The sequence below is a fragment of the Betta splendens genome, chromosome 11, assembly GCF_900634795.4.
Source record: "Betta splendens chromosome 11, fBetSpl5.4, whole genome shotgun sequence".
Lineage (NCBI taxonomy): Eukaryota > Metazoa > Chordata > Actinopteri > Anabantiformes > Osphronemidae > Betta > Betta splendens.
The window spans coordinates 8,137,816-8,271,917 of NC_040891.2; the positions used below are offsets into that span (position 1 = coordinate 8,137,816).

The 134,102-nt window shown below is 47.6% G+C and overlaps 13 protein-coding genes and 1 long non-coding RNA gene across 23 annotated transcripts; 6 read left to right on the plus strand and 8 right to left on the minus strand.

Annotated features, from left to right (window-relative positions):
- Positions 1-1,292: 1,292 nt before the first annotated feature.
- hepacam2 (HEPACAM family member 2) lies at positions 1,293-7,016 on the minus strand. Its single transcript, XM_029167246.3, has 10 exons — positions 6,836-7,016; positions 6,302-6,379; positions 4,606-4,965; positions 4,187-4,474; positions 3,195-3,494; positions 2,797-2,922; positions 2,631-2,652; positions 2,508-2,542; positions 2,221-2,294; positions 1,293-2,128 (listed from the first exon to the last, which is right to left on the minus strand). Exons 2-10 carry the CDS (start codon positions 6,345-6,347, stop codon positions 2,018-2,020), a joined length of 1,362 nt encoding a protein of 453 aa, XP_029023079.1. The 5' UTR covers positions 6,348-6,379; positions 6,836-7,016; the 3' UTR covers positions 1,293-2,017.
- Positions 7,017-16,452: 9,436 nt separating this feature from the next.
- Positions 16,453-37,900, plus strand: cdk6 (cyclin-dependent kinase 6). Of its 2 annotated transcripts, none has more exons than XM_029167287.3 (8): positions 16,453-16,685; positions 17,518-17,868; positions 19,921-20,056; positions 23,511-23,678; positions 31,810-31,919; positions 35,028-35,078; positions 35,161-35,296; positions 35,379-37,900. In XM_029167287.3, exons 2-8 carry the CDS (start codon positions 17,645-17,647, stop codon positions 35,529-35,531), a joined length of 978 nt encoding a protein of 325 aa, XP_029023120.1. In that variant the 5' UTR covers positions 16,453-16,685; positions 17,518-17,644; the 3' UTR covers positions 35,532-37,900. The 2 variants fall into 2 exon arrangements, with proteins under 2 accessions (XP_029023120.1, XP_055369062.1); XM_055513087.1 differs by having other exon boundaries at positions 16,453-16,680.
- A 293-nt stretch (positions 37,901-38,193) lies between these two features.
- Positions 38,194-42,295, plus strand: fam133b (family with sequence similarity 133 member B). 3 transcript variants are annotated; one of them, XM_029167311.3, is made up of 10 exons: positions 38,197-38,367; positions 38,864-38,961; positions 39,651-39,729; positions 39,842-39,955; positions 40,054-40,086; positions 40,220-40,291; positions 40,428-40,526; positions 40,636-40,680; positions 41,497-41,547; positions 41,622-42,295. In XM_029167311.3, exons 1-10 carry the CDS (start codon positions 38,344-38,346, stop codon positions 41,715-41,717), a joined length of 711 nt encoding a protein of 236 aa, XP_029023144.1. In that variant the 5' UTR covers positions 38,197-38,343; the 3' UTR covers positions 41,718-42,295. The 3 variants fall into 3 exon arrangements, with proteins under 3 accessions (XP_055369066.1, XP_029023145.1, XP_029023144.1); XM_055513091.1 differs by lacking the exon at positions 41,497-41,547 and having other exon boundaries at positions 38,194-38,367; XM_029167312.3 differs by lacking the exon at positions 40,636-40,680 and having other exon boundaries at positions 38,195-38,367.
- Positions 42,296-42,563: 268 nt separating this feature from the next.
- On the plus strand, positions 42,564-44,666 carry LOC114865816 (progranulin-like). Its single transcript, XM_029167291.2, has 6 exons — positions 42,564-42,717; positions 42,971-43,120; positions 43,211-43,516; positions 43,602-43,772; positions 43,883-44,026; positions 44,358-44,666. The coding sequence occupies exons 2-6, from the start codon at positions 42,971-42,973 to the stop codon at positions 44,487-44,489; spliced, it is 903 nt and encodes a 300-aa protein (XP_029023124.1). The 5' UTR covers positions 42,564-42,717; the 3' UTR covers positions 44,490-44,666.
- A 456-nt stretch (positions 44,667-45,122) lies between these two features.
- Positions 45,123-59,139, plus strand: LOC114865725 (serine/threonine-protein phosphatase 6 regulatory ankyrin repeat subunit A). Of its 4 annotated transcripts, none has more exons than XM_055513041.1 (29): positions 45,123-45,578; positions 50,359-50,442; positions 51,163-51,241; positions 51,717-51,787; positions 52,232-52,432; positions 52,506-52,593; positions 52,715-52,857; positions 52,979-53,086; positions 53,166-53,270; positions 53,895-53,973; positions 54,058-54,172; positions 54,370-54,452; positions 54,535-54,598; positions 54,740-54,823; positions 54,924-55,064; positions 55,161-55,272; positions 55,402-55,428; positions 55,730-55,804; positions 55,895-56,096; positions 56,174-56,261; positions 56,402-56,519; positions 56,616-56,835; positions 56,942-57,029; positions 57,108-57,191; positions 57,288-57,436; positions 57,527-57,609; positions 57,703-57,785; positions 57,879-57,970; positions 58,054-59,139. In XM_055513041.1, exons 1-29 carry the CDS (start codon positions 45,552-45,554, stop codon positions 58,350-58,352), a joined length of 3,192 nt encoding a protein of 1,063 aa, XP_055369016.1. In that variant the 5' UTR covers positions 45,123-45,551; the 3' UTR covers positions 58,353-59,139. The 4 variants fall into 4 exon arrangements, with proteins under 4 accessions (XP_055369016.1, XP_029022925.1, XP_055369015.1 ...); XM_029167092.3 differs by having other exon boundaries at positions 45,125-45,578; positions 54,755-54,823; XM_055513040.1 differs by lacking the exon at positions 45,123-45,578 and adding an exon at positions 45,654-48,993.
- A 1,860-nt stretch (positions 59,140-60,999) lies between these two features.
- btd (biotinidase) lies at positions 61,000-64,515 on the minus strand. Of its 2 annotated transcripts, none has more exons than XM_029167216.3 (8): positions 64,303-64,515; positions 63,549-63,891; positions 63,229-63,378; positions 63,005-63,153; positions 62,759-62,933; positions 62,068-62,670; positions 61,691-61,992; positions 61,000-61,097 (listed from the first exon to the last, which is right to left on the minus strand). In XM_029167216.3, exons 2-8 carry the CDS (start codon positions 63,783-63,785, stop codon positions 61,040-61,042), a joined length of 1,674 nt encoding a protein of 557 aa, XP_029023049.2. In that variant the 5' UTR covers positions 63,786-63,891; positions 64,303-64,515; the 3' UTR covers positions 61,000-61,039. The 2 variants fall into 2 exon arrangements, with proteins under 2 accessions (XP_029023049.2, XP_055369048.1); XM_055513073.1 differs by having other exon boundaries at positions 64,366-64,498.
- Positions 64,516-65,708: 1,193 nt separating this feature from the next.
- snx13 (sorting nexin 13) lies at positions 65,709-81,237 on the minus strand. 2 transcript variants are annotated; one of them, XM_029167103.2, is made up of 25 exons: positions 81,072-81,237; positions 75,558-75,670; positions 75,344-75,446; positions 75,097-75,186; positions 73,554-73,675; positions 73,318-73,436; positions 73,040-73,144; positions 72,851-72,939; positions 72,612-72,695; positions 72,319-72,457; positions 72,114-72,202; positions 71,870-71,969; positions 71,248-71,441; positions 70,996-71,100; positions 70,724-70,894; positions 70,548-70,617; positions 69,915-70,057; positions 69,675-69,782; positions 69,476-69,586; positions 69,071-69,232; positions 68,896-68,967; positions 68,672-68,817; positions 68,428-68,496; positions 68,234-68,346; positions 65,709-68,104 (listed from the first exon to the last, which is right to left on the minus strand). In XM_029167103.2, the coding sequence occupies exons 1-25, from the start codon at positions 81,081-81,083 to the stop codon at positions 67,869-67,871; spliced, it is 2,865 nt and encodes a 954-aa protein (XP_029022936.1). In that variant the 5' UTR covers positions 81,084-81,237; the 3' UTR covers positions 65,709-67,868. The 2 variants fall into 2 exon arrangements, with proteins under 2 accessions (XP_029022936.1, XP_040928862.1); XM_041072928.2 differs by lacking the exon at positions 81,072-81,237 and adding an exon at positions 80,712-80,982.
- An 8,447-nt stretch (positions 81,238-89,684) lies between these two features.
- twist1a (twist family bHLH transcription factor 1a) lies at positions 89,685-91,230 on the minus strand. The gene is made up of 2 exons (XM_029167334.3): positions 90,510-91,230; positions 89,685-90,145 (listed from the first exon to the last, which is right to left on the minus strand). The coding sequence occupies exon 1, from the start codon at positions 91,083-91,085 to the stop codon at positions 90,537-90,539; it is 549 nt and encodes a 182-aa protein (XP_029023167.1). The 5' UTR covers positions 91,086-91,230; the 3' UTR covers positions 89,685-90,145; positions 90,510-90,536.
- Positions 91,231-91,441: 211 nt separating this feature from the next.
- LOC114865852 (fer3-like protein) lies at positions 91,442-93,466 on the minus strand. The gene has a single exon (XM_029167344.3). The coding sequence runs from the start codon at positions 93,230-93,232 to the stop codon at positions 92,759-92,761; it is 474 nt and encodes a 157-aa protein (XP_029023177.1). The 5' UTR covers positions 93,233-93,466; the 3' UTR covers positions 91,442-92,758.
- Positions 93,467-99,607: 6,141 nt separating this feature from the next.
- polr1f (RNA polymerase I subunit F) lies at positions 99,608-101,827 on the minus strand. Its single transcript, XM_029167275.3, has 4 exons — positions 101,469-101,827; positions 101,098-101,239; positions 100,781-100,989; positions 99,608-100,693 (listed from the first exon to the last, which is right to left on the minus strand). The coding sequence occupies exons 1-4, from the start codon at positions 101,753-101,755 to the stop codon at positions 100,228-100,230; spliced, it is 1,104 nt and encodes a 367-aa protein (XP_029023108.1). The 5' UTR covers positions 101,756-101,827; the 3' UTR covers positions 99,608-100,227.
- Positions 101,828-102,988: 1,161 nt separating this feature from the next.
- Positions 102,989-112,463, minus strand: LOC114865846 (transmembrane protein 196). 2 transcript variants are annotated; one of them, XM_055513093.1, is made up of 5 exons: positions 112,087-112,463; positions 105,165-105,221; positions 103,963-104,098; positions 103,744-103,862; positions 102,989-103,649 (listed from the first exon to the last, which is right to left on the minus strand). In XM_055513093.1, exons 1-5 carry the CDS (start codon positions 112,135-112,137, stop codon positions 103,578-103,580), a joined length of 435 nt encoding a protein of 144 aa, XP_055369068.1. In that variant the 5' UTR covers positions 112,138-112,463; the 3' UTR covers positions 102,989-103,577. The 2 variants fall into 2 exon arrangements, with proteins under 2 accessions (XP_055369068.1, XP_029023168.1); XM_029167335.3 differs by lacking the exon at positions 112,087-112,463 and adding an exon at positions 106,364-106,777.
- Positions 112,464-116,442: 3,979 nt separating this feature from the next.
- On the plus strand, positions 116,443-127,471 carry itgb8 (integrin, beta 8). The gene is made up of 16 exons (XM_029167127.3): positions 116,443-117,048; positions 117,452-117,537; positions 119,311-119,482; positions 119,595-119,701; positions 119,797-119,936; positions 120,117-120,282; positions 120,913-121,071; positions 121,160-121,255; positions 121,348-121,440; positions 122,314-122,454; positions 123,067-123,460; positions 123,551-123,773; positions 123,879-123,982; positions 124,109-124,225; positions 124,967-125,127; positions 125,966-127,471. Exons 1-16 carry the CDS (start codon positions 116,958-116,960, stop codon positions 126,080-126,082), a joined length of 2,367 nt encoding a protein of 788 aa, XP_029022960.1. The 5' UTR covers positions 116,443-116,957; the 3' UTR covers positions 126,083-127,471.
- A 692-nt stretch (positions 127,472-128,163) lies between these two features.
- sp8a (sp8 transcription factor a) lies at positions 128,164-130,355 on the minus strand. The gene is made up of 2 exons (XM_029167264.3): positions 129,787-130,355; positions 128,164-129,619 (listed from the first exon to the last, which is right to left on the minus strand). The coding sequence occupies exons 1-2, from the start codon at positions 129,805-129,807 to the stop codon at positions 128,423-128,425; spliced, it is 1,218 nt and encodes a 405-aa protein (XP_029023097.1). The 5' UTR covers positions 129,808-130,355; the 3' UTR covers positions 128,164-128,422.
- On the plus strand, positions 129,534-130,524 carry LOC129604891 (uncharacterized). The gene is made up of 2 exons (XR_008696199.1): positions 129,534-129,667; positions 129,752-130,524. It is a non-coding gene; the product is annotated as an uncharacterized LOC129604891 (long non-coding RNA).
- Positions 130,525-134,102: the final 3,578 nt, after the last annotated feature.

The window sequence follows — 134,102 nt, forward strand, 5'->3', positions numbered from 1 at the left end:
TAACTTTTTCATCTTTGCACTGCCCGTTTCTTTTCATGTGATCGTGTCCCGGTGCCCCGTAGCTCCGTCTCTGCCAGGGGAACTGGAACTGGCTCTGCTTTCCACCTGCTTTGTAATTGCTCCCTCAGGTGTTATTTCGAGCAGCACTTGGTTAAAAGCGGGCGGCACGCTGCAAGCAACAGGCAGTAAGAGCTCTAGTTCCTGGTTAATGATGCCTCGGGCTATTTCCCAGTCAAATGAAGGTGAGGTCAGCCTCCTAAGGTGCATTTACTCCAGTGTTGTTTGTTTGGGAGTCATGGACTTCGCTGAGCCTCCCTCAAAGCACACACTGAGACGGAACAGATGGCCGCCCCCACCCGGAGATGCCGCCACAAAGACACCGAACACTGACTCGGTCAGTCCACCAGCTATAATTAGAGCTGGATTCAATAAACTGCTTGTTGTTATGCAGGGGAGCATCACGATAAGCAGCAGGACAAGGTTCACAACTAAATCATTTATCATTCTTAAACAATGAATGCCTTATACAGTGTATACAAGTGGTATAGTAAAAATGTTATAGGATAAAGTGTAATAAATATAATAGAGTAGATTATCTTCATCAGAAACTATTTTATATTTGCAAAGAGCTCTAATAAAAAAACAAATAAAATAATTTTCAAGGTTTCTATCTCGATTATCTTTGGAGAATGCATAATGGAAATGAGAGAAGGGGCAAATACTTACATACATACATACATTTTAGCAGAAACTGTCCATGAAAACATCTTTGTTTTTAATTCTTTCCTCCTCCTTCTACATAACTTCCTCCCACTTTCACACACACACACACACACACACACACACACACACACACACACACACACACACACACACACACACACACACAAGCGTGTGTTCATGGTGTGTGTTTTTATTTTCTCTGCTCGTGACCAGGTGTCAGCGGGAGCAGGCGGAGGGACGCTGCCACACGCTGAACCGTCCGTCTGTTGCTGCCTGTCCCCGCATCACGGCACACGAACACACCGACACCGCTCGGCAACAATTGGGAGACAAAAAGTAACAGATACACTTGCGATAAGAGGCATCACAGCCAGGAACATCAGAAACAAAGACTGACTGTGAACGAGCAGAACAGCTGACATCTTTGCTGGCTTCAGTTAACGGTTCTGTTCTAGAGAAAATGTTCATTTTAAGTCCTAACTCTAATTGTGATTGCTTTCAAAAGAATTAGAGAGACAACAGCATAATATACTGCATGTATGTAAAAAGCATACATTCCAACAACAGGAAAGAGTACAATCTTTATTTAAGTACAAAAACAAACACGTGAATGAAAACTGTACAATAAATTAGGGACTGTTAATAATTTTTCTTGTTTCAGCCTTGTGTGCATGTTGAGCAGAGCAGAGGAAATGCTACATTTGAAGAAATGGTAAAGAGCTTCTATAGGAATAAATACAACTGCGCAGACCATAGATATAGAACAATGTATATAAAGAATCTGCAGAACAGCCTATGTACAATATTTACAATAGATCTAAATATCCTTTATAAGAAAAAAAACAATTTTGATAACACTTGTCTTCATATAAAGCAGACTGTCTTTGGGTTGGACGTTAATTTGTGAAGATAATGTTTAAATAGGACACAAAGTGTTTAAAATTAAATACATGCATTTAAATATTGAATTAATTAATTATTACTGGAACTTATTTCCCTGTTTAAACGCAGCCTAATGTAAAAAATAACTACCGATGTGCTTCGTGTGGCTTCATAAATTTTTTAAGCCAACAATTTAAAATTCAGTATCACATTTGTTAAACACGCACACATTTTCTTTTCACAATAAAAGGTGTTTGTCCCAACCTCTGGACAGTAACAGTGCATAACCAGCCTGTGTCCCCACACAGGTCTCCGTCGTCCCTTGTGCAAAGAATGGGCCCCCAAAAAAAGCCCCGTTTCAGGTGTAACGGACCTCAGGAGACAAAGCTACAGGAGCGTCCGCTCAAACCACTCACTTCAGCAAACTGTGGCTGGGGGTTTCGGGGACGTGCCGGATCACGTCGTAAATGGTGGTGTGCGCGTCCTGCACCGACTCGAGGCGAGCCAGGGATCTGCACGAGGCCTGCAGGGCAGCGACCGCAAAACGGGTTCAGCCGGAGCTTGTTTATTCAGCGTCGTTAAGTCATCTTTGCTCAAGTACGAGGGGAAATTTACCTGCGCGGACTCCATCTTACCAGGGATGGAGACAAACTCGTAGATGCCGAAGTCCTCGGTGGCGTCCTCGTGACCTGGTGAGACACAGGTCAGATCCAATCAGAAACCTGCTTTTCACATGTAGCATTTCGAGTGAGTGGAAAAATAAATATCTCGATAATACTGTCTCACAACACATGATCTAAGACGTGTGTATATGTAAATATCGCCCAATGATTCCTGGTAATAGGCGTTCCGAACTCTTGTTTGTACAAGTGACTTAACCCTCGGAGGAAGAAGCGAATTACCTGAGCGATGAGGTCTCTTCTGCTCCGAAAGTGGTCTGTGAAGGGAGGAGGAGCAGGTCACAAAGGCGCAAAGTGGGAGCGCGTTGACGAGAGCCTGTGTTCATTACATGCAAAGGAGCTCACCTGTTGTAAATGTTCATCAACACTGTCGGTCACGGAAAGAGACGGAGAGAGAGAGAGAGAGAGAGAGAGAGAGAGAGAGAGAGAGAGAGTGAAATAACCACAAACAGGCAGTTTTTTCCCCACTCATGATTAGCGATTAGCGATTAGCTTCAACGCGTGGGCCCACCTCTTTTTGGGTGGCAGGATCTCCTGAGGAAGAACAGCAGCATGCAGCCGATGACGAACAGGGAGCAGACGATGATGACGGCCAGCGGGGACACGGCGCCGCCCTCCGCCGTGTGCTTCTCCTTCCCTGCAAACAGGGCAAAGCATCACAAACGAGCCGTAAACGTCTGCTGGGCCCGTCTGATTATCACCAAGGCCACATATCAATGTCACATCCCGCGCACAGAAACTCTGCCCGCTATAAAACCCGGTCAACAAACACAACAGCTGTCGTCCCGTGTTTGCTTTCCCGGCCGCTGATCTTTAATACAGGAGCCTAGCAACTGAGATAAACCCCCACCTTCCATAACTGCCCTCCATTTTTCCCATCCCGCCCCACGGTTTCTGTCTCCCGCCTACCGGTGCCCAAGCTGGCCACCACCAGGGTGAACTGGGCCTCGTCCTGCTTCTGCGTGGCGTTGTTGAAGGCCCGGCACGTGTACTCCTCGGCCTGGGCCAGCCTGTAGGAGACCACCTCCAGCCGCGGGCCCTCGGTGATGACCTGCGTGGAGTTGCGGCTCTTGGAGATCCAGACGTAGCTGTTGGGCGGGTTGGAGTCGGCCCGGCACTCGAAGAAGGCCAGCTCCCCCGGGTTGATGGTGAACACCTCCCCTGTGCGAAGGCCCTGGCCAGAGTTCACCTCCAGGTTGTAGGGGCCGTCTGCAGGGGGGGCCACAGGGGGTGAGGGGGGCAAAGGGTGCTTTATTTCACCTTATTCTGGTAGTAGATAGTGATAATCTCCAATCAGGTACAATTAGATATCTTCCATCTGTCGTTTACTCATAAACACTGCTGGTTCTTTGATTGACTAGCGACCAAGAATTAAAAATCATTTTAAACACTTGTTAACAAGGATTTACAATATCTTAACTTCTCGATGATCTTTACCTGGTCAGGATGCTACACAAACACGCTTTGTCTATGCAAAGAGACATGACATGGGCCACATGAGCCGGTGGTGCAGTTCTGACCCACACCCACATTCAACAGGTGGACTAAAGCCAAGTAAGAGCTCTGAATTAGCGCACAAGTAAATGTACTTTACCTGTGATAACTGTCACAAATATCAACAAAAGGTATTTTATCCCTACACAAAAGCCAGAGTTCGACTACAGCCAGACTAAAACAGAAGAGCTCTGTGAGATAAGCAATATGCAAATATCATCCCATAACACGCCACGTTCTCAACAAGAAGTGTGACCCGGCAGACATTTACATATGACCTCACATGTTCCAGGCAGCGCGAACAAGGAAACACAATTAACACGTGGCAAATCAGTTTTCAGTCAAGAAAAAACAATGATACGAAAGCCTTACGTTTGCTGGAAGGGAGGTCAAAGGTCAACACTCACAGTACACGTTGAGCTCCACGGCGCTGCTGTGCTGGGCCCGGCTCACGGCGTTGCTGGCCACGCAGCGGTACGCGCCCCGGTCCTCCTTCCTCACCGGACTCACCAGCAGCGTGGAGCTGTCCGCCGAGAGGTGGTAGCGGTCGCTGGGGCCCAGCGCCGCGTTGTCCCGCAGCCACCTGAACGCCACCCGGGTGCCCCTCTCCACGGAGCAGCTCAGGGTCACGTTGGCCTTGTCCTCCACCACCGCGTACGCCGGGGTTTTGGCCACGACCGGCGTGGAAACGGGGACTGGGGAGGAGAGAGGACGGGTGAGTCTCACACACACACACACACACACACACACACACACACACACACACACACACACACACACACACACACACACACACACACACAGCCAGAGCCGGCGTCGCACTCACCGTCCACGGTCACGTGCATGGCTCGCTCCTGCTTGATGACCCGGCCCGTCTGGTTGTGAAACTCTATGTTGAGGCTCAGGTGATAGACGCCCTCGTCCTCCAGCGTCAGCCTCCGGATGAGCAGGGAGGCGTTGGGCTGTCTGAGGAGCAGCCGGCCGCGGTACGTCATGTCGGTGATGGCCGTGTCCTTGGTGAAGGTCACCAGCGTGGTCCTGGCGCCGCTGGGCCGGGTGTGGGACCAGGTCCCCTGGACGTCCACCGCGTCCAGCGGGAAGCGAGTCTCCACGGAGAGGAGCAGCGGCGTCCCCTCGACGCCGTGGTGACGCAGCGCCGGGACGTAGATGAGCTCCGAGTGGACGCCTGCGGTGGAGGCGGGATTTGTGACCTTACGAGCACTTACAGACGCAGAACATGACGACGACCCGACAATGAGAACAATAAGCAGTCACACGCGGACGGAGGACGAGGCCGTCTCTTTGACTCAGAACCTGTTGCAAAGCAAACACCTGAGCTGTCTGCAGTAAGCAGAGAGTGAGCTTTGTCTCGGTCGTGGCCGGTTGCCAGGTCAGTCTGACGCCGCGCTTCTTCTGGGCCTCGTTTTGCATTTGACAGTTTCATAGTTAGTTTTTTGCCGTGACAGTTTTCAGGCCGAACTAACGGGCCGTGTTGTCGAACGCCAGGTTGAGTGAAGCGGCAGCATGTGAGTAGGCAGCGCTGCTGTGAAACAAACTAGAAGCTCACGAAAAGTGAGTGAGTTTCTCGTCTCCGAGCGAACGGCAACTCGACGTACGAGCTCATATGGAAATCAGGGTCCAGCACATCCTCTTCCTCTGGTGTCAGTCAGATCGCTGCTGACTGTGTCAGGGGTCACAATACATATATGACCCCTGTCACGGTGTGTGTGTGTGTGTGTGTGTGTGTGTGTGTGTGTTTGTGTGTGTGTGTGTGTGTGTGTGTGTGTGTGTGTCGGACCACTGACTGAGTCACTCCTGTATCACCACGGTTGTTGTTTGGGGACAACAGCGAAGGAGACACACACACACACACACACACACACACACACACACACACACACACACACACACACACACACACACACACACACACACGTCCGACATGAGACCCACATTCACTAACGCCCTCACACACACGCCGTGCTGTTTGCATACTAAATAAAGTCGCCCGCCGCCGGAGACCGGTGCCTCTGCAGGAGGGTTTGTGTCAGAAACTGAGGCCGGGGACCGTTTGTGTTCAGGGGACTTTTATCTCATCACGTGACTGATACCAGCGCACGTCTGTTATTCCTGTGTCACAGGGCTGTGACCTGCTGTAAAGGCCACTTCTTCTTTCCAAGCGTTATGTTTTCGGACTAATTCTGTCAAGTCACATGAGGACGACTATGGAAAGGACATGCAAAACAAACAGTCAGACTTCAAAAATGAACTTTACGCTGAAAAGGGGCTCTGGACCGTTTACAATATTTTAAAATAATTTGTTCTCAGACAAACAGATGCTCTAATCAGAACCTTTGAAAGTTTCAGCGAACACTGAGTTCCTATGAAGCACAGAAACCTTCCTCTCCCGCCTCCGTCCACCGGGGAACCTGCTGTAAACACAGCAACCACAGCAACAGCTACACAACGCGGGCGACCGAAGCACAACGTCCCGTCACGACAGCGTGACACGCGTCGCTCACCCGTCAGGATCAGCAGAGCCCAGCGGACGTAGAGCGTGGCCTCCATGGCATCTTATCCTCCAGGGATGTGTGGGACTTCTGACAGGCACGCCGGGAGTGAGGGATGCAGGACGGAGGAGAGGAATGAAAGAGATAGAGGTGGAGGAGGAGGAGGAGGAAGAGGAGGAGAGAAATGTGACTGGTTTGTGGTGACAACATTTGCCTGGGAAATAAGAGGAGCTAGCTTTAGCCTGCGCGCACCCAGGCCCCTCCCACGCCAGGAGGGAGACGAGGTCCACCTGAGAGAGGTGAAGAGAGAGAGAGAGAGCGAGAGAGAGAGAGAGAGAGAGAGAGAGAGAGAGAGCTCTGACACACAGGGCAGGAGTGATCCCAATACACCAGCTGTCTGCTGCTCCGCTCCCTCAGGCTGTCAGACTAAGAAAGCAGAGTCCTCAGCCTCTAATGCCACGCTTAAATCCACTGTTGGTCCCAGGCTGAAAAACAGGCGACTTTACTCCACGGACACGTTCAGCGTCTACTAGAGACTAGACTTACTGCCAAAGGAAGTGATGCCGGTTGAAGACAGTTTAGTCCTTCCTGCGTTTTTTCCGACCTTGCTGACGAGCAGGCGCGTTAATGTGTTTTACATTAGTTCCTTTCCCAGAAAAAGGGAAGTGAGGAGTTGTTTTTAAATCAATATCACGGTCCCTCGACTGTTCGTGTAACGCATCCGAGTCAAAGAGGTGCAGAGAGGACTGAATGAACAGTCAGAGGTTTTATTCGGTACGGAGCGCGTGAAGCGGGTCTTTGTGTCAGCGTGAATGAGTGTCTAGTCCAGCGATGGCACCGCTACAGAAACAAATCGTTTTCTCTGCTCTCAGTTATTCAGAACGTCAGAGGACAAAGATCAGCTGTCTCATCATCGGGGGCCACGATGCAGGATTTAGACGCAAACATGCTACTACAATAAGCAGGAAGATGAATTAGTACAAACGGCCTAAAGTCACATGGACCTGATTCTATTCAGGCATGAAACAGATGTAAAGACTGCTCGTTTCACGCCTGCATGTTTCCTCCTCTCCTTTAGATGGAGCCAGCGCATCATCCACCACACTGCTTTTACCTCAACGTCAACAGAGACGTCACATTCTTGACATTGTATTCAGTTTTTTATACTATTAGAGATATAACTTACATCATTATCATCAATGGATGATAATATTTAGACTAGTGTGAATACGCTTCAGAGCATGTGAAACTGTGAAACAAAGAGCATCTCAGAAGATTAGTAATAGTCTGAGATACAGCGGCTGAGTGACACACACACACACACACACACACACACACACACACACACACACACACACACACACACACACACACACAGCCTCTAATGGGGGCCTTCTTCTTCTTCTGCGCTAAAACATATCCCACTTTCCATTTTTAGCTTTCTGGCCCATGTTTGTGAGCGTTGCCACATTTCGTCAGGACTCTCTACTGTACATCCTGCTGCAAACCTTCCCAACCTCTTTGACTCCTCTTCATCTTCTCTCTTCTTTCCCTTCTATCTGTAATTGCTTGCCTCTGTGTCTTCTTCTTGCCTTTCCTTTCCCTCCTTCGCTCCGCTAGCAGCCTTGGCCTCCAGCTGCAGACACTTAAAGCAGACACAGCACACCAGCCCACATCAAGGCTACATTATTGGCACACGTGTGTGCATGTGTGTGTGTGTGTGTGTGTGTGTGTGTGTGTGTGTGTGTGTGTGTGTGTGTGTGTGTGTGTGTGTGTGTGTGTGTGTGTGTGTGTGTGTCTGCAGCAGTCGTTATGGTGGGGCCACACTTGGTGCAAGCGGCCTACTGCGATTTGCTGCAGGCTCCCATACGTGTTCCTGTCACAGCCCACTTCACTTTGGCCTAAATGGCAAATGTCCCGTGTTCACTTTACCAGCGATGGTTAAAGCGATTTAGGCCGTTTTAAAACAAAATAAGTAGCAGTTAAATCTAGCACTCGCGCTCTCTCATTACTGTGCAATGAAAGGAGAAGTGGACGATGAGGTTGTTGATAAGAGGATATACTCTGAATGACAGCTCAGCGTGCTTTATGATATGCTAACGTGCTGGATAGAAACACACACACACACACACACACAAACACACACACACACACACACACACACACACACACACACACACACACACACACACACACACACACACACACACACACATACACACACCCAGAGCAGTGTGAGTGAAGCAGGGAAACAGCAAAGGGGTGGGGACGCCTGCGTGGCCTGGGACCGATCTGATTGGACGACAAAGCATCATTCACACATAAAGATTTACAACAGTGGGAAATATAGAATGTTGCACTGCGTGTATGTGTGTGTGGGTGTATGCGAGCGCATGTTTTCCCCTTACGCTCGCATGTGAACGAGGGTTCCTTTAAACGCTTCCATCTCACTCTGGATCGGACTGTTGTCAGACCCAGCGTTTGACCCAGGACCCGCACGTGTGTGTGAGCGGGCGTGTGCGTGTCCTTTGCGTCGGTGTGAATTACATGCAGATTAGCGCAGGGGTTGGGGTTAGGCATTGAGCTGCGATGGCTGAGATTAAGCTTGGAGGCGAGGAGACACAGATAGAGGCGCGGACGCGTGCGCATGCCTGGCCGCGAGAGCCTCACCCGTTTAACGCATTCCACTATCTGGCGCCCACGCACTTAACTCGCCATGTGACCCACAGTCAATGACAGGAAATAAGTCGATGTCGAATCCTGCTGCTCGCGGCCCAGATCCTCTTCTGCTTCCAGTCAAAGGCTCCGCTTTGTGTGCACAAAGCTAACACACCCACAGCACGGGGGCCGAGTGTGGTTCTATAGGAGCCCATGTGTGTGTGTGTGTGTGTGTGTGTGTGTGTGTGCATCATGAGTAACTACTGCCTTAATTCAAGACAAACCGAACAGTTATTTGCATATGTAAATACACACAACAGCGTCCAGTCGCTGCAGCGCATGTGACGCGGTATCAGTCAATGGCAGGTGTAGCGCTGATAGCAACTTTCCTCAACAGTTGTGTTTGCATAGTTGACACCCATATACACACAGTTGCGTGTTATCTTGTTTCCTGTTCTCCAGGCGAGAGCTCCCCGGAGGGATCAGGAATCAAACATTCCTACTTTCAGCGTTGCCTGTTCCTTCAACAACAACGAAAAAAGAGGAAGACAGCAAACTTTAAGCAGTGGCTGCTGCAGAAACAGCGTGTTTACTGAGGGGAGAAGTGAACGTCCACCTTATTCCACTGCAGGAATGGCTCTTTAATTAACCCCCCACACACACACACATCTATGCACAGTAGGTGTTTACCTCTGCTTGCCACAGCCTAAACTGGCGTGCGTGAGCATTGAATGGACACAGGCGGCTTCTATGTTCCACTAAACTGCTGGCTGTTAAACCAGGCCGTGATCCCAGGCTCAAAGTCGGTCCTCCCTTCGCTTCACACGGTCGTAAAAGCAGCACGGGGGGGGGGGGGGGGGCAGCGCTTGCACCATCCAGGGTATATATTAACCTTATGTGACCGGCTCGATAACAGCCTCAGGTAACCTGAGGGAGGACGGTGACATTCGGCCGCCTAATGTCAGACAGACGAGTCCCCGAAAGCAGCCTCATCAACACACCTGAACGCACACAGGCCTCACACAAAGAACATTCACACACCTTCGCTCAGACCACATCATTTCCTCCCCTTCCGGTCACCGAAGGTGCTTATGTTTACCATCGCTCGTGGCTGCTCGTTTATTAGGTCCTCGCCATTTAGCGAGATCTAATTCTCGACATTAACATCTGGCTGCGTCTCCATCCCGTCCCTTCACACGTGCACTGTGAAAGAGACACGGGTATGGATCGGGGTGGTGAAGCCGCTGAATGGGACCTATCACACCCCAGCTATCTTAAACAGAGGCATTCCTTTGTCTGCATGCATTAAGGTGGAATGGCCGTAACCACCCACAGTGCGTGGTGATGTAATCGGCACAAGGTGTGAAGTAAAACAAGCCGCGGTGACCTGTGTTTGTTTGAGTGTGCGCCTGTTGGTTTTCTGAAGGGGAATAAAGAGCGCGTTGTCAAAGAGAGAACGTCTTAAACCGCAGGGGTCCGAGTCAGCAGCTCCTGCACCTTTAAATGAAACGCTGAGGCAGTAGTTTGCCCTGAACGATCAGTGAAATCCTGAGGACGTGTGAACGGCTTTAAAATGCATAATGCGGCAACTAACAGGTTGAGCAGTTCATCGCTCCAGGTCCTCCCCCCCGGTGGTAGCGCCCGCGGCATTACTGTCATGCACCGCAGGGTGTTTTCTGTTCATTACGTGCACGGGGACGCGCGCCGAACTCCAAAGAATGCCTCCGCCTGTGCAGAAACTATAAACAGGAGCGGCGCGAGGCCCGCGGAAGCCTCTAATCGAAGGCAGCGCGGAAAACAATCATCACGGCGCTAATTAGAGCCCACCTGGAGGAAACACAACAGCCAGACCCTGTGAGCGAGCAGCTCGGGCCTCATCCTCCCACGGCAGGTTCATGCAGAATCTCCAACCGCCGGCGTGATTACAGGCGAGGCATGATGGCTCCCATGTGGAACAGCAGTCATCACGTATGCGAGCGGGACGGCGGCGGCGTGACTGAAGCTCCAATTGGAGCCGCCTCGGCAGGAAGATGAAACGGAGTTGATTCCTTTACTGCCGTAGTAAAATTATAAAAGCCTCTCTCACATCGCTGATATTGTTGCCTGCTCAAACATCTGATTGCGCACAGAGGCCGCATCAAAAGGTTTCCGCTAAAAGACTGCTTATTCGTGATGCAAATGTCATAAAGTGGGAAGTGCGCTAACAAACATACACATGTGAGCGCAGTCGGAGTCACATGCTGCACAGTGAGACACTGTCTCGCAGCCTTCCTTTGTGCAGTAAAGCTGCTGAGTTCATTCACTTCACAGTCCCTGAATGACTAAGCGCAACGCAGCAAGCGCGTCGCTAACCGTGCAGACGCGGGCCTGGAAGTAATCCTGCTGATGCGCCCTTTACCCAGCGATCCATCGCCTTGAAGGCCAGCACAAAGGAAATCTGTCAAATATTACTTATGTCCGCTCCGAGCTTGTTTTTCCGGTGCCTGCAGTTCATTTTTTGCAGAATGTGAGGAGCAGCTGTCACTTTAGCACATGAATGGAGCCATTTTAGTGGCGCAGGGGCATCAGGCTGGATCAGCGACAGAGGAGGGACAGCTGGGCCGGGGGGGGGGGTGGGGGGACAATAGCACTCTCAGTTAATCATTAATACTCCTAATGAACAGCAGCCAGGCACCAGAGGTTCACTCGCCCGGCGCTGGCCAGAATATTCCGGCCTCGACAGCTCCAGTCGGTCGTCTGACCCCGAACTGACACGTCTTGATTGGGGCTTTAAAAGGGCCACAGGGGGTGAACTGTCTGTTGGATGAAGGAGTCTGTTGTAGGTTATAGGACATGTTCTGTGTTGCCCCATTAATTAAGTTAAAAATAGCACATTAAGATGTGTAAAATCAAGCTAGCATAATAATATAATCATAATAATATATTAATATATTGGGACAACAAAGCAATTGAGAACATTCAGTGGATTGAATTAACGTTAAATAGATGATCTTTGCTCCGCTTTCAGGGACTAAAATTGACATCCAGGCAAATTCTGTGTCTTAGTTTAGAGGTGGTTCCAGCTCAGTTAAGTTTTTGTAAATCAATCCATACCTTGGCCTTTGTATTTCTGATCTTGTGCACATTGAATAGGCAAGATATGACTTGTTGTGTAGCTTCAGAACAGCTCTGGGCAGATCCGGGCTTGATGATTCATGTGTTTATGAGACAGTAAGCTAATGACCTGCCAGCTCTGGTTTAATATTATTTGGGAAGTAGCTCGTATTTATTCTCCAAACATGAGTTATAAAAGCTCAGACTCTCATCCGGAGGTAAACCGGCTTGTGCAGGGGAGCAGATGTCGGTCTGAGTTCAATCTCTGTTTATATTTTGGTGGATGTGGTTGGATGAGTGCGACTCGTTTGTGAACACATGAATTTGTATGTACTGTGTGTCTGCACGTGGCCGTGTGTGTGTGTGTGTGTGTGTGTGTGTGTGTGTGTGTGTGTGTGTGTGTGTGTGTGTCCAGAGCCGGCCCTCCCCATCGGTGAAGGTGGCAGGTGTTCCTGTGTCCCCTGAAAGAGGAGGATTTCATGTCGCCTCCTCAAGTTAGTGGCTCGGTTGCCATGGCGATGCCCCAACAGAAAGAGGCTTGTGTCTGGGGGCCGGTGCCGGGGAGAAGAGCAGGACGAGGGAGAAGGAGAGAAGGGGCTGTGCTTGCGCCGCACACACACACACACACACACACACACACACACACACACACACACACACACACACACACACACACACACACACACACACACACACAGGAGAAGAAAGAGGATGAGAGGAAATCGCATTAAAAACCACAGAACAGGTTCAGTTTGTCTGCGGGTGCCAACGTGACATACGCCTCACTCCGACATGATTCACCTGCACAACTAACTCCCCTGAAACACTGGAGATCGAGCGATGCCTGTAAGTCCTGACAATAGGAGGGAGAACTTAGAAAGGATCCAGTATTACGCATGCTCTCAGATTGCGCTCCGGGCGTGACAGCTGTGTGCCTAAAGACTTCTGCCTATTGTCACTGGACCCCGTGCCTCGTGGAATGGACATCCCCCAGTATTGAGGTGTGACAAGGTAGACAAGCCCACAGTTAATCTCTACCTCCCGCTCACTCTCTGTTGCTATTGGTGTGTGTGTGTGTGTGTGTGTGTGTGTGTGTGTGTGTGTGTGTGTGTGTGTGTGTGTGTGTGTGTGTGTGTGTGCGTAAGGAGATCTGGGAGGGAGTCACCTGTCGCACGTCGGCCCCTCTCATCACCCTTTGGGAGGGTCCTAATTCCCCTCCGGCTCATCAGCAGCCTCCACGCGCGCACACACACACACACACACACACACACACACACACACACACACACACACACACACACACACACACACACACACACACACACACACACACAGGTGTTTTTTCTTTCAGTCAGAGTGAAAGACTGAGGGGGGCTTTTCAGGCAGAGCGTTATGACTCTGACCACCTGCTCCGTCGTGCCTCACATCGTGCAATGACTCACACTGGTCTACGGTTTGCGGCTGATATGAGCTGACCAAGTTAAACACACATTCCTCTAAAAGAAGCAGAAGAGTGAGGACTTCGGGGACTCTGAGGCAGGCGACCGACAGGTGTTTCTCGTTCCCCAGGTTTTCCCATGACGTTTGCTTCTCTTCTCTATAAATAGTTTTCGACTGACCACTCTCTGTTTCAGACCTGGGTTGCACCGGATTCATTATTAAAAAAAGCACACTTCCACATGACGAGGGCTTTCTGAAGAAGAAGAGGAAGTGAATCTGAGACAAGGATAGAAGGCAATGCACAAACACAAGGACTGAGCATTACAGCAGTGTTGAATGTCCTGGAAAAAAGGTAATAAACCACTGGTGCATTGAGCCTCACACACATGATGGAGCGCTGGGGACTAAGAATCACCTGAGAGCAGGCATGAAGTATGCGAAACCCAAAATACACGTGACCAGTAGCATCATCTGTAAATAAATGATTAAAGCAATCTTTAAAATAATCTTCAAGAGAACTGGTTAAACGGATTTGAAGGTCTGGGTTCAGTTTGGTGAAATGGTGTCATATCAGGAAATGAAGCAGCACTTTCCTAACAGTGTTTGCTCTGCTTCCTCCCTGTTTCTGATTCCCTGTGTGGCTTCTCTTAATCCTGACCAATGAGAGGCTCAGCAGCTAAACACCTCATCCCACAACAGCAGCATCTGGGCTCGGCATCGGACCCGTCCTCGTCCGAAGCATCGTAACAGTCTTTCTAGTGAGCCTGATAGGAACCAGCTCAAATGTTGGCTGAAAAAGACAAATTGTTCCTAATCAAGATATAATGTGATTCAAAGGAGTGGCTTAGCTGAGCAGCATTCCTCCACACAGTGGGTGCCAGCAGCAGATCCTGAGCTGAAATGCCAGTCGGGATGACTGGATGTGCAGCAACATGTGTCAGCGTCAGGTTTATAGAAGGTCACCGTGACAAAACAACAAGCATTCACATCTCAAATATGGAACATTTTGGTAGATTTTACATGATAAGAGTGGAAAATGCATCATGTAAGAGGAATTACAGATGAATTTTATAAATTACCAAAATCCATTACGGCCCACCAAAATAAAAGCACCACATAAACAAGAGCATGATCTTGTGGAATGATGTAAAATGTTTGAGCTCGTGCACATTTGCTTGGGCGGTGGCTGCAGGGTGCTTCAGTTCCAAGAACTGCAGAAAAGCACATGATAAAACTATGATAAATCATTTAATGAAATTGTGACCAAGCTGTTCCTTGAAAATTACAGTACGTCCAGAAGTGGATCATTCTTCTACTGTGTTTAATTTCTGAAATGATTCACCTATGCACACACACACACACACACACACACACACACACACTTGGGTTATGTCTCATATATTGACTCAGTGACTGTTGCTGGAGATTATATAAATCACTGCTCCGTGTGTGTGTGTGTTTGTGTGAATGCTTGTGGCGTCGTCGCTCTCATCCAGTCTAATTGGTTTGTTTCCAACCCAAGCATGCAGGCTAATGTTTTCAAAACCGGGTGATGCCTCTCACAGCAGATTTCACAGGCACAATGATGATGAAGAATGTAAATGCACACGTTTACAGTAATTGGTCTGGGTCACATTGTCTGCATTGTGCTCTTTGTGATGCAAATGGTTTAAATGGGCTCGAAGCTGGGAGTATATGACCAATGTCTGCCCTTATGTCATTATCTGCCTTTGTTGCTGCTTTTCATCCGTGGAGTCCACAAGAAGGGAAGGCTGTAAAGCCTCTCACCAGGTGAAGGCCCGTCCTTTGATCTTCAGTGTCTCTCGCAATGAGGTTAAGATAATAGAGCAGGTTACACGCCTGTAGTCGGCTATTCATTGGAATAATCTGACATCAAGTCCTGTCATGTCTAAACCGTGTCCGGTAGAGAAAATGTCAAACACAGGCTTTATGTTGAAGCCTGAACAGTTTACACACAGGACATGGACATTCATTTACAAAAGAAAAGTAATAAATAGAGCAAATATTTTTTTTTTAATTAATAAAGAAAAGTGATCAATATATCAAATCCAAATCCAATGCAATAATCAAATTCTTAAATGCTGAGCTGGAAGTAAATGAAATTGGCAGTAAAAACAATTAAATACAAATCTTAAGTTTTATCACTTATTTTTTATTCATATTTAGTACATTATTATTGATATCGATAAATTTAATACGTTATTATTTATTCGCAAGAACGAATTCACCTTTACACATTTTTTTTTGTTGTACAAACATTCAAATGCAATATTTGACCTGAAATAATGATAGCAGTGAGGAGAGGACTGTTTTATTTCGTCACATTGTGACGGGTAGGACTGAAGGCAGGGGGGGGGGGGGTCCCCGGGGCCACCCATCGGGCCACCGGGCCTTGAACCTGACCCCTCGGGACCATCCTGGTCAAACTGCTTCCCCGCTTTGTTTACGCAGCAGCAGCAGCTCCTCGGGGACACGGATAGCGCACCCCCCCCCCCCCTGCGGTGCTCCCCGTGACACGGGAGACAAAACCCGCGGAGAGAGGACTATGAATGGTAAAAGCACCGAGGAGGCCGCGGCCGAGCAGAAAGGGGAGGCGGTGTGCCTTTGTAGTCGTGGAGGAATGCGGAAATGTCCCCGCTCCGTGTCAAACCTCTCTGAAGGGGGTCAGGCCACATTGAGCCGGCGTGGGAAAGCCAGGCCGAGACGGAGCTCACACGGGCTGCAGTTGCGCGGTCCTGCGCGGGGATCAACGCGAGGAAGGAGAGGGAGAAATGAGGAAAGTGGAAGGAAGAGCGTGGTTTTGGAGAGTAACATCACGCGTTTGCCTTTGTCCTATGACCCCCCCCACACACACACACAGAAACGCACACACACACAAACGCACGCACGCACGCCGACTCCCCCCACCTTCCACGCGCAGCCTCGCAGTGAGAGTGTGTGTGCGTTTTCGCAAGCCTTCCTCCTCCTCCTCCTCCCTCGTTTGAATGCGTCTACTTGGGCTGGTGCAGTCTGAGGGATGGGGGGTTAGAGCCTGCGCCGTCCAACTACCTGTGTGGCCCCCGCATGGAGGACAGCGGACAGGGATGCGTTTGGCGCAGGACGCTTCATCCGAGACGCGAATGCCGCCTCAGCATTTTTTCGGGCATGCCGACGTTACGACATTTTATTGACAACACAAAGCAAGGTAAACACTAAAACGAGGGCTATTTGAGCAGAGTTTGATACCACGTGTCTCTGTGAGGCTGGAAACGCCGCGTTGCAATCCACCGACGTTAGAAATACGGAAATGGAGAGAATATACGATTTAAAGCAGCTACAATGTATTTCAATTAGGCTCTTTGAGTTCACGCACAAATAAATTAGAAAAAAATTGAGGAAGCCGTCAGCGCAAGTGAAAACGTGCCTAAAACACAGCTGCGGGATTGTTTTATGCTTTTGCAACAATTTCGGGCTCGAATCGCGGGTTTTACTGTGTTTTGAAAGGTTTGTTGCTGTAGGAAGTCCAGACAATGCAATCAGTAGACAGCCACGTGCTCGCCAAGTTTGCGTCGCCCCACGCAGAAACACAGGTCAAATAAAATATCAGGGGAAACAGTCGCATAGGTAACGTGGGACCTTAAATCAGCTTGTTGTGTGAAGTTTGTGCGCTCAGTTAGTTTATTATAATAATCATTTAACAGCGTTAGAACCCATACGAAGAGACCTTTGGCAACGCCGCGGGTGGAGTGAACATTTGGATGCGCAAAAGCAGCCCATCTGGCGCAAATCTCCCCCCGAAATGGGCGAAATGCGGCTCATTTGAATTATTTTACATTACTTTGCGCTAGAAGTAGGAGGACAAGAGCTGCCGTGCGTAATAGGAGGAGGAGGAGTGGAAGTTGGGACGCGGCGCTGCTCTTGTGTTGATGGTCGGAATAAAAACATGACAGTCCTGTTATTGCCTACCTGGAGCCACAGTTTGAGCAAATCTGACAAAAGATGGTGTGCTCCCCCATCTGTGTCTCCCTGTCGTCTAGGCATCGCGCGTGCCATCGCTTTTCTGTGAATATGCCTTTGTGAGCGACTCTCCGGCTCGCCACCCTCCGCCGGGATTCCCCGCAATATTTTCGACGAGAGAGGAACGCTGCAAAGTAAAACGGAAAAATGGACAAAGAGAGCATTGGCACTCAGTACGAGCCCGTGGCCGAGATCGGAGAAGGCGCCTATGGGAAGGTGTACAAGGCGAGAGATTTGAAGAACGGAGGACGCTTCGTAGCCCTAAAGCGAGTTCGCGTCCAGACGGAGGAGGAGGGCATGCCGCTCTCCACCATCCGGGAGGTGGCGGTACTGAGGCAGCTCGAGGCCTTTGAGCACCCCAATGTCGTCAGGTAAGTGAAGAGGGGGGGGGGCAGTTGGGCAGCCCAGTGTTGGTGTGTACCTATGTGTGTGTATGTGTGGGAGCGTCTGAGCGATTACTGGTCATTACACCCAATCGTACCCCACTTCCTTTTAACGGGTATTTGTGGCAAAGTGCTGCCTCGTGTGATCTTTGGGGCTCTGATCTTGCAGCAGAAGTCACTCTTTGCGGACATTATGACAAGCCACGGGTTGCATTCGGTCCTGCTCGTCTCCAGCCCCCATCGGCGGCCGTAGGAGCACACCAGTAGGAGTCATTCTTTCCTGCACTGGTGGCTTCCTCTAGTTTGAAACCCCACCTCCTCCTCAAGATCATTGTTGGCCTCCAATCACAATGATCCACCTCATGCACATGTGTAAGATGTCAATCTCCATTCGGCATCCCTGCACCCTTAGACTAATCATGGGCTTTATAATGTGTTATAATTGTGTTACATATGAAACATTCAGTGGCTGTGATTATTATTAGTGCTCCATGCTGTCATACGTATAACTGCAGGGGCCCAGTCTGTGCATAGAGGCCACTTTCTTTCAGTTTTGTTATGAATTGTTCATTCGGAGGCCACTTGTTAGAAACTGCGTCATACGTTGGCACTGGCCAAGGTCTGTCCTTGGTCCTTGTTTTATTATGGAATATTGAGCGCGCCGGGATCGGAAGGGAAGCTCTAAATGGACACGTCTGAAACATGGCCGCTGCCCTTGTGCCTCTAACAATAATTCCCCAGCAGATCAATGAGGGATGGAGGATAACGGCCCTGGTTTGCTCCAAATGGCATCTCAACATGTTTCGTTCCCTCGGGAAGACAAATATGTCGAAAGCTTTTACTTTGGTCAGCTTCAACAAGTGGTGTTTGCACTTTCTAAAATAAACTAATGGTTTAATGTGCAGAAGCATCTACTGCAATAAATTAGTGCAAGTGTCTTTAAGGGACCTCACTATCTTTCAATTTAGCTTCTCCAAGCAGCTCAGGCCGGGAAGGGTGCATTGTGGGCATTCTGTGTGATCCCTAGCAACCCGTGGTTGTTTGTAATGAGGCCCATTATTCATTCCATATGTTTAGTGTCCGTCGAGAGCCCCCATTGTAGCCCAACAATCGAGCCGTGAGGAGCGTTTAACCCCAGCGCTTCAAAAGGCGGGCGCACGACACTAGTACCTCGGACAACCGGCTTCACGCTCACTGTTCCTGCTCCAACTTGGGCCCTGATTACAAGAGTGTTGGCATGGGCGCCCGATGGCCTGGTGAATAGGCACCGGGAGTTTTTAAGGAGTCATTTTTCCATGCTTTGATTTAAAAAGCTTTAGAGCAGAACATTCATCATCCAAACCATCATTTTTCATAAAGTCATAATTGTATCAGCAATGTTGAATTGAAATTAGATATTCTGTGTTAGATTTGATGCCCGTTAGTCAGTTCAGGGTTTATCTTCACGTAACCATGACAATGCGAAGCTACGCGTGGCTTTGTAACGCACGCTACTGTACCAACACAACATTTCACGCTGAAAGATGCAGCAGCTTCACGCCACTTCCCATGGAGCACCGGGAGTTGTCATAGTGCCGCCGGAGGAATGCCGCTCGTGGTCCCCACCTCTTTGTAGAGGACATGCTGCACGGCTTTACCAGCATAATCTAGATTCTTGGCTGCCCAGAGAAACGCGGCCATTAGCACTTTATACGGGACCGCCTCGGAGTGGCTTTCAGACGAGACATGTTAAAAGTTAATTCTTAGCTGCCTAATGCAGTAAATATGTGCAGAGGACACAAGCTCAGCTTGTTGTAAACTTTCTGGTTTGATACTAAATCAGTTGGATTGCTTCAAAATATGTCAAGAATAAGAATAATACAGTGTGTCTGAAATCTAGCTTTACTACTCACCAGCGTTACCTCTAAAGTCTATAATAAATGAGTTTACAAGGGATTTATGATGAACATAAGTTAAGATGTTGCTGTTCAATAAATGTCTCTTCACTGTTGAGCCCATGAAATCCAACTCCTGATCCCCCCCTGTTCCTCCTCCTTCTAGGTTGTTTGATGTGTGCACGGTCTCTCGGACCGACCGCGAAACCAAACTGACTCTGGTCTTTGAGCACGTGGATCAGGACCTGACCACCTACCTGGAGAAGGCCCCAGACCCCGGCGTACCCCCCGAGACCATCAAGGTAGCGATCGCTGATGTGTCTACAGGCCCAAAGGCACAAATACATTGCTTCAGTTTATTCATGTAGCTTCAAAAGTCAACTGAAAAAGGTTTGGACCTACATACTATAGGAGAGATTCCTAAAGCTACCAATTTGTGAATTGGAACTCCTGATTTATTGCCTTAGAGGCAATCAAAACATTTTGAAAAGTGTAAGAGCTGAAGTTGTGATATTATTTTCTTTTCCCATTTGAGAAAAATATTACGATCTAATCCTCCTGGCTTGGAGGCTGCACGACCGCAGCCGTGTCTATAGCTACTGAGTGCGTTTTCTTGGCCAGAGACGGGTGCAACTCCCTGCGACATCAGAGGTACCGGGGCGTTTTAAAGGGCAACACATGTGGCAGATGGGCTCCAAATTAGAGGCTCCCCGCCTTCTCTATTTTCACTCTGCCCCCGCGTTCCAACTTTGCACTATTGCAGATGGGAAGGAGGAAAAACAAAGTCCGTATTTAAATGCTTTTTCTTTGTGTTCTACAAGTCGAGCTCCCCCGTTTTGACGGCACTGGGTATTTCTGGGTCAACCGCACGATATCGGTTTCTTCACTTCAATAAATCCGACGAGTGTCCACTTACTGTTTCGCCAAAAGGTCGGAAGCCGACGTGCCACCAGCTCCGTTCCCGTGTAATAGTTTCCTTTTTGTTTAATCTTTCCCACACGAATCCCGTTCAGAAATCACTCTCGCGTTTCGCCCCAAGGTCTGTAGGTACATTACAGAGGGATATCTATTTTTGGGAAGCGTGGCCGTCGAGTTTAAAGTGTCATTTTGGAAACGGAGAACTTTGGGAAGCTAAAGAAACCACTGTTATTAACTGGGTGGCTGTTTTGTAAAGATTTTGTGTCGACTGGTAATGATGTGCCGCTGTGCAAGCGTAGACGAGCCAGGTAGATCTCACCTGAGGCTTTCCCAGGGCATTGTAGTGTGTTCCATCTCTATACTTCATACAAAATGCCTTTTACGCTGTAGTTTTAGCCTTTTTTTAGTCATTTGAAATTCAAATTTAGCATGTATTTTGTGTTTGACCCTGGCAGAGAAAGGGATTAGGTTTAATCATCAACAGTCCTTGTACTTGTACTGGAGTCCGGTTCAGTCCTCATCTACATCTACCTGTACCCCTGTGATGGAACTCATACCTCTTCAAGTGTCACCTCACTCCACGGCAAAGAGAGCATTAACCTCAAGGAAACCGGACCAGCACTCTGCACCCACGACGGCCCCCCCACCCTCACTACCCGCCCCAGCCTTCCTTAGACTCCAGACCCACCACATGGTCATTGATGAAAGAGGCCCTCCTCCAGCAATCAAATGAGCTGGAAGATCATCAAGCGGCCGGGCTGCCCCGGCATCGGGGCCGCCGAGCCGGGCCAGCGCTTGGGTCTCACACACCCTCCTCCACCGCTACCGTCCAAGCTTCCACAGCTCTATTCTGTGGGCCCATAAAGGGGGAGGTTAATGAAGCATGGGGAGGGAATTACACTACGCTAACCGGCAGATGTCTCGTATTGTGCCTGGCTACAATAAACAATATGGCTGCCTCTGGTGCATTTGCATTAGAAAAGGAGGTGCACTCGGAAAGCCATGTTTTGACTGCGTCTTCCAGTGGCCTGACTACTATTTTTCCCCCTGGTCCTCCTGCTTTTTAGGGTCAGATCTGTTGCCTCCCTGTGTGATTTCGCTTCTTCCTGGCCAAGGTTGTTTGTCGTGCCTTTGGTTGAAGTGCTGCCAGCCGAAGGCAGCTGTGAGCTGAGACTTGTGTGTCTTTTCGCAGCTGAAATCGCCATTTTGTTGTTTTGTGTTGTCTCGGATCGGGCCGATTTCTCTTTGCTCTCTGGCACCCGCTCTTGAACCTCGACCAGGCCCATTTTGACCGTGGACTTTAAAAGGGAGACGGTTAAAGTTGTTCTCGCGCCGTCGGACATAGCTGGAATATTTGCCGTCACTCTTCCGCGACCGTAATTAATACAGCAGACAAGATGGCACACAGGCCAAGGGGCCAAGATTGTTTGTGTTTGTCCAAGAGTCACACTTCTGAGATAATTAGTGTTTACTAGGAAATGCTGCTGAAAGGAAGCATGGTGAAATGGCTATTTAAAGCAGAGAGGAACTGATGGAGGGGCTGTGTTATTGTGTCGCCCCCCCCCTCCACACACACACACACACACACACACAATGCTTCCCTTCTCACTAGGTCATGGCTGGTTGGAGATGTAAAAAGGAAGGCCTGTTTATGCATCCTGCCTGGCCCTGGGTCAGAGGGCACCCACACATGTGCATGCTACGCACACACACACACACAGGGAAACGGACCGAGCTTCCCTGTGTGTACAAACTCTCATCACTCTGAGCGCGGGGCGCTCGGCCGCCTCCTCCGCCCGCGCCACTCGCTAATGTTTTCTGCTTGAGTGTGCAGACCCCTTTGACTCACTCACCAGCTGGTGGACCAGTGAATGGGCCTTGGGCGCAGGTCCATGACACTTGTGAGGTCCTGGCGGTGGGCTTCAGGACTGTTCCTATGGGGCGTGCATGTATAGGAGGGAGTGTGTGTGGGTTTTGGAGGCTTGGATGAACACATCCTGCATTACTTCATTCCGGCTTTTCTGTTGCTGTTTGTTTTCACATTAACATGTCTGCTCTCTAGACTTGCGTTGATCAGACTCCGCCATAATCGCACGCCCGCAGATTTGCCTTTTTGATAAGGCTCATTTATTTACAGGTGCTGGACGTGCTCGAGCATTTCGGTCCGTGAAGAACAAGTCTCAGCCGGTCGATTCCTGTTCACGCCAGTTGACTTTTGTTATTGTGTCGGGGCTGCGATGCCTGTGGCCGTTTCTGGGGTCAGCGTTTGGGCACATAAAGAGAGTGAGTGCCAATTAAGTCAGGCAGGACAGCTGCTGAGAAACAGATCTGTGTGTGTGTGTGTGTGTGTGTGTGTGTGTGTGTGTGTGTGTGTGTGTGTGTGTGTGTGTGTGTGTGTGTGTGTGTGTGTGTGTGTGTGTGTGTGTGTGTGTGTGTGTGTGTGTGTGTGTGTGTGTGCGCACGTGCGTGCGTGCGTCTGTCTGTCTGTCGGTTATCTAACATCTGCCACATTTGATGAGAAAAGAAACAGGCCTTCTCTAGTTAACTCCCCTGATGCCAGGATGCTTTATACCTCACATTGCAGACTGTTGTCATTCAGGCCTTTTATTATCTTGTTTGAAAGATGAATTATTAGGAAAGCTGCTGCGGATGTGCAGGGTCATGAAGCCATCCGTCCTCGACCGCTGGGACCGAGCTATTTAGCGGCAGCTTCAACTTGCTGACGACAGCATGTAAAAGTGTAGATGATTATTTCCATTCCTCTGGTTTGTTTTGGGCCTTTTGTCTTGTTTACCACAGTCCCCTCTCTCTGCTCCTTTTCCTCCTGTTGTCCTACAGGATATGATGTACCAGTTGCTCCAAGGGCTGGACTTCCTGCACTCGCACCGCGTGGTCCACCGCGACCTGAAGCCCCAGAACATCCTGGTCACCAGCGGGGGACAGATCAAACTGGCCGACTTTGGCCTGGCCCGCATCTACAGCTTCCAGATGGCGCTCACCTCGGTGGTGAGTTAAGTCCTTTGAGTTTCCCGACACAGTGAGTTTGAGTGAATCCAAACAAACGGGACCAGGCGTTGCTAGGCCACTGTTTTACAGGCCACATCTGACTTGGTCCAATTAACAATAGATGGAGTCCTATGTTTGTTGGGTCTTTGTACGATACACACATAGTGAATTGTGTTCACACATTGTCTGAGCATCTTTACAGTACAACACACACACACACACTGCCTTGAAGTGCTGTCGCATCTCTAGAGGATTCCATGGAGAGCGTGTAATGTGCAGGAGCGGGCACTTCCAGGCCATCAGCCGGTAGCTTCGCAGCGCCGGCCCAGATGATAGGGCGGCTCTGTGTAAAGTGAGAGCCGAGGGCCCCCGTGGCCTGTCTCAGGAATCTCTCAGTGGCCGTCGCAGACAGGGATGGAACAGACAAGAAGAGACAGGCACCCCTCCCTTCCCTCTGTCGCCGCTTTGATGTTCGACTGTTGAGCTCTGGGCTCTGATGACCAGATAATGCCGGGACGGGGGCTGAAAGGAGCCTTTGGAAGCGTTCGGCGTAAGGGGAGAGATGTTTTATAAACCTTTTCTTATCGACTTCACCCATCACACAGATGCCTTTTAGCTGATGAGCCGGGCCAGATCCCGGATCAGTTTCAGATTTGCTTTGCGCTTAATATTTCACTGGGCACTGACTTGATGCAAATGCTGTGGACGTTGGGATATAATGTACCGCTGGTGCATAGACTGTCTGAATAGCTTGAGTTAATGACCCACATTAGTGTTGGCTATTAAAACTATGTATAATTGACTACCGCTGCCCTACGATGCATGCAAATGTCACAAAATGCACCACAGTGCATTCTGGGTAACGGCGTGACCTGCTTGAACCGATCTCGACCCATTCGTGACATGTCGTGACATCTGAGCTGCATGAGTCGATGCGCCGGACGACTCCACACCCGTGAGCGAGCGCGTTGATGACATTTATTATATGGTGCGTAAATATGCATATGATCAAACAACTCTGCAGAGAGGAATCCCCAGCAGAGCTTCTGTACATTCGCGTCCCTGTAAGTCATTGTGTGGGCAGTTCTAGGTACTGACCCGGGTCTACGTTAGAAATCACACACAGTTAGCTTTTACCTTGTTAGGTTTCTCTCTGTTTGGCTGATGATTAATTGTAGTTCAGATCACGAAGCCAGCGCTCTCACGATTATTTTGAAGGGTGTTTTGATTGTGTTCTCGCTCAGTGTCTCTGTTTTAGTGGATGATAAGACAGAGGGGAGTGAGACGTACCTAACCAGAGAATTTACATAGAGTTACACAATATTTAGTCTGTGTGGTTTCACTGGAGGTTTTGCCTTTTGATTAGGTGTTGTACTTCAATTATGACTAAACGGGGGCGCTTGATATCTGACACTTGTATCTGCAGAGGTGAAATCCCCGGTCTAGTATATTACCCCCGGTCTTAAGTCCTCTATAGTGATCACAAAGAGCCGCTTAACGGCAGTCAGTTTGCACACGCACACACGCACACACACACACTCACTCATTTCCTTCCTCGGTCGTACAGACTGAGCCACAAAAATGAGATGCGTGCGCACATGCACTGACTGCAACGTGAACACGGGATCTTCGGTTCCAGATGAGATGTTCCTGCGTCTGGAATCCCCCTATCAGACACACACACACACACACACACACACACACACACACACACACACACACACACACACACACACACACACACACACACACACACACACACACACTAGTCATCCATTCACTGTTTCCTCTTGCTAATAAAAATAATCTGCACTAAATGCGGTGCACGTGTTCACAAGCGCGCACACACGCGCGCTGTTTAAGAGGATCTTCCCCTTTGCCCAACAGACCAGCAGTTACTTATTTAGTCACCTAAGGCCACCGTTACTGGCAGACAGTGAGCTTTGGAGAACTGCTGTTGCTTAAGCGGCCGACACACTTCTCTCTCACTTTCAAAGTGATTCATTTAGCACTTCTAGAATGACAATATGGCTGAAGTGAGCATTTGCATAAACTCATCAGAAAGAGTCCCTGGCGCCTCTATTTTTCCCTGCGTCGCATACTGAAATGAACACTCTTCTTTTCTGCTGATGTTGATAATCTGGTGAACTTGCTTTCTCCTTTCGCCCTGTGTGTGTGTGTGTGTGTGTGTGTGTGTGTGTGTGTGTGTGTGTGTGTGTGTGTGTGTGTGTGTGTGTGTGTGTGTGTGTGTGTGTGTGTGTGATGCACATACTGTACACGTGACTAACGGTCCCATCGGCTTCACCCACCAACGATGCCCCCCCCCCCTTCAGGGCAGAGGAGAGGGACCACCCATCAGGCTGGTGCAGGGGTCCAGATTAAGCTGCCGGTGACTGTCCCTGGGGGTCTGTTGCTTTGTTGATGGGTTTTTAATGAGTCCAGTCTGGCTACAGCCTCATTGTGGTACCACGGGTGACAAGCAGATGGGAAAAGCTGATGGGTTAATCTGACATACCAGGAGGAGCTCAGGGGACTCTTCTTTTATGGTTGATTCCAATGGGATCCAAGTTCTGCTAAGTTACTTCAGGGAAAGCCCTTCGCCGCCCTCTGTACACCCATGTTATAGAAACGCTCATTCTAATTTCTATTTAAATGCAAATAATGGTCCCTGCAGCAGCAGCAAGTAGGTGAACCAATCCATCAACGTCGTTTCCCCCAAATCCTACGAAAGTAAAAATCTCCCCCGACAGACAACAGCGTTGGCCCTGCAGCAGGTTCAAGCAGCAGCTCCTACGTTTGTAGCGAGACGGAGGAAGAGCCATAATAAACCGTTAAGAGCATATTTCAGTGGCATGTGACGCACCCAGGGATTCTAGAACCTTGTCTCCTGCAGTAACGTGTAAAGCGACAGAGACGCGTACGTCGCCGGCTTCCTTTCCATCGTGGCCAATATAAGACCAGGCCACCGGAAGGTCTCATGAAACCCATTCGCTCTCCTTGATGTCATGTGCGTGTTGTTGCCTGTGAAACTGGATTTGGGAGGCTTCAAGGGGAATGCCACCACTTTTATTTGAAGTCAGGGTCTGCCATCATGACATAGTATATTAGATCCTCCTGAGCATCAAGCATCCATTGAGTCACTTTAAAGCAAATTCACAAGTCATTGGCCATGAGCGTTTTATTGAATCTGATTAAATACCATGTTCCTAGACAGACTCGCTGTTACAGGCTCCTAATAACCGTGTTACCTGATCAAAGGTGTTTTCCCACTTCTTCCCCTCCCACAGTGCTTACCAGAATAAGACGCATATCTCACACGACATTAAAGAAACTGAAACCAGATTCTGTGCCGGTTCTCAAACAGAGGGGCTCTTTGCAATGAGCGAAGTCAGACTCTACTTTGTGTCTGCATTGATAATTTCACTTCGAGAGCGTCTTTCTTTTTCGGGCCCTTGCCGGACTCGAAATATCAGATAAATTGTGTGGGCGTCAGTTAAGGGAATGTGTTGATGGTGGTGCGCCTCATAATGCATATGCACTGCAAACCGCACCGCGCTTATTAATGCTTTATTATTTAATGCCCGATTTATGTAACGGCTCTGAGAAGATGGGTTTTATGACAGACTGCAAGTCTCAGCACACCTTCTGTAATCCACGTAGCGCCGCATGCGGGGAAGGATTAGCAGCCGTTGTGCAACACACTTGAGAAACAAAGAGATGAAGCTGAAATGTCTCAGACCTGATTGGCCAGTCACTGGTCATCACTGTGAGGCTTTAATTTTTAAATTTTTTTTTTTTGCCCCAGACATTGTGTTTCTGCTCTGGACAGACGGTATAAAGGCAGGCGGCGAGCGCGGAGGGGGAAAACCCTGTGCACTGCACGCAGGGGAGCACGTGCAGCGCTCTCTGGGAATGTTTAGATATCTCCTCAAATGGCTTTGCATGGGGAAAAAAAAGGAAAAGCCGTCCTCTGTGCTTTGACTGCAGCCGACTGGAGCAAAGAGGCTGTCCCCAATCTGACATGAGCAAACACACGCACAGTTCACACACAGGCCCATACTGTACATCCAGTGTGTGGCTGAATATGAATATCTCTCTCTCTTTCTATATATATATATATATATATATATATATATATATATCATCAGCTTCGTTTCCTTTTTGCTGACGTCTTACAGCCTTGTCTGTACCAGCAATGGCGAAAGGAGGAGGAGGAGAGAAAAAAAAGAAAAAAATGACAGCATATATCAGGAATTTTCCAGCTAATGATGTGCGGATGTGGTAGCGCTGGAGAGAGCGAGCCACTGACTGTGCTGTCTTTGTTTCGCTTGCTGAGGGCCCCACGCTGCATTCCTGTACGCTGTGCATACTTTGGCAACAGTTGCAGTGCCCGTTTTCTTTTTCTTTTCTTTTTTTTTTTTTTTTATTGTACGCAGTTTGTGCGCTGCTCCGGAGCGTCGTTTCCTCCTCCCTCGGTCTCTCGTTCCCTGCCGCCTCTCGCTCGTTCCTCGTTTCCTCTCCCGTGTTTGCCGGCCTTTTTGCGAAACGACACCAACAAAGAGGGAAAGTGAGGGAGGAGGGAAATAATGGTGTTTACAACATGGCTGACTGCTGCTTTGAATCGACGAGGCCTCTCTGGAGACGCAACATCGTAGCCTTGGCTCTACTGTACTGAGTGCGTAGCTTTGCCCATTAACATCCGCTCAGCTTGTCCATGTGGCTTCTTCAGCCTTTTATCTGTTCCCCTGTAAAATGAACTGTCTTTAATTTGTGGTGGACTGCTTATTGGAATGTAATCAGACCCCAACATAATGAACTGGTGCATGCACGTGCATGTGCAGCAGCTGGTTGGCCACGTCCACCTGAGTGTGTGCGAGTATGAGTGTGTGCACGCAGTGCTGCTCTTTCATCCCGAGCTGAGGGAATGTAAACACAGGCCCCTGGCCAAGCATCCTCCACCTCGGTGCCTCCAGCGCTGAAGCCCTCTGTCCCAAGTCGTCCTCACGGCATTGGATCCGAACAGGTGGCTGCGTTGCTTACGTAATAAACATTGCAATTATTAACTTTGAGCTATGGATTTTGGATGCACAGAGGTGGAAGAAGTGCCCTAAAGGTGTCTCAGCCGAGGGCTTGTTTATGTGCGGCCAGAAAGAACTGGGAGTGGAACCACTAGCTCTTCCACCGGGACCTTAACGCTAACACGTGCATACATATGCAGGCACAAAAACACCACTGGCATCTCCACACAGTTGTCCAGACAATCACATGCATTGTCCCGCTCCGCTGCTGTGCACTGCATGCACAGCGCTCCGGTGCCGCTGGTCCGGATGTTGCATGTCGGGCTCGGAGGTCCGGCCCAGGAGGTCTGAAGGTCCTCTGGGGCAGGAGAAGCCATTTCCTCCCTGAAGCGCAGCAAGCTGCAGCTCTGAGCAGCGAGGGCTGCGGGGGTGGTGGTGAGGGGGAGGATGCTCTCAGCAGAAAGGAATGCCCAGAATGTTGTCCTTTTAATCTGAACCTGAAGTCCGTTTCTTTTCTTCTGCGGCTTCACTGGGACCTCCTCTAGGTGTTTGCAGAGCAGCGGATTCAGGCGTGGAGCTTTGTGTCGCGCCGTCCGGTCCAAACGGTACGCACGGGTCTCCGTTTTCACGGAGCCTGAGCCGAGGAGGGCTGTGAAGGGATGTGTGAAGCAGAGCAGAGAGTGAGAAGGGTGAGAAACAGGGTCTGGGGCAGAAGGAATGTAAAAGTGGTTGGAGAGGAGGAAGGAAGGGCACCGAAGAGGCCACATGGCACCGGGGACGGCCCCGTTCAGCTTTTTTACACCATCCTTTGTGTGGTTAAAGTCGCGTCCGTAAAAACGGCTGCCAAGTCGTGAGCTTGGGTCGTGACTCACACTTTTTTCTGTCATGGCAACATTGAGGTTCGTTTTGTTTAAAAGACCCATGGAGTATTTATTGAAGGCCTGAAGCAGCCTGTGATCAAAGTGCACGCGGGATTATTACAGACTCGCCGAGCGTCGTATGCAGATTTTACTGCGTCGTGGACACGTGTTTTATAGACGGGGGGCTCTGCGGACGGGGGGGGGGGGGGGGGGGGGGGGGGGGGGGGGGGGGTGCATTCTGCAGAGAAGGAGCCAGAGATTACAGGGGGAGAGGAGAATGAGCTGCGCTGCATGGAAAGCAGTGCCGGCAGCTGTTAACATATATAAATAAGCCCTCGGAAGGTTCAAAGCTTTAAAGATGGGAGCTCCGATTCACATGGAACTATGTCAGTCAGCAGCATTCGTTTGCCATGTCCTCGATTTGCATATAAGTAGACCAGCCAAGGGTTTCTAGACCCGATGCATGACTGGGTTGTGATGCCGGATGGAATACGACCACGCTGCTAATGTTGCACTACAAGTGGATCGCAGCAAACCTTTACACGTCTGTCTTCCTGTGTGTGTGTGTGTGTGTGTGTGTGTGCGTGTGATATAAATGCCTCCATCTGACACGTTTTCGAATAAAGCTGTATTGCACCGAGGCGGATGTAGCCCCAGCTCTAGGTTTGTGGTTCTTCCTAGAAGGCTGTGCACGAGCGCGCGTCGGTACCTCGGCCTCTGCGCGGCTGAAGAGCGAACGCAGCTCGCCGGAGGCCGCGCGGCTCCACCAGCGGCTCGGCGCCCGCTGATTGGGCCGCTCGGCTCTCTACGCCTCTATTATCTGCAGCAGCGTGCGGTCGTGGGTCTGATCTCTCTACTGAGGCCACTTTTTTTGTTGTTTCGGTTGTCTGGGAGAAACAGAAGCATTGTAAATGAATGAATTAAGCTGAGAACCTGAATCGATCGAGAAAATCGGAAAGTAGCTCTGCACAAGTTGGACCGTTGCACTTCAGAAAAGCATCAATGGCATCGAGCCGCCTGAACCTATGGGCAGCTACCTCCACTTTCATTCATGCTTTTCTTTGAGGTTTCACTGCTCTAAAAGTTTTCAATGACCCAAGCAGTCGGTCTGTTCATTCTCAGTGCATGCCTCATTTCTGGTCACGTGGCTCAGCCAACACACAGTCAAGTGGCCTCAACTTCCTCCCTTCCACTGAAGCAGGAAGCAGGAGATGAGAAAGTATCACACATCTGCAAAGCACAGCCTCCGGCTCTATTAATAGTGTCATTCAGTTTAGACGAGAAAAATGTGACCAAGCTTCTCTCTTGCCAGTGTCTGTTGACTGCCCCGCTGAAGAATCCCAGCCCGGGGTCGTCTGTGGCCAAGATATGTGACTTGACCTCACGCAGTAACCACAAATAAAAGCCCGCGCTGCACTGAAATGTTTATTTCAGGGGCAGGTGGGAGATAACGTGTTGCCCTGCGACTGGACAAAGCGAGAAGCAACGGATGCCTGAGATCAGATGTGGGGCCTGCTTTAAATAAACAGCTGGTTTCACACAGCACGACCTGTTCTTTAGTGTCTCGCGGCTGATCAGTGCTCACGAGCCCCAGCCGGGTCAAATTAAGGATGGAACAGAGCAACAGTCGAGACTCTAAAGGTCCGATAGAATTTAGCAGAATAAAAGTGCATGAAACTCGCTGAAGTCCAGCTGTTCTAAACCTGACTTTGATCCGATTGCTCCTTTCTGGCCACTGCACCTCAGTCCTTCTGCATACATTAGTGTGCATTAGTGCAAACATTAGCGTCGGACTGCAGGGTCCCCGTGAGCACTGTGCAGCGCACGAAGGAGCCTCCGCAGCCAGAAACTGCTGGAAAAGTCTTCTAGGAAAGCACCTGGAACCAGTCCACCCTCTTGCTAGGGGTCACTGGGTTCTGTCTGGAGGCTTTCCCTACTGTAGCGCTGAACAATGCCGCTGCTTTCCTGCAGGCCACAGCTGCACTTACTTGCACACGCGCTCCCAGTAGAGATCCAGGGACAAATTTAGAAACCACGTTTGGTGCAAAGTGGCACAAAATGGCCGCCGGTGTGCCTCAGGTGGTTGATGCCAGACAGGAAGCGTTTTATTGTGGCAGGAAGGAGCTGTTAATACCAGCCAAGTTTATTCTAAAGCTGTAATAAACAGAATATTAATGCGACTGTATGAATAATGCCTTTTGTGTGTGTGAGTGTGCATTTTCCCAACGCATTTCTGCTGTCTGTGTGTTGCAGGTTGTGACCCTGTGGTACAGAGCCCCCGAGGTCCTCCTCCAGTCCAGCTACGCCACACCAGTGGACCTGTGGAGCGTCGGCTGCATCTTTGCTGAGATGTTCAGGAGACGGTGAGAGAACCCCCCCACGCATCCAGTCATATTTTCACTGTTGATGCGAACTGTCGGCCTCCAACAATATATGGAACACGTTAAAGTAGCAAAACTAGTGAGTGGGGCCGCGCTGAGGTCATGTCGCGTCTCCTTTACTGATTTGTCTTCTAGGCTCACTGTTAAAACCACAATTTATGATCGGAGACCCACAGGAATGTACACACACACACACACACACACTACACACACAAGTACAGGACAGCACTGTTGGTATTTAACAGTGAGGAGCAATTTACCTGTTCACAGTAAAATGAGCTCACAGTAAAAGTTTCTCCCGTTCACCGTCTGCCAGCGCCGCCGCCTCCTCCTCCAGCGGCACCTGTCAGGTGCCCTCGGAGCCGAGAGCGGTCCCTTTTCGGTTGGCTTATCAAACCATTACAGTAATGGCAGCCCGTCGGCTGTGGTTGCAGCATGCGAGGCAAGATTGGGCTTCTTGGTAGAGGTGTTTGTCAGTTTGCGGTCTAACGATCTGCTCTCGCCGGAGACCTGGGCTAATGGCGCTCGAGGAAGGAAAGCCCCCCGTCTCCCGGCGCTCGCGTTCAGTCACGTCGGCGTCTCCTACGGTTTCCGACGGCCGGCGCGTGCATGTGTTCCAGCGCAGATAAGCGCCGTGTGCGTGAGGTGGGGCCGAGTGCCAGGAGGAGCAGCACTTCCTCTCTCAACCGTCCTCGCAGCCGCACATGACGAGCGCGCGCGGTGGGGCCGTGTGGCACGGGGGTGACGCGGGGTGAGGGGGGCCGCGCAGGCAGACGCCCCCCTGAGGCCGCGGTGCTGAGAGGTGTGGGTTATATTGCGCTCAGGCTGTCGTGTGCGTCACGGCCCGGCGCTCCTCCGTCCTCGATCGCCCGGATCCTCTGACCCAGGACATTGCGGCCGATCGGTGCAGACTGGATCTCTAAACTTCCATGTGCCGCATGTCACGTGTTTGTGTTGACTTGGTTTAATACGGGGGGGAGGCTTTGCATTTGGATGCACTGCTGATACTGCAATGTTCTACGCAGTTTGGACCACGTTGCCTTTGTAAAGAAATGTACAAGAAGCGGTGAAATACCACAACATGAAAGTTTGTACAGGAGAGGCCTGTCTGTTTACATAAGGTTGCTTTAAATGAAAGGTGTGTGTGTGTGTGTGTGTGTGTGTGTGTGTGTGTGTGTGTGTGTGTGTGTGTGTGTGTGTGTGTGTGTGTGTGTGTGTGTGTGTGTGTGTGTGTGTGTGTGTGTGTGTGTGTGTGTGTGTGTGTGTTTCCAGTCTGGCATGTGTCCAGCTTTGCACCGAGCCCTTTGATGGCCATGAGCAGAACGTACACACACACACACACACACACACACACACACACACACCCTCTACCCACACACATCTTCCCCTTTCTCTCGCTCTCAGGTGATTAGGACGGCTTTTAAAGGCCACCTGGTAGAGATTAAAGGGCACCTGGAAGACGCAGTGAAAGAACGCACAAGAATACGCGACAAAGAGGGAAACGCAGAGAAAGCGAAGACGAGAAAAGACTTTATTGGTTTTGAAGGGTTGTTGATCCAGAGCTAATCGACGCAGGTACAAGGAACCAGGTTTCAATCTGTTTTCGCTGCCGAACAAACGTGTGCAAATCCAAACGGCGTGAGATTTCCCCCCCGGGGCGCTGTCGTTGCTGAAAACACGGCATTGTTCGAAAACCTGCCCGTCGACTGCGAGGGGAATCGTTGGGAATCGTTGTCTGAGGAATTTGAGCAAATATCATGCAAGCCTGCATCTGCATGGCTGGGATGGCGTCGGCGTGAGTCACGAATGGGAGCGAGCGGGCCAGGGAGCGACATTCCTCATGGGGGGGGGCATCGCTCCCACTTTCACCCGCTGGAGCTCGCTGGGCGAGTCGGGCCTCGGACGCACGCGGCCTGAAGCTTTAAAGCGGGGCCGTCTCTCTCCGCTCCCCGGGCGGTCGAGCGACGCTCCCGCTCGCGTTCCTGAGGTCGTCCCGGTGGAATGTGGGACAGAGCCCTGTTGGCACCGGAGGAAGTGTGACTCAGCTGCTTGTCCCGACTCGGCCTCGGTGCTCCTTTTCCGGCTGTTTGCGTGCGTTTGTGCACGACTACGGATCTCTGAATGGGACGGGGCACGTGCGCTGCGTGTGCACGTGCACGTGCACGCCGCGACCGTCCCCCCTGCGGTGAACCCACAAACCACTCAGGTTTAAAAATGGACCTCTTGGAATTATCAGCCCTACTTGTTTTGGCATGAGGACGTTGCTGTAGGTGATTGTTGCAAAAGGAAAAAACAGTCAGAACAGGTTTGGTCTGACCTTAAAAGACTTCTAGGACTTCTAGACTTCAAGGCCGAGGTGCAAACCTGCAGAAATGCTGCAATCCATTTACTTTTCCTGGATGTTAGAAACCAACTGCATCTAAATCCACCAATGCTGCCGTGTGACTGGTTTCCTGAGTTTGTGGGAAAGTGTGGGTGTCCAGTGCACGGAGCGCTCCTTGCTACAGTAGAAGCTCTACTTCCTGTAGAGCTTCTGTAGCTCCCGTTCGTCCGTCCCCTGGTCCAACAGTCCTTTCTTCACACACGCCTCCGTCCAACTTTCCTACACATTCACACGCAGGCTACAAACACACACACACACACACACACACACACACACACACACACACACACACACACACACACAAGGAATAAACAGGCTCTTTTCGCCGTGCGCAGCAGCCGACGGCCTTGTGCTGATGATGACTACTGGAATCTGTGCGGGTGCCAGGGGTGGGCATGACCGCCCACGGGCTTCCAAAGGCGGCCCAAAGCCACAAGAACCGGCAGAACCCGGGCTGCTGCCCCCCCCCCTCGTCAGTGGCACTACGAATACCGCCTCTCATCCCTGACTACGCCAGATAGCGCCTGCGACTGTGTGGCTACTTCAAACGTTGGCATCGGAGTCACGCATTCCTTTTGTTTTCGGCCCGATTCCGGCGCCGCGGTGCACTGTGGGAAAGTGAACGCGAGCCCTCACATGTCCACGCAACCGATCGCGTGTCAAACTAAAGTGTTTGTTTTTTTTTTAAATTATCCTCTGTCTTCTAGGCCGCTGTTTCGGGGAAACTCAGACGTTGATCAGCTGGGAAAGATATTCGAGTAAGTGTGTCCCTGTGTGTGGGAGCTTAAAACGAGCAAAGGCCCGAGTTTGGAAGCACTGACGAGCGTTGTCATCCCACAGCGTCGTTGGAGTCCCCTCAGCGGAGGACTGGCCCCAGGAGGTGGCCCTGCCACAGAGTGCCTTCACCCCACGGCCCCCTAAGCCCATAGAGGACCTGGTTCCGGACATGGACGAGCAAGGACGGGCCCTCCTCATGGTGGGCGTCCCACCTATAAACGCACCATTCTGCGCACGCAACGCTTCCGTCTAATTGGACCCATTGTTTTCTCTCTCTGCAGCAATTCCTGGCCTTCAACCCCTCCAGGAGGATATCGGCCTTCGCTGCGCTCAGCCACCCCTATTTTCAGAGCGTGGACAGCCACAGTAGAAGCGTGTACGCGGCCCAGCCCATTCCCAGCAACAAGCCCGCCATGGAGGAGAGAACTGCCTGAGGGTTCTCCTGCGGCCTCTCCCCGCATGCAGCGCCCAGCCAACGTATTCAGCTCGGCCCTTTGGAGCAGTGGAGCTTTTTTTTTTTTTTTTTTAAAAAACACTGATCACCAGTTGATGCTGAGTGAACGAAAGAACACGCGTGTCGACGTCGAATCACAGCCGCAACGTGTGTGCACGTCTGGACGGAGCTGCTTCAAATCTGACTGAACAACACTTGTCGAGCTTTGCCTTTAAACTTTCCAGTTGAATCGTTTAGGGCCCACGGATGCCTTCGCCTACACACGGACACATTATCACGTCCAGGGAACCGTCATTCTACCCCTTCATTCAACTTCCTAAACACAGCGATGAGTGAGGCTTAAAATCATTATCAGTGTTAGAAAAACTGTGAGTCAGTGCTTTGTGACATGGACTGAAATACTTTTGTCTAGTCAGCGTACACAGCCCCAACAGCTCTCCTCCTTCCACAAACCCAATGGTTCTACTTGCTGCTTTTACGTTGTTCAACGTTGGTGATGGACCGTGTTATCAATGCAACAGGAGGCTTTCTACTCGGGCTGATGGGCTGCACGCGCCTCTCTGCGACCATTCTTTTTTTTAGATCGCGGCCGGGGCGGATTCAAAGTAAGAGCACGCTCACGGGTGCAACGCCTAGCGTGTGCACAGCCACTGACACACACACACACACACACACACACACACACACACACACCTATGAGACTGTGGGGCATCAGAAGCAAGCCACTCACTGCCATGCCTTGACTCATCGTATTATATCACTGCCACCTTGAGGACGTCCTGAGTAACTGCAGACCAGTAGCAGGATTCTAATGGTTTCTGCTGTCTTCAAGGATGGCCTCACCAATGGGCCGACACCGGTGCTGAGACCATTTATGAAAGACCCTTTAAAGACAAGTGCCTGCCACTCCTTTGGTGTTCATGACTTGCTTTTATTTGTCGTGGGCTTTTATCGATTATTTTTACAATAGTTATTTACTATTTGAATGATACAGTAATGCACAGGCTTGCAGTAGGTGGAGAATGAGCCACCAGCACTATTCAGCATGAAAAACATTTGGCACAGGGTTGTGTCACAAATACTCTGTATTTAATTTTAATTTTATTGACAAGTCTTATATACTTGTTTTCATCAAGTTACTTGATTTTGTGGTTTGTTTGTTTTTTGTTTTTTTTTAGGAAGCTGTGGCATATTCTATATTCTTACACCAATTACACCAACTCTTTCAGATGATTCTAGTATTTGAGTAAGAGTAGTTTGACAGTGTGAGGAATGTAATGAGAGCAGCCATTGGTACTGTGTACAGTATGTAGAGCTAAGCTGTAATGAAAACATGATCCATCGCTGCATCGTCAGCCCGTAGAAGTGTTGGGTAGACGTGGTCGTGAGGGTCCGTGGAACGTTGAATGGCAAAAGTATTTTGTATATTGACCACGCTGGTTGGGTTTGTTGAGTTTAATTTACTTTGTATGGAGAGTGACTTAATGTTTTAGTGTTTTTTTTAACAAAATAATACACAAATGTTTTGTGTAGTTTTTTTTTTTAAGCAGTAAGTCCCGTTATGTATGTTCAGTTTTTAGCAGCAAAGAAAAGGCAAGTTTTGCAGATTTGTATTTTTGTATGTAGTAGTTCTCGCAGAACAGTAACATATTATAACACTGGTTTATATTTTCTTAACAGATAGTGCTGCTAGCACACGCATACAGACGCATTCTCTAACTTTCTCAGGTTCTTGTTATGGATGTCCGAACCTTTCGGACACAGTTTGCACATTCCAGGTCTATACATCCACGATACAACTCCTTCAGGTTTTCTTTACTGACCACAATCTACTGCCATTTGTACTTATCAAGTTTATGTTACTGTAGTGGTTACCTTTTGAAAATAGCTGCCTGTATGTGTCAGCAACTTTTAATTGCTAGATGGCGAACACAATGTAGAATGGTGTGTAATTGTCTGCTTGACTAAGCACTGTGTGAATTGTTGTATTTGGTAATAACTCATGTGCACTGGTGTCAGTGCACAACACAATGATCGCTCCATATACTTTAGGCTTAGGGGTTTACAACATTTAAAATGACTGTTTTCAATGTGTTACTCTTGATACAATCACTGTACGCTTTTTATGACCAGCCTACTGTTGAACTTCTAGAGCTATCCCTTTTAATGAAACATTGCTTCTCCCGTTTTTTTAACTCAACCAGAAATGAATAAAATGTTCCTATGTCGCATCTGCTTTTAACATAAATGGTGACTAGGAACGCAACAATCATGGCATTATTACTCCTGTATGATTGCAGACATATTATCCTGTTGCACCAGTTGAATAAAAAGCAGCTTTTTTACTCATGGAGTTTTTGACTTATTTATAAATAAGTGAGACTACACAGTTATATTTATGTAATGCAACTGTAATTCTACCACCAAGTCCTTTTTCATTCTCCAGGACATATTTTAAATAAATGAATATTTTTATATAATGTATTTTTATGTATTTGTCTTTCACTAGGTATAACTATACAAGTACAGTTTTGTCAAGAAAAATGGCTCGTTTAAATAAATCTGACACAGAAGATAATAACTGTCACCGCATGGCGGCAGAAAAGCGGAAACTGGTGTCAGCTGCTGCTTATCCACGAAGAAGCAAAACGACGCAGAAGAAGAAGAAGAAGAAAAAAAGAAAAGATGGTCGTCAGCTACTATTAACCAAGTCTGATGCGTCTAGGTCGGCGTTAGTAAGGTAACACTGATGTTTTTCTCTGTTGGACATTTCTCGCTTTTTCTGAGGCTACATGGGCAAGAGAGACAACCGAGTGGTGAGTTGTGTTTCGCAGTCGACCTGATTTAACGGTTACTTCTTGTGGGCTAGCAGCTAGCTAACGCTGGGCTAAACACAACCGTTTCGTGTTAGCCGCTGCTAGGTAATGTCGTGGCGAAACGTTGTGATGCTAGGTCTGTGAGCCGGTGGTGCAGCGAGCTAGGCGTTAAAGCGTTTCTCTTTTCCAAACCAGCGTTTATCTAACCGATCTGAAGCCTGTGTGGGTTTCACTCCACGTCGCCAGCTGTTGCTAACACCTAAAGATGAGCGTCAGGAGCAGCTGCTCAGATCCACTGATGTTTTGGACAGTGGTGATGTTGCGCAGTTTTTCCCATTAGTGCTTAGGAATGAAGCAGTAAAGCTTTATTTAGGTGTTCCTAAGTTATAGCAATGCTACTACTTCTACAAGGTTTCTTTTGCTATGATCAGTGGGTCCTCCACCTCGTATTGCATCGTATCTGTCTTGAATGCCTTCCTCTGTTTATATGTTCAAGGCTTACATTAACCCCATTGCTGCTGCGCGAGCCAGGGGTCCGGTACAGAACTCTGGGCCAACGATACAGGATTATCTAAGCAGGCCTCGACCAACATGGTAAGTAAAGGACAAACCTACATTTTCACTCCCGTCTTAATTAACTGACATCTAGTCTTAACTGACATCTCTTAATTAAAATCAAAGTCAAGTCCACTACACTGTCTTTATAAAGTACCCCTTCCCTACCCACACTTGATTACCTAGATCAGGTTTTTTCAGTCAGAAAGTGGAAGATATAATTTTTTTTCCTCCAACCTTTCATGTGAGATGGTAACACGAGGCCTGTGTTTGAGTTTATTTGAAGATGCATGTATACCAATTCAAATGTATCTGACAGCAAGAAGACTGCCTTTTAGAATGAGCCTTTAAACTGTAAAAAAAATGATGCTAAATGCGTTTTTTTTATCATGTTTTACATCAAAGCTTCCAATTTTATGTTTACACATTCAGGACTATGACATTAGATGTCATAGTCCTGAATGTGTAAACCGTAGCCACAAGGGGGCATATTTAATTCACTGTTTGCCAAACATCACTGCCAGCATGGTTTTAATGCAATAACAAATATTGTATTATAGTCTTTAATAAATGGTGTTTTATAAAAGAAAGTTATTAAAAAAACTGAAGAAAACGTCTTCAGTATCTCAAATAAACAAATAACATCTCAAATAAATCTGTAAATTCTGTTTTAAACGCTGCATGGGAGGAAGGTTGACTTCAAAACTCATTCGTTGTGTTTTATTTAGGGAAGAGGTAAAGGAGCAGCTAGAGAAGAAGAAGAAGGGCTCTCGTGCCCTGGCTGACTTTGAGGACAAGATGAATGATGTGTGTATATATAATGTTTCTTGTTTATTTCTATGCATGTCAAAAATATTGAAAAACATTTGGATAAAAATAGATGAATATCCTTACATTGTTTCATATTTACTGTTTTCAGAGATGGAGGAAAGAACTTGCGAAGAATCGTGAGAGGTTGTTAGGTGGAATTGACAAAGAGAGAGACAAAAAGACAACAGAGAGAGAAAAGGAGGAGAAGAAAGACAAAAAGGAGGTGTGGTGTATATATGTTTGTGACATTCGAATGAACTTGCAATGAAATTAGTTTTTACTCACTGTGTTGTTTCTGTTGTTGTTTTTACTTTTGTTAAGAAAAAGAAGAAAGAGAAGAAGAGGTCTAACAGGGTGAGGAGAGACCTCTAGTATTTTGATGGCCAATTGTGCTACAGTCCTGTACTACATGAATCCTTTTATATTTTCCAAACAAGTGAATAATCTCAAGTCTAATAAACCCTGCTGTCATTGTGTTTTGGTCAAGCATTCTTCATCTTCCTCTTCCTCATCGAGTTCTGATTCCTCCAGCAGCTCCTCCTCAGAATCTGAAGATGAGGTAAGTCATTATGGACTACTACAACAAAAAACATTTGTAATGTCTAATATGAATATGAATGATTTGTCCTGTTACAGACCTTATTTTAATACCCAGATACTAATCACTTTCATTGCATTTCTGGTTGTTTTAATAGGATGAAAAGAAGAGCGTGAAGAAAAAGCGTAAGAGAAAGAAGTCATTAGTCAGGCGACCATCAGACAGCTCAGAGGAAGAATCAGACGCTGAAATCAAGGTTCTTCTTGTTTTATTAATCCAACTGTGTGTATACAACAATATATAAAACAGTAGTTAAGACAGACAGTTGTACATCTGTAATAACTAATTATCACCACATTTACTAGATAAAAAAGAAGATTAAGATTAAGCAAGAAGAGGACAAAGATAAGGTAATATCCTGATTATTAAATGAAGTACATAAACCTACTACCATGAATTCTCAGGATGACAAGAGTCACAGAAGAAAAAGGAAGTGAACTGAAGAAGAAGTAATAGAAGAAGTAATATTTGTTTCAGCTGAAGTAAAGGCTTTATTACTTCTTTTCATAGTGGTATATTACATCAAATAATAGTTAAATGCCAGTTGCTGGACTTGAATAGGTTAATAGAAAATCTCTTAGATTTTCAATATATTTATAAATAAACTCCATCACCTGCCATCTCAGCTTGGTTCCTCTTCAAACTCAGATGTTGTGACGAGGAAGTTATTTTCAGTATTCCCAGGAGACGGAAAGCATTTGTGGGATTATTTTAATAATCTTCTCAGAGTGGTGTCATATTATAAGGACCTGGCATTAATTGTGGTGCAGGATTTATAGTGAACCGAAGTGAAAGCATTAGAAACGGAATTAAAGTCTGCACCAATAAGAAATCTGCTTGTGTGCTTAGAAAACAACCGATTGAGAGAAGACCCAGGTTAACGGAACATGCATTCAGCAAGAGATGGAACTGTTCATATTTTGTGATCATGGCTTCATCTGGTAGTGTAGTTCTGCATTAGTAGTAGTTCCACTAAATCAGGTGGTTGTTTTATTAGAAATTGTGCATAGTCCAAAAAAAAAGTGGTAAATTGTGCATAGTCCATATAAGCCCATAAACCTTACATAAAAAGGTTTCACCAACCCAACGGCGGTTACTGTTAAAACTCTGTGATTGTGAAACAGTAATAGAGATGTAATCCAGAACTTTCCTGTTCTTTCCCACAGCCTGAAACCAAGCAGAAAAAGAGAAGTAGTGAGGAAAAAGAGAAAATCACAGTGAGAAAGTTTCTTTTTCCTTGAATGTAGTAGTGGATTAAACTAAACTAAATTATGGTGTTTTGTGTTTCCAGGACAAATCAAAGAAGAAGAGGAAAAAGAAGCATAAGAAACATGGCAGGAAAAAGAAAAAGAAGGCAGCATCTCAGTCTGACTCGGAGCTTGACTGACAACCGTAGCTTTATGCTCCTCTTGTCCTCCCGACTGTTCACTGGTAGTGTTACTTCTGCCTTTCTACCAAAAACATCAGTCATCACAAGGATCAAGGAGTCCTACAGACTTTGAATGCTGGGGTTCTGTGAGTGATGTGAAATCAGGGGAGAGGCCTTCATCCCTCAAAATGGCAACTACTGGTACATATCGTCACATCTGTTGAACTTTATCACCATATTTTTTGCAGACGTGACGTTTTTTTTTCTTTTCTTTGAGTTAAACAAATGGACTGAAGCGGATTACACATTCACTTCCCATAATCTTGAAGACTGTAACTGTCACCATCAGTAAGCTGCCCCTTAAGGAGCCACTCTGTGTGCTTTGTTCCTGACACCTTGCTTTCTGGTTGCTAGATGAGGCTGTTGCGCTAGTGCCTGCGTCATGCATGTAGACCTGATGTCCTGCCAGCCTCACATCGAGGTCGGAATCATGAGCTTCACAGCCCCATTGATAAGAAACGAGTGAGATGAATTGTTACATTGCGGTTTAAATGTATGAGCAATGGGAATTCAATAAAAGTATTGTTTAGCCTTTATTGCTGTTACTTTGTCTCTGAGGTGTTTTTTACAGTTTAAAACTGAAATTTTGTATTTTAAAGCAAGGTTTTTTGCTTTCTAAGCTTCACAGCGTGATAAAGTTAAAGTTAGGTTAAGTCTTCATTTGACTTTCAAAGAGAAGTTCAATGTTTTACGTGTTTGTGACAGGTCTTGTGGCTAATACACACTATTGAAACTAATAGTCAATGTGGTCTTGTAAACGCTTTATCTTTGTGTGTGTGTTGCGGCCTCTTATATAAGACAAACCGTCCTCTTCTGCATTGCATTCTGCTCAGTGGGTGGGTCATTTATTTTTTTAAGTTTTTATTGTCAGTGGGAGTGTCTAACCTCTACATAAACAGCTTAGTTCAGAGGAAGTGAGATCTGTGAAGAGTCTTGTGCTTCACTTGGACGATACAAGGTAAGTTTTATTCTCTGTTAATAATGTATCAAGTTTTTCTCCTGTTTCTTACTTCACAGCAAAAAATTGTTCCTGTTGCTGTTAATGGAAAGTAAATGCCCATGTTACTAAGTTTTGATTCAGCTGCAATGAAACTGAAAGAAAGAAGAACGTGACCAACGTTACCTTTCACTGAATATTTCCTTCTTGAGCAGCACACAGTGATTTGCATTTAACTGTCTAAAGACTGCCGTCACTTGTTACTTATCCACAGATGCAGGGAGTTACTTTATGGCTGCTGGTGGGAGTGTGTGTCTGGGACTTCACAGCCTGCTCCATCGCATGCCATGATGGCAGCAGCTGTCCTGATAATAACACCTGTTGCTTGACTGAAAGTGGATATAAGTGCTGTCCATATCCAGATGTAAGTCAGACCAATTGAAACACTGAGGACGTGAACGTGAAGCTGTCAAGCATATTGGAGCCTCTGATCCTCTGCCTGTGCTGTGTCCAGGCTGTGTGCTGCTCTGACCTGGCCCACTGCTGCCCTGCGGGGTATCGCTGCGTCCTGACCACCAAGACGTGTGAAAGAGTAAACCAGCCCTGGATCAAGATGCCAATGGTTAAGAAGATGAGTGCAGAGCCAAACAAACCTGTTCTACCTGAGTCTCCTCAGATTACCCAGGAAGTGGAGCGTCATACTGACTCGGACGAGAAAGCGAGTCCTCTTGTCTTCTGCGACAACTATCACGCGTGTCCTGATGGAACTACGTGCTGTAGAAGCCCACAAGGCTTCTGGTTCTGCTGCCCATACTCTCCTGTGAGTCGACCCACTTACTTTTACTAAACTTTAGCCTTAATGGTACTATCTGTACTGTGCTTCTCATAAACTGTGCGCATTGCAGGCTTGGTGCTGTGTGGGTGGCTCCCGCTGTTGTCCATTGGGCTACGACTGTGACATCACTCAAACGCATTGTGTGAAACAAAACCTGAGATTTCCCTTCACCCCCAAATTAAGTCTGTCGGCATTTCCAGCCTCACGCATTTCAGCTTTGGAAGATGAACGTTTGAAGGAGGTGGGTCACTTAAAGTCCAGTTGCTGTATTGGATTGAATTTTCGAAGACATCATAAAACAATGCCAGTAAATTTTTTAATGACTTTCAGTAATCTGTTTTTACAACGCAGACACCTATGACAGCTCTAACAGAGGCCAGCGACGGTCCCTTTGGAGTTGGAGTCATTCGTTGCGATTCCTCGTTTTACTGTCAAGCAGGACAAACATGCTGCAAGACGGTAGCAGGCCAGTGGAGCTGCTGTCCCTACCCACTGGTATGATTGATGAACGTATGATGTGTTTAAAGATAGCAATAAAATCATTAAGTAACATGGACACACTAATATAAAGACAAACAGCTCTAGAAAATTATGGAACGCACCAAAACAATTCACTAGAAGAAGAAGACTTTCTTCTCAAAGAATGTCAAATGTTCCAATTTACATCCACTTCTTTATCAGTCTTGCTTGGATGAATAGTGAACTGTTCCTGTTGCCCTGATGGACCTGGAAGTCTGAGAATCACCACAATCTCGCAATGTGTGTGATTTTAACCTTCTAATGCACTAATTTGCCTCTCTGTATTTTGTTCTTGGACTGATTTCAGGGCATGTGTTGCAAGGATGGCGTGCACTGCTGTCAGTATGGCTACACCTGTGGCCCGTCCTCCTTGACCTGCAGGTCACGTTACTCTCAGCTCCCATCAGGAAAAAAACAAGATGCCAAAACAGATTTTTAAAATGCACTGTGCCAAATGTAATCAAAATATTGAAGTTGTTCATCATTTCACTTTCTTGGACATGAATTGCACTGAACAAGCTGATGTATCATTTGTGGCATGTCAGCATTTTATACTTAATGTTCTTGTGATCAAATCTTAATAGCTGAATAAAGCACTCTCATATTTTTCATTAAACGTCTGCAATATTAAATTATGCCAATAAGGCAATTTATTAAAGTGGTAAATTAAACTAATGCCTGAAACGTGGCGGCCAGCTGTTAAATCTCAACGCACACCTACAGATGGCGCTGTTGACTAGAATGTATGGAGCAACGAGACTGAGTGAAGCAACAAACACCTGGAACAAGATAAATGTCAAAGGAAAATTGCCTTTATTGCTAATAAAGAGCGTATTCAGTGGTCAGAAGCTGGAAGACACCATTTTGGACGAATGTGGAATTGTTGGGAAAATATTGAGGGAATAGTAGAAAAAAAGCAGAGCAGTTGGGTCTGAAGACTGGATTTAAAAAACAATAAACTAATGCATTGGCGTGAGGAACCAGTTGAACCTGAATTTATTATTTACAAATAATACAAATAATATATAATACAGATACAAGTATTTCGAACCGGCATTTGAAACTGGATACGCTACAGATGAGGAATTGCTGAAGAGACGACTCCTGGATCTACTACGTGCTTCTGTCTACTGAACTTAAAATGAGTCATACTTTGGTGGAAAGAAAATGAGTTAAAGTAACCTTATATAAAGTATAAGAACAGTCCGTGTGCAGTGAAGGGGAACTTTACTGCTGCGGCCACCAACGCTTCCAGTGAGTGGGTGTGCGCGCGCGTGTCTCCTGCTGTGCAGCAGCTGATGCGCGTTTTCTCCGTGATGAACCGAGATCGTCCACAGCAGGAAGGAAGGAAGGAAGGAGGAAAGGGAGGGAGGAAGGAAGGAGGGGGAAGCTGCTCCGTTTCACTCCGCTGCCGACTGCCCGTCCTCCGTCGGCTCTCCCCGGATCTTTTACAATAACTCCCGGGCGAGTCGCTGCCCTGTTGCGGCCGAAGCCGGCGGACATGGCCGTGTTGAAGATACTCGACCAGGTAACGCTAGCGCGTGCTAACATGTGGCTTAACTTTACGCGAGCGGCTAGCTCTTAGTTGCCACTTTGCGTGACGCGAAAACGTTAGTAGTTAACGGTTCTCGTTAACTTTATCGGCGTTAAACGGCTACGCGAACGCACGGTAACTCTTACTTGAACGAGTCCGGCGGATTAAATGGCAGTTTTAAAAACATGGGCTGCGGTTAACGGCTAGTGAAGCTAGCGTTGTTTGCGCCTGCGACCGTTAAGTGACATCTGAAGTGTTAGCTAAGTAGCTACATGTAGGAATAAACAGAAAATCACGGTGACGTCGCGTTACCGATAACTTTATTCGCCCGAAACGGCCCAGATTCACCGCCAGTCGGTTCGTGTGCGACTCTTGTTTTCAAGGGCTGCAGTCTGTTACTGGCGGTGATGGACGGGGGAGCGCAGCTGGATAGCCGCGAGCTTAACATGGTGGCTAATTCCGCAGCTCCCGGTAACGTGGGTCGAGAAGTTGGGCTCGCGCACCCGCCACACGGTAGCGACGCGCGGTCGCACACCGGCCCGCGTGCTCGCCAATAAACGGACTGCAGGCCCCTTGGCCGTCGCGTGAGGGTTAATGGCCTTTGTCGGCTGCACGCGCACGCTCGTGGTGGTGGGGCGCAGCTGTGGGGCTGTCACCTGTTGCCGGAGATGAAAGGGGCTGTCAGGCTAAAATAGCAGGTGGCGCTGGCTCCAAAGTCTCCAGCTGAGTGAGAGAGGCCATTGTTTCAGGCTGATCAGCTGTTGTCAACTAAATTTAGTGACCTCCACAACATCGTGGTAGAGTTTGATTATTGTCGTACTAGTAACATAAACTACTTACTTACTAGCCTTATCATATTGTGATAGGGCGTGTTATTAAATGGAACTTATTAAATTGTGGTTAGTTGCCCAGATTAGCATGAGATCTGGTCCATGAGTTCCTTAAGATGTTGTTTTCTTAGAATGATCACAAATGCTCGTTGTGTGATGTTATTGTGCAGCTCAGTGGAATTTAACTTCTGTCAAAGTAGGTCAGTGATTGTGAAGCTATAGTCACAGTGTGTGGCCTGTCTTGGACTGTCCTCAGCCGCTTTTCCGGGCAGTCAGCAGGCGAACAACGGACGGAAGTGTTTGTGATTGGGCCTCCTTCTGTAGCCTTCATTGTTCTTTATGGTGCTCGCTGACAGATAAATGGACAAAAGGACAAAAATAGTGGCGGCCGGACTGGAGGCGGACGTGTGTCGCTTTGGAGGATGGATTCTACCTGACCTCTAGATGGAGCCTGCTGCCTAGCAAGATGCCAGTAGTTCTAAGCAGAGAGACCTGAGAGCAGACACACAATGAAAACACAAGTGGCACATACGAGACTGTGGGGTTTCGTTTTTGTGTACATGCCTGGAGATGTTGAGATGTGTCTGCTGTGCCTCACACGTCTAACATTGTTATTGGAGGCAGGAGCACAGGGTGAGACGGTGCTTGTTTGTGCACAAGTGAACTGGATACGGGAGCTTTAGGAGCCCATTTTTTGCTGACTGATACAGCCTTTAAATGAATAATCAGGAGGGCAGCTCCCAGTAGTCGATAGCTTCTAGACTGGGGTTCCATTACAGACACTTTGCAGGATCAGAGCAGAGGTCAGTGGAAGACTGGATACGTAGTGTCGAAACTTGTTTTCCAATGCATTACAAATGCTTTCATATCTTTGCTTGTGAGTTCTGGTTAACTCTTCTAAACACACACAAACTATTCTCACACTGAATGTTCATTTCTGTTTAGCAAATGGCAACAATTTGCTTTGTAAGTATTTTTGGGCTGTTCTGAGAGTACCCCCAGCGTTAGCAAGCGGCTTAGACAAAGCGTTGGTTGTGTGTTCATGTGCACTACCTCCCAAACATTGATTCTGTGTTTGTGCCTTTGATGCAGGCGTGTAATGTCAACTCGATCGCTGAAGGAACAGGGAGCTTGAGTCTAATGGATTTAATATGAAACGGCTACAAAGTTGTGCTCTGTAGAAAGACTCCATGCAAATGAATTTCTCTCTGTCATCCGCCGTCGCTCCATCCCTCCCTCTGAGTTAATGGGGTTGTGCGGCTTGGCAAAAGAAAACTTTGGATCTGTATTGAATATGGAGGAGACTGAAATACACACATGCGGACATGCACGTACAGACTGGTCCTGTTAGCTGCCCTCACATTCTCTGGCAAAGCCAGTCTGCTCCAGTTTTATAATGAGGAGATGGGGACTTTTGAAGCTATGCCACTATTAAACCAAAGAAGACACTAGAAATCCGCATGCGTAAACACACACCAATCTGGTTTCCATTCTCTTGAGAAATTTACAGGAAACAAACCAATAAAATCGTTTAAAGCATTTTGGAATAAGCAAGGAATTAATGACATTTTCAACAAACAAATGGTTGTCAATAAAGCTGTCAATAGTACTGCACTGCTGTTTTCCCCTGTAAAATGACCCTTCCTTTCCACTTACCTGTCTGCTATTAAAACATATGATCCTTAGGACTAGGATTCTAACTGTTCAGGCATTTAATTTTTTTTATTCTTATACTCTATCTATTTATCTGTTACTATATATGTATTACTATGATTTGGTACCATTTCCTCACTGTCATGTGCCATTTTTGTTTTTCAATGTCTCTGCCCTTTGTATCTGTATTCCCCTCCCTTTTTCATTCACTTTCTCTCTCTCTCTCCCTCTCTCTCTCCTTCCCCTCCCCCTTCTCTGCCCCTCTGTCTCGCCTTTTGAAAGAGCTTGCTTCAGCAGTCTGCAGTCAGTGAGCAATGCATACCCTCACATATACTGGGCTCTACAGCGCCCATCCAAGCTAATCACAGGGTCTGTGTGTGTACGTTCTTGGCTGCAGCGCAGCAGCGAGGATATGTAGCTTCCTGTCTGCTGCTAGGCAGCCCAGGCTTATTCTGCCGCATGCCGCTTGCCACCACCATTACGCAGAGGAATTCCCTGCTGCCCCGGCTACCGCTGCTCACAGAGAGTGTGACTGTGGTCCACGGTGCAGAGGAGAGGAGGCGTACAGCCACGCAACATTGACAGATAGAGGGCAGAGTGGAAATTCACCTTGGATTTTACGGGAAGATGTGTTTTTGTTTACAAGGAAATCACTGGGTTTTTGGGATTTATTGCTGCCTTTCCTAAAATTCCTGATGTATGCAGGAGGGACCGCTGCATTTGTGCATGTGTGAGAGAGTGAGTGGTTGAGCGATTGCGCCGGTGTATGTGAATGTTTGTTCCTGATGCGGTCAGAGCGGGCTAGCCGCGTTTGTATCGTGGTGCTGGAGGAGGTGGAGGAGGATGAGCCCTGTTCTTCACCCCCACCTCCTCGGCACAAACCATCCCATCATGCCGCTCCAAGGGCTGCTAATCAGGAGGACAAGGTGAGATGGGCTCCTGCTTGTTTCTCCATTGAGCTAGATTAATGTTTCAGTAGATGATGTTGCTTTTAAGCTAGCGTTTCAAACAGGTAATTGCGATGCTTATGCCTGATCTGAAGTACATAGTTACACAGACGTTGCATCAACATACAATGCAATGCCATAAATGTCTTTCAGTGCCAAAAATAGCAACAATATACTGCCTGATATAGCCCTGCCATGCGAGATGACTGCTAGGTTGTATAGATTAGCGGCAAAGCTTGGGTCTTTGTTGTCTTTAGTGTTGGACTGTATAAAGGTCAAGCGGAGCACGGTCAAAAGTCTCTTCATGCCATGAAAGCTGCTCTTTGATGTGTCTACGCAAAATGGAGAATGTCAGAGAAGATGTGCTGGCCTGATAATGCTGTTAGAACGCTCATCTGACTGAACTCTAACATAGTTGGACTGGCCATCAGTCTAAGACACATACCACATCTCCTATTTTAGTTAGAATGAAATGAAAGATCTTTTAACTTGAGTGTAGGAGAACAAACATACATAGACCTCATGTGTTTGGTTCATCGCAAATCTCTTTTTCTTGTCAATTTTAACAAGGTTGGGGCACAGCTTGAAGTGAACGTAAACTGCTATGGCTGGCGTTCAAAGTAGTTTTGTTGATGAATTAATTTGGACATTTGCAATTTTAACCCTGTGAATTAATTCATGGCCTTTTTAATAAGTTAACTTCCTTTAACCTTTGATTTGATTGGACATGCCATTCCGTTGCCCTGCAGTACCTCTTAGGGGTTTAAAAGGACTGCTGAGAAATGTCGTCAACACATACCACTCAGCATGGGCAACACCGTGCTCTCCTGTGCATGCCACATGTTTACAGTCATGTACATATAGGTGAGAGATGATAACCCAGAGAGTTGTGAAAAACTGGTAAATATGTATAAGTAATCCCAGTAAATAGTTGATGGTAAGAAAATGCTTTATTATTTAAAGATACCCTGTTTATATTACCACATTCCACTCATTATTCACATAGCTGAATACATCTTTATTAATTTATTTATTATGTGACAACACAGCGCAACTTCAAGCCCTCACAGAGAGACTCGAACATTTGTGAAGCCATGTATGCATGCATCCATGAGTGTGTTTATTGCATGAGCTGTTGCTGCTGCAGTAAACATTTGGGTGAGCTACAGCCACGGTGACCTAGGTCTCCGCTCAGGCTCAGCTCAGGATTATAGTGGTGTGCATGACACTGCCATTTGTAACTCTGCTTCGTCCCATAGATATCACAGATGTTGGGACAGAAAATTACTGCCTTGCAAATCGAGCATATAATGATGTGTGTTCTGTCTCGCTTTGTCTCTGTAGCCATCTCTGTTAAGAGCCATCTTCAACGTAGACTCGGATGAAGTTCGCTCTCTTATATTCAAGAAAGAGGATGTCAACATTCAGGTAAATCATACCGTTACTCATTCTTCTAAAACTGTTTCTGACATGTTTTACGGCCCTGTGCACTAACTGTGACCCTGGTGTTGCACACGGCATGAGAAAAAGCACCAAGAGTCACAAAGCAGGCTTCAGTTCAGCTGGGCTGCTATTGATTGATCACTGAGTTTGTTGAGTGTGCTTTCTGGCAGCTTTTTGCTTTCCATATTTTGTATAGATTTTAACCAGGACCAGAATCATCCATGCCGCCCCTTTGCTTTTTTTTTTAAGTCCATTACTTCATTTTACATCCAGTTTTTGAATGCTCTTTGTTTTTTACTGTGTGATGTCTTCCTGTGGCTCTATAATGCTTCGGTCATCACACTGAGACTACCTGGTGTCAGCAACACTGAGCAAGTCCTGTTTCAGTCACATGACCTTTGTTTATAGCCCCACTCTGCTGATTGCTCTCCGCTGCACTGAAAGAGGTGCAGTGGTGAAGTGATGGAGTGAAGTGAACAACACAAGCGAACAGATGATGGGTATATTCCCCTTGTGGCTCTAGTCTCATGTTTCCTGTGGCCTACAATGGTGTTAGGCCTTTTCTGTCATGTTTGGGGACATGTCCTGTACAGTACTTATAAACATTAACTCACTCATTGATCATTTCTGTAGTAGGACCACGTTTGTATAAAATAGAGAAATTCTCCCCTTTTTTAATTTGAGTTTTGTTTGTTTTGGGGTCAGGACAATGAAAAGCGAACACCTCTTCATGCTGCGGCCTACCTGGGAGACGCAGAGATTATTGAACTGCTCATTCTCTCAGGTAAAAAATAACACTACATGTGTCATGTTAGCCTTGTATCCTCTCACTGCTATGCTTTGGTAACTGGTGACATCCTTGTGGGATTTATCAATCATTTTATAAAGTATATGCCAATCCGAATTTCTGTGAAATCAGCTGAGCATGTTGGGAAATGGGTTCCACGCTGATGTAATACAAGCGTAGGGTGAATGGGGTGTGTGTATGTTTCCCAATAACGTGAGCGCAAGCAACAGGTGCAGCTTTAGGGCTATTTTAACCCCCAAGCTGTGCCAAAGACGGTCATGGGAGTTTCATGTCTTGCAGGCATTGGCTGGTGTGAAAGAAGCTTTTACTCATAGGCATGAATACAGCCTATAAAAGTATTAGTTTGGCCTTAAGAAAGAGTTTATATTGTTCTCTCATTGCAGTTTTTTCATGCAATTTCTGTTGACATGTCTCTTTCTCTCTCTCATTCACACCCTCCCTTTCATCCAAGGAGCCCGAGTTAATGCCAAAGATAACAAGTGGTTGACTCCTCTTCATCGAGCTGTCGCCTCTTGTAGTGAGGTAACACATTACCCAGCGCTTCATACAAAGCACACCCTCCTTTTATCTCTGGTGGCTCTAACTCTGTATCTTACTGCACATGCGTGAGATGGAGAAATTATTGCTGCTGTGGTATTTTCTCTTTTATAAATCTTAGCAGTCTGACCTAAAAGAGGCAAAAGGACATAATCACAGTGAAGTGTGTTGGTGTCTGATAAGCTCTTGAAATTTTTTTACCTATTCTGCTCGGTCCTGGGCAGCATGCCCACACTAACACAACCCCTGGGTTTTTCCTCCTTCCCAGTGCTATTGTAGGCATGAAAGCCTCCTCGGAATAGCAAAGATTTTTATAACCATCACACCGGCCATCTGCACACACTGGCATGTACTATGCAGGAACATTCAAGCAAAATCAAACATAAACCTTGTGTGTGCACAGTCTGACCAAAGGCTCTGTCCATTCAGGATGCAGTGGCAGTGTTGCTGAAGCACAGTGCAGATGTTAACGCGCGGGACAAGAACTGGCAGACGCCGCTCCATGTAGCAGCTAGCAACAAAGCAGTACGCTGTGCTGAGGCACTGGTACCACTGCTAAGTAACGTCAATGTGTCTGACCGGGCGGGACGCACTGCCCTACACCATGCAGCCTTTAGTGGACATGTCGAGGTTGGTCATTTTTGCTAATACATATAGAGAAAGGCATAGAACAACTCCTATTTAACTTGCATTTGTACATTAGATGGTGAAATTGCTGCTGTCAAGAGGTGCAAACATAAATGCGTTTGACAAGAAGGACAGGAGAGCTATTCACTGGGCAGCGTACATGGGTGAGTAATATTATAATAATGGTGTCATACTGGTCTCAACCATATCAAAGGCTCTATAATATGTGTTTGACTGCGCTAGATTAGTCTTTTATATCCTACTGTGTCTCCAAATGTCAACCAGGTCATTTAGAGGTGGTGAAAGTACTGGTGGCCAGTGGAGCAGAGGTTGATTGCAAGGACAAGAAGGCCTACACCCCCCTCCATGCAGCTGCCTCCAGTGGCATGAGCAGCACGGTGAACTATCTGCTAAGCCTGGGAGTACATGTCAGTATCAAAATCACAGCCACACATCCGCAAGCCTTGTCCCATTGCACTTAATAACCATGACCCTTTGATTCAACTAAGTAACTATGTTACTAAACACACAGCTTGTCTCTGGTCGTAGGTAAATGAGGTGAATGCGTATGGCAACACCCCGCTCCATTTGGCTTGCTACAACGGACAGGATGTGGTGGTCAGTGACCTCATCCAGGCAGGGGCAAATGTCAACCAGGTGTGGGCTTAGCTCTTTGTGTGGAATGGTCACATTTTGTGTGGGCACGGTGTATAACTTATTTTGTGTGCTGGTTCAGGTGAACGAGAGGGGGTTTTCTGCCCTGCACTTTGGCTCCTCGTCACGTCAGGGAGCACTTTGCCAGGAGCTGCTGTTGGCCCATGGAGCGCACATAAATATGCGGGTCTGTCTATATACACCATGATACAGAAACAGTTATTAGAGAAATCCTTATGTACTGTACTTATTATTAGCTGCAAAGGATGAACAAATGACACATTTCATAAGAGAAAATGAGCCCCTTAAATCTGTGAGCTGTTCAGTACCATCTACAAAAAGAACAGTGTTGTTAACACTTTGGTAGCAGGCATGGAAACTGACATTAGCTTCCCACAGCCTGAAGATGCAAGGCCATATGGATGATGGATCTAGAGTGGGTGGCTCCCTCAGGCTGCAATCTGCTCAGGGAATATGTGTGTGGGTTTGTGTGCTCCATATTCAAAGCTTACTGAAAGCACAGTGTTAGATTTACAGTTAAGGTTAGGAAAGGCTGGGTCAGTGCATAGGCCGTAACTTTAACATTGCCAGTATCAACCTCGTTTCCTAAAGAAATAGGCAGATTTGATCTCTCTGGCCAAAGAAAAAAATAATTGGATTTATGATAAGAAGCACCTCTCATATTGATACAGTGGAGAATAATGATACCGATGAGCTGAAGACTGAGTGCACCAATAATGATGTTTTCAGAAGTTGGACATTTCTGTATTGTAAATGCTTCTTTGTCCCTGTCTGGCATTTTCCTGTGCAGAGTAAAGATGGTAAGACCCCTCTTCACATGGCAGCTACTCACGGAAGGTTCTCCTGCTCTCAGGCCCTCATTCAGAATGGTGAGAGTACTTGATTTATGATGCTTACAAAATAAAAGATTGTGTAGTTATGTTATTATATATTTGTGTGTGTGTGTTTTGCAGGAGCTGATGTCGATTGTGAGGATAAGAGCAGAAATGCTGCCCTTCATATCGCAGCCCGCTACGGCCACGAGCTCATCATCACAGCACTCATCAAGCATGGAGCCGACACTGCTCAGTAAGTATCAACTAGCATTCATCCATCTGCATCGTCACACTGGATGGAATCTGTGATCTAGTGCCTTACGCGAAAAAATATAAAGGAGTTATTCGTTAACCCTGGTTAATGTTGACCATTTGAAATGCAACACTGTTTCCACACCTCAACTCTTATGTCCGGTATTGACTTGTCTTGTGCGTCTTTCATCTTTTTAGCAGAGGCATTCATGGGATGTTCCCCCTCCACCTGGCAGCTCTCAGCGGCTTCTCAGATTGCTGCAGGAAGCTGCTGTCCTCAGGTACCGTTCATGTTTAAACCATTCTTGTCAGTGGAGGCACCCAGCTGACATCCAGATTGGTGCTGATTACATATTTGTGCAGGGTTTGACATAGACACCCCAGATGACTTTGGAAGAACCTGTCTACACGCTGCTGCAGCTGGAGGGTGGGTCTCTCTTCTTATTTTTCGTTTTTTTTCTTGTCCACCCTTAAATTTTACAAGTTTTAGTTAATTGCAATGACTTTAATATCAGATAAGGTTTTTATTCCATCATTCATGGGAATATAAAAACATCACTGCAAACAGTGTCTCTTTAACCAGGAACATGGAGTGTCTGAACCTGCTTTTAAATATTGGAGCAGACTTTAACCGACAAGACAACTTTGGAAGGTGGGCCAATCATCGTTTATTGCTAGGAAATGATCCTGCCTGAAGACATTGGAAAAACCCAGAATCGTGATGTCTCCATGTATTTTTTTCTGACAATCAGAACTCCGTTACACTACGCGTCAGCAAACTGTAACTACCAGTGTGTGTTTGCCTTGGTGGGCTCGGGCTCAAGCATCAATGAGCTGGACCAGAGAGGCTGCAGTCCTCTGCACTATGCTGCTGCCGCCGACACAGATGGAAAGTAAGTTCCACTGTACTCTCTTTAATTCTAACTTGTATTTGGGTGAATATTATTTCTTAGTAAGTCTTCGTGACGGTTTATGTTTTTTCGTTTCAGGTGTGTAGAGTTCATGTTGAGGAACAATGCTGATCCTGGGGTGAGAGACAAGCAGGGATACAGTGCAGTGCATTATGCTTCAGCATACGGACGCACACTCTGTCTGGAGCTGGTGTGTATACAGTACCCAGTCAAGATGTGATTTACACAGATTTGATCACTTTCTTAAAAAGCTTTTAAACAACAACATATTGTGGAGCAATATACTTGTCCTCATGTCATATTTTTGTAATTCTTTTAGATGGCAAGTGAGACACCCTTTGATGTGGTAAGAAAACAAATGCAGTCATCTACTGTAACACAATGAGCTCTTGCATTGATTCCTAGGCTAAGTAACACAGTTAAATATATTGTGGCTTAATCTTCTGTTAGACAGATGAGGATACTGTGAGTCTCCCTCTGAATAACAATTGGCGGGTCAATGTTATATGCATCTAAAAAGAACAAATTAATTCCACATGGCACAAAATTTGCAATGCAATTTCAGCGTCATCACTTTTCTGTGCAACAAAAATCCAGATCTTCTTCATATGTCTCGGGTTATGCATCATCCTATGTTTCTATTTCAGTTATTGGAGACGTCAGGAACAGAAATGCTGAGTGGATCAGAGACGCATGCCCCCATTAGTCCTCTCCATCTGGCAGTGAGTTTTGTGATTTTTCTGGCTGTGTGCGTGGGGTTTCACTGTCATACACAACATCAGTCTTAAATGAGGTGTGTTTCTTCTCTTTAGGCTTACCATGGACACTGTGGGGCATTAGAGGTCCTTCTGTCATCTCTGCTGGATGTGGATGTTCGTAGCCCAGAGGGCTGGACCCCTCTTAGTCTGGCTTGTGCCAGTGGTCATCAGGAGTGTGTCTCCCTACTACTGCATCACAGTGCTTCACCTATGAACCGAGACTACACACACAAGAGGACAGCCATACACGCTGCAGGTATACATGGAACCACACTTCAAACTGACTGCATCTTGTAGCTTTTAAATGAAAACACATTTATCTTTCTGCTGTAGCTATGAATGGCCACCCAGAGTGCCTGCGCCTACTCATGAGCAGCAACACGCAACACATTGACGTGGATGTTCAAGACACCAACGGACAGTGAGTGTTTAAGTTTGTGCAAAGGCACACAGGCTTAGACCTGATGTTTACCTTTTGCGTTTAGTATTTTGTTTGAGGCTATTGCAATTTTTGCTCTAAAGCTGAATCAACTGATCTTCATATGTCCACATTCTCTACAGGACTCCTCTGATGTTGGCTGTCCTGAATGGACACACAGAGTGTGTGTTCTCCCTGCTGAGTCAAGGTGCCAGCGTAGAAAAACAGGACCGCTGGGGAAGGTCTGCGCTCCACCGAGGGGTGAGATAATCACACACTAATACTGTAACATGACAGTAATTATATATCTTTATATTTGGTATTTCCAATGTTTGGTACTTCCAAATGTACTCACAGGCAGTGACAGGCCAGGAGGAGTGTGTGGAGGCTCTTCTACAAAGGGGGGCTAGTGTTTATGTAAGAGACGTCGGGGGTCGCTCCCCTCTTCACCTGGCATCTGCCTGCGGCCGTGTGGGTGTGCTGGGGGCCTTGCTGCAGGCCAGCAGCGCCTCACACATGGACACACACCTCACAGATAACCAGGGCTACACACCACTGCACTGGGCCTGCTATAATGGTACTGGGACACCACTTCAAACACCTAAGAATAATTCCAGCATCAGCTGTGTGTGCCGTAACAAAATTACATTGGGTTTTCTTTACATTTATCCCTTCTTCTGCAGGATACGATGCATGTGTGGAAGTGTTGCTAGACCAGGAGACATTCAGAAAGATCAAGGGCAACTCTTTCAGTCCTCTCCACTGTGCTGTGTAAGGAAGACTTAACTACTTTTACATACTTATGCACAGATTTGGAAATGTGAAGGTGTGTTTTTTTTTCTATTCCAGTATGACCGATAACGAGGGAGTTGCTGAGATGTTAATTGACTCACTGGGCACATCCATTGTCAACATCACTGACTCCAAGGGCAGGTAGAGATGCACAGTCATTGAAATTAGATCATGTTTTCAGGGTGGACTCTTGCTCTTTCACTATAATGTGTCTCTAACATGTGTGTGTTAATCCAGGACCCCCCTTCACGCTGCAGCTTTTTCTGACCATGTGGAGTGTCTTTCTCTCCTCCTGAGCCACGGAGCACAGGTGAACATGATCGATGCACATATACACAGAACGCCGCTGATGATGGCAGCTCTAAATGGGCAGACAAATGCTGTGGGTCAGTACACCTTTCAATGCACTGATACACTATCTGACGACAACTTCCAAACCTCTGCCATGTAACACTTTCCATTCATCCGACTATTAGAGGTGTTGGTGAGTAGTGCTAAAGCAGACCTGGCTCTACAGGACACAGACAGGAACACGGCACTACATTTAGCTTGCAGCAAGGTAAGACAGAAAATTAAGTCATGTTTGCCATACCTATGATAATACTTAACATCTGTCACTGTCCATCACTGTATTGCTGTCTGTTCCTCATAGGGTCATGAAACGAGTGCCTTGTTGATTCTGGAGAAGATCAGTAACAGGAACCTCATCAACTGCACCAATGCTGCTCTGCAGACGTAAGTAGTTCTCTAGAGTGCAGGCAGACTCATGCAGTGGGGTAACCTACTGTATTCACCGTTTATCAATGTGTGTTTTCTTGTCTCCTGCAGGCCCTTGCACGTAGCAGCCAGGCAGGGTCTAACAGTAGTAGTTCAGGAGCTACTGGTGAAAGGTGCCAGTGTTTTAGCAGTGGATGAGAATGGTCAGTTTTAATCTCTCTGCTTTAAGATGTACTTCTAGACAGCAATTACCTTTGACTAACTTGCTTTCTTTTTACTGACCTAGGTTACACTCCAGCTTTGGCCTGTGCTCCTAACCGTGATGTCGCCGACTGCCTGGCCCTCATCCTAAACTCCATGATGCCAACGTCCCCTATGGTCACCATAGCAGCTTTACCTCCACTTTCTCTCACTCAGACCGTCATCAACCACAACCCCACCTCCAAGCACATCTCTAAAGGTGTGGCTTTTGGCGCCCCGCCCCCTCTGAGGCCCGATCACGCTTCGTACTGCAGACCAGAGCGCCCACTGTCTTCTGTGTCTGCGGATGATGAACTGAATGACTCAGACTCAGAGACGTACTAAGGAATCCTGAACAGACACACAATACTGGCAGACTAGCCAGCCACTTAGGAGCCTTAATAAATCACTGAGGAGGAAAAAGAACCGGACTATGTATGTAAGCCTCCCCAAAACACTACATTAGAAAAAATGGTTTGTTCAGACACATGGAAGAAAACAAACTAATACAGAATGTAGAGAAAACACTACAGCCTCACTATGATCAGTATTTTTAAATAGAAACAGACATTTTTCAACTTTTAAATGAACCTCCGTCTCTCTTACCTCCTGGAGTGGTTTTAAGTCTTTTCTTTTCGGCACGATTATCTAAAGAAACAAACTGATGGACAATCTCATGGGACCAGGTGAACAATTGTTTTCTCTACTGTGCTTCAGAGTTTTTAATTAGACTTTTTCAGCATTGATCTTGGCAGACACTTAGTGGCTGTCGCTCACGCACATTGGTAATTCTGCATTGTTTTTGAACCACTTTTGGATCTGAGAGAAAATCAATCTATCAATCAATCCAAGTGGACTAAACCCTTAGGAGCCTAGTTTGACAGCAGGTGGATGTAAGACCAAATTTACCGTATGGCAGGTTCAAGAGACAGTTTATAATGGCAGCCTATAAAAACCTTAACTTGCAGTGCTGTAACTACTTAATATCTAGAGACAACAGTGTCAAGGAGACTGAGAGAAACAGACAAATGTCTTTAGTTGCAAAAGACTTTCAGGTGGAATGATACTTGATGCAATGTTTGTAAAAATTAATAATGGATAAATAAATAAGCATTCTTATTGATTAATTGTAGTTTGACAGACAGAGCAAGTCTTTTGTGTGTATTCCATGTCTCACAAACTACATCAGCTCATTTTGTGCACATCCCTTCATTATCCAGGTGGAACATCTGTGCATACAGATAAGCAGTGATCAGTGAGTGTTTCATGGTTACTCTGCAATCTCGAGTTTTCTCTAGATACTCTGGCTGCTCCAGAACCACTTGACTGGCCAGAACCGACCGTTCCAGCAAATGTTTCCAGTGCACAGTTCTCTATCAGTCCCTGGTGGTAATTGCGGGTACTGCAGGTAAGCTACTGTGACTCTCTGCTGGTCCCAATTCAACAAATTTATGAATTATTCTTAAAAGCTCCTGTAAATCAGTAGTGACAAACTGGTAACACATTTCTATCACATTTATTTCAATAACATGTATTTAAAGGCCCATAGAAGGGCCTGAGACAGGTATAATCCAACAAAACCAGTTCCACTGCTGATTCACACCCTTGTCTAAAGAGAAACCTTTATTCTCATATGCTGCCTGTTAGATAAGAGGTGGAGTCTGGCACTGGATTCACATCATCAATTTCCCGTAAAAGGGTCTGAAGCGCAGAACCAGGTGAGTGTGAGGTCTCATTTCTTAAACGGTAAAAACATCTGAATCTGCAGGTGCTGCTCTTTGTTCTTTTTTCTACAAAATAAACGTTTGGGCTGACTGAGTGATGTGCATGTGATATATATATATATGGATGATATCGAATCATGTAATTAGTCACTATGGTGTACCTATGGATATATTTAGGGCCGGCTTGCAAATGTAATTTTGCACCGGGGGCGCCTAGGCGTGATCGTGATTTCTCGCCTTTCTCTTCAGCTCAGGGTGCGTTTATGCTCATGTTTTTATCTGAAGGCATGGAGCAGCAGGTGGCGCCCTAGGCGACTGCATAGTTGGCTTATGCCCAGAGCCCTGGTATTGTACAGTATATGATGGACCTTTTTAAATAAGGAACACTCAAACTGAACATTGAATTTCAATAAACTTGTTTTAACAAAGTTTACCAGTTTAGAACATCTGATTCTGCCAGGTTGTAGTCTGGGTGATCTTTATTTTACTTTGCCAAACTGTTTGGCATTTTGATTTGCACGAAAGCAGCTGAGGCTGACTCACCTGTTACGTAGATAGATTGAACCTCAGCATCAAACTGATTGGTGTTTAACTGCAATAAACTTGTTTATTGACGTCACACCTGTGCGTGCGTCTCCTTCTGATATGTTGTTAATTTGAAAAGTAAACTTTTGCAGATTCAACATGAACAATACGAACGAAGACAAAGTTGGAAATGAAGATGCAAGCAAAGGAGGTGGAGGATGGTTCATTCTCAATGTGGCAGCAGTGGGAGCAATTGCATGGCTGTCTCAAAGTAAGTAAACTGAATCTCAGCAGTGTTTTACAGTTACAGGGTGACATTATCCCATTTCAGTTTCATTAAAAGTTAAAAAGAATTTAAGGGTAGAGTCATAAGAACAGGGTCAATTCTCTAGAAACCCAGTCCACTAATCTCTTACCGTTAAACTGCAGGTCCGAGACCTGGCTTACGTCTCATTGTGCCTTAGAGAAACACCAGTCAACAAATTCATCCATACATTTGTTTTTCTCTCTACTGTGGACACAGATTTAGATAAACAGAACAAGGTGGAGGGGAAGATCAGAGCCAGCCAGGTGGAACTCAGGAGAACCCAGGTGGAACTCAGGAGAACCCAGGTGGAACTCAGGAGAACCCAGGTATCCATTAGTCACAAAGTGGATAAAGCTGAAGCTATAATTAGTCAGTCATCCACTTTTACCAATAAGTACAATGATCAAAATAAATCCCTACTTGCATTAAACAGACGTCTATGTCACACTTTTTTCCAGGTGAATGAGTTGGAAGCTCTACTGGTGCAAAGGCAGGATATCTTCTGCAGTGACTTCAGGTTCAAAGGATCCATGTCTGAGGTGGAGAAACAAATCAGGAACACTGTTTCTAAGTTACAACCCCAGGCTTTCAGGGCCCATGTGGCAGAAGGTGTAGAGAGAATTTTCCGTGAAGATCATTCCTGTGGTTCATTTTTACCATACATCATGACTGGAAAACCAAGGAATGGGGGAATAATGTGGCAGTGTCTGTCGCAATGGAGAATAATGGCAAACCAATTAGAGTAAGATGTAGATCTTTGAATGAATCCTCATGAATCAGAGCATCAATAATAAACATCTTTCTGTCAGTCGACATGTAAAAAAAACTTGTGAGTTCTAAAGTCAGTAAGAGACTGATTTGGAGCTTTACTGGAAAATAAATCAAGTGTTGAAGCAGCTGAATGCTGCGTAAAACATGCTTTTGAACCTCATCGTATAATGTCTTAACACACAAGGAACATGGCAGCTGGCAAAAGTGAAGTACAAGAATATTTTGCAAGGCTGATTTTCTACAATACTAATGTGCAAATGATGCGAATAGGGAATGTCAAACATCTGGCAACAGAACACAGGCAAGATGGTTAAGCCAGAATAATAAACTAAAAAAAACCTACTGTGTCTCACTACCTAAGTCCATCAGCTCCCTGTGTGGATGTCCCTTCATTGTCCAGGTGGTACATCCGTCCGTACAGACAGGCAGTGACCAGGCCACCAGCCGTGTTGGAGTGTTTCATGGTCACTCTGCCATCTCCAGTTTTCTCCAGATGCTCCGGCTGCTCCAGAACCATTTGGCTGACCAGAACCGACGGGTACACGTACCTGGTTCCAAACTTCCCTTCCAATAGAAAGTCCATTTTGGTCTCGGCTTCCTCAACTTCCTTCCCGCAGGAACCAGCGTCCGACCCGGCACAGCGGACCAGAGCACACACCTGTAGGCAGAAATAAAGTGATTGTCACAAGCGTGTCATGAATCTGATTTAAATGATGGAAAGCCACATTGTTACCTGCAGGGCGTAGCGTCCGTTCTTAGTGTGAGTTCCAGCAAATGCTCCCAGTGCATAGAGTTCTCCATCAGTCGCTGGTGGGAACCGCCGGTACCACAAGTAACAGCAAAACGCGCCGTCACACACCCTCAGGCTGCCCTCTGTGTCGTTCAGAAGGACAAATGTAAACGGGTCGTACATCATGGCTGAAACGAAGGTGGTGGAAGAAACGCTGGCCGGAGCTTCTGCTGACGGGGGTTTAGTGCAGTAAGAGTCTAACTGGTTGTCCTGGTGGCAGTGCCCAGAGTCTGCAGCCTTAAACGGCGAGGACTCATCCCTGGACTCCGTGTCCACGCGCCGTCCCGTCCACAGGGGCTCCAGGACCGGCACCCTGGCCACCAGCAACCTGCCCCTCTCTGGGTCCCCCTTCCGGGCGTGGTGATACGTGGCAGAAGAAGGCGTGAAGATGCCGCTCCCGCTGGTGACCAGCGGGTCACTGCGGATGTTGGCTGCCAGCAGCGTGACGTTGGACCCCAGGCTGAACGCCTGCTGGACCTGGATGGCAGCCAGCAGAGGGAGCTGGTTGGGGTACCAGGCCGCGGTGAAGATCAGCTGACGCACACCCTTCGGAGACGGTGCAAAGAAGCGAGGCAGAGCTGAGAAAACAGCAAAGCGGAACTTTGTGGTTTCGGGTTCGAGGATATTTTCCTACCTGTTCGATCAAAGCAACTGTGGGCACGTGGAACAGGATGTCGAAGCAGATGATGAGGCCGAACCTCCCAGCAAACGGCGTGTCAAACGTCACAAGCTCAGGCTGGGGTGAGTCAAAGGCCTCCTCAAAGTACGTGTTGTACTTATGGTAGCGCGCCACCAGCTGACCGCTGGAACTGTGTGGAGGAACACACCGAACGCTGGGGAGCACCGTGCCGAAACCACGTCACTCAATGTGACAACGCACCTGAAAACCACGTTGGTGTTGAACTGCCAGCGTCCATCAGGGGGACAGGAGGCGGGTTCGTTCCCCGGGGAGCAGGGCTGCAGGTCGGCCATGTTGGCCACGACGTAGAGGTTGTGACGACGTGCTATGCAGCTCAGCCTCTGCAGGACCTGTGAAGCAACCAGAGGGAGGTGCGTGTCCTTTAAAAGCAGTCGCCCCACAGCAAGTGTAAAATGGTTGTATACCTCTGTGTTGTTGTGTTTGTCTGGCTCGGTGCACGGGTTCCAGGTGTCCTGCTGGGGATCGGGGATCGTTTCTAGGTAGCTATAGATGGACGAACGGCTGAAGTTGATACCCTGAAGGCCGTCCTCAGGAAACACCAGGATCTGAGCATTCTGAGGGTGGGAAGGTCACGATTCACGATCCTACTTTAAAAAATGTATTCATATACAATTACTAATGACAGTTAAAAAAGGAAGCAGGAGGTCAAAGCGTTGGTTTGTGTGGACTTTGGACTTTACTTTATACAAATGTGACACACTTTAAACCAGAGATCCGTGTTTACCTGCTCGGCGGCCAGCGCCGCCTGCTTCTCGTAGACGTCCAGGTTCTGCTGCACGTGCCGCAGGGCAGCGGTTCTGGACAGCGGGACGCGCGGCTCCGGGTTCCAGATCAGGCGGTGCTCGTACACCGCAGCGACGTACGAGGACTGACCGCTGGTCTGAGCAGCCGCCGAGAAGACGGACGCGAGGATCCAAAGCACAGCGTCTCCCCCGAGTGACTGCGTCGGCTGGACGGTCATCGCAGTCAGACTCGTGTGGCAACAGAAACAGCTGATTGGAACAGACTGACTGAAGCCAGGTCTTGCGTTCGTGCTGCGTTCGAGTCCCCTCGGGTCCAATGAAACTCTGAAGTGTTCAGAATAAGTTAATAGGACAGTTTCTAACTTTCTCATTAATTAGATGGTGACGTCACGCCTCATCCCGAAAGAGTGCTGAAGCAGCTTATTTTTGATGAAACTGTCTCTGGTGCAAATTCACACCACAACAGTCCATCGGAGACCAAACACTAATGCTAATGCTAAAACAGGTGCTCCGTATTAACTCGCGACCACGTTAACTGACGACCGACTTCCGAATGCCGTCGCGTGGAACCAGCAAACACAGACACGTTCAAATCTGCAATGCCCAATGACACACAAGAATAACCCGTTTGAAATGTTCTTCATTTAAACTCTTAAACACAGATGTTACAGGCACACGTTATAGAATCAGATTGTCTAAGTCTTTATGATGCAGATAGAAGTAGGTTTAACTCACCTGTGTTTTAATCAATAACCAAAGCCTGGAAGTAGCAATAAAAGAGATGCAAGTGTTCCGTACCGGGTGACACAGCAAACGTGCTAGCAACGGTTCTGATGGACCTGCCAGGCAACACAGGAGTCCTTAGTACTGCATTTGGCCCAACAGCCACCGCTTGTCCATGTTCCACATGGACACGACACAATTGCTCTGAAACGGTCGAACATGACGTCATCATTGTGAGCACCTTGATCAGCAATTAACGTCCCGTGCGTTTCAAAAATATCACTTAAACGACTCAAGACAGCGCCTGGCGAATGAACTCTCTCTCTCTATTTTATTTGATAATGTGAGCAAGCACTAAAATCTATCGTCTTTTATGACTTCAAACGCAGACAAGGTAATTCTGCTGAAAAGTGACATTTCGATTTATATAGGCCACTGGGGAAAAGGGTATTGTACAATAAAATCTGACTTTAGCAGAATTACCTTTTGAAATAAAAACTTCTGGATTTAAATAAATGGCAGACGCGGTAATAGGTATATTTAAGAAAAGAATCACTTTTATAATCAATGTTGATCACTGTGCATTACTTCAAACTTTGAATCCACTGGTTTGATGGGCTGCTTTATTTTGAAACGTCATGGTACCTCATGGTCTTTTATTTTGAAATCTACACGTAAAGTCACGTGGCCCGGAAACGATTGTCGGAAACGAAAGGATGACCTTTTCAGCATGTGTCAAATATATGCGTGCGCTTAACTGGAGGGTATAATTTAACAACATACATTTGTTGTAATGCGCTTTTACCTGGGAGTGTATTAGCATTAGCAAACACGCAGCGTGTCTGCCTCAGCAACGCCAGAGGCACCAACAGGAGCAGCGGAACCTTCCGAGTCCAAAGCCGCAAAGGCGTCCATGGAAGGCTGCTTGAGCTGCCGGCTCCTGAGTGGCGGTGGTCTGATCCTGTGCGGGGCTTATGTGTTCAACGCCGCCCGGACAGTCAAAAGACAAGGCGGAGTGACGTCTATCGGGACAGTCGCTATGCTTACATTTGCTGGATGTGGGTCTTCTGCCTCTTTGGCTTTCAGCATCGCTTGTTGTCGTAGTTGAAGTAATGAATCCCTATGTGCTGTCTTCTTTCAGGCGTGGCTGCATGGGGGGTCGTCATCATCGCTGATCCAGTCAAGAAAAACGCCGTGAAAACTGTTAAGAAACGATGTTAAACATGGACTCATTTATATGGTGACGCTGCAAGTGATGGACGTTTGTCTTATCATGAAACTGTCATTGGTAGAATGAAGAATACTCCTCACAAGGTAAACTTAATAAACTGCTGGTATGTTTGTAGTCTCTGTGTACTAGGCATCAATATAGCTATATGTACAACCCCCTTCCACCAGCATTGAAGACGAACACTGCATTAGTCTGAGATACTTTTATTAGTGTTATACTGATCGGAGCACAGCGGCTCACAAGAGTTCGATAAGCTTGATGCAAATAAAAAAAAAAACTAAAGTTATTTTCAGTTGCATAAAATGATCAAGACATTCTGATTCTTTTTAGGTCAAAGAAAAATATGAAAATAGAGTTGACAGTACATTTAGGCACACTATTAACACATACTGTACACAGATATGCACAATTTTATTATCATAGACTCATATACTGGGGTTAAAAAAACAGACAAGCCTTCCTGTATGGAGAGGTGTGCACAAAGTCAAAGGTGACTTCTCTGCCAATTGGACAAAAATATTGATCTCTAATAAAAGAGGCTCCAGTTCGTGTCCTCGACTCCGATCGGAGTTCACCGGGCTGCTCAGTGCGAGCACATCACAGCAGACGAGGGAGCTCCATCAAAAGAGTGCAGCAGAATGGGGCTGCGTGTGGCCAATGGAGGGGCCGCCCCATGGGTGCTACTAAGTGCTCGTTAGCAGGGATTCAACTGGTCACACTGTCATGTGTGAGCCAGTTGGACAGGGCGGGTGGGGGCTATCTCCAGTGGTCACTTCATAGCTGAAGGATCTGTTCACACTTAGGGGAACAGGCTTGAATGCATAAAATGCCACCTATATGTTAAAAACAAGCAGTTTCATTAGACGGTCTCCTAATTAGCTACAGCATGAGCCAATCATTGAGCTTGAACAGGAACACCCCCCCCCAACACCGACTGATCAACACCCCCAAAACAAACAAACACAAAAAATCCAGACTTATAAAACAAGTCTGTAAAACAAAGAATTTTACAACAACGGAATGTTGAGTTGTTGGGATAAGAAGACATTTCTAGGGGAACTTTTCTTCCATTAAAACAATATCAATTACTTCCTTCCAATATAGAATGATTCAGAATGCACATGCATTGAAGAAAAAAAAATATTGCACAAAATAACATTTCCTGTGAATAAAAATGATTAGGGATATATCTCCATGTCTCTATCTGGATTTCTGTTCAGTCATGTGTAGGAGAGCGCTAGCGTGTCTCTTGGTCACTGTGTATACTGTATGTAGTTTTAAGGCTGGTTCACTAGCTCACGCTGGCACAAATTTCTGACTGAGGAGGGCAGGACGTCCGTGCTAAAAACACAAACATTCACACAGAAATCTTCAAGAGCAAAGTACAGAGTAGACCAGAGAGTACATTCTTCCACGGCACGGCTGGAAAGCCGGAGCTGACCGCGACACATCCTTTTAGCCTTTTATACCATTTAAAAGCTTAACATTGCAATTACTTTCTTCACGTGATGAATGAGATGCAGTACAGTAATTGTCCCAACGTCAGATAAACAACGAATAGCTTGAACTTTGGTCGTCACAGGTTATGACAGTAGCAATAAAGGGGACGTGGTCTTTCGGGACTGTGGGTGGCACAGATGACATGAACATTTTTAAAGGACAAAGCGTTGTGTTCCACGAGAAACAATTAGGGTGGGAAAATGCTCACAATAAAAACAGGACATAATCAACAGTCATCCTTTCAGTCACATTATAAAAACAGCGCCTCTTTGACCCAGTGCTTTTGACAGTTTTGGTTGCTATGAAAACAAAAATCTGTTGCATGTATGCAATGTGCAGCTTCTGCGTGTCTACAGCATGAGGGCAATGTTGACTACAGCTGAGAGGCCAGAGAGATGGCAAACGGTGCCGGCCAAAAGACCAAAGCAGGAAAGTAAGGCAAGGTGTGGGTCTACGCTATGTACTCCTGCAGTTTCAAAACAATACAGTATCTGTGGTCTGCTCTCTGGACCATGAGAAAGCAGCATTGGCCCAGATTAAAGCTTAACACACATAAAAGGTTTAAAAAGAGGGGGAAATTACGTAAACTAAAAATAAAACCTGCCATTTGGAGGCTGGGTGCAAATTACAGGATTAGAGTTTTGCACGTGTAGCTCATTTTTCAGTTTTGTCTCGAGACAAAAAAACTGCTAGAACTGGAGTGTTATTCATGAATAAAAGGTTTAGGAGGGAAAGAAAAGAAATCCAACACATACCTCATCCTTCACCATCAAGGCTCGCTCTCTCTCTCAGCGCTCAAGTCTGTGTTTCTAGTTGATCTGTGTCCAGTTGCCTCAGGCTTCTACTGTCACCTCTTATAAGAGGCACATTTGAGTTTCTGGTTGTATCTGTGGACGCGTGGCGATCGGGAGTGTAGCTTGACAAAGAGCTCAGGGAATTTGTACTGGGGGAACATTGTCTCCAAGAAGCCCTCTAGGAAAACGTAGACTAACCGACGGTTCATAGGTTGGTACTGAAACATGTCGAAGACCCGCAGGATGCCTTTTCTCGTGGTATCGGCTCCAATGATATGCTTCAACTCATCTGTGGAGGAAGCGAAATGAACAGCGATACAGTATGAGCAATTTTATTTCAATGGTGGAAAAATGTTACAGAAACATTTTCCATATAGAAAGTTATGACCAAAGTTAAAAAAGCAAAACAATTCTTTACCTGGCATGATGCCTAGCAGGCTTGTCTTGGCTGCTACTCGTGTCCTCATGCGAATGCTTTTGTCCCGACGGGGCGGCGTCTCAGCCAGAATACCGTTAGGCCAGTAAGAATCCCTGGGTGGGGACGGAGGCAGTGTTATTCACAATCGCCCTGACCAACGAGATTTATCTCAAGGAAAAAGGACAGGCCATTACCTGAACTTCTTGACATAGTCTGCCACCTGTTCTGGTGAGGTTAAGTAATCCACGTGATCCACAATTTTTCTAGGACGATAAAAGAACATGTTTCAGGTTGTATTCTGCATGATATTATAGTAATTTGTGTATATATTGGGTTTAAGCATAATCTGTGACTTCAGGTAGAACTAAGGCTACAGAATGCCTTCCTAAAATACTAAGTATGCTCTCTTCATTTTTCTGCCCTTTGTTCTCCTCTCACCTGTTGATAGTGTCTCCATATGTGGCTCTGATGAGCTGCTGCAGCAGGTTTTTAATGTTCCTGCGCAGCCACTGGTTTTTCTCCTTCAGGTCGAACACCTCGTCCATAAGCAACAGCATTACCCTCAGTGGGATGTTATCATCCACCTGGACACATGATACACAATAAACGAGATAACAGACATAACAGATAATGCCTACTAACCAGTCTACCCAGTTACTTACATTGTCATCAAGCTGAGCGGAAACTCGACAGTGTTCCGGGTCGATTTCAGACTTGGGGAGAAGCGGAGGCACCTAGAGCAGAGAGACAAAGCAAGTTTAGATAATCTGAAAGTTCATAGCAGTGAAAAGGGTAAAGCTATTCATAAAGGCAGAAAATATTTTTTGAGGCTGATACCTTGAGAATGGACTGTTTGAGATCCTGGCCCAGTCGTTCTGACATGCGGCCCATGTTGTCAGAGACCTTGGTCATCCCTTCAGCCAGACTGTCTGGCAGGGCTTTCACTGCATTGGACATGTTCCTCATGGAGCTCTTGAAAGGATTTACAAATGTGTCTATCTGATGGGTTAACAAAGCAGACATGGTTCTCAGGCATAGTACTACGCATCCATGTTATCACTGCTGCAATAACATGGTGAAATATCACTTTGTTTGGCTACAGAAAAAAAAGTAATTCCCTCTAACATAATTTTCTATTATGCCCCAATAATACAGGATGTTAAACCTACAGTAGCTTCCATTGTGCTACAGATGAAAACTCTTAAATATCTGAGTGTCTTCTGTTTAAAAACATTGACTGACCTTTCGTGCAAACTCTCCCTTGCCCTTGCTGTAGGCCTTGTTCTCGAGGAAATCATAGACGTAAGGAATCAGAGTTGGGCAGGCCTTCACCATCTCTGGGTTTAATAGCAACTGGAACACACACACGCAAAAGGTATCAATGTAAAGTCTGTAAAATAAGAGGAAAAATGTGAATAGTCAGCAGTGACAAGGTTCCTACCTGGAGATAAGCATTGAGGTCTTTTTTCCTTTTCTCCAAAAATTCCCTGTCCATGTTGTTAAATGTCTTCTTTCCCGGCAGCTTGAGGATTGACGCCAGGTTTTCAAACTAAACCACAAAAAAACACACAATAAATAGCACACAAGCAAGTTTTGCTTTCATTTCCACTGTTGACCATTGGAGTAGAAAAGTTGCAGATGACTATAAAACAGGTGCATAAATACTGTAAAACATACAAACCTGTTCAGTGATCCTCATGTGGAAGTCGTGGAAGTCCGAGTAGCGGCGATAGGTCTTCCAGCAGTCTTCGCTGCCGTCCTGGTTGCGTCTGACCACAGTGATGGCGTACAGCGCATAGGTCTTACCGTGGTCGTTGCAAACCCCTGCAGCGCCCCAGAATCCAGGGAGACAAGCATCAGCGACTGTGCCCAGTAATACATCCAAAACGATGGATGGAGGATGTGGGTTTGGATAAAAGCAGGAAAAGAAAGAAGGTATGTGTGGGCAAGGCAGAGCAAGCAAAAGAAAGAAAGAGCAGCACAGAGGAGTGTGTGAAAGAGGAAAATGTGACAGAATGAAAGGGAAGGAAGAGAAAGGTGGAAGAGAAAAACAGAAAAGGTGTTGGAATGAAAGAAATAAAAGAAAATTGGCACAGAATGAAAGTGATACAGCAGGCACATGCAGATGAATGAAGGTAGGAGGTGAAAGTTTAAAAAAACAAAACATGAAGAGGGAGCAAGTGGGACTAAAAAACCCAGTGTTCAGAACAATTCACACTCATGGAACGATTTCAACCAAGCTGTCAGTCTAATACTTCAGAGTGTTACATAAGTATGCAATGCAATTAATGCTGCACTCCATTAGCCTGTGTACCTGTGTCAGAGATGAAGGCATGTAGGTGCATAGTTTCATCGTGGCAGGAGTTGGACAAATCGTCCAAAGACTAAAACCACAAGAAAGACGTTATTAGCACATTAACACATTCAATACATTTTTGACAATGAACATCAAAGCAATGCTGAAACCTGCAACCACAGAGGAATAATTACCAGGCTTATGCTTCCTGTGGGTGAGCCATTAAAAGATTCCCCATCGCCGTCATCAGATCCCCGGTAGCTCGGCTCTTTCAACATGTCCAGCTCTGCCAACATGCGAACGTAAAGAGGACTCTGCTTGAAAGACGGGTAGTAGCGCTCGTCACGCAGCATCATGTCGTACACCTGTGGTAAAATCAGTGAACGCAAAAGCCAGGTTATTAAAAAAAAAAGCTAAATAAAATTAGTATCAACATAGTTCATATTCTCCAATATGCGGGTTTGACCTTGCGCTGGATTTCATCAAATATCTCTGGTGTGGGATCATCTTTCTGCAGTTTCTCCCCCAGTTTCGTCACTGATGGCTCATCCACCTGTACTCTTGGAGATGCCTATTAGGGAAGATTACACAGCAAACAGATGTAGGTAATATGACAAAGCTAGAACAAAAGCTGAATAAAATTGTGTATTTTTTATTTTAGTATACTCGTATGGAAACAGTGTCAGTCTCCATTGTTGCCAAAACCCGTTCCACCCACCTTGTCAGAGAGGTATTGTTCATAGACCCCCAGTGCAGCGGCCTTCAGCAGCCCCTTGGTGGCACTGGGCTGGTTCTTCCCATCCTGCTGCCAGCTCTGCATGACCTTAAGCTGCTGCTGTGCTGTCACTCTGTAGCCCTCCACAGTGAGCCAGAAAAACAGCTCTGCCTGTGCCCCGGCGGCCTGCATGAAGTCTGCATCAACAGACACACACGCAATTATCCTCTATGCAAATACACAGTATACAAACTAGGTAAATAACCTCACAATGACAAAGTGGTTTATATACTTTACTTTGTAAAAGAAGTATCTTAAACTAGAATGAAGAGGCCAGAAAAATGTTTTGTACATCAGTTGAGTTGTCGCTGGGTTTAACTCCTAGTGCACACGAACACACCCAGTACCCTAACTTAACGTCTGCAGTGGAGTGACCTTTTAAAATGACTAAGGAGGTCATGTGGGACTGACGAGGAGTGTGCCTAATAAGACAGAATGCGCTTATAAATTGCAGGGAAATTAAATGCTATGGATTACAAAGATAATTGACAGAAATGTTCAGGGTTAGAGGCTACAGTGACGTCTGGTGTGTGTGGTATGTGTGACGATGTGGCTTCAGAATTACCCATAAAGAACTGCAAGGCTATGTTATGGACAAGGATGTGATCCAGTGGTATGACACACAGCTTTCCGAAGTTTGCTGCCAGCTTTAAGGCGTCCACCTCCTAAACAACACAGGAACACAATAAAGGAAAACTGATGCATTGAGCAGAAATAATTTTAATAAAAAGGGAATTATCAAAATAATAAAATGTATTAAAGTAATTGCATCATTCAGTGTGAGCCTTAGCTGTAATGCTGTTTCTCACCTTGCCAGACTGTAGTCTCTGGATCCTAGTCTCACACACCTTCTTCACAAACAAAAGACTGTTAATCTGGTTCTTGATCACATTGATGTCTAAAGGACAAAAAAACAATACGTGATGAGATAAAACTAAATAAATATATATATATCAATTCTTAAACTTAAGTGGTGGATAAATTATTTTCAGGTGACTGATTATTAAGCCCTACCGTCTCCAGCAGTGTCCAGGGAGCGAAGGTACTGCAGCTCCTCCAACACTTTGTCCTTGACGGCTTCCAGCTCAGCAGGTTTGTCAGTCAGCTTCAGGATGTTCATGAAGGCTTCATAATTACAGCTGGAATCCCGAATCTGAACACACAAATACACACAAAAAATGGTTTTAGGTTGTTTTTTATCCAGTTATACAATAATTAAAATAAATAAATAAATAAATAAATAAAAAACTTTTTAAAAAATATATTGGTAGATGATGTGGGCGAGTACAGTTTGTGTCATATCTCACCATCCAAATAACAAACTGATTGATGTAGTCTGGGTCACTCAGCTGGTTGATCAGCGGAAGCAGCACACCGCGTGCCAGCACCTCCTAAAAGAATAAATAAATAAAGATCATACCAAAACACTGGGAAACTACTTGGCCTAATTTACACTACAGTCACATGGTCTCCAATCTATCATCTGTGTGAATTCTATTTTAACTGTAAATATAAGTAAGATTCTGTATTTGTTTATCTTACTCACCCTGAGGAAGTATCGCATGTTTTTGTTGTGGAAATCTCCAGGAGGTAGTAACAGATATAAAAGCAACTCACACAAGTCCCGAAGAAAACCTGACCGACAAACAGTCGTTGATACAACATCAAACATTACAACACATTTGTGGGAGGAGTTCTGTGTAGAGTATAAAACTAAGTGTTGTAGAGAGTTTACCTTCTTCATCTTTAAGTGAAGTGCACACAATGTCTCGACAAATTGTCCGTTCCATTTCCATCTCCACCTCAAAGAACGAGTCAGTCATCTCCTCCGTTATGTCTCCTGTGTGAATAATCCTGAATATTAATTATCAACCTCATAATCTATTTTTCTGCAATCAAATTCAGCTGAATGACTTATTTTTAGAACTACATTATAGTATCATTGTTTAGCACAAAGTCAATCATCAGGGGATGAGCTAAACACCCTGAAGGTATCTGCTTATATTCACATACTTTGCTTGTCCTCTCTGTCAGCAAGACGATCCTGGGCTTTTCTAAAGACACGTAAATGGGTTGCAAAGTCATCCACCAGGCGTGTAGTGAAGTAAGGCTGCCAGTCCACCTCTTTGGACCTTGGCACACAAACACACTACAGGTTCACTCAAACCTACACAGGAACTGCCATCAGATATGCTGTTAATGAATATAAAGTAGAAATAAGCCACGCTGGGCGAGTGTTCATTTCGTACCGTGTGGAGAACTGAACCAGGGCATTCTGTAACGTCTGTCTAATCTCCAATAAGAAGGACTCATCCTCACTCAGAGTGTAGTACCAATACTGGATATAGTCTCTGAGTGCAAACTGGATGACCTACACAGACAAAGGAGAAACAGAAAGGAAACCACTTAAGACAAACCAATGACATGAACTGACAAAGCAGAGAGGGGGAATGAGAATGGAAAATTTCATGCTGCCCCAGAGCTGACTGCTACATGGGTAATAATGTTTCTAGTGCTTAAAGTCTGTAGGGATCTGATAGAGTAGCGTAATTAAATCAAGTCAACACACAAATCAATCAGCTGTTTCTAAACCAAGTTACTATAGAGTCTGTATGATGTCAAAGTCCACATGCAGCTGAAATGATTTGTGTACATTCCCATGAGGGCAGAGCCACAAAAGCAGAGCAGTTAGTGTGTATCATCTGACCGTCACAATGTGCTGTGTCTGCACTTAACATCTGCCAGCTCTGCTGCTTTCACGAGGACAACGAGCTAAAAGCTTGTTTCATACTATGACGGCTTGTTACCACAAACTGAGAGCAGCAAAACAAAGCTGCACCACTCCTTCACGATCATTCACACAGCCTATTTCAATTTGAATGTGTTGAGGTGAGTCAATAGTCACGACTGAGGGAGTGGTGCAAATGTTACATTTCATCTGTCAGGTCTTATTTTGACACTTGATTTGGCCACGTGACGGTACAACACTGACTCTTTGAGTACTGAGACTTTCAGTTCTACCCTCTAGCAAAAGGGTTTATTTTAACCCTGGATGTCAGATCTGATAAGACAGGCACATGGTTAGAGAATTATCTCCAACTCAATCTATAGCATCTATTCAAATAGAAAAAATAGCTTGACTCTTTACGGCTTTGGCAGTCTGACAGTCATTTAACCAAGAAGACTTTAAAAGAACAACATCCAATCCAACCTAACAAACACATTCAATACTTCCGATTATATAGACGACACAAAAGGATAATTAACTTCTACCTTGGTAGAAAACCTAAAACATAAATGTGAAAATGGTGATTCCTATAAATAAGAAGCACAGAAGTATTAAGGGTGCAAGCCACGTTTGCGAGTGGTAACTGCTAAGTCGCTGATCTGGGCCAGCTGATGGGTCAGACAGTGACTAAAGAGGGCCAGAGTCCAAAAAGTCTAGAGCATTAGTACTAGTCATGCAGGTATAATCCCGTTATCATCAGCAAGCTTATTTTCTTAGCTGCTCTTCCATTGTCATCAGTGCTTTTAAAGAACCAGCAGACAAAGGATTTCATAGCTGAAAGAGGACGATTAGTTATTTAGGACTTCTTATTACACCTCATTTCATGCACACTTCATTTAACAGTAACCCATAGCGCTTACTGTATAACAACATAAATTTTAACATACAACTCTGAAGAAATGCTCTCTTTTTGTCACGTGTCTTGTTTTTATCCTGTCTTTCTGTTTGGGACATTTAATGGTGCATGAATGATCACAGGTGTACAGACATTATAATTCACACACCTGCTGTAGTGGTTCATCTATAAAGCTAGAGCCAGTCAGCCTCCTGTCAATCTTGATGGGCTTTATCTCCGACTTCATCTCATCCAGTGTCTGAAAAAGACAATCAGCCATATCCAGAATTGAGGGAGGCAGGGAAAGATTTCTTTTTACTTTGACCTTCATTGTAAGAGTTAAGATGTAGCCAACAAAGGAACTTGATTAACAACTCATTAAAATGTTTGTTCAGGCGAGGTCAAAATGCTTTTACCTTTAGTATACCAATTTGGTTGGGTGGCAGATAAGAGTGCTCACACTTTTCCAGATGTTTCTCGGAGTTGATCTTTCCATAAAGTAGAGTGACTGCAAAGCCCCTGCAAAAGCAAAGTGAAAATGAAGGAAAATAATGTTAAGTGACTGAAAAGCTGCAAGTGGACACAGTGCACACACATATATGGTGCACATTTACTGCTGTTTATGCTCACCCTCCAATGAAGCAGAAGATATAAAAGGCCAGGTAAAATATGGCAAAGGGTCCAAAGGTGACAAGGAACAGCACAACTCCAAGACCCCCCCATCCCCAGATGGACAGACTGGCCTATGACACAAACACAAAGCAAAGGGTAAATACACACTTTATTATGTGTTGCAGACACATCAGTATATCTTCAGTAATAGTAAGCATCTTTGTAAATTATCCTTAGGAAGGCTGCCTATGCATTGTACTGTACTGTTTGGATATTCGATATTCGTTGGAAATTCGATGAAGTGTGTGTGTGTGTGTGTGTGTGTGTGTGTGTGTGTGTGTGTGTGTGTGTATCCTATGGTTTTCCTGTTATTGTGTCAGTGCAGGAAACCAAACTGGCTTTTCCACACAGGTTACTCTGGTTGCTCTGCTTCAGTCCAACTCCATACAACAGATTTCACGTGGCGAGGCCAGTCTGGAAGACATCACTGCTGACTAACGTCGGTCAGTTCCAGTCGGGCTGAGTGGCTTAAAAACCTATGGTGACCTCCGCTGTGGCTGCTGATAATACACATTATGACAGATGAGGAACTGCATTGTTCCTGTTGTTCCTAGTTCATGTTCAACTGAAACATCAAAAGCAGGTTATTCCCCATTTTGCTCAAACGCCAGTGCCTCAATCGATTCTCATAACTCTCCAGGGGTCCTTTTTTGCAGGTATATAGCTTTGACATACTTATCTAATGTCTGTTTGTTTGTAGGTTAGCAGTTCTCATCTAAATTATGTGACTGTCATAATGTTCTATACCCTTAATCTCTAAAGGTGCAAGCTAATGTGACACATACATTCATTTGATGTGGATGGTGTGATATGTTTTACGTGCCTTACAGATTCTCGCAGTGCATTAGACTCACAGTCTAACACTGGACACGTCAAAGCGACTCAGCAACTGGTTTACGATCAGCAGTGGTGATCTCTGGCTGCCCTACATTTAAACTACACTTCCTTAGATAAGCAGCTCCTCTGAAGTCAGATAGGGACGGACAGAGCTTCCTTAGGACACTCTCACATTGTTCTCCATGCCACAGTAAGCTTTGGACAATTGGATGACACACATAAGACTAGCTGCAACTGTGCTGCATTCATGAACATGGCCGAGCCAGCTTCATGTATAGCTTGAACACGGGACACAGGCAAAAGCGCACAACAAGGGGTCTATTCTATTTTATGTGCTGTAGATAAAACATAAAATCACTCTGTGACGCATTCACAGCTTTCAGATTTCTCTCTATGCTTACTAGAATCAAGAAAAGCAGGGTGGTTATGTGTAGGAAGTAAATGAAAACAGGTCATTGCAAACAGGGAAACATGTGCAACCTGAATGTACAACCTGTGAGCATGAATGTGTCCAAACTGGCAGGACTAACCCCTTTTTCCTGACTCTTCTTCTGCTTGAAAGAAAGTCAGTAATAGCAGGGTTAGGTCTGGGCTGGCCATCGCAGGAGGACTATTATTGCAGCTGAGCTAGGAGTGGTGAGACACAAAGGAATGCTGTTCACACAACGGTTATTTCCATGCCGCAACATTTGACTATCCTAAATAAAAAGCAATATCTTGGCACCGAATCACATCTAGTTTTCACACTGAGGCCAGTAGCTCCACTGTTGGCACACTGTATTAGCTTAAAGCAGCCCACTGACAACAATCAATCAGGCCTGATCTCTATGCTAACAGGTGAGTGTTACACTGACACACAAGGCAACGGTGTGAGGAGTTAGTTAACATGCATCCAAATTCCAGTTCTACTAAATGCATCTGTGCCCTGAACAGAGTATGTGAAAGTAGTTCAGATGAGTAACGCAAGTCCAGTTTGACGTCAATGGTGCCGGTGAGCGGCAGCAGTGAATGTGGAGGCTATTGGCGGTGCTATGTGATGAGGTGGCGAGGCTTGGCTCTGTAGAGGAGACGATAACTGACACTCGAGTCATTACAGCTTACACAAGGTTCTAAACACCAGCCATCTGTTCCAGTGATTAACAGTGAAGCCTGATGGTGACACACACACCCATCTGAACTTTTAGGCAATTCTTTATGCAACCCAAACACAATCACAACAATGCATACACTCCACAAACAGGATGTACAGTAAGTGCAGGCAAACAGACACAAACCTAGTTGTTCGCTCTACCACGGACGTAAACCCAGTGTGAGATAGACCAGATGCAAGAATTCAAGCTTCATTAATTTGACTGCAAAGCCTGAAATTAATTTAGAAATGTGTATTATTGCTCTTTCCTATTAAAATTCTAATAATCATCGTGCTATTTAAAAAAGCAGCACCGCTGCAGCTGTCTGCCTGCGCTCGAGCCACTGCACCGAATACGCTGCATGACTTAGGAGTCACACAACATCACCTTCACTGAATAAAAACCAAATGTAGGTCACGCTGAAAGGACGGAATAATAAATAAACAGCATCTATATGGAAATGGTGTCATATATTTCACAAGCAAACTCCACTGCAGAGAGTGTGATTTTCCCTATAATCTAGAAAGCCATGTTGGGAAACAACGGGGCAAACAACAAGGCAAGGCAAAACTGTGCATGTGCTGTAAACAACACATCTAACCTAAGAGCTCATGTCTAAAATATGCCATAGTGTAATTATAATGTCCCTGTTCTTTTCATACAAAGATATTTTTGTTCTTATGCGGTGATGTTAATCAGACCTCGGCACGGCCTGCTTGGAGAATTTATGCATGTTCTATGTACTGCAACCTACTTGTTTCATGTTAGTTAGATTTAAATATACATGACAATCATACGATTCTAACTTTTAGTAATTAAAATCCCAGATTTCATCTTAAATTAGAGTATAAAAATATTTAATGCACAGTAATTAAATTATGTTTAGTGGGGAAAGGTGTTTTAAGGACGTCCTTGACTCCAGGCACAGTCACACAGCGTCTTATCAGTGACTTGGACGTTACTTTTTTCCATGTGTCCAGACACAGCGTTAAAATAAATTCACACACAAAGGGGAACTTTGCATACACAGATACACACGTGCGGAGCAATAACTCAAGGGCAGAGCTTTCTATTTTGGTGACACATGGACACAGGTGCTTATAGCGCTAACCCTGATCAGTACGGTCATTAGGCTAGAGGTTAACTTAGCCTATTAAAGCTCTCCTGTGGGAGAGCCATGGATAATGCCTGAGAAGAAGAGAAAGTAAGTAGGGTTGACTATTCATGCTGGTCTAATCCACCAGAACCACCATGATAGAAAGAAGCATGTTAGCCTCAGGATTAAAGCTCCACAATAAGGCCCGTATAAACTACTGTAAAGCTGGGTAATTAAAATATTTACCACATCTATGAGTGTCAAAATGATCATTTTGTATCATGCATTAATATTTTATTAATATAGTCAGTCTGTACATAAGTGGTGAGTACTACTTACTTCTGGAGCCATGGTGAGACTCCGAACACTTTACACATTTAATAGTGGACCTTGGCTTCACTGTATGAAACAGCACCAGCTGTGGAAGGCTGACTGAAATCCTATGATGCATCCAGAGCTACTCTGTCAGCCATCCACTGTTAAACAAGGAGGGCCCACACTGCCAGTCTACAGCAGGTAATCTGCACATCTAGCTGCCTACTAATTGAAAACCGGTGCTGTGCAATCATTTATTAACAAGCCCCTGGCTAACATTTAAAGGACTACATTAATAAGAGGTAGGGAAACAAGTGCTGTAGGAGAACTAGATATAACTGTACGCAAACACATTTGAACAGGGCCTAATTCTTGAAAGCTCTCAGGTGAACAAATTGTATTGACAGAAAGAAGACGAAAGCTATACTTTGAGACTAGTGGGCCTGATGTGACACTGTGTTAGCCTTGGCCTTGATGTCCACCAAGCTCTGATTAAGAACCCCTAATGAGATTAAGCCAGGGGTGAAAAGCAGTCCGATAACTGCGAGTGCATGTTGATGAACACAATGCACTCAAGCCCCAGATAAACAGAAACAACGCTGTACAAAGTGTATTCATCAAGCTGTGCTGGTATGCCTTTCAGTCAAAGGAGTTAATCACAGGCAGGAACGGTTGTAATACTACGGTGACAGCTGGAGCAACAACAGATGAGGAACAAGTTTAAATGAAACTTATTAACTTCGCTTTTAAATGCAAACAGTCATTAAAGATCAAATGACGCAAATGAGCAAAAAGTGTAAAGAGCCAAAAACTGACTAATATTCAGAGGGTGGACTTATTATTAGCAGGGAAACAACAGAATCTGGTATAATACAGTGGGCAGTGCTGTCTGTGATGTATGATGATGTATGTAATAAAGCTGATGTGCTTTTTTTGCAGTACCTCTGACCTCACCTTCCATATTATTCTTAATCAAACACAAGGCACTAAAAGCAGCATAGAGTTTATCCAAATAGCCAAAGGCCCTCATTCACTTCTGGCTAAAGGCTACCAGAAAGCAACCATTTACAATGAGCTATTGTCAAGTTGAAGTTGAACATGTGACTGCACTACACACCAAAAGAATAATGCAGCGGCAGCTAAAGCCCCATTACAGAGACTAAAGGTGTACTTGGCAGTTAGGTCACCTGCCGCTCAGGTGAGGACGACAGCGTAGTCTGTGTGTCAGCAGATGTCATGATCAGCTTTCTATTTAACCTCGGGGAAGCCGTGTGCGTTCAATGTGCTGCATCACACAAACAATCCCGTAGCCAGGTTGCCATGTAGTCAAACTGGAGACGCCTGCTTAGGCTTAACGATCACACAGCCAAGGCGCAATCTCTATAACCAATGACCAGCAACAAAAGAATCGTGACACCATGTAAATATTTTAAGACGGCCCAGTGTTGGACCAGTTTGTGTCTGACTGCAGAGGATAGAAGTCTGGATACTGAATGCCTCTGGAAACGTCTCCAGATGTGTATAAAGATTCAGCCTTGAGGCGGAAATGCCATCACATTCCTATAGTTTTATCCCAATTAACTATTACTAACTAATTATAAGCAGTACTAGCTAACTACACAGAGGACAGGTTAATAAGTAGCAACCCGCACTTCTGCTGTAAACCAACTTAGCTAATACAATAGACATCTCCATTGCCTATAATGTAGCTCATCCAGCTAACGCCCAGCTCACCTGCGTTTGTTGTGATGCAGAAATTCGTTGTTTAGAGGCGTTATTCATAATCTAAACGCATACTACCGACATAGTCTGTGTCGGGCTAATTCTAGCACGGTGTTGACAGTGCGGACATCCCGAGATCATCGTATTAACGTAGAGTTAGTTGTGTAATCCCGGGCGAAATGCCACTTATTGCAGTCCCGTCCAAGAGCACGTCGGTGCCGCGTCGTCCTCTCCCTGTCAGGCGCTGTGTTTACCTGCGGCGCTAAAGCTACGGCGCTAGCTGCTACATGCTAACTAGCCATGTCAATCAGGGGAAAACAAACTCCGCTGCTATACCGACGAACGCGGGGAGCTCCGCCGGCGTCAACTCACCTCTGCAAGCATCGTCCAAAGGCTGTGCGCGCGGTGGCTCCGGCTAACCCCGCCACATTGTAATTTGCGAAGAGTATCTTATTTTGTCAGTTAGTAGAGGCCGCCTTCCCAATCTCTATGCTCTCTTCGGAGCGTCGCCATGTTTGCTGGGTTTACCTCCCGGGTGCCCCGTTTACGGAGCTCGCCCTCTGATTGGCTGGAGAGCGATGACGCAGGAACATACCCGTGACTGATTGACAGACACAAATGCAGCAGTAATGATAAGCAATAATGACTGACCTAAATACAGTAAAATTGCGCCACTCTTTGACGTTTCTAATCTTATTTTACAAATAATGGCATTAAAATATTAGCATAAAGAAATATTTTTACCTAATGTCACAAACATGTATGTATTCAAATGCATCTTTCATGGCTATGAATACTATAAACCTATAGTATGGCCTAAAAAAGGCATTAGTAAAAGGCTAGAGAGCAGTCTGATTGCATGGTTGTGGCTGCATGAACACCTAGCGATAATGCATAATTTATTATCAAAGATGTACTTTGACTAACCTGGGCTATACCTTACACTGCTGGTGCATGAAAACAAACAGACAAAGAGTGGGCAGCTGCAGCTGATCTCAGTGTCGCTGTGTGTACAGGTAGATGTTGCTGCCTACAGATAGACAGGGACAGGGCATATAATAGATAATACAGCAGACAATAGGGTCCTCACCACCACACTGTCAGTTCACACAAGCCAGATCTCCTCTAGCCTCTCATATTCCCCACATCCTTTGTTTCCCTCTGTTTCTCTTTCTCTCTGTCTCTGTCTCACACACACACATAATGTCACAAGCTAATGAATGTATTGTGAATACTTTCTGACCAACCTGTTCCAAACTGTTGCACCATTTGGGGAATACGTTAATCTCCTGTCCTTATCGACATGCAGTGTTGCATTCATACCCCTAGATGTCAGTACCATTCCATTAAAACTCCCTCACAGACGCCATAGGGCAAAAGCACAATCCCTCAAAGACCAACATAAACAAACAGCAACGATCCACAAGAAACAAAAAGATTTTAAAAAGTACAGACAAAAGACTTTCAATTAAATACAAATTGAGAACACTAACTATTTGAGAAGTAAATGATGGAGTGGTTATCCACAAATGAAATGACAGAGACAGTAGCTATGTAATCACACATGTAAATGATGGGATGGTGCAGGGGTTGTTGGACAGCTTACAGCTGACCTCTTTCTATTTTCATGAATAAATATATGTAGTCTACACCTGACTGAACGTACGTTTACCACATTTCTCACTCTTCACCGAAAACTTTCATGACTGTAGGTGTAAGTGATTTTGCAAAAAAACATTTAATATTGTAATTAAAATTATTTTGCTTATATTGACATTTTACACTTTTACATTTTACAATGTGCCAAACATAAATAAATAATATGCATGACATTAGTTAGACGATCGCGCTCTGTGCAGAAGTGTTGGAAGGGATCATTAAATCTTATTCAGAATCGTGTGCTCTGTTTGGTAAGCTGATTGACCTGAGGCCGGCGTCCAGGATGGTCTGGCCTGGAGGAGGAGGACCGGTGTGTCATAGTTCAGAGGTCAGGAAGTGGAATGTGATGGCCAATTCAAATTTAATGATGATGGAAATTCAATTTATAGCTGTGTCTTTGTTGTGGGCTAGAAGCCTCACCTTTCCAAAAAGATTAGATTAGGAAACTGCAAGGAAAGACAGCTTTCATTCCTGTTTGGGGTGCTGACGATTTAACTAAATGCTGTAGAGTTAAATAGAGGAGAAGATCGGTGGATTTGGTAGAGGAGTAATCTGAGAGCTCCAGCTGAACTGAGTCACTGTTTGTTGTCCAAGAGGAAACTATAAACATTTTACAGCCGACTTGAGTGAGTCTTGGATGTTGAAATAATAACTTTTAGGTAGAATCAGCAACCTGACAGCAGTAACATATAAATTTTCGTGAATGTCTGTCACAACTTGTGTGTCACCAGTGGCGTGTTGGTGTGTGTGTCACTGAGTTTGCAAGTGGCAGGATGACACCGCGTAGATTGGGGTGACACTGGCTAAATGTTTGCAGATGAGGGCCTCCAATATCTAATCACCACGGTAACAAGGGTCACCGGGGTGGGCCAGCGGGCCACGAAGCCCAAGGCACTGTGGGTATTAATGGAGCAAGATGTTTATTTCAGAAACAACCGTTTGTGGCTATGTGACTGCACGCATAAAACTGAGTGTGTGTGTATGTGCCCTCAATTGTCCCTTGACCACTAGCCCGAGGGGAAAGAGTGCTGTTCTTGCAAACTCCACTTAACACAACCCTCTCCCCCCTTGACCTCAGCATAATCCACACAGCCACAGTCTTGACACGAGGAGGAGAGTGGACATTTCCTGGTGCGCAACAATTGTGTCTTTCTAATGTTGCGTGCACATTTCTGTGGTCCATGAGCGACCGCTCTCACACATGCACAAAGCGACCTGGATACTTTACTGTCCTTGTGTAGCGCAGCGAACTTCCCGGGGGGGAGAAGAACGGACTTTGCACAAGGCTGAACATTAAGTCACATGACTCATAGCGCAGATAGCAGAGGCGTAAATGACATCACAGCACAGAGATCCCAAGCATGCTGCGCACTAACCATAATGGAGACAATTATGAAAGTACAAGAACAAATCTACAGAGAATGAACCACACATGCAAGCAGCTTGGCAACAAGGCCCTTGAGGTTCAGTTGTAAGTACTGATATTCTAGTGTTGTGCATTTACTTTTTAATTAGAGCAGCATAGCTTAAGATGTAAGTTTGTAGGTCTGTCATTTTATAAAACTAACCCAGCTATTCTGCACAAAGACCTAAAAATTCACAACATACACAACGATTTGTTACTCAGGACACTGAAAGGGAGCTTTTCATCCACATTGTGTGTTTCATTCCAGCACATTTATTTTCTGTCTCAGCCTTTTCACACTTGGGTTCGTGCAGTAAAATAAGACAGTCGTGTAAAGATAACGAAGATCTATGTTTCACATTTCAAAAGAGTTTAAATAAACCTGCCTTTCATCCATTTAGGAAATTCCACAAAAGCATTTGTGGGGATAGTGTGGGCAGGAATACCGCAAGTCTTCAGGGAACACCGCAGGAGAATATTTCTCGGAATTTGGGCCTGTGCAACCGCAGCAGCAGCTCGTTTGGAGTCGGAACGCCGCTCACTTTGAGATAACGCAGGTAGCAGAGCTTTTTGTCTCCTTGACTGTTCCTCCCTGGAGGACCGGCAAAGAAAACAGCAAATGAGCGGGAGAGGACGAGAAGGGAGTTCACCGGGAGGAGGAAAATATAGGAGAGGAGAAAACGGTCCGTTTTTTGGAATGGTGAATAATTTGTCTGTCCTGACATGATGCTGAGCAGGACCACTTCCTGTAGCTCAGGTTTCAGTGTGAGCAAATGTGCAACGGGGGGAGGGTCCACTTCCTTCACCAGCCCTTGATTTTGGTGGCCTCATTTTTGGGCCAAAACTGAAAAGAGGGTTCAGACCGTTCAAAAAGATAAAAGTCTGCTGAATATAAAACAGATTTTTTTTAGTTTTGTATTGTAGATTTTTTGAAAGGTAAACTTCCAGATCTCTGTTTTGAGCAGAATTAACTAAAGACCTAATGTCCCTGCGGTGCCCTCGTTATTAACCCGTGTTCATTTTAAAGCTACACTGCCTGTGTTTGTTTTACTTCATTACTTTGCCTTCCTTTTCTCCCCTTTCCTCTATTTATGTGTGTGTGTGTGTGTGTGTGTGTGTGTGTGTGTGTGTGTGTGTGTGTGTGTGTGTGTGTGTGTGTGGGTGTGTTCAACTTGGCAGTGTCTGTTCTGAGGTTTTTGTGGCTGCAGGTAGCGGACCTGTTCACTTAAGCACTGTACCTCTAATGTACTCCAGATGATCCAAGTATTTATAACTTTCCCACACACACACACACACACACACACACACACACACACACACACACACACACACACACACACACACACACCGAACACACACACACACACACACACGCGCGCGCACACACACACACACACACACACACACACACACACACACACACACACACACACACACACACACACACACACACACACACACGCACACTCTCTGGCGCTCTCTCTCTCTCTCTCTCAGGTATCCTATTATAATGCTTGGCCGTCCTTTGTTTCAGACTATTTTACTGGAAACACCAAAAACCCACAGACCTTTTGCCTTCTGTTAAATTCCTTGGTTTTATTTCACACCTCTCCTGTTGTGTCGTGACTCCGTTTTTTCGTGTTTGCGCTTCGCCTCTAAACCTTAGCAGGCTTCTAGGGCGAGAGAGTTATGGGGCATTTAGGGCAGTTTTACAAGACTTGAAAAAACATGCAAATGGTTCATACGACACCAAATGCCAGGCTTTTAAAATCCTCTAGGAGAGAGAAAAGGGGAAGCGAAGGCAGAGAGACAAAAGAAAAGCAAATATAATGTCGGAATTTTAAAATCTTTTCAAAGTAAAACGCACACATGCATGTTCTCACAGCTGAGCACGATGCTGGCTGGCCAGTATCACCGCATCAGCAGGACTTTGTTTTTTTAACAGTCCCGCCACCTTTCTGTTTGTCTCAGCAAGGTTTTCCTCCATTCTCCATGTGCACTCGCATTCTCCAGGACTGCACACACACACACTGCTGGCAAACAGTGAGGTATGATGATTGTTTTTGTGTTTCCATACTGAGATAAACAGCAGAAAGAGAAAGAGGGAGCGTTTAAAGAAGAGGAGGAAATGAGAGTGGGGAAGTATAAAATACAGCGGAGGGAGATTATACAATAGATAAAAGAAGAAAATGCAATTAAGGGGAGAGGTAGGCGAGAGCGAGGCAACAAATACAGAGAGGGACCCCCTCAAAGTAATGAGAGAACGAAATGAGGAGGGAGGAATAAAGAAGGTGGAGAAAAAAGGGAGCAAGAGAGAGAGAGAGACCACCCCACAGTGAACACCAGAGGGAAGGCTGTGGATTTTTAAAGCCTGTGTCTCTCCCAGTGCAGCTCCCCTTAGACCAACAGTGAGTCTGGAGTTGTTCTCGCTGCCAAGTCATTCCTCACTTTATCCTTGCAAATATTTGTGTGTGTGTGTGTGTGTGTGTGTGTGTGTGTGTGTGTGTGTGTGTGTGTGTGTGTGTGTGTGTGTGTGTGTGTGTGTGTGTGTGCGCGCGTGTGTGTGTGAGAATCGAATGCAACACTCAGAGTGAGTGTTGATGGGATAAATGTGAGCAAAGTGGCAGCAACAGTCTCTGCCATTAACACAACAAGGAAACATACATTTCCCCATTGAAGCCCACACTCCACTCACCATGAATAGGCCTGTGTTGAAGCAAACAATGCCGTCTCTCTCTGGCTGTAACACTCAGTGTGTTGTGTGTGACCCAAGGTTATTCTATACTGATAGTCCATAGATACATGCCTGATAAGAGCCCAGTGTGGTTTTATAGGATAAACATGAAGGAAAGTCTTCAACCTTCATAAACAGACCCCCCAAAGACCCCCATTTTCAACCAGAATAAGACCTAAACTGCTTCAATTCAATAAAGAATCTTTGTATAGGCTGAAGTAAATTAAGTTAGGAAAAAGCGTCTGTGTTTGAATGGGTCGTGCCGCTCTTTGATAGAGCGCCTGTGTTTACATTGGTAAAGCGGGGCCACTGTGATATTGTCTGGTATGTGGAGCGTTATAAGGGTCCCGCGCTTAACTCAATCTGCAAGACAAACAGCCCGGGGCAGCAGCGCTCAGAGGATTCATATATGTTTCTTCCTGCCTGCTCCGCTCGTGTTTGCGCTCCCTCCTTTTCCTCACTTTATCGGCTCTTTCATTTTCAAACCGGCCTCACGGTTTCCCTCCACGGCGCACAGAAAGCCCCCTCTGCCCCCTCTCTGAGCGCCTGTCTGAGGAGTATTAGCGAGCTGAAAGGTCATTTTGTGGAGGTAACTGCGGAGGCTCGTGGTCCAGCTGGGGGTCACTGTAGTCGGGGGACGGGGTCGGCGCGGGGTGTCACAGGTCGCGAATGAGGGCCGGCGTTGGCACCGACCTCAGGGAACGAGCGCCAATTAGGGATCCACGCTGACTTCCTCTGCGTCAGGTCGCCGTCACTGCGTTCCTGCTTTTACAGGACGGGATGCTGTAGATCATTAGTGGCTGTAAAAGATCAGCAAACCTTTAAAATGCTTCCTTTATTGCTGCTCCGAAGGGGGTGAACGGGACATTGTCGCAATATGATCGAGACAAAAGTAAGAAACCATCGAATGCGACTGAGATGCTGCAATTTGAAAATAAACTCAAATCAGTTCAACGCCACGTTTCCTCAGATTTTCTACACCTTAATGTAATTATCCTCTCATCCAGCTTAAAAACGTTAAGACGATGATACCTGTAATTTTCTAAACAGAAGCAGATTGATGATGATGACTGTACTCAACACAAAGCAAATACCAAACACAGCAAGTGTATGTGAAAACACTGTGAGTTTCATGAACAAGCTGGTTTATATACTTCTGACTCAGTGCTTGAACTCTGTAAACAGGGCAGTTGCTTCTGTGTCTCACAGCAAAAGGAGCGACAGACAGAGTGTTTACCTCAGCGGAGATGAGAGGAGGCGGAGGCTTTGAGTGACGCGCCGAGGTTTGGGAGAAGAACGCATCTCAAATTAAGCCCCTCAATTTAAAACGCACAGGCCCTAAACAGACTTCTGCAGATAATAGTGTGCACAGAAACCCGCGTAAACAAAATCAGAATCAACACACGCTCACGCAAATTTCAGGTTGAGATGAAACACAGATAATTAGCTCTAATGGAAACCAGGCCTGTGCATCTAGTCTTTCTAGGTGTGTGTGTGTGTGTGTGTGTGTGTGTGTGTGTGTGTGTGTGTGTGTGTGTGTGTGTGTGTGTGTGTGTGAGGCTGGTGGGGTGTTTCTGTCTCATTCTGACTTCCTCTACCCCCCCCCCCCCTTGTCTTTTAGTGGTGTTGGGGGTTAATGTAAACCAGGGCTTGTTACCTTGTAATGGGAAACTTCAGAGAGAGAGAGAGAGATGGAAGTGAGGGAGACGTGAAGCTGCAAGAAGTAAAAGATACAGCTCTTCCTCCTCCTTAAACAACAAAACAAAGCCAGGGTCACTGTGGACGGCTGAGCGTCGCTCCTGGCCTTAGGAAAACACCAACAGGTCTTGACTTTCTGATCCGTTGAAGGACTGAAAGGCCAAAACAAGATATAAAGTATGATTAATGAGCAGGAGAGAGTGTGTTTGAGTGTTAGTGTCACTGATCAAAGAGACTATAAATCATAGCAGCCTTAAATCCAGAGGACCAGATGCCTTCACACTGATAACAAGCGGTCATCCCATTACCTTCAAACATCAAAGAGGGGCAGGAGCCGGGTTGGAGGAGACCTCTCTCCCCTGCGCCTCTCGCTGTCTCTCTCCCTGTGGAATGTATTTCCCTGTTTAGTAGGTGTGAGAAACTGTGTGCGTGTAACTTAAATGTGTGTGTGTGTGTGTGTGTGTGTGTGTGTGTGTGTGTGTGTGTGTGTGTGTGTGTGTGTGTGTGTGTGTGTGTGTGTGTGTGTGTGTGTGTGTGTGTGCGTGTGTGTGTGTGTGTTTTGAGTCCTCAGAGGTGACATTCCTCCATGTCAGAGCAACAGCCTCAAGTTTAAGATAACACGGCCATGGTGATCTGAGGGTGGGAATCGATTCCCCCCAGTGGCTGGTGAGGGCCTCGGGTCAGAGCTGATGGCTTTACCTTCCGCACGCAACCTGTGGTGCTCAAACAGGCTGAGGCCTCCATAGTCTTCATTAAACTGCGAGGGGGTGATTTTTGTGAAGTCCAAGAGGACTAAGGTCTATTCCGCTCCTGAACACACTGAGACTCAACAGACTTCAGCATTTTAAATATTTTGTAAAAACAATGCAAAATCTCTACAGCAATAGGGTTCAAGCTAGTTTGAGTTGTAAAAGCTACAAGTGATAGGGTTACACAGTGCAGGTATAGGTTTGATGTTGTTGTAAATGTATATTTATTTGAGTGAACTGCTCCTTTAGTGGAGCTTCGCTTACAGTCTGCGTTCTGTAACGGCTGCAGCACCTGCAGGACACTCCCATGCTGACCTGTGTCTTAGAGGACATCTGGGAATATCACACACGCCTCCCACAGCTTCACGTTCACTCTTTTCAAACAGACCACCGACTAATTATGGCTTTCCCAGATCCCCGAGCTTAAGAATTCAGTGCAGAATGAGCCGTGGGTATGGGTGTTTTCCCTCGTCCACCCCTTCGCTGTGGTTTAGATAACTGGGGATTCAGAAACAACCAATGGAAACAAACCTGCGTTGACCTAAAATCCCAAGACTATGAGAATGTATTTGTTTCAATAAAATTTCAGGTATATAAATCAATGTGTGTCAAAGAAGCTTCAAAGCTTCACTCATGGCTTGATTGACTTTAAATCATCCAGTTTATTGTTCACCCTCCTGGTGCTCATGATTATAAATAATCTTCATATTTAAAATAAATAGACACAGACAGTTGAAAACTACGAAAACCTTTCATTTTATTCAACATATTTGCAAATATTTACAGAACTCACAATGCAACGACTCCTTATCCATTCAGCATTCTGATACCCCCAAAATAAATAACTTTAAGATGGAAAAGGAATTTCAAACCTGTGTATAAAAATAAATACAAAATACTTCATTTGCCGTGAGACGTTGTCACAGGGAATGTGGAATGAATTGTTCTCTTTTCCCTCCCATCTTTCAAAACAGAGCAGTTCCTCAGAGCTCATATTGTTTTTACAACATTCATGGTCGCAGTGGTGTTCCTTCATATCCGTCCTTTCTGTCCTAAGTGCTCCATTGCAAACTTTACAGTCCAGGCAATGGGAAATATGAAAAGCTCGTCTCTGGAGCCTGAAGCACAGAGTCTGGGTCTTTGGCCTCAGTTGTGGCGCTGAAAAGCTGGCTTCATCCACCGGGTCTTCAATCTGGATCATCTGTGAAGGAAATCATAATTTTGATTATTAAAAACTACAAATTGACACAAGTATGTGAATTGGGTTGAAGTCTGTATTGTTAATGGACTTGTACAATCCTTAAATAAGCCCTAAACAACAGATTTCCCCTGTAAAACCGCACCTTCACAAGAATGTGGGGTTGAGTGCTTTTTAATAGCTGATGGTGCAGATGTTGAACAATATGGATGTTAACCTTTAAAACGCTAATCAAACAGGCTTCAAGGGCAGTGGGGTGTTTTGTTGTTTTAATGAAGCCACAGGAAAGCATGGTGCGTAAATGCGCGCAGTGGCGTCATGGCACCGTTTGTGTCCTCGCAGCATGACAAGCGAAGGCGCAGCCTACCGTAGCGTCTCATCCACAGCAGCCCGCTTAGTGGGACGTCGTAGACAGGGACCACGCGCCCCCCATCCTCCAGACCGAGAACGCGTAGCTCAGGCGCTCGTGCGCCACGTAGCTGCAGCTGGCGCCCCGCGCGTCCAGCTCGTCGCTCTGCAGAACTTGGCACAGGAAGTCAATGTACCGCGCGGCCAGCTTCAGCGTCTGGATCTTGCTGAGCTTGTCCGACGGGAGCGTGGGGATGATCTTGCGCAACGACGTGAACGCCTCGTTCAGAGACTGCGTCCGCTGCCGCTCGCGGATGTTGGCCATGACGCGCTGCGTGTGCAGGTCATCGAAGGAGCACGCGGGGCTGCTGCTGCCCTCGCTCTCGCCGCTCCCCGCGCTGCCGCCGCCAGCGTCGCAGCCCTTTCTGCCTTTCTTTTTGCCGGGACTCGGACTCCCCGCGTCTCCTTCCTCCTCCTCGTCCACGCTCCTCCGCGCCGCGCGCCGCTTCCTCGCACCTCGGCGCGGCAGCTGACGGTCGGTCTCCTCCTCACTGTTCCCCGCACTGTCCATCGGCGAGGAGTCCTTTTCCCTCATTGTCCTTCCCAATAAAAAAAACTGTGCGGTCGTTTTCAAGGTCCCGTTCAGAAACTGGTAAAAAAAAAACACTTCTCGTGTTTAGAAGTGTGCCATGCACTTGAGGAGTGGGCTGGAGGTGCGGGTAATCTCTTGCGCCACTGAGAGGAAGAGGTGCTGCCAGACAAGGACGACGGGGGCTCTTTTAAGAGCAGGCAGGAAGATTTTGGGGAGCGCTGTGATTGGGTGAGGAAGGGTGTAACATAATACTGCGGGAGAAGGAGAGCACTAGCTACAATATTAGAGAAAGAGTCCAAGGCCCCTTTACGCAAGACTAGGAAAGGAGTTGTAATAGAGGGGCGGTGTTTTTGAAACGCGGTTTGCGCAATTGGAATCTATAAAACAATTGTTTTTAAGTAAACCGTCTTATATAATAATAATAATATCAATAATAATAATAATAATACAAAACATTACCCTTTAGTCTGAGATACTGTGTAAATCCCCTTTAATTTTTCTTTTATTTTTTTTATTTTCATTGAAACAAATAGAATTGTAGTCTCCCTGCAAGTCTGCTGGCCAGTAGTTCTAGTTTTCACTAAGTCTAGGCGGTGAAAAATATCAGACCTACTGAAACACAGGAGGATGTCGCAGCGGGAGATTTCTGGCCGTGTAAACAGACCAAGGTGTTTATTTTCCCGTCAGCGGGCCCTCGTTGAGGTATGCGCCTAAACGGGTCTGACCCCCGCGGGGATGTCGACACCAGCGGCTCAGGTTTAAAAGAGGAGCCGTACCAGGGAGCTCGCGGGGCGGATCCCGGCTCACAGCGGGGTCGCCGAAAGGCGGTGTACGACTGGATACAATGCAAACAGTGGACGCGATGAAGATGAACCGAGGAGAGAGTGAAAGGGGCGATCGCGCACGCGGGACTTAAACGCGCGTGCATTACCACCCAGCCAGGAGGCTCACCGAGATATAATGTCACTACCCGGCAGAAATACCTCTGCATGTGGCTGAAACCAAAGCTGGGGGTCTGCGGTGTGGAGCGCCCACCGGGAGGCCTCGGCTCTGATGAGCCTGAGTCCAGCAGGACCCTCGCGTGTGTCACAGCCTCAGGGTCGGTCACTCAGTCTGCCTCTGGGGATCGTGCCTCATCGCTCCCGTCATACAGTATTTATGGCTCGATTAACACAATCAGTGCCAACGATAATATTGAAAAGCACACACATTTGTGTCTATAGAAACCCCCTATACAGGTGAGCGCCTGAGGACGCGTCTGTCGCTGTCCGAGGTGCTGAAAACACACCTGAACCTTCGCCTTTTAATATGTGAATATTCCACTATGCTTTGTATGAATCTGAAGGTCAGTTAGCTTTTAAAACAACCGTGGGTTCATTGGACTACGTAAACAAATGTAATGGGGACTGGAACAGTATTCATAATCCTATAAATCTGCGCGTCTTGTTCGTTGTACTGTGTTGCGGTTCTTGTTGTCCTTCTGCTTATTTCTAATAATATAAGATGAAATGATGTCACCTGCACTTTCTTAATAAAACAAAGGATTTCAAAGTTTGGAGCTGATACTCGTATTTTGTTAAAGACAATAAATATTTAGATCCACGCGACTGGCTTGTGCCTTCCGGGAGCCGTCCACTCTCCATGTTACAGGGTTCCGGCTGCAGCGTCTGTCCGCCTCAGGTGTTCTCCAGCAGGTCCGTCATGAAGGAGATGTAGACGATGGCGAGGCGAAGCGTCTCGATGCGCGACAGCCTCTTCTCGTAGGCGAACGTGGGCACCTTCCTCCTCAGCTCGTCGAACGCCTCGTTCAGGCTGAACATGCGCTTCCTCTCGCGCACGTTCGCCGCCTGTCGCTGCACCACGGTGATGAGCCTCCGCCGCTTGGACCTGCCGCGCCCGTGGCCCCCGCGGCTGTAGTACCTCGGCGCGCCCGTCAGATGCTCCGTGCGTAAATCCGCGGCGCGGTCCACGTTCTCCGCGTCCCGGCTCCAGGACGAGACGTTCAGCCTCATCTGGCTGCTCCCAGCGGACGCGGCGCCCTCCACCTGCTGCTTTGGCCCTAAGCAATACTTTTGAGGAATCTCAATCAAGTTCATGTCGTTGACAAAGTTGATCAACGTCGAATCTACCAAGTGGTCTTCCATCTCCATCTCCGGTCCTCAAATGCGGCTTCTACGACTTTTATACGTCTGGTTGAAGCGGACGCCAATCAATTTCCCGTCTGTCCGTCTCAAATCACCCCCTGGACACACAGAACCAGACAGGACAGCACCTCCACACGTGAATCCAAACCTCTCCAGATCCGGTCGCAGCCACGGGGTGAGATCCTAGTTGGCTGAACTCCAAGTCCTGCGGTTTTTAATAAGTCGTCCATGTCACCTCACAGCGCCACATCTTTCAGGTCCCCTCACTGTCTAAATTGAGCCAATTTCTAACCATGGTCTGCTGGTGAGTGGGGTAAATCGGAGCAGAGAGGCTTATAAAAAGTCCTAAAAGAAGCCGGAGGTCCCACCAATTGATGCGCTGTCCTGCTGGAGGCCCTTAATGAGCTTCTGAGGGTTGGAGGCTCTTGACAGAGGGTCACACAGGCTTGTTTGCACTCTCTCCTCGGCTTCAGTGGCTAAATAATGACACTTTTACCACTTAAACAGGCCGGGGGAAGACCAAACAGAACATTCTCTAACAGTCACCATACACCACAAGCTTTTCTGTTGCAAATCAAAGCAAATAACTGTCCGTTCCCATGGTAGGACAGTCCACATTGCAGCGACTGGGAGAGAGACTGAGGGTTTCAACCATCCGAGTGCTCGGTCATTATAGAGCTCCAGAGTAAAATCCTAACCCCAACTCTGAATACAAAGAAAACTGCACATAATAATTTAAATTGTTGAGACAAACAAGAGAAGGAACTGTCCAGAAGAGGGATTAGGAGCTTATTCAACTGTGGCACCACTATTGTGGTTTGAGGAGGAGAGGCGTCTGTTGTAAAAGTTGCTTAATTCAGCCAAACTGATGTTTGTGGTTGAGGCCGATCGAGATGACAAATGGTTCCTGAAAAATCCAAACTTTCAGCTCTAAAGAAAAACCCCGGGAAACACCGACATGACAATTTATAAATGAGCTGATTCACGTTGCACAAGTTTACCTTTGGTCATCTGGAAGGTCAAAGGTCACGCAGGAAACAGCAGCTATTTCCCAAATGAGCGAAGTTACTGCTCATAATGTAACAGATCTAGGTAAAATGTCTTTATATATCTTCATACTTTTTAAACAAAGAACTTATTGTGTAATATTGTATACCATTAATTAAAGTATTTGTATTTGTATTGTACTTTCAGTGCTGCGATGTGGTCATAACCCGAACAACTATGAGTAAGTACAGTATGATGATAAGAGTGTAACTTTTCGCTCTCCCTCTGCCACTTCTTCGTCTCTCCTCTCTTTTTTCCTAGGAGGCAGATAAACACGATGGGACATTCCTCCGGTTGTCGTGGAAACGCTGAGAAAGCACAGCTGGGCGGGAAGAATATGAGGTAATCTCACCCTGGGGCTGCTGGGTAAATATTGGTCTTAAATAAGGAGTAAAACCCCGAAAGAGCCTCACAAACACACACGCGCGCACACGCACACGCGCGCACACACACACACACACTGGGGTTTATCCCAGTTTTGTCTGAGTGGAAATATGCAAGGCAGGCATTTACAGAAACACTCATAATGACACACTTCCTGTTCTGGCGAAATCAATGAGGACTAAACGTTTGTGGAGCTAAGCAGCTTTGACAGCAGGCTCAGTGTGACAGTCCGTCACAGGCGGAATCCCCTCGTGCGTGGGCTTCGTGCAACGAACGCGCAAGACTGAATAACCACGTAGCCGCACATTCTCAGCCGGGAGGTCGTGTAATTGAACACACGAAGGTGTGAGAATCACGTGGGCGCCTGTGTGAAAACACACGGACCATGTCCAGCGTGCAGCTCCAGAGCTGTTCTCACCCTGCTCCTCCTCTGGCCCCGTCTGCTCTGCACTGAAGGAGCCCCGGCCAAATCTCTCCCCCTGCAACTGTAAATCTGAAATAAGACTCTCTCTCTCTCTCTCTCGCCCTCTTTCTCGCCCTCTCTCTCTCTCTCTCTCGAGGAGGAGAGGGGCGACCGGAGGGAGTAAAGGAGATGAGTTTAACTCCTGACCCGCGCGTCTCTTCTTCACGGTGTCACTGCCGCCCCCTCTCTCTCTCTCTCTCCGTCGCCTCGCTCGCCCCGCCCTCGCCGCCGCGCCTCGCCGTCCGATTGGGTCGGCGCCCCCGCCAGCGGCCAGTGTTCGGCGGGGTGTTTGCACAGCTGGGCGGCCCGCCGGAGCCGGCGCTCGGCCTCCATGCGTGGACGTGCGTGCGTGCGGACGTTGGGCGAGCTCCAAAACCACATCATATATCTGGTCGCTCCCCCACTTCCCTCAACTCCACACCCCCCACTCACCCGACGGAACCACCCTCCTTCCCCTGATCCAACCTCCCCGGCTCCCACTCAGGTCCGCCACAGTAAAAGTCTCATCGCTCGGCTCACCCACCCGCCCTCACCCATGTCAGCACCTTGCCTCCCCCCACCCCTCCCCCCGCTCCGTCTGAGTAATGTCTGTGTTTATTTTCTTAAAGAAGGCCAGTCACTCTTTACTGTGTGTTTTCAAGGTGCCGTGTTTCATTTGTTCAAGCGTCATGTTCTGGCGTGTCCTGAGACGCGCGAGGCCGCTTGATGCCACTTTTCCACAACGATGATGACGATGAAGGCGTGGCTCGTTTTGAAGCGCGTTGTCGAGATTTCTCCTCATCTGAGTGAGATAGAATGAGAACAAGCCACAGCATCCAGTGGCTTCACAGCTGACTTCCTCTCCCGGGTTTAAACTGCTTATAATGGATGTAACACAGTCTCCCTCAGCAGATGGACCGACTATCGTCCCGTAAGGAGGGACAACAGGCAAAAATCAGTTCAGTTTATAAAAAACAGAAAAAGCAGAGGTTAAAATGAGTCACTTCACAGTCTAATGTTTCAGACCTTACGGGCCAACAAATCCCACTCAGAGCAGGATCAAAGTGAAACTCACTGCACAATAACAACTGCTCCACAGGTGCATTGTGGGCTTTGCATTTCTATGTTTGCATTCGACTGCAAACCACGCTATCAGATTTGTCGTACGCGCTCAAAATCAGCCAGCGGAGGCTTTTCCTGCGTTCTTTTCCAGGAGTCAGCGCCAACGTGGCCACCCACATTTGCCTCCCTCACCTCCCCGTCCTCCTCCTCCGTACCCTCGTCCCTCTAAGCCTTCAGCTGCAGCTTGACAAGGCTGTCATAAAAATATGATAATAAAATATTTAGCCGCGTCCGGGGCATTGTCGTGTGAAGCTGAAATGACTGAACATGAGATCAGTTTTTCCAGAGTCGAGCTTTTTTTCCCTCGTGGCTTATTTACTTTTCTGCGGTTTTGGGAGGTTGTGGCTGAAGGTCTGATGATATGCTGCGTGTGTTCCTCGCCGTACCCCTCCCCTCATTACTCTTCCCCACGTTGTGCTTCTCTCTCGATTTATATGCAAAAGGTATAGGGAGTGATGAAAATAAATTTTTTCACATTGACTTGTTGTTCCACAGTAAATCACCGCGCTCCCTTTCCCATTCATGTCTATGTTCATATGATCTGACCTTATTCTCTATTAGTTTAGTCTCTGTTATGACTATAATTGCTGCATAGCTAGATTAAAACTAAGTCAAATATTTTACCTTTTGTCCTTTCTCCGCCATATTTCCCTTGAGTTTTGGGTGTGGGAGTTACGCTTTTGGTTCGAACACTGTCTAGACGCCTATGAGCCTCCCATTACCTCCTGATTACACTGAGCCCTGTTAATCTCACTGGGCCGGCCGTCCAGGGCAAAGCACACACACAAACACACGCAGGCAGATAACATCATACATTTTAGGCTGCATTCAGTGGAAAGAAGCAATAAATATGAGTCAGTGACCACATCAGTGACTTTGATGACACTAGAAAGTCACTATTACATTATTATTATTGCAATCATGATTGCATTATAACACACAGTCTAATATAATAATAATAACAACAATACTATATTAAAGGTTCTCTGTTTAGGAAAGTTTATGGAGAAAATCTCCAGTGCAGCAGAAAGGACCAGACGACAGACTGTGGAGCTTTTAGTGCCGAGCACAATTTACAACCAAAGAAGGTGGAAAAAGGAAGGTTTGCCAGAGTTATTCATCAGGCCCTACGGTTTGAAGTCACGCGTGCCAGGGGTGTCGTAAGCAAACGATGATAACAAATAATTTCAGTTTAATAAAGCGATCATAAAGTTAACTGTTGCATTGATCCATGGAGAAAATCAGTGAAAATGTCTGTTATTAATTTTATCTTCGTTAAACATTTGAGGAAAAACAAAACTAACTGATGTGACAGAATGGGTGACAGTCCGAGCAAGCTCAGATTAGCTTCACTTAGCTTAGCTTCATTTAGCTTAGCTTAGCATACAGTATGGACACAGCTGCTCTGTTGGTCGTGCTATTCACCCGGAGCTCCTGACCTACGAACAGAGTCAACAATTCAAGCTTTAGGCGACTGAACAATCCTGTTATCGGAATTTGTCCAATCTGACACTTCGTTCACTGAGAACTTCCAGAGGCGAGTGTGTAACCTGGATAAGTGCACATGTGCATACATAAGGCCCAACGCAATTCCCTAGAGCGGAGTGGTGTCAAAGGAAACACCCATCTGTTGTCGCCAGGGTTACTGAGGACAGGGTGGTGGGAGGGTGTCGGGTACCGAGGTAACAAACCAACTATGAGAGCAACAGTGATGTTGGTCTGAGGTTAATAGTGTGTGTGTGTGTGTGTGTGTGTGTGTAGACATGATCCCCTGGGAGACAGTTTAACAGTGGAGCCCGTCTGACTCTGCGTGAGCACGAGTCATTCTTACCTGAGGGAGCATAAAAACAGAGATGCAGAGCAGCAGAGCCAAAAATCTCTCAGAAATGACTTCGAAACCCCCATAAAGGGATTTCAAAGATGTCAGCCGGCGTGTGAGAGATGTTCTTTGATACGGCTAAGCCCTGCCTGGACTGCGTTGGGAGGATCTACAGCCACGGTTGCACAACCCTGACTGGTGGAACACTTAAGGTTTTATGACCTGCTGCCATTTGGAGCCCTGGGTTAGAGCAGGAGCGAGCGCCACATAACTAATTAGGCCTGGCCAGCAGGGGTGTGCAGGGACGGAGATTTGTGGATTGTGGGCTGTGGTGCGTCTGCAGGAGTGAATGAGTGAGCGAGCCAGTGAGTGTGTGGCATGGGTGTGTGTGTGTGTGTCCTGAACCTGGCGCATTGCATCAAGGCGCCACTTGCTCACCATAAAGACTCCACAGGCTCTTTCATGTAGGAGCCGCCAGGCCTGGAAAGTTTGACACAGAAGATAGAGATGCACAGCCAACGTGCCACAAACACACACACACACACACACACACACACACACACACACACACACACACACACACACACAGAGAAGTGTATGAACAAAAGGTCTGGCCTGCTCAACAAAAAACAACACGCCTCCTATTGTCTCATCTTTCTCATCTTTTAGCCCCTCCCCTTTCTTCCCTCCATCAGAGGATCATGAAGATAAACGAGTGAGCAGAGATATGAGTCCAGTGGCGAGGGGGGGGGTGGAATGCGTGTGAACTACACACCGCCTCCTATAACTCAAGAAGACAAGCAGGAGACGGAGAGCAGGATGGGGGGGAAAGGAGGAGTGATGGGGAGGAACGACAAGATGAATGGGCGATCGCGGAGGGAGGAGGATGCAGGTGCAGGAGAGGTGCCCACAGCTGGGGTGAGTGGGAGCAAATGAGAGGCAGGGGGTCACAGCGGGACGAACTACAGGGAGCCATCACCGTCCTCCTCATGTTAACACTACAAGCTGTAAGGGAGGTTTCTCAGCCTGAGGAGACTCCACTCACTCTGGAAGCACCGGGAGCGCCCACCTGACTACAAATACACGGCGATGACTTGTACAATGAAAGGCTTTGCTCTCTAAAATGTATGTAACCGGAGCCTATGTTTATTTTGAGTGTGCGGCCTTTTTGTTGCAGCGCGTATTTACCGAGGCGGGAGTCATTTCATTCAGCACTCAGCAATTTGGGACTGGTGAGCGAGGAACTGTTGCGGTGCTGCCACACAAGGAAGGTACGAATCAGGAGCTCGATATGAGCGCAAGTTATCCCTCTGTCTGGCGAGATATGGTAAAATCAGACATAGACACTAATGAGGCAGCTGATCTCACTGACCAAACCCTCCATTGAGGCAGAACGGATGAAGATGAGCTGAGGTAATTGCAGAGTCTTATCTCTCCTCTTTAGACAGCTCCTGATAAGCTCTTAGCACCTCGCAGCTAATTAAACTCCTCACTTTAAGGGGGCCGGGGACCGGGGGGTGGGTGGGGGTAGGGGTGGTTAAAAAAACAAAAAAAGAACACACAAAGATCTTTAGGCTGTCTCTCAGCGCTTTATCAGTTAACACCCACTTGTCAGCATTAAAGTGTTTGCTGCGGGAGGGAGTTTAGCATGAAAAGATCTTATGAGTAGTGGACTTCCACTAATTAAGCTCTGGTGTGAAACGTACAACGCTGCAGGCTCCGTTCGACTGTAAGTGGTGAATTAATTTTAATTGAACAACGCAAACATTTCCACCCATAAAGCTTTTTAATTAGGATCAAATTTGGTGATTCTTTCAGTTCCCAGTCAACAAGTTCATCTTCTCCCGCAGCTTCCAGAACCACCTCAGAGGCACCAGAGGCAGCGTTTATAAGACGGCTTTGGCAGTTTCCTTTGTGTTGCATCAGTCGTTGTCAAGTCTGGCTCTAAAAACCCAGCAAGTTACTCTCATTCCCACAGATGAAGCCAAAGCTTCCATTGTCGCGCAGACGTTATGAGAAGCAGCGTTGCTCCCCCAGCAGGCAGCGGGGTGGAATCACACCCCATTAACAACTCGTGTCAGGCGTGTGACAGCAGACAGAGCCCCCACACGTCTTCTCTGTTTAAGTCCCCCTCTTGTATTAAGGCTCGTTGGTGTCTCAGTCATTAACAATATCATTTCCAAACATTTAAGCATTGCTTTTCCTTTTCTTCTTGGATTTGGGCGGTTCAGGCTCTTCACTGAACCCAGATGTGGCGTCGCTGCCACTTTGGTGTTTCCTCTTTTTGCTTGGCTTGTCGCTGACGTAGCCGCTCGAGTCGCTCCCGTGGACCTCCATCGGCGACACCTCTATCTCCATCTCCCTCTCCTCCTCCTTGACACGTTTCTCCTTTTTCTTCTTCTTTTTCTCTCTCACAGCTTCGTTGCCGTTCACCTCATCCGGGGCGTCTCCGTGCTCCTGGCACAAGGCTGCTATCTCTATGTCTGTCTCTTCTTCTTTGACTTTGTCTTTCTTCTTTTTCTTCTTTTTCTTGGGAGTGTCATCTGGAGGCTCCTCTGTCTGTTCTGGAGCAGGGTCTGGGTCTGGTGCATCTGGCTCATCTGCAGCTAAAACAGACTCTGAACTTTCACCCATAGCCATCAGCTCCTGGACCCTGAGAAATAAAAAAAATAGATTAAGCATTTGTATTATTATCATCTTCCTGAAACAAGCTAAAAAAAAAAAAAAGGAGACGACTTGCCTGGTTCTCTCCAGTCGTCCTCTGATCAGCAGAACTCCAGCTGTGTCCGCATCGAGAGCGGTCACCTCAAACTCCAGCTCTGCTCCGATCCTGGGCCCCGCAACCCTCCAGGTGTCCACGGAGACCAAGTTGGGTTTGGGGATGCTGGCGTTGAAGCAGCCGTGCACCAGGCAGCCCACGTGACTCGCACCTAGCTTGTTCACCCTTCCCTGCGAAAGCAAACAGGCACATAACAAATGACGCCGATGATAATGATGTTAAACTAAAAGTATAACTTGCTCCACATCTGGAGCACTCACACATAATGCAAATCTCACCAGGAGTTTGTGTCCCTTCTCGGGCTGGAAGACAATGAAGGTGGCCTGTATGTCCATGTGGATGTAGCCGCTGTCGTCATAAATGTGTCCCTGCTGGTCCACTATGGTGATGTTGTCGTAAGCCAGAGGAACTCCATTCAGTCTGCAGCAGACGGCACAGGATGGGTTAAGTTGGCTTCACGTGACGTCATAAACTGTTACGACATAAAAAGGCTGCAGCCACATGTGGACTTCTCCGTCTCCAGTGCTCTGCATGTTTTCCACCAGGTTTCAACCATCACGTTAGACTCATGTAACACGTGACTAAAGTCCCGCACCTCGTGCAAGCACGGAATGCAGCTGACAAACAAAACAACCTCCCGCGCCGTTACCTCGGAGAGAATTTGAGCAGCTCGGCCTCCAGCTCCTCTCGGATGCCGCTCCTCTTCTTTTTCAGGTACATTGGCGGCAGAGCGACGTGTCTGCGGTGCGTGTTCATGACGAGACACGAGTACGGCGCCGACAGCAGCGCGGACGCGGCGGCGAAGGACGGGACCGCGCACGACACCGCGTCCGCAGAGAGCCCCTCCGCCGGCTGGACGCGGCACACGGCCTCTGGGAGTCCCCCGGACACTTTAGCATGTTTTGGGTCGTCTTCAGCATGCTTCAAGTTCGCCATGCTGTTAGAGAAGACCGGAAGCGCGACAACAGGAGACTTCCGCTTTGAAGAAGGGCCAAAATCTGTCAGACTATGAGAACACGCTGTTTGTGTCTCCGCCTGCTGGTCGGGAGGTCAAATTACACCCATGAAATAAAAAAACGGATTTATTGAGTTCTGCATTCAATGTTTGATGCCTCTATCATTTTAGAATAACTTTTTTTAAACACAAATACATTTGAATGTAAGGTGATATTATCAAGCAGTAAAAGCAGCAGGTTAGTGATAATTTTATTCGTATTAAAAATATGCCCTTTAGGCACAATATCAACGGATTTATTATCAGCTTCAATCATCATCTGCAGTGGTTTTGGCTTGGTAAGTTAAGATGATCCTGCGTGCAGTTTCATGAATTAATATTTATATTGATATATCCATGCACTTTACAGTGATTTGTCTCATTTACTCATGTGAAACACCACAACACTCCTCAAATAGCTTGCTGTAGCGCTCAGCATGCAGGACTGCTGTGAGGCTGTTCGCCCTGTGAGCGACGCTCATTGATTCTGGATCCTGTTCTTACCTGCAAAGCCACATTAGGATCATGAGGGTGACCTGAAGTATCAATTAGTGCAACTGTAGTGCACACGCTCGCTGGCGCACGCGGGCACACGCTCTGTGGCGCCGAGGCCCACTCCTGTCTGCTGTCACGTTGATGAATAGTGACACGGCTTCTTTAGTCAGCAGGAGCTGCCCACACTACACACCCCCACACACACACACACGTTTGGAGGTTCCTGGACTAGACGATCATAAAGTTGCATGTACTGGGTCGGACAGCATCAAGTCGTGGAGGCGCTGCTGGTAAAGATTTACCTCATGGCTTCCTTAAATCCTGCTCCACGCTCATTACGCTGACACGTGTGTTGGTCAGATTGTCAGTGTGTTACCGTTAATTAAATGCCTATATCGAAAAGTGTATTGATGAAAGTGCTACCTCTTGACTACCAGCTGATGAATAACTCACAACACTTGCATACTCAGAGAGACATGCAAATCCAGTCACACACACACACACACACACACACACACACACACACACACACACACACACACACACACACACACACACACACACACGCCCTGTGTCATCAGTCTTCTTCGGGGGCGATTGGACAGACCCAGTTATATATCACAACCTAGTGTGTGTGCAAATGAATCCCCCAAACACAATATACTGAGCATAATCTTTGGACAGAGCACCGGTTCCCATCTGTCAAACTTTAATTGAATTCACTTTTATAAGAAGCATTTATAAAAATATGTTTAATTTCTAGATACGACGGGATCCTGGTATACAAGCATGGATATACAGTACAGCACATGTGGAAGCATTCCATTACTAGACATAGAGCTTGCTGCCTCTCAACATCTGCATTCCATAAACCTCATGACAAGACAGAAAGAGAACATGGACACTGGACTAGCAGAGGTTCCTCAGAATGAGTGAGCTGCATGCGTGGTTCTGGGGCACGTGACTGGATGCGCTCTATAGCCTTCATGCTCGTCGGATTAAAGGTCATCTGATGTCAAGCGGACATTCGACACCTGAATTGTGGCCCAAACGGCGGCTCTCTGCCCCGGCTTTGGTTTGAGCTGAAGAGAAGAGGCCTAAACCCTGGTTTGCATAATTAATCCCGCCTCCCGCTGGGACTTAAAATGTCTTTTACTACGTTGGAGGCAGGAAAAAAAACGATTCCAAGGCGAGATGCTCCCTGCAGTCAGGATACAGTTACAAAGTGTGCGCTAGCCAGCCGTGGTGTCTGCGCCTGTGGCCCCGTTGTCACGGCGACGCCGCGCTGTGTCCGTTGTAGGAGACCTGAGGAATGCCGTTGCTGGAGTTGTCCAGGACTTCCTGTCGGGGGAGAGGAAGAGCTCAGCGGCCGCGGGGGGGGTGGGGGGGGGGGGGGGGGGGGGGGGGGGGACGCGCGGGGGCGTCGCTCGCCTACCTTCTCGGTCATCTCGTGCGAGTGGTGCAGCGAGTGCTCGCGCTCCAGGAACATCCTCTGCTGCTCGGAGCTGGCCAGGCGGCACGTGAGCCACGTGGACAGGGTGCAGGACGAGATCCCTGGAGGAGAGCGCAGACACACCGCGTTTTTAGAGCGTTCCGAGGCAATGCTCACCCGGAGCCCCAGACCGGGCGTCCCGCTGCGCGAACGCGCCCTCACCCAGACAGGCCAGCGTCATGGCAGCCAGGTGGATGGACTGCAGCGAGTCGGGCCGTTTGTTCAGAGCGCGGACGAACTGGAAGTTGAGGATGCCGCCGATCAGGCCGCAGATGCAGCAGGCGGAGAACAGGATCATCTGCAGGAAAACAGGGCGCATCAACAGAAATCATAAACAAAGTGACAAACTGTGGTGAGATGGGAGATGCAAGACGCCTAATAGAAAATAGGGCCGCTCATATATGATGCATTGCTCCGCTTGTTAATATCCTTGCACCACTCACTTGCCGCATTTTGTGTTTGTGTGCGTGATATACTGTATGTGTTAGAGGGTCTTTCAGGATTTAATCAATCACATTTGGAGTTATGTTCCCAACAAGAGGGAGTCCAATTTGTTTGAGAGTACATTGTAGGAATCTGGCTGTTCTTCCAGCAGCAGCAGCTCGTGCCAAAACAAGTGCAGCAATAAAATAGATAATAAATAAAATCCATGTCTGTTTGTGTATTGTGACGGGAGTGCAGGTAATCTTTCAATGCTCCCCGTGCAGATGCCGCTAGTGCGTTTAACTGCACGGAAAGGGGCATCTCCAGTTTCAGTCATTATCCGGTGAAGTGTGGAAAGTGGCTGTCAGGAGTCTGGAGCCTCACCGGCCTAATGCAATCATCACCCTCACAGGCAGATGAAGGATGGGCGGAGAGGAGGAGAGGGAGGCAGACCGACGGAGTCAGAGCCTCGAAACTGGGGGAATGAGCCTGATCGGGAGGCGGAAAGACGGATCGCAGCAATAAGGAGGCGACAAAGACAATGGGAGAGGAGGGAGGAGGCGAGTCGCCGGCAGAGTAAGGCTGAGGGATTTCTCCGTTACAGCAGATTGTGCTGACACTGATCCATCATTAGTGGCCACCCTGCAGGAGACAGAGGGAGCCGGGGAGAAACGCGAGGACCCGGAGTCACAGAGACACCGGGAGGCCGTCACTGGGCCAAACAGATGCGGGGACGAGTGACAGAGGCGGGAGAGGAGACGACTGCTTGTCTCCTCCGCTTTCCTCAGATGTCCCTCTGACACCACTGGATGTGCACCTGCACAACACACACACATGTGGCTGCCTGACACTGGGGGTAAATGTGAGCATTAGCTCGTTAGCTCACATTATCCTGCACACGTTGATGAAGTGTGGTGTAATATGAATACGGACGCACTTACAATGAGACCCGTCCTCTTGCGAGCGCAGAGGACGCCACACATCCCACAGAGCAGGAACTGAAAAAGGCAGAACAACAACACGGGTGAGTTTCGCCAAAGCCGGCCGTTCAGTCCGCGGATGTAAACACTGGTCTCGCTCTCTCCTCCCCGTCTTGACAACAGCAAGGGTGAACGTATTCTTTACACTCAGTTATTCAGATGCAATTGTCTCCCTCTAAAAATAGAGTGAGCTCCGAGCAGGAGGCCATGTTGTCCTGGGTGTCAGGGATTCACTGGCCGCGTCGTTGGGCAGAAAGATGGTGCTTGTTTGTGTGTCGGCGCGGCTCAAAATACAAGATTAAATAAATACTATAATAAAGCTTTTACTTTTGCTATTTATAAGACTCACTGAGTGTCTAGTTTTGTCTAACACGATTCAACAGGTCTGATAAACCTTGGAACATTCTCATTTTATAGAAATTGCAGATTTACTACCCTGCACTAACATTTAAAACAAATATTGAAGATGAGGATTTAATGAGACTGGCGGTTATTGGAAATTAATCACTGTTCGTCCAGGACACTAAAAATTGATCAGCGGGGATCAATGAGTCCGATAAGTCCCGAGCGTGCGGGCGTCTGAACCCCGGGGCGTCGGGTCGCAGGCGGCTGACTCAGCAGACGCGGCTCGGCGGCCGTGAAGTTGAACACACAGAATGTCACATCGCATCACGGCAGCCGCGTGACAGGACGAGATGCGCGCGGACGGGCCGAGGGCACGCTCGCGAGCGAAAGCCCCGAGCCTGTCGCGCGCCGAGCAGCGGCTGAAGCGCAAATTCAAAAGAACAACAGCAGATATTTGGATTCGATAAACAGTCTGCGTGGCAGCGAGAGCCTGATGACGTAAAGGCAGAAATAAGATAAATATCTGCGTCTAGAGCAGAGTCAGGATTTAACACAGGGAGGATGTCATAAAGGAACAAGCCTCTACTTCCAGTTACTTATTAATATTAGATAAACAGCCTCCAACAATAGCACAAATCAATTTGATGCTTCAGTATTTCTCAAAACCCAAAGTCAGTTCTTTGTTGTCTCCTCAACCCTATGGAGTTAGAATTAACCTGATCCCACAACATTCCTCGCAGGGCGCCATTAGTGACTTGCTTTCGTTTCCCCTCAACTTCTTCACATTAGGAGAAAACAAAGTTCCCAGCACGTACGCAGAGTCCGCTCCACACCGGCGACGCGTCGCCCTGCTGCGGCTTGTGCTCGCCCCGCACCCAGTTAATGCCCACGGCTCCCAGGACGATGCTCGCCACACCCAGGCCCACCTCCACCAGAGACAGCAGGAGCAGGCTCCACAGGATCTTGCGGCTGGAGCACATCCTACGCCGGGCATCGCTCCAGCTCCGGCAGGAGGCGGCGGACGAGGCGCGAGACGGGCGTCCGCTTGTCGGTGCTCCGACGGCGCCGAGCTACTGCTTCATGTCCCCCGAACGAATAGATCCGAGTAGAGTGGAAATGTCAAGGCGCTAGAAAGTACGCGTGGGGCGCGTGGATTTGGGCTTCGCCGGGAGAACGCGCTCTCGCGGAGTTAATAATGTGGCTCGGGTCCGTGTGTGTGGCGCTCGGCGCTGTCCAGGGTACTTAAGTAGCACCGGCGCGCAGCACGCGCACTGGAGCGCACCCCCCGCGCGCCGGAGTCAGGGCTGTTTTATTAAGCTCCCGAGATTATGAATCCGTTTCAAATCAATTTCAACTCTGATGCAGTTGAAAGGTATTGACAAGAAACACCAGACATCCAAATACACACGTGCACGTGAGGTTGAGCAGTGTATAAAATAAACAGGGAAGTGCTAAATATTAATAAACACATTTATAATTTGATAGGTGTTTATTAGTAGTTTCAATTTGAGACATGCAACAGAGCTCTAAATATCGAAAACAAACATATCAGCTTGAATCCAGTGGAAAAGCATCATTCAATACAAGGATCCGAAAACAGTAAATCACCAACCACTGGCTGATCAAACTCTGCCTTTGGTGAAATCACATCAGTTTGTAATACACAACTTTTATTTCGATGTCTTCTAAAGGCAAAATAGTTCATTAGGACTTGTTCAAAGCCTGCAGCCGTTTCCCGTCTCCCAATAATCCCACATACATTATTTTATGAGTCAATGTAGTGAACATACGTTGACTCATCGTCAGGCTTTCAGTGTGTGTGTGTGTGTGTGTGTGTGTGTGTGTGTGTGTGTGTGTGTGTGTGTGTGTGCGCGCGTGTGTGTTTGCCTCTGATCAATGGCCAGTGGAGGCGGTTCAGTAAAAGCAGCTACTACAGGATGGAGCTATTGAGCCGTGCGTTACTGTAAGTGTTTGTGCTTGGACTTTCAGGATGCTTAAAAAAAGATAAACCCTTTTAGCAACTTCGGCAACACTGAAACCGACAGCATTCGTTCACACACATCAAAACATCTCCCTCCTGCTTTGATCAAATATGACACTAAAATGCCTGAAAAAGGTAAAGGAGGAGCAGTAAACTCCCTGCTGTTACTGTTGCTGTTATTATAACATCTGTTATAAGTTTATTCTTCATGCAATTTCAAATGTATATATAAAGTATATACAGGTTGGACCACAGCCACTATTTGTTAAACGATTCATTCATGATATCCTTCACTATTTGTGCAGCATTTTAACCTCAGTAAGTGGTTGCATTGAATTATTTCTGTCCAGTCTAGTTCCAGGTCTCCATTTTATTTGTGGGGCATTTAGTCCTATAACAGCAGCTTTATTATAAAGTTGCTGGTGACTTGGCCTCACAGACTTTTATTAGTCTGGATAAGATGTAGCTTTTGGACCGCTGCCTGCATTCTACAGCAGCTCTGGATCAATGGCGGAGTTGATGACGCTGGATTTCTCCCTCTTTCCGCCTGCCTTTCACACCCACAGATGTCACCCGTTCCCAGCAGCCTCTTATTGTTTCTACACCGAACAGGACGATTTTATCCTCTTGTCGTAGTGAGGGAGACTTTTCTGCACTGAGTTAAAAATAAAAGTGCTTAACGTCGGGTTCTCTGGCTCCTGAGGAACGTGTGTAAGGCTGTTTTATACACTTCACCTGGTGTTTCCCCTTTCACACTGCAGCTCGTTTGGATAAATGAACTCTGCAGACAGCACCGCAGTGAGTGCGTGTGTCTCACATGAACCGTTATTAGATCTCTTCAGCTGCTTCGTCTCCTTCCTGCCGCACTCTGGGCTCCGGGAGTTTGGAAGGAAAGAGTGAAATCTAAAGCAGGCGGTCATTTTTTATTTTGGATATTCGGTCTCATTCTCCGCAGCTTCGTTTTATCAAATGAAGGAAAACAGAAACTCTGGGAAACTTCTTTGTTGGCCCAAAGCAGCAGCACATTGAGATATGTAAGTTAGATCCTATTCTGTTCTCTAAGTGGATAAAACGAATAGTTAGCAGGAGGTGCCTGAGCCCAGGTTTCCCCCGAGGCCCATTATAAGCTTCTCAGCGGTGCCATCCCCTCTCAGTGAGCCTCGGAATCATTAGGAGATATAGCCGGGGGCCCATAATGAGCGCAAATGTCAATCTGCCGTCGTTCCCGGGAGATGAGAGGAGTGAGGGATATCGAAAGCAGCCACAGGCCACTCGGAGATTGCCTTTGGATCGCAGGCACCTCAGTGTACAGTGTGACAGCGTCAGGTTAGAGCCACTGTTAGGACTCCATGACGCCAGCCAGGAATAGAGGAAGTGCTCTGACACGTCGCAGTGTTTTCTAAAGCTCTCGTCCGGCTGGAAGTCATTGTTTGTTGGGCTTAAGATCAGCATTAAGATCAGCTGATGGACCCAGACTATCACCTGGGGCACAGAGAAGGACGAGAGATAGCATGCGAGCTAACATCAACACGCATCAGAGGAAATTAACATATTACATATCGTTGGTCCATGAAAAAAACACATTTAAATCTTGACTGTCTTCAAATGTGCATTTATGTGTCATACACACACACTCACACACACACACTGTAATTGCTGCAAAACAAGGAGATGGATGATTCATTGCTTCCTTCCTGTTGCCCAAGGAGCGACAGCAAGACAGGACAGGTTGAATTTCACTTTCTACTGATGACTTGGGAAAAGTGGCTGAACCTGGAAGGATGGTGTGTGTGTGTGTGTGTGTGTGTGTGTGTGTGTGTGTGTGTGTGTGTGTGTGTGTGTGTGTGTGTGTGTGTGTGTGTGTGTGTGTGTGAGGGCTGGACGCAGCATAAGCAAAGGCAGAGCAGGAAGGCGATGAAGAGAGGAATGAAAGGACGACTGGGGACACGGCAGAGGAATGAGGGAGCTCGGAGATGGAGCAATCAATCAATGGATTTTACCGTGCGCGCTCACAAAGACAACCACTTCTAATATCAATTCAACCTCTGAGACTCTCAGCAGAGAGCGCCGCTTCCGTCTCCAGCCTCCCCTCGTTAAATTGCTCCTCCACTGACAGCTTAGTCTTTCTCTATGGACTAAAAACAGTGGCAGCAAACACCCCGGGTCGACTCTCCTCCCCCCGCGCCTCCCCCCCCACGCCTCCCCCCTGCCAGCGCCTGACAGGACGAGGAGACGGTGTCAGTCACGGGAGGTCAAAGGTCTCGCGGCCGGCCCGCTTAATTAACGCCTCGGCGGCCAGAAAGGTTGGTGCGTACTCGCTCATAAGAAAAGGTGATGTGAAGTGACTAATTAGCGCTTAGAGTGTTTCATACCCTCTTGAGCGTAACATGAACGTAATCACCTGTCGCATCCGTCAGGAGGCAAAAAGCAAAGTAATGGTTGAATGTTTTAAGGCGTGACCTTCACCCAGTCTGAGTGTCTCCATAAGACGTGAATGTCCAGTCCACCCCCCCCCCAACCAAGCTAACAACCAGGCTAACAACCAAGCTAACAACCAAGCTAACAACCAAGCTAACAACCAGGCTAACAACCAGGCTAACCAGCTAATTAATAAGTCTGTGGACAAGTGGAACAAGCACTGACGCACCCAATGGAAACAACAGCAGCAAATGGAAATCCAGCAGTTTGAGTTGATGTGAGTTGGGGCACGTGGGTGTTTATTTAGAAAGAAGTGAGTGATACTGTATCATGTCGTGTTTATCACCCACTCCAGCAAATTAACACAAAAATCAGACTTCTTTTGAGCCCACTTGAATAAAGCAAATTCCTCCCACGCACTTTCGCTATTGTTTCACGGTTCTCTACTGCTCCGATCACTCGCTCAGGTTTACAAACGATCGCCCCTTGACCTTTTACTTCCACGTTCTGCTGCGTCTCCCACGAGGAAGGGAAGAGTTTACCACGTCAGAGTCTGGGTCTCAGAGAAACAGCAGCCGCAGCAGCAGCAGCAGCAGCAGCAGCAGCAGCTCATCAGTTGTCAGCTGAGCACAAACACAGCGTCCTGCCACAGCTGTTCCTCTGCTGATGATCCGCCGACTGAAGCGCCGTGACCTCATGAACGCGGGTTCATGCAACGGGCCTCAGAACCAGAACTACACACGGCGAATGAGGAGCAGAGCGCTCCACCTGCCTGTCTGTTAGCACGCCGTCTGTCTGTCTGTCTGTCTGTCTGTCTGTCTGTCTGTCTGTCTGTCTGTCTGTCTGTGTCCTCTAACCCGCCCCAGCGTGACCCGGCCCACCTGTCAGTGAGGTGATTGTTGCGCCGTGGTTACATTGACACCCTTAAATTTGAAGCAGCCGTTCATGCATTATCCAAACAGACGGGACGGGGGGGGGGGTCTGAGGCCCTTAAATAACCAGGTGCAGCTCTGATACCTGAGCTGTCATGCTTTGGAGCCAGATTCAATATTTCAGCCCTACGCTGTAGTAAATGACGGCAAATAATGCCTTCTAATATACTTTTGCACTGTTTGTGCCAAACAATTGTTGCTGCCATATGTTAGGTTTTGCGATGACCCCGTTAAAATCCTCCCCAGTATGTTTTGGATGTGTTTCCTGTACTCTGTAAGTTGTGTATCTCAGCATTTGAGCAGCATCTGCTGTGTGGGCAGCGGCTCTGCCAAGTAAACAAGGCACTTATTAACTATTAAACACCTCACAGTGGGGACCGCAGCGTGCGCACACACACACACACACACACACACACACACACACACGTTTGCACAGAGCGTGAGCGTCCCGGTGCAGAGTCAGTGGCCTCTTTTTTTTCCTCCGGCCACAGTGAAATTAGATCTCCGGCTCTCATCCTCGGTGAAGAGCTTGTATCCTTAAACGCCAGCCGCCCCAGAGCCCCCTTAGCCTCCGATGGGAGGACAGATGAGTGACTTAGTGGGCAAAGTGCAAGCCGACCTCCACTACAAACAGCTGAGACCTTGAAACCTGCGCTCTCCTGTGTGCAGTAACCACACTATCGCTGGGTTTTAGCTCTGACCCACACTCCCACTTTTGATCCACTGTAAACCTATAATTATATTATCATCTAAAATGCTCCTCCACCTTCTGCTGCTCCGTTTTTTCCATGAATATTTATTTAATCCTCAATTATTCATCAACTCCTTTTGTTTCCAGTGTGGCACCACAAGAGGGCCCTGTCTCACAGCCAGAGTCACACTGGTGGTGAGATGATTCATAAACAGTTATTTAGAAAAAAAAGGGAGAGGAAATGGACACTTTAACGCATTTGTAATTGTTTTTGTTAGAATACTGTAAACATGGAATATAGACAGATATACACATAAACACGTTTTCCTTAGAATAATATAAAACATGTTGAATAATTCATCAGATCTGACTAATTACGTTGTACACCTTCATTTTACTGCCAGCTGTTACAGGGAGGAGCTACAGTATCATCAACCATGGAAACCAAGCACAGCTGCACCACTATTGCTTAATTTGAACAGTATTTTAAAACTAAGAAGACATGTTCTCTTGCACCTTTATGTGAAACACCTGCTCCGGGTTGAGTTTTGCGAATGCCTGCGTCATTTCCACACGCCCGCCGGTCCGCTGGGAAAGCACACGTCTCCTACTCCGCCTCTGTCCCGGCTGAGCCTTGACCAGGAGCGGGCCCACGTAATGACACAGAAACTTCACCCAGGAAGGAAACTCCCCGCTGTCAGTCCAAAGTCCACCACGGCAGCTGTGCGCTCATATGAGAGCGGAGGAAGGAGGCGAGGGAGGGAGCTGAGATCAGCTGAGTGAAAACATCAAAGGCCGAGCGTCGAACTGATACTTGCGCGCGTTTGTTTTCACAAATCGACCCCCGTCTCTGCCTCCCTCCCGGCGGATCGGGGCTTTTTTCCCCATTTGCCAGTTTTTCGGCAGTTTGGAGGAGTTCAGAGAACTGTTATTTATGAATGACGCATGAGGAGGAGGAGGAGGAGGAGGCCACACACACACAAACACAGCCTCACATCGTCTGGACGAACACATGGAGAGAGCGACGCCCACACACACACGGTTGTAGGGGTGACGCAATGGCTTCCTGGAGCTGCTGGGCTCCCAGAGCGAGCGACTGGGAGTCGTGGTTCAGCGCTCAGCCAACTGTAACATGACAGACACAGTATCACACACCCAGAAAAAGCGCCTCTGGCTGCTTTTACTATGAATGCCTGTGACTGAACATCTCTGAAGGACCAGCAACTGTTTTTGCCTCCGCGTCCATCGAGGTCAGCGGTGGTTTTCCCTGCAACCCGTCTAGTCTGGAATCTCAGGCTAAATGTCAGCCCTCGACCCGAGTTCGTGACGGGTGCCGGCGAAACCCGAGTCACTCTCCAAGGCCGTTTCTGTTCTGCACTTGTGATTCTCTGCCAACTATGTAACTCGACCTTTTCCTTTTCTTAATTAGCCGCTCGGCCCGAACAGTAACGGCCCGGTTGCCCTGACTCCACCTGACAGGAAGTCCCCATCTGCCCTTTAAAGCTATACAAATAAACTGTAAACGGGGACACGAGTGGAGTTTCACGCTGACACGCTGACAGCGCCCGTATTTGCTGCCGTCAGGGAACACGCACTCCCCGACCTGGACTGTGTGCGTTACCTGGATGCATGAGTTCATTCCTCTGTGGGAAATGGGCCACACAGATTTGTCATGGGAAATTTAACCCCGGTGGAGATTCAGAGGAACCAGTGGTCAGTGCGTATGTGGACTGAGCTGAATCTAGACCACTGTGATCGCTGTGACTCCTCCCTGACTAGAACCTGTTATTCCCCTGAATATATATATATATATAAATATATAGAGAGACATTGTGGCTGAATCTCCTTGAGACTAGTGAGCTCTCACCCTCCTCTTCCCTCTCTTTCTCGTACAGAGGCCGGCACCGAGCCGGAAAACCGCCCCGTCGACCTTGGAGGAATCCCAGTTGCACAGTGAACAGCGCCCAGGACGCGGGTGGGAGAATCAGGGACTCTCCGAGACTCCCTGCTGAGCGGGAAAGGGCACGGCGTGGAGAACAGATAAGCAGACTGGCGCCCTCCTGCATTTCACTTTCACATCTCAAGGACGGTCCAGTAGCAGGTGTTTGTCTATCACGGATCCGGTTTTCCAGCTCTGACTGTGTCGAGCATTGCGTTGACGTTGGAGATTGGCCCAAAAAGACAGAAAAGGCAAAACAAAATGGGACAAAAGGACACGTAGTCGCTGTGGTCTCGGAAGGTCCGTAACGAGCCAGCAGTCACGCTGGTGGTTGGCTGGAACGTGGGCGCCGGCGTATCTGTGCGTGTCTGCATTCCACCACAAGCCAAAGATGACCAACGTAAATGTCAGTGTTGAGACACTAGGAACCGCGGGCTTTCCTTGGTTGTGCCCAGCAGGCGGCAAACAAACGTTTCCTGGAGGATCAGCAGAATTTTATTGCATTTTGTGAACTCCCAAAGGAGCTGTCTGATTCTGTTCAGTCGATATCCAGATGTGTCCCACCTGAACACATCTTTATTCAAAGCTGGTAACGTTAGACGCGAGGTCATTTCCTTTAAAAATTCAATTCAAAGTTCCCCAGTGGCTGATTACAGCAGAGAGGTACAAAAGAAATTCAGATGTAAAACATCATCAGTGACATGTTTGCGAGCTTCAGACATGGAGGAGGAAGTTGGTCACGTTGTTCACAGAAGCTGGGGTTTATGGGTGTTGTGGTCTCAAAGTGGAAAAAACACTTTTGCAAAGGCAACCACTGTATAAGGAGGTGGGGGATTTTATCAAAGAAGCAATAAATGTGCTGCAGTCTCAATAACAAAGAGCCTCATACTGTAGCTGCACCAGCTTAAAGGTCAAAGGTGAATCCAACGATTTGCGATTTGAGTCCATTCAGAACTTTACGGCGCTCCTTCATTCACGTAATGAAACTGGAATCACATGATACAAATGGAATTCATCCAAACCACCACAGTGGCTGCGGGCACTTGTTGGAATGAGGATGTAGTTCACCTCTGATGACATTCAAAATTGGTGAAGTGGCTCCAGTTAAAACACTACAGCGCCTCAGACGAGGTACAAAAACAGGAACCGTGTGCTATTTTTGGACTTTGACGTTGTCTGATACTTTTTAATTGTAAATACGTCTTACCTCATTATTATGACAGTGTTGTGAAGCTGTAAATGTCATCTACTCTATGTGTATAAGTGCTGATGTGGGCGAGAGGTGGTGATAACAGCCCGATGGTCCTGATACGGGGGATTTTGTGAAATTTTGACATATAGTAAAAGAGGGGAATTCAGATTTCTGTGTGATAAAATGATGCTGCGTTAGAGAATGTGCTAAAAATGTTTAGACACGGAAGATGTCCTGCAGACGCGGAGTCAAATAAAATCACCCGCACTAAATGTCTCCAAATGTGTTTCCCCACTCTGTCTGTGGCGCTTCGCTTGGGTTCGTAGGGATTCCCCATTTAGTCTGCATCTCACCTTTGACCCCTGTGTTGTACCCAGATTAGCCTAAACGGAGGCCGAGCGCCTGAGACTGAGTGTGGGAGATGAGCTGACTTAGAACGGTGCTCAGGAAAGAACGTTGGGCAGGTGTTTGAGGGGGAGGACTGTGTGTGTGTGTGTGTGTGTGTGTGTGTGTGTGTGTGTGTGTGTGTGTGTGTGTGTGTGTGTGTGTGTGTGTGTGTGTGTGTGTGTGTGTGTGGTTGGAGCATGATGAGACCAGACCGGCGTGATGGAAAGCCCAGCCGACTGCTAACACAAACACACCAGGAGGAAAGAAAGCCTGGGGGGAAGGAGGGGGGTGATGGGGGGGGGGGGTCTTCTCCTGCCCCCATAACGCTTCTAACGAGAAGAGTGGTTTGTGTCACTTTTACAAGCGTGACAGCTGTCACTGAAGATGCTGATGCTGACCAGTATTGACAGGGAGTTGTTTACAGTGAAGTCCATTATGACGCTGGCTCAGCAGGGAGCGGATCCTCCCGCGTCCTCTCCTCCAGACCCCCTCCACCCCCCCTCCAGTCCAGAGGAGTGGAGAGGGTCCCCGGAATCTGGATCGCACACATTTTTCACACACTCAGAAAACAGCGTGGTAAGTGTTTGCATAATCACCATAATTGAGGGTGGCTGGTGAGAGGGTGCTGATGGGGAGGTGTTGGCATGCGCACCCCCCCCCGAAAAAAAAAATAATGACAGATCACTTGAATGTGTAAGCAGAGAGACCCGCTGGTCCCCGCTCCCGGCTCCCGAGCGACGGACGGGGTCAAGCAGAGCAGATAAGAGGCTGGTGTGAGTTTGGGTTCTGCTTTGGAGTGTTCGGCACTGATCCCTGTTTAGGCTACCTGCCAAGGGAAACATGTCTATTTAATCTGAGAATCTGAGCGGGGGGGGGGGGCACTTACGGGAGACGGGGGGGTGGGTCGCGCCGAGCCCGGCGAGCTTTTGTGGCTTTTGTTTGGCTGCTTGGTGCTTTCTAACGCGGGCTCGTTCCGCGAGGCCTTGGCTCCTGCTCAGAGCAGCAGCCGGAGCGAGGTTACTCCATGTCAATGGAATCTCTGCACAATGGAACCCCCCCCCCCCCCCCCCCCCCCACACACACACACACCCCACTCCTCCTTTAGCACCAGCTCGTGAACCCCTCTGCTCCTGACCTCACCTCCCCCCCTCGCCCCCTTTCTCCCCTCCCCATCATCCATCCATTATGCACCAGCCCCTAAATACATACACACAGGAGCCCTCGGTGCTGTTAAATGGTTCCCAAAAGCAGCAATATAAACATCACTGGCACGGTTCACTTGGAATGCTGCTCGCTCTCTCGCTCTCTCTCTCGCTCTCTCTCTCTCCTCCCTCTCCTTATTTGTCGCTTCCCCTCCCTCTCGAACTCACACGCTCCGGCTCGCGCTCTCGAACAGCAGCGGCAACGTTGCCATGGCACCCGCGTGACCCAGAGCGGCGGTTTTTCGAGAACGCGGCCGCTCTCTCCCGGTTCCAGCGCGGGACGTCTCGCTCAGCATGCCGCCGCACGCGGCGCCGCCGGCCGCACGCGCGCCCAACTCGTCTCCGCTCCGTCCCGGCACGACGCGCCGCCGGCAGCAGTGAGGTCCGCGGCACCGTCGCCGGAAGCGAAGCACACCTGCGGCTGGACGGACGTGTGGATGGAGGGACGTGCGCGCGCCGCACTCTGCCGCGCGCTTTTAAGCTGATTTGACGAAAAACTCCCCGGGATTAGAAGGTTGTCGGGTGGAACGACGATGCCCCGCGGCTCGGTCCGGCACCCCCGGCTTTTGTTCGCGCAGCGGCGGACGCGCGGTCCCCGGTGTCCTCCGTAGAGCGCGTGTCTCCGGTGCCTCGTTGCTGCTTCGCTGCCGGCGTGGATACGGATAACATGACTCGGTGGCTCCGCGCGGACAGCGTCCCGCCGTGTCTCCTGCTGTGCTGCGTGGTGCTCGCGATCTGCGCAGGGGTCTCCGGCGCCGGTGAGTGGACGGTCACGGTCGATTACGTCATGTCCTCAGAATTAGCCCCGGTCTGGTTTCTCCGCTGCGCATCTTCGCATCCCCGCATCATCTGCGACCTCTGCGGGGGTCGATGCTTTTTCCCTGTTGTTTCAGGTACAAAACAGACCTGGCTTCGCTTTCGCAAAGATCTGGGAGTTTTTTTTTTATTGTACTGTCAGAATGAACCTGTGATGCGTAATCAGGGGGTGACCTCTTGCGTCAGCCTGCAGATCTATGTAATCAGTGGTTCTCACTCCCAACGTGGCTAGTTGCTATAAACAGAGTAGCATATTTGTGCAGCTAGAGTGAAAAGTGCTGATGAGGCTTCCTGATAAGTTTCCTCGGTTCCCGCTCACATTCTCTCCTCTCTCTCTCCTGACAGGTGACAGTGTGTGTTGGTCTCCTTCCATCAGCTCCTGCTCCGAGTGCCTCAAACGCGGACCACAGTGTGGCTGGTGCTTCAAGGAGGTAGGAATGTGTGTGTGTGTGTGTGTGTGTGTGTGTGTGTGTGTGTGTGTGTGTGTGTGTGTGTGTGTGTGTGTGTGTGTGTTGGTGCTATAGAAAGAACCCACCGTCCTCAGATGTGGATATAATGCGTACGTTGCAGCCTCAGGTCCTGCCCTGTGACCTGTGTGAACGCGTCCACGCACACTTTCTCATGCGGCGGCGGAGACGGGGCCACTTTCCGCCCGTGTGTTTAGTCTGAACGGTCCCGCATATCGCCGGGCTTCTTTGAAAGCCGCGTGTTTATCTGTGCTCGTCTCTGCCGGGTGTCAGCGCTTTGCCTCAGACCGACCTGCACCGGAGCCTGTTTACAGACTCCAGGTTCTTTCCCACCGCGAGAGCCCCCACAGTTATCTGACATCATCCGGGCTCACTGGTGTGTGAAAGCATTCAAACACACCAGTGTACACGCACACACACACACACACACACACACACACACACACACACACACACACGCAGAGTCACTGAGCCAGGAGATTAAAATGAACGGGTGGTGAGTTTGCTGTAAATATGCGCGTTCACATCCTGCCACTTTCATTTCTTGCCAGCAGAAGAGGCAAACTGTGTCCCGGGAAGTCCCTGGAATCACCCTGGGACCTCCTGCCACTCAGAGTTACCGCAGGGCACGTAACGGCAACGGGAGCCGGCATCTGATGAGATAAATGGGATGAATAATAGTGCGTGGACCTCTCAGGTTCACTCTCTGGTCACATGTTTTCTGGTCACTGCGGTTTCGTCCCTTTTTGCCGACAGCAGCAGTGCAGTTTTAACGCTCTATCCCCTTTTCTTGGTTTCACCAACACACCAGCCAGACCCGACAATGAAGTAAAACACAGGCGATTAATGATTTGCTGTCATGGTTCCAGCGCTCGAGCTGCATTGTGAGTGTTTCCCATTCATTTGGGGATCAAAGGTCCTTAATCCACCTCAAAGCTGCAAAGTGTGACAATGTCGTATTGGATTGTTGCACCCGTTGTGTATGAGGCCGACTTGTTCCACACAAAGCCAATCATGTTACGTATTTTAGTAATTTAATATATAAGTCAATCTAACTTTAATTCTCTCCACCGGGACCTTCCTTTTCTAAGTGATGCCATAAGCAGGTCAGAGATTATTGTAGATCTTAGACAGATGAATACATTCTTCTTTTCCCTGTTCCAGAGCCAGTTACATCGGAATTGCAAAAAGGCTCTCGTACAAACGAAAGTACCTCACGGTGACAGAACTGAAAATTGAAACCAGTTTCTATTCATGAACCAGTGAACTGAACCAGAACTAAAATATTCTGCCCTCCGGCTCTTGGCGTGTCCTCCCACACCTGAGCGTGGAAGAAACGAAAGCAGCAGAACAGGAGGACTGGGAACCGGGAAACTTTCCCTCTGACCTTGTCTGCGTCGGTTCAGAGCATGAGTTATGTGATTGTTTTACAAATGGAAGGTTTACAGCTGCGCCAACTCACATTCTACAGAATACGCTTGGATCCATGAAGCGTTTGACCTGAGTCTGCAGCTGACAATGTGGCATTGAGTTCCCTCTGTTTGTCCCAAAATGCCATTATCATGATTCTATCTTTAAAGAGGCTTATGTGTATTATGTTTATTACTCCCTTTTTACTTGGAGGCATTTCGTTCCGTCCTCGTCTCCTTTTTCCGCTCTCTTTGCGCCGACTGCTCCTGGTTTGTTTTTCTCAAGTCTAAAACTCTGGAAAAGTCACCAGTTGCCCGTGACCCGCAGGACTTCCTGGACGGGCCGTGGCCGAGCCAGCGCTGCGACCTGGCGGTGAACCTGCTCCGCCGAGGCTGCGGGTCGGACTTCGTGGAGCGCTGGCGGGCCGAGGTGGAGGTGAACGCCACGCTCGGCAGCACGCAGGTGTCGCCGCAGGACGTCGCCGTCGCCCTCAGACCAGGTGGGTGGAATCAGGCGTCGGCGCCGCCCCCCCCCCCGCGTCCGCTTTGGCGCCGGCACGGTGTGAAACAGCTGATTGTGTGTGTGTGTGTGTGTGTGTGTGTGTGTTTCAGGCTCGGAGGCCAGCTTCGTGGTGGCCGTGAAGCAGCTGGAGCGCTACCCTGTGGATCTCTACTACCTGGTGGACGTGTCGGCGTCCATGCAGGAACACCTGGATCAGGTGAGCGGCGCCGCTTCACTCGCTCGCTCTCCAGGGTCAAACAGAACCTCTAACGTCCTCCTTCCCGTTCTCGTCTCGCTCCCGACCCGGTCCAGTTGAAGACGGTGGGCGTAGCTCTGTCTCTCCGTATGATGGAATATTCCTCTGACCTTTGGCTCGGCTTCGGCTCATTTGTGGACAAACCCGTCTCCCCTTACATCAACGTCCACCCCTCCAAGCTCCACAACCCCTGCAGGTGAGCATGTGTTAGATAATAATAATAATAATAATAATAATAATAATAATAATAATAATAATAGTAATAATAATAATAATAATAATAATAATAATAATAATAATAATAATAATAATAATAATAATAATAATAATAATAATAATAATAATAATAATTTTCTTCTATTTTCCTCTCGCCAAGCGATTATCAAATCCGCTGTCGTCCGGCCCACGGCTTCCACCACGTCCTCAGCATGACGGGCAACGTGAGCGAGTTCACCCGCGTCGTCAAGCGCCAGCGCATCTCTGGCAACATGGACACGCCCGAGGGCGGCCTGGACGCCATGCTGCAGGCCGCCGTCTGTCAGGTGCGTCGCGGCCCGCGTCTGCGGCGTCTGCGGGCGGGTGAAAGGGGGGGTTTATTCTGGGAGGTGGCTCGCTGAGTCAGCGGATGCTGGAATCCTGCTAACTAATGGGGCATGGCACCCGTGCACAGAGAGTCACAGTTTCTTACACAGACTCCACAGGAGGGCCCCTGAGTAAGCAGCCCTGGGGGGAAGCACCGCAGGGGGCCGCGGGCCTTGAAATAGATTCTCCATTATGTCAGGCCTATTTATAAGCTCACTGAGGTCACGTTAAACATACATACGCTCGCTCACTCAGACGTCTGAGTTTCTCACACTGTCTCCGAGGAGTCACGGGGGTAAAGACGGAGGCTTTGTGGCTGACGGAAGAGTTACTGCTGCTTTTTCTATAACTAGGGATTACAGAAGGAGCCGATCGCCATGGGAACTAATGTGATTCAGATCGGGGGAACGTTCGAATGTGCAGTTTTTAACCACAAGCGCAAACGTTGGAGGCATAAATCGCACACGGGAGAGCATCTGATGAGTAATATAGGATCATAAAAATGACACCGCTTATTACACTCGCTGAAGGGAAGACGCGGAGCGGCTGGCCGCGATTCAAACCTGCGTTTCTCTCCGTCTCGCTGCCAGAGGGCGGTGGGCTGGAGGCCGGAGGCCAAGCGCCTGCTGCTGCTCATGACCGACCAGCCGTCCCACCTGGCGCTGGACGGCCGCCTGGCCGGCATCGTCACGCCGCACGACGGCCTGTGCCACCTGGAGGGCGACGTCTACGCGGGCAGCACCAGGCTGGTGAGGGCAACGGAGCGGCTGAAACGGGTCGGCGCTCGCAGGTCCAGAGAGGCTCGATGGGTTTGAACGTCTGGCTTCTCTTTCCCAGGATCATCCCAGTGTGGGCCAGTTGTCCGACAAGCTGCTGGAAAACAAGATTTATTCCATCTTTGCTGTGGAGAAGCAGCGGTACCAGTGGTACGAGGTAACGGGTCACTCACACATCAACATACAGGACACCTGCATTTGTGCCAGTGCAGAGAACTGTAATAGGTTCCTCTCTCGTTGTTTGTGCAGGAGTTGGTCCGTCTGCTTCCTGGATCCTACCTGGGAAAGCTGGGCCTTTTCCAGGCTCCAAACCTGCTCCAGCTGGTGGTGGATGCATATAAGGTACATTTAACCCGCTATACTTTACTCGCTAGCTACTCATCTCTCTATAAGTAAACAAAGTAAAGGACAAATGAACAAACGGTCGGCGTGAGCTGCACCGCGGGAGCTGAATTCATGATCCCACGCAGTCCTAGTTCAGTATGTTATTTCTGATGATACGGGGTGATTAATAACACATTCCTGCTGTGAATCACTGCTACGACCGATTCACTGAAGCTCTTGGATCGAGGGAACACAAAAAAGGCTTATGGAAATGCTGAAGTTGTGAAAAGCGAGGACAGTCGATGTTTCGGGCCACAGAAAACACAGATCAGCCAGAGGTTTGTGTGTGTGTGTGTGTGTGTGTGTGTGTGTGTGTGTGTGTGTGTGTGTGTGTGTGTGTGTGTGTGTGTGTGTGTGTGTGTGTGTGTGTGTGTGCCTGGCCTGTAATCTTGCCTGAGGGGCACAGTGCTCCATTGTTCGCGTGGAGAATCTGCCGTGTCCACGGAAGCCGGTGAGCGTCCGCGCTGCTTCCATGCAGCCCGAACACAAGCGCACATTGTAACTGGCGTCAGATCCCCACAGAAACCATGTGTCCTAATTAAGGATGAATACAAAGATGCTATTTTTGGCCACACCTCCTCGTTCCCACACCCCCCAACACCAACACAAAGGCTGGCTATGGGGGCTTCCTGGGGACATGTGACAACGTTAATCCATCACAGACCTCTCTGTCTCTCTTGGTTCAGCACTTCTCACTCCGGCTGATCATCATCGTGTTCATTAAACTTTTAAACCCCTCCATTTTCTTCACCTCAACCCACTTTCCCACGTATTTAATATCGGGCGGTGAATTTGATATGGCTCCGTGTCTCTCGCCGCCGCTGTGCCCAGAGGCTGCTGTCGGAGGTGGCGGTGGTGGTGTCTGTGGAGGACCGGGCGGCCAGCAGGTACCGGGTGTCGGTGTCTCCTCTGTGTCCGGACGGATCCGCGGCTAAGGACCGGAGCTGCTCCGGGGTGCAGCCGGGCCAGACGGTAAACAGGAAACCAATCACACCCGCTACAGGGGTCATTTACTGGCTGCGCTGGATGATGTTGACACTTACATCACTCTTAGCTTACGTGACAGGAAGGAGTTGGTGAATAATCTGAGCTGAGCCGATTAGAAGCTGTGTTTAGGAGGAGAACATTTCCATGTGATTCCATGACTTTTTTATCCTAAATTCCTCACCTTACCTAATACCAGCCTTTAAACACCCAAGTAGGCCATTTATATTTAGAAAGAGGCCCCAGGACATGCTCTGCTGCCATAACTGTTCCAATTACCTCCTAAAAGACATCTACATACGCTTTGCTGCTGCAGAGGCTGCTTTTCCATTTAATATTGGTTCCCTCCCTCTGCTGCCTGTGATCGTCCTCTGCTCTTTAACATTTGGGGGCTTTTAACAGCCCAGATCCTTAAACGCTGCTTCACAGCAACTCTATTGTACCGAGTGACAGGAATCCATGGGTGGATTAAAGTGAATTATGGGAAGTACCCTCACTTACCAGACGTGTGATAAAAATCAAGTCAGAGCTTTGGCCTCAGCCACATAAACAGACGTTTGTGCTCACAGACAGTCTCACTTGTCACGTCTACTGGTGCAGGTCTACTTCAACGTCACCGTCGCCCTGCGCTCCTGCCCGGACGACGGCGGAGACGAAGACGTGACGGTGACGGTTCGGCCCGTGGGCTACAACGAAACCGCCGTCGTCCGGGTTCACTCCAAGTGCCGCTGCAGCTGCGGCGCCGCCCGCCGTTGCCACGACGACGAGCAGTCGCCTTGCAAAGAGGCCCGGGAGCAGAGGCCCGAACACGGGCCGATTAAGGACTCGGACCGGGGCTGCAGAGCGGAAGGTTCTGATGTGGACTGCTCGGGTCGAGGGGCGTGTGAGTGCGGGAGGTGTGTGTGTGAGCAGAGCAGGCTCGGGAAGGTATACGGGAAACACTGTGAGATGGACGACTTCTCCTGCATGTACGAGGGCGGGCTGCTGTGTGGAGGTGAGACCGACGAGAGTTCCCATTAGAGGCGTCCAGTCAATGAGTGCATCCAGATCTAACGCTCTCCTCTGTTTGCGTCCGTCCCTCCAGGTCGGGGGCTGTGCGTGTCGGGCGAGTGCGCGTGCGAGGACGGCTGGGCCGGAGGCAGCTGCGGATGCCCCGTCTCCAAAGCGGCCTGTCAATCACCCGACGGCTCGCTCTGCAGTGGGCGGGGCAAGTGCGCGTGCGGCAAGTGCGTGTGCGACGACGCCCGATACTCCGGAGACCTCTGCGAACGATGTCCCGCCTGTCAAAGCAGCTGCCAATCCCACTGGTACCTAGCAGATTCTGGTTACGGCCGCAAGGCCTGATGGGAGCGCTCACGGGCGTGTTTATGGAAGGTGTGGATTGTGATGGTGGGTCCCCGTCTCTCTTCCAGGCAGTGTGTGGACTGCCACCTGTCTCACGGCCTCACGTCCACAGAGGCCGGACGCTGCAACAGCACCTGTGGCCCACTGGTGGACTACATGGCTGATGAACCAGGTACAAATGAGCTGATCCCAGTACAGCTGTAGAAACAATGAGATGTCCGCATATTTAGTATAAAGCATTGATCTAATTCATGTTTATGGCTTCAGCCTCACAGTGTTTCTCCCTCTCCTTTTCCAGGTCAATCGGGGGAGAGGAGGCTCCAGTGTCTGTATGTCAGTAAAGACAGCTGTCGCTATCGGTTTCAGACCAGCTCGTTGGCCGGTCACACCCAGTTGCACATCAGCACGAGGCCAGGTACGGTACATTATCAACACGCGCCTCATGTCAACCTTGACACGTCAGTGTGAGCGCAGTGGCTGCACTGAGCCCATGTACTGTACACACAGCTTCATCCAGTCCCTTCTGTTGCTGCCATTGCTGCGTAACGGCACCCTGGTGTATTAGAGTCAGCAAGCCTGCTGTCAGAGCTACAGCTGTATCTTATATTAGCTTATTCTCTCAGCCGTACACACACACACACACACACACACACACACACACACACACACACACACACACACACACACACACTATTAAGATCTAACTGTTACAGTTCACCCCCACCTTCCCAACTTTTGGAACAGCACTCCTCATTGTGCACCGCATCACCCCCCCGCCCCACATCTCCCCCGATCCTCTCAGCCCCCCCCCCACCCACCCATCGGGACGCTCTCTTCCTGCACACACCCACTCCTCCTGGGTGCAACAGGGGCCAAGTCTCCATGGCAACGACGTTACAAAATGTCAGGCCGCTCTTTGGACTCTTTGTGCTGAACGACGAACCCGTCATTCACACATGCTCCCCAGCAGACACACACACACACACACACACACACACACACACACACACACACCGCCGTGCAGCACCGCTGGTACAGCTGCCACTGGCTGAACACTGTGTATTCATTACACTACTACTGTGTTTTCTCCTTCACTCTCTTTACTCCTAACTACAAGACAAGTCTTTATTTCTCATTTGTGCCTCGTTGCCCACAGACTGTGGCGGCAGCAGCCGTGTCGTGGCCACCTTCCTGAGTGTGTTCGTGTGTGTGCTGATGTGCGGCCTGGTGGTGGTCGCCGTGTCCCGGCTGCTCCTACAGAAGAAAGGCCGACCACCAGGGGGCAGTGTTCAGAACGCCTACCACTGCACTGGAAAGGTGAGCTGCTCCACACACGCTTGCTGATCCGGCAGGAACCTATTTCTTTAGGACATTTCATAAACTGTCCACTGAAACTGTTCGATGAACAGCTTGAGTGCGGAGGTACAGCTGCGGTTTTCATTTCCTCCCAACTCCCAGCTCACCGTCCACCGCATCCAGGATCGTGACCTTAAAATGATGCACGGCACCTCTGAGAAGGAACGGATGGAAATCTGAATGAGGGGGAGATTCTGGAGATCTCCATGTGTGCTTAGGGTGGTCGGGGAGTTCAGGAAACGTCTGGAAGCCAATCATAACGAGCCGATTTAGCAGTGACTGCAAGCATTGGTTAGAAAGGGTACAGCAGTGCTGTCAGAGACTGTGGCTTAGTCCCTCAGTGATTACAGAAGCTATTGAACCATTAACCCTGACTTCTTGGCTGGAAGCTGAGTCACTGAGTCATTTAGACTTCACTCATAGGCTGAAAACACCTTGTAATGAAGGGGGGCATGATGTCATCACAACCTTAACAACAACTTAACACAAATACAACAACTTCGGGAAGTTGTGGCCTGAAAAATGCCAGAGGTTGTGTAATTCTGGTTGGGAAACATAAAGAATTTAGCATTATTATACTCAGCACATATTTTAGCACAGTATGACCGAGACTTCAATCATACAACCACAGTTGTCATATGACTTTCACATAAGGTCATAAAGGTGCTGCCTCATCCATCTGCATAATCCATCCTGTATAATATCTATGACTGTTAGATGGTATGATAAGTGCATATTTTTTACTTTTTAGTTGTAGTTGATGTTATTTCACTGACTCCTTTTTGCCTTCGCCCTTCAGGATCTCTCATACATTCCCACAACCAATGAGAAGACAGTCACCTACAGGCGGGATCATCCACCCGACCGCTCCGTGGAGATGCACATCCACGTGCCTAAGATGCCGCTCGACTACTAGACCTGGGTCTGAGTTGAAAGGCGAGTCCTCTGCTGCTGCAGCTCTGCGAAAAAACTGTATGTGAAGCGAGGGATGATCCTAAAACGAAACTATGAAACCTCCAAGCGAGGGTATTTATAACACAAGCTGGCAAAACTGTCATAGACTGTGTAACTGATGCGGCCAGTATCCTGGAGACTGAGACGAAAACAGGGAGCACGCGCCCCTCACCTCTTCTTCATGTGTAGCAGCAGGGAGGCTACTTTTTCACAGGGTAATGGGAGATGCTTCCTTACTCTTTAGCCATGCGGCATTTAGTGCTTTAAATTACATGTGTGTGTGTGTGTGTGTGTGTGTGTGTGTGTGTGTGTGTGTGTGTGTGTGTGTGTGTGTGTGTGTGTGTGTGCATAGGTGGATGCATCCCCATGCTTTCTATTTATAATTTTACAGGACAACACTATAGTTGATGGTTCATATGTCTTTGACACGCTACATCTACAGTTTTGCTCATTTCCTGTCTAAGTCCGCCCCCTAGTGGTCAGCTGGAGACATGACCTTCTCTCAAACGTTTTTGTTGCATTTCCTTTGTTAACTGATCAGCCACATTGTCCTATTTCCATTTTTCTATCATGACGAGTGTTCTTTTAGTTTAATATGAGTATCAGTGGGTATTATTCTGGTTAGATTTGCACTTGAGCAATTGTTTTGCATTGTACTACTGAAAAGAGAGCTGTTTGTGGAGCATTAGACGCATCTGTGTGCATTTTAAGCTAATGTAACACAATACTGGCACGATGGTGGACTTCTCATTCCAAAACAATGCAGACTGACTTAATGTTTGAACGCTTGACCTCTGTTACAGCGAGAACTGCGTGTGCACATATCTGCTGACCATTCCAGAGCTAATTCATCCACGACTGTACATTAACTGATGCGCTTAGACTCTAAACCCTGAGCGGACGTAGAAATGAGGGCTGAAGGTACTGAGATCAGAGGCAGACTCACACTCCTCGCATCTCGCATGCACTGATCCCTTGGATCCAGAGCACTATTGCCATAGTTGCTTCCCATTCCTGATTTGTTTAACACAGTGTTTACAGCAATAGCTGCTCAGTTTTACTGTAAGTCAGGAACACTAATGATTATTTATTGTGATTCTATATATATATATTGTTTTTATGACATTTGGTAACTGTGCTATGATATGAGACTGTTACTTGAGTTACAGGCAGTCAGTACGGTACGAAGGCCGGTCTTTCTCCCTAACGATAGCAATAAGGTAATAATCATCTCCCCTCAGTAGAAACTGAGTAACAATAGCACTTTTTTGTGTAGTTCCGCTCTCAATTAATGTGACTAGTTGTGTAGCATGATTTTTTTGATTACAATAAAATGTGTTTTCTTTTATGAGCTCTGTGGCTTTTCTGTGACATCGTGTCTACAGTTCAAACGTATTATCGGTTAGACCTGACAAAAACTCTATTAAAAAGCAAACAAAACAAAAGCACTGACACTGACCTATAGGACAAAGGTTAAATTAAAGGGTTCTCCAGTTCATATTGGGTAATGGTACAACGCTGGCACTAGGTGGGGCATAGTGTTTTACTGACCACTGTACAGATGTACTGCCATATGCACTGATTCAGGTAGTGCAGTAATTGAAGTCATTTTATGATTTGATCAGACAAATTCAGTTTTACATTTTTTAAATTGCTGTAATCTTCAGTAAACTCCAACACAACAGAATCCCAACTTCAAGTTTTAGTTTAGAACTTAATAGTGGTGTCTGCTGCACCCGCTTCGTATGTTGTGAAATAAATCCATATCCACAATAAAAAGAAATTTAAAAACGTTCTCATATGGAAAGTTGCTAATATAAATGTTTGTGATTTTCTTTTGTTTAGAAAAAAAAATATGATGCTAATATGATTTTTATGATGCAATTATCTAAGTCTCTACTCGTACAAATTAAATTAACTCTTACTTTAATTAAATTACTCGCTTATGTTATTGATGCCAGTTACGGCTAATAAGGCAGAGGACTATTTTATTTTCGATGTTATAATGTTCAATAAAAAGTGCGAAAAAAAAACCCAGGCAAATACATTAATGCTCTGTTTAATTCAAATAAATACGGCGCACAGGACGTATTTTAAAATAACAAAATATTTGATCAACTGTAGAAAAGAAACCTTTTTTTTTAAAGAAGGTACAAATGCGACTCTGTGGTTATTTGAGGTATAAGGACACAGTGTTGATCCACAGCTCGAGTTCATTAAAGTGCCATTTCAGTCCACGGAGGTTTGTTCGGTGTAGTCGAATGCCGCTGTGCTGCTTTGTTTAAGTCCCGGCTGCCTTCGTTCATTGTCCCTCGGCGGCTTGGGCGGCCGGACGCACGTGCAGCCCCGGGGACTGGCTCGGGCTCCCGGACAGGCTGACGTCAGTGTCGCTCCCCTTGCCGGGCCGCTGCTCGCCGCCGTCCTCCGCGCCGTCGGCGCTGTGCGTCCTCACGTGCTTGCTGAGGTGGTCGGAGCGCATGAAGCGCTTGCGGCAGACCGCGCACTCGAAGCGCTTCTCCCCGGTGTGCGTGCGCAGATGCCGCTGGAGCTCGTCGGAGCGCGTGAAGCGCTTGCCGCAGAAGAGCCAGTTGCAGACGAAGGGCCGCTCGCCGGTGTGCCAGCGCAGGTGCGCCTTCAGGTGCGAGGTCTTGCCGTACACCTTGCCGCACCCCGGGATGTGGCAGCTGTGCAGACCCCTCCGACGCGGGCTCGACCCCCCCTGGCCCAGTCTCTCGGCCTCCTGGCAGTTCGGGCAGTCGCAGGTGGCTCTGCCGGAGTAGCGCTTGGAGGAGGAGCGCGAGGACGGGGCCGCGGGGGCGACCGGGGCTCCCGACGGCGCCGGCGCCCCCGTGCTCGTGGGCTCCGAGTAGGGAGCGGGGACGGGGGGTCTGAATCCATCGAACAGGTGCTGCGCGCCGGGGAGCAGGTGCTGGGACGCACCGGTGCCGAGGCTATAGTCAGAAGAGTAGCCGCTCAGAGGAGACGCCAAGCCGCTCGGGCTCTGCGCGTCCACCCAGCTGCCGCCCACGTCCCACCAGGCCGCAGACCCGTTGCCCACGTCTCCCATGGGCTTGAACCACGACTCGTAGGGGTGCGAGTGCATCCTCGGGTACACGCCCGCTATGCCTTCGACCGAGGGGGGGAATTTAGAAAGGAACGCGGATCGCTGCGCGCTCGCGGGATCGGCACCAGTGTTGTCCGTCGCCACCGAGGGCTGATACACCGAAAACTCGTTTCCAAACAGCGAGTTGGTCACCGAGAAGGCGCTGGAGGGCTCCGACAGTCCGCTCCCGTTACTCCTGGGGGTCCCGGGTGGCACGAGCGTGGTGAGGCTGGCGCCCAGGCCGCCCGGAGCGCCCCTCTTCCACGGGTAGAAGCCTTTGAGGAGTCCCGGGGCTCCGTCGGGGAGAACGGGGGAGCACGAGGAGCCGGGATCGCCGATCCTGCTGCAGGTGGCGGCCAGCATGGCCAGCGGCGTGTTGCCCAAGCGGGGCTCCTCCTGTGGAGAGAGCGGATCACTTTAGACGGAGTCCGGGTTCAACGCGGTGTGCGTAAATACGCGCAGATGTAAAAATAAATAAGGTTGAAGGCTGAATTAATACTAATCTAAAATGTGTCTAACCTGACTCAGTCTGTTTCAGCAAATATAAACAGAAGTGAACTCACCCCCAGCAGTGTAGCGGCCATGTGCACCGATGTCTTCAGCTGCGTGTCCGCGTGCGTCTGGATGGGATGAGTCTGTTTCCTCCCTGGCTGCCGTGCTAGTTGTAGCGTCTTGGCCGCTTTGAAGTGCCGCTGACACCCCGAGGACCAATCAGAGGGCACCTCGCAACGCCTCCATACGCAACAAGTGGGTCAGTAATACTTCAGTCGGGACAACAGCGGCGATTAATGGGAACCACCTTCGACCAGCAGCGTAATGTAATAATTGTAGTAGCTTTATATGAAAAGCATTGCTCAATGTTAAGGAATGAAAGTGAGAGCATCCACGTCACCGCGTTCAACAGTTTGTTTGTTTATTTCTGCAGATGTGTCACGTGTTTGTTTTGTTTTTTTTGTCCCCTGGATATGATGAAGCCGTGCAGAGGCAGGGGCTGATGAATGAGAGGCCGCCCGGTCCGTCCCATCCTGTCCCTGGGGCGGATCCAGTCGGCCCTGGGGGAGGGCAGGGGGGGAGCGGGCACTCCCTCTACAATCTAAGCTCATTCAGCTCAAAACAAATGTTGTCATTGAAAACACATCCTTCCTTTCTCACCTATGTAAATTGTTCAAATGCACGGCTGATAAACAGGTAAATCTTGAATAGTTGGCAAAAAAAAAGGGTCGTCAGCATTTCAATGTGCCCGCGAAAATGAAGGAAGCGTTTCATTTGAATTTCAAATTTAATAAAACAGTAGAACTTAATCAGTTTCCCCCATTTGCTGGCTATTAACGGCCTCAGCCCGTTTCTCATGTCTCTGGTCCTATGACAAAGCTGAATTAAGTCAACTGAGCAATATATGGAAAAAGTTAATTACCTCCCTCTATCTCACTCACTCACTCACACACACACACACACACACACACACACACACACACACACACACACACAGATGTGATGTAACATAATGTAAGTCAAGTACTTTAGAGAATCGTATCGATTAAGTGAATTTTCTGAAATTAGGTTGTAAAACATTAAAGGGCTTTGAGCGGTTTCCTGTCAGTTACTGGGGGTGCTGTGATCTAAGTGTTGATCTGTTTTGGTCTCACTTTGGAAAAGTCCCCACACACAACGCAGAACACACCTCCCAGTTGCTCCAGACAAAATGACAGGCTCCCACACTGGCCCCTGTGTGTCCCATAGCCTGAGGTGTGACAGGTGGAGTTTACAGTAGGCCATCTTCCCTCCGAGCAGATCGCTGTCCCGAGCAGCCACCCAAACAGCTGTCTCTGGTTTAGAAGCATTCTTTTCCCACACTGAAACTGCGTGTGTGTGTGTTTATATGGGTGTGCTTTAAAGGCCCCCAGTGAAACCCGGCCTGAGCCTCAACCTGTTCCCTTAGCGATGATAATGACCACATTATCACGCGCCATCGAACGACAACAAAACCAGATTGTCGTGTGCTTTGCAGCCACTCCGTGGGCGCTGAGACAGAAAGGGCAGAAAGAAAGGAGGTGAAATGAAGATTTGGCACTTGTCGTGGAGAGGGATGGGTGAAGTATTTTATTTCTCCGCGCTGCTTTCCCTCATCTGTGCTTTTGTTGGGCGCGTTAGGCCGCGGTGATCCAGAGGGCACGGCGGCCATCTTGGTCCGCTGCCCTGCTGGGACAATTAGCGGGAGAATCGCGGAGTCAAAAGACAGGCTGCTAAACATGACACCAAAATATTCATTGCGAAAGGAAGGAGCTAATGAGCTCGGGGCGGGTTTGGGGGGGGGGGGGATCAGCGCCGCTCAAACTTCAGCAGAGGCCTGAACGTGAAGACGGGGCTTCTGATGTAATGTAAAAAAACAGAAACCTAAGAACCGAAGGCTTAAAAGTCTGCTCTCGTGATCAACGACCTGCGTGAAATCGACCCCTTTGACCCGGATCTGGACGTGGAGCCGTGCACGCGCACGAACGGAACCCGTTCTACCAGAGTCGTCCAGGTGAGCCGCGTGCCAGGATGCGCCTGCAGCGCCTCCTCCCCGGCTTCCTGCAATTACTGCGCCGCGAGGGCACGTCCGCTGTCTGTCAGCGCGCGGCTGACGGACGACTGTGGCGGCGGCTCCGAGAAGCGTGTTTGGGGCAGCGGTGATGAAAACGTTCCGTGATTTACGACGGCCCCTTTCATCTCATTTATAATAAGGGATCGATAAGGACTGAAAGCTGCTCTTGTCATGCAAACGCGCACATAAACCGACTCTCTCTGCTCTAGGTCCTGTCCCAGTAGACGCACAGCCACTGGTCAGACTGGTCCCACACTAGGATGGACCCATAAACCAGTAGAGGTGCAGCAGCCTGTGCTGTGGGTTTAGACTGAAAGTGAATGGAAGCTGCACTTCATGGGCAGCATCTCCTTTACTTTCTTTGTTAAAAACACACACACACACACACACACACACACACACACACGGGTTGTGGTTGATGGATGTCTGAGGTTTGTTAACTCATACATCACCGGGGTCATTTAACCTGCCAACACATCTGCTGTCTCTGCCCTCACAAAGAGAGGAAGAGGTGGAGAGAGAAGAAAGATTTATAAAGGGAAGGGGGGGAATTATGCGGGGTGAGAGAGAATGAGAGTGTGATTAGTAACTGGAGTGGATGAAAAGCTCCCACTCGGCCTCTCTGGGCTACACACACACACACACACACACACACACACACACACACACACACACACACACACACACACACACACACACACACACACACACAGCTTGCGTTATGCCTTCCTCGCTCCTCCATCAACTTTTATCATGCGTCTGTTAACTCCGCCGACCATAAAGTCGCAGGTTTCCGCACAGGAGTCGCTTTGTTTGCCAAGATTTAAATGAGATGCATCCGAAGGTGGAGCGGTCATTGATTTCTTTAAATGCCGTTATTTGGGAGGAGGAGCTATCTGCGAGGGAATGCCGGCTGCACATCAGCAGCTTTTATTCTTACATCAAGGATCTCGCGTAAAAAAATGCTTCTTTGTAATCATTCAATTTCACAAGCTGTCAAAAGCTGTACATTTCAGGCCTTTTTCATATTTCTGAGTCTTTTCACCTCCACTAACTTAACAATGCTCTTAATTTCTCAGAACTGATTGAATTGGTTCTATTTATTCTATTTCTAGCTTAAGCCCAAACCCAACTTTTGCTGTCAGGTCTCACATAGAGCTTGTTCCCAACATTATCAAAACGTATGATTTTTGAAAATAAACAATTTTTAAAAACTATATTGTGTGCATTGCTATTAAAACATTTACTCAAATGTGTATTTACTTATGCGTGTTTCACGCTCAACATGCAGTCCCACACAAGTGTACAGCGCTGTGTTGAAGAGGTGATGAGAGGGAGAGGAGATGATGAGGAGCACACGATGAAGGCGGGAACGACACGTCACACATGTTTTGATTTTTCCACAGTTTTTTAAAGCTTTTGCAATATTTCCCCAACTGAAGCTGGTGATGTCCTTTAGCTCCAGCTGCACTGACGAGCACTCAGACATAACTCACTCCACTCCCGCTCTCACTCACTCACTCACTCACTCACACACACACACACACACACACACACACACACACACACACACACACACTCCTGCTCCTTGATTAAATCCTGCTCCGACCAGGATCTCGATTCTCTTCACCAATAACACTGTTCATCCTTCTCTCCGCTTTTAACCAACACACAGCTCAGACAAGGAGATTAATTTACTCCTGTTCATTTTTCAAGTTCCACGTCTCCTCTGTGTTTAATGTGTGGTCAGATGTGTGTGTGTGTGTGTGTATGTGTGTGTGTGTGTGTGTGTGTGTGTGTGTGTGTGTGTGTGTGTGTGTGTGTGTGTGTGTCCGCTGATTGATGCGTGGAAGCCCAGAAGCATAATCATACACTTCCAGGCGTCATTTTTCACTTTCAGTCTTGATGGATGCACTTCTGTATCTGATCACTGCTACCTCAGCGTGGGAGGTCTAGGTCATCTCAGAGGTGTGTGTGTGTGTGTGTGTGTGTGTGTGTGTGTGTGTGTGTGTGTGTGTGTGTGTGTGTGTGTGTGTGCGTGCGTGTGTGTAATCAGAAGTCATGTTTTACCCAAGTGGTGAGCAGAATGTTAACTGTGGCTGTCATGGTAGTGACGAGACAAACATCCAGAAGACGATCAGGCAAAAAGAAGGTGGAAGGTGAAACCCAGTTTGTAAACTTAATATCCTGTATTTTTACCTAAATGTTTTTTTTTTTTAATTCACAACACTGATTGAGACTATATTCCTTTCTTCATACAAAATGTATCATATTATATAATAATTAACTTATGTG

What these genes read in the sequence shown, in the direction of transcription:
- LOC114865852 (XM_029167344.3), bottom strand. Translation starts at nt 93,232, where the DNA reads ATGGAGATGGAAGACCACTTGGTAGATTCGACGTTGATCAACTTTGTC.
- snx13 (XM_041072928.2), bottom strand. Translation starts at nt 80,759, where the DNA reads ATGAATAACGCCTCTAAACAACGAATTTCTGCATCACAACAAACGCAG. An exon ending in ATCAGTTTGTTATTTGGATG is followed by an intron (nt 72,458 to 72,611) that starts GTGAGATATGAC and finishes TTGTGTGTTCAG; the next exon opens with ATTCGGGATTCCAGCTGTAA. An exon ending in TATGGAGACACTATCAACAG is followed by an intron (nt 68,497 to 68,671) that starts GTGAGAGGAGAA and finishes TTATCGTCCTAG; the next exon opens with AAAAATTGTGGATCACGTGG.
- twist1a (XM_029167334.3), bottom strand. Translation starts at nt 91,085, where the DNA reads ATGAGGGAAAAGGACTCCTCGCCGATGGACAGTGCGGGGAACAGTGAG.
- LOC114865816 (XM_029167291.2), top strand. Translation starts at nt 42,971, where the DNA reads ATGCAGGGAGTTACTTTATGGCTGCTGGTGGGAGTGTGTGTCTGGGAC. An exon ending in TCTGCTGCCCATACTCTCCT is followed by an intron (nt 43,517 to 43,601) that starts GTGAGTCGACCC and finishes TGCGCATTGCAG; the next exon opens with GCTTGGTGCTGTGTGGGTGG. An exon ending in GCTGCTGTCCCTACCCACTG is followed by an intron (nt 44,027 to 44,357) that starts GTATGATTGATG and finishes GACTGATTTCAG; the next exon opens with GGCATGTGTTGCAAGGATGG.
- LOC114865725 (XM_055513040.1), top strand. Translation starts at nt 48,853, where the DNA reads ATGCGGTCAGAGCGGGCTAGCCGCGTTTGTATCGTGGTGCTGGAGGAG. An exon ending in GCACACTCTGTCTGGAGCTG is followed by an intron (nt 55,273 to 55,401) that starts GTGTGTATACAG and finishes TAATTCTTTTAG; the next exon opens with ATGGCAAGTGAGACACCCTT. An exon ending in TGGGCAGACAAATGCTGTGG is followed by an intron (nt 57,437 to 57,526) that starts GTCAGTACACCT and finishes TCCGACTATTAG; the next exon opens with AGGTGTTGGTGAGTAGTGCT.
- sp8a (XM_029167264.3), bottom strand. Translation starts at nt 129,807, where the DNA reads ATGGCCGCTACACTGCTGGGG. An exon ending in TGGCCGCTACACTGCTGGGG is followed by an intron (nt 129,620 to 129,786) that starts GTGAGTTCACTT and finishes CTCTCTCCACAG; the next exon opens with GAGGAGCCCCGCTTGGGCAA.
- btd (XM_029167216.3), bottom strand. Translation starts at nt 63,785, where the DNA reads ATGACCGTCCAGCCGACGCAGTCACTCGGGGGAGACGCTGTGCTTTGG. An exon ending in AACACCAACGTGGTTTTCAG is followed by an intron (nt 62,934 to 63,004) that starts GTGCGTTGTCAC and finishes TCCTCCACACAG; the next exon opens with TTCCAGCGGTCAGCTGGTGG. An exon ending in ACGGACGCTACGCCCTGCAG is followed by an intron (nt 61,993 to 62,067) that starts GTAACAATGTGG and finishes TTCTGCCTACAG; the next exon opens with GTGTGTGCTCTGGTCCGCTG.
- itgb8 (XM_029167127.3), top strand. Translation starts at nt 116,958, where the DNA reads ATGACTCGGTGGCTCCGCGCGGACAGCGTCCCGCCGTGTCTCCTGCTG. An exon ending in AAGCTCCACAACCCCTGCAG is followed by an intron (nt 119,937 to 120,116) that starts GTGAGCATGTGT and finishes CCTCTCGCCAAG; the next exon opens with CGATTATCAAATCCGCTGTC. An exon ending in ACGCGGGCAGCACCAGGCTG is followed by an intron (nt 121,072 to 121,159) that starts GTGAGGGCAACG and finishes TCTCTTTCCCAG; the next exon opens with GATCATCCCAGTGTGGGCCA.
- LOC114865846 (XM_029167335.3), bottom strand. Translation starts at nt 106,528, where the DNA reads ATGTGCTCCAGCCGCAAGATCCTGTGGAGCCTGCTCCTGCTGTCTCTG. An exon ending in GCAAGAGGACGGGTCTCATT is followed by an intron (nt 104,099 to 105,164) that starts GTAAGTGCGTCC and finishes GTTTTCCTGCAG; the next exon opens with ATGATCCTGTTCTCCGCCTG. An exon ending in CGCACGAGATGACCGAGAAG is followed by an intron (nt 103,650 to 103,743) that starts GTAGGCGAGCGA and finishes CTCCCCCGACAG; the next exon opens with GAAGTCCTGGACAACTCCAG.
- hepacam2 (XM_029167246.3), bottom strand. Translation starts at nt 6,347, where the DNA reads ATGGAGGCCACGCTCTACGTCCGCTGGGCTCTGCTGATCCTGACGG. An exon ending in CGTGGAGCTCAACGTGTACT is followed by an intron (nt 3,495 to 4,186) that starts GTGAGTGTTGAC and finishes CCCCCCCTGCAG; the next exon opens with ACGGCCCCTACAACCTGGAG. An exon ending in GAAGAGACCTCATCGCTCAG is followed by an intron (nt 2,295 to 2,507) that starts GTAATTCGCTTC and finishes GTGTCTCACCAG; the next exon opens with GTCACGAGGACGCCACCGAG.
- polr1f (XM_029167275.3), bottom strand. Translation starts at nt 101,755, where the DNA reads ATGGCGAACTTGAAGCATGCTGAAGACGACCCAAAACATGCTAAAGTG. An exon ending in CTGCTCAAATTCTCTCCGAG is followed by an intron (nt 101,240 to 101,468) that starts GTAACGGCGCGG and finishes CGTCTGCTGCAG; the next exon opens with ACTGAATGGAGTTCCTCTGG. An exon ending in GGACGACTGGAGAGAACCAG is followed by an intron (nt 100,694 to 100,780) that starts GCAAGTCGTCTC and finishes TTTATTTCTCAG; the next exon opens with GGTCCAGGAGCTGATGGCTA.
- fam133b (XM_029167311.3), top strand. Translation starts at nt 38,344, where the DNA reads ATGGGCAAGAGAGACAACCGAGTG. An exon ending in AGCAGGCCTCGACCAACATG is followed by an intron (nt 38,962 to 39,650) that starts GTAAGTAAAGGA and finishes TGTTTTATTTAG; the next exon opens with GGAAGAGGTAAAGGAGCAGC. An exon ending in TTGAGGACAAGATGAATGAT is followed by an intron (nt 39,730 to 39,841) that starts GTGTGTATATAT and finishes TACTGTTTTCAG; the next exon opens with AGATGGAGGAAAGAACTTGC.
- cdk6 (XM_029167287.3), top strand. Translation starts at nt 17,645, where the DNA reads ATGGACAAAGAGAGCATTGGCACTCAGTACGAGCCCGTGGCCGAGATC. An exon ending in GAGCACCCCAATGTCGTCAG is followed by an intron (nt 17,869 to 19,920) that starts GTAAGTGAAGAG and finishes TCCTCCTTCTAG; the next exon opens with GTTGTTTGATGTGTGCACGG. An exon ending in CAGCTGGGAAAGATATTCGA is followed by an intron (nt 35,079 to 35,160) that starts GTAAGTGTGTCC and finishes GTCATCCCACAG; the next exon opens with CGTCGTTGGAGTCCCCTCAG.